Genomic DNA, 144,179 nt, shown 5'->3' with positions numbered 1-144,179 from the left:
GGTACCGCTAGTCTGGGTGGTTGTACCACCCCTGGCAGGGTGCCAAGCGGTGGTACTACCCAGCAAAGCACCCCAAGCGGTGGTACCGCCTAGTGCAGTGTCAGTGTCAAATTGACACTGGGCGGTGGTACCGCCCAACGCAGGCGGTGGAACCTCCCGTGCCTGGGAAACCCGGGATGAGATATTTTTAGGCTCCAAGTTTGAATCAACTTGAAGCCTATAAATACCCCTCTCATCCCTGGTTAAAGAACACAAGCATAGTTTAAAAGTAGAAAAACGTTGTAGAAATCTCTTGTGAGAATCCTTCTCTAGTCTAAGTGTTAGAATTCTGTAAGAGAGGAGTGAGTGCTTGTAAAGGTTGATTCCTAAACCTATAAAAAGGAGAAGAGGGGTGTAAGAAGGAGGTTGTTCTTCACCTGTTAAAAGAAGATCGATAGTGGATGCCGGTGGGCTCATAGAAGAGGAATCGGCGGAGTGAATGTAAGTCACGACGATCGAACCACTATAAATTGGCGTGTTCTTTGGTTTGCATTTTCTTTATGCAATTTACTTTAACTCCAAACCTCTTTACTTGCTTTATATCCACTATGCTCTTCCATACACTTTCAAGTTAAGTTTTCGAAATCGGTTTTTAACGTAAATAGATTTTATCGTACGAAAGTTCTTGAAGACGTGATTTTACAACTGCACTAATTCACCCCCCCTCTTAGTGCCGACCCCGCTCTTGATCCTAACAATTGGTATCAGAGCCTCATTTTCTAATTTGGTTTAACACCCAAATAGAAATGGCTCTTTTCGGCTTTCAAGAGGGTCACTATCTTATTCTTCCTCCCTTTTTCAATGGGATGGACTATACTTATTGGAAAACTCGAATGAGAGTTTTGTTGCTTTCATTGAATCTCGATTTATGGCACATAGTCGAATTTGATTTTCAAAGGTCTTCTCTTCCGATGAACCAATCGAATGATTTAGAGAAAAAGACGTTTTCTCTAAATGCTAGAGCTATAAATGCTCTATTTTGTGTCTTAGACAAAAACGAATTCAATCGGATTTCTTTGTGCGAAACGACTTTCAATATTTGGTACATTCTTGAAACTACACATGAAGGCACTAGTAGATTAAAAGTTTCAAAGATTAATCTTTTAATGCATGATTTCAAATTATTTCATATGAAACCAAACAAAACCATTGGATAAATGTACACTCGTTTTACGGATGTCATCAATGGTTTAAAAGCTCTTGGTAAAAGTTTTTCGAATCTTGAACTTGTGAATAAAGTTTTGCGCTCACTTTCTAAAACTTGGGATTTAAAAGTAACGGCTATTCAAGAATAAAAAAACTTGAACCAATTTCCAATCGAAGAACTAATAGGATCTTTGATGACCTATAAAATGATGTGCAATGCACGTAAAGAACTTGAGAACCACCTTCCAAAGAACCGGAAGGATTTCGGACTTAGAACAATTGAAGACCACTCGAGCATAAGCTCAAGTGATGGTGAACATGAACTCTTCACTAAGAAATTTAAAAAGTTAATAAAATAAAAATTTAAAAATAAAAAGAATGCGATTACTTGCTATAAACGCAAGAAGAGAGAAGCACCTTGAGACGAATCAAGCTCATCTGAAGACGAGGAGCAACCCAACAAAGGCGAGGTGGCAAACTACACCTTAACGGCTTTCAACGATGAGATAATCGAAACTCCCTTAATTTATTTTGAAATTATATGATGCTTTTCATGATGCATTTTTTTATTTTTTAAAAGATTATTTTCTTGAAAATTATATGTTTAATAATGTTATGAAAATGTAAAAAATTAGGAATCATGCTTATCCTTCTAGTAATTTTTTGAAAATGATCATGAAAATTACATGATAAAGGAACAAAATGTTAGACTTAAATCTAATGCTTAAGATAAATCCTATGAATGTTTTTAAGAAGCATTAATGTGTATCATGTTGATTTCCATATTATTTCTCGATTTTGATTGAAGATGCTTCATGTTTAATGAATTCATGCTTAATGATTTAATGATGCATAATAATGAAAACATTAAAAGTTTCGATACCATGATTGACGATTTTATTCTATGTATGAGATTTTAAAGTAAGTTATACATGATGATTTTTGTAATTTATTGATCTTGATGATTTTTATGATAAATCTTGCACTTTCATTTTAAATGATGATGCATATTTTTGTTTGGTATAAAAAGACAAAGAACATGCATGTATGAAATCAATCATATGAATTGAAACACTAAAACGAGGAAAGCTTTCTTCTTAAAAATTTTTCTTTATCTTATCGATTTTTTACTAAAAAGATCAATAAAATTATCTATGCCATTTTGAATCTCTTAAAAATGATTTTGAAAATATTTTTGATGATTTGGATGATTTAAATTTGAATGAGTTTTATGAAAATCATGATCTTGATCTCTTGGAATTAGATTTTTTTTAAGATCTCTTCTTTGTTCTCCTATGATTTTTTTTTGGTGTTTTATTTAAAGAAGAGATTTACTATATGAATTATATCTTTTGGTATTTAATTAGTCTTATCCTTCATGACATGATTTCTTTGTATTTATGGCTTGAAATGTTTTGGAATGATGCATGCAACACTATGATTTTTCCCTTAGATAAAAATGTATGCAACACTATGATTTTTTTTAAATAATATGAAAATCAATAATTATCATTTTTTGAAATAATACTCTAGAATGATGATTTGGAATCATGTAATGATGATTTTATTTCATGCATAAGATTTTGAAGTTATTCATGATGAAATAAAATATGCATGAAATATGGGATGTAATGTAATTTGACATTTAGATATCATCATGACTTAAAATGCTATGATTTGTTGTCAAAATGATATTTCATTATGCTTAAATATCATGTATGATATGCCCATAGTAATGACTGATTTATTTTTGGTATCATGCATGAAGTAAGAATGATATGTAAAGTTTTAAAATTGTGCATGTAAATTGAAAATATAATGATGCACAAACAAAATTGATACTTTACCTTTGTCATAATCTGAAAATTGATATAAAGGGTCTTCCCTTCTTTTTGACAATGACAAAGGGAGAGATAAAAGATGCTAGCTAGCACAATTCAAGAAAAAAGTAAAAATTATACTTCTCAAAAGAGAAGAAAATACTTGCTTCTTGAACATATCAAATTATTAGCTTCCATGTTGTAAAATAATGTAACATTTTGTTAGCTTGCATTTCTTTAAAGGAAGCAAAAATAATCACACTTCTCAAAAGAGAAAAAATTGCTATCTTGAACATCACCAAAAATTGCTAGCTTGAAATCTCAAGAAGATGCAAAAATATGCTATCTTGCACATCGTAAAGAAAAACAAATTTACAAACTTGCACAACTCTAAATTATTACTAGCTTGTATGTTACAAAACTTGTTTTCTTTTTCAAACACTTGCTAGCTTGAACATTGCAAAACAAACATGCTAAACTTGCATATTTAGCAAAATTTACAAACATGTAAAACTCAAAATTTTTGCTAGCTTGCATGATGATTAAACTTGAGATTTATTATGCAAAAGGGCGAGAAGTATGTTGACATGTTATGCATAAGTTTATGATAACATGTTGCTTGGATTTTTGAATCCAAGAGTTTCTATCAATATGACATATTGATAGGGGGAGTTTATTTAAACTCCGGGAGTTAAGACTAACTCCGTCATCGATTAGTTGTCATCATAAAAAAAGGAGAGATTATTGAATCTCGTATTTTGATAATGAAACCAATTGATAAGTATTTATATTTTTAATCTACATTTTGAGTGATGTAGGATGCTTCGATCAAGATGAGACAATTAAAGCAGGAAGAATCATGTTGTGCTGGAGGAAAACATGTCAGAAGATTGGACGTCGGGCCGGAGGATCGGTCGATATATCGACAGAAGGCTTCGGGCCATGGATTCGGGCATCGGGCCAAGAAAAGCGGATATTGCGCCAAGGATATCGGAGTTGCAGAGTAAATTGGTCGATTGGGCAATAGACCGCAAGAGAGGATGATGCGCCGAAAAATCGGACGAAGCGTTGAGGGACCAATGACATGCCGGACAACATGATTAATGCTTAGTATTAATTATCTAGATCAAAGTATATTTATACATGTGCAGGATTAACTATGATAATAAGGTATGAAGCAAAATAAAGTCCCAGAGTCAAGGACGCGACTTCGTTGGGAGTTTGAGAGTTCGTCGGAAGTCCGGACATTCGTCGGAAGTTCTAGCGGAACCAGCCGAGAAGTCTCGGAGCTTGCTAGAGAAGCTCATTGGAACTCACCAAGAAAATTATCATAAAGTCCAGGAGCTTGCCGGGAGTCCGCCAGAACATTGCCGAGAGATCGTCGGAAGAATAGACTTACGGACTTGTTTAGCTCATATTATGTCTTAGATTTTGTAGTTAGCACGTAATTAGGTTTAGATTTGGGCCAACCCAATTAGGGGCCAGCTAGGCCTATGTAAGGATTGTGTCGGGCCCAATGAGAGGCCCAAACAATGCCCCAAGAAGTCTCACCGTCATGACACGATCTTCGAGAGTGTGTCAGGCGGTGGTACCGTCAATCTGGGCGGTGGTATCGCCCAGCACAGCACCCCAGGCGGTGGTACCACCCAGCACAGCACCCCAAGCGGTGGTACCGCCAGACTGGGCGGTGGTACCGTCCAGTGCAATGTCAGTGTCAGATTAACACTGGGCGATGGTACCGCCCATGCTCGGAAAACCTGGGATGAGATGTTTTTAGGCTCTAAGTTTGAATTAACTTAAGCCTATAAATACCCTTCTCATCCCTGGTTAAAGAACATAAGCACAGAGAGTTTAAAAGTAGAAAAATGCTGTAGAAATCTCTTATGAGAATCCTCCTCTAGTCTAAGGGTTAGAATTCTATAAGAGAGGAGTGAGTGCTTGTAAAGATTGACTCCTAAACCTGTGAAAATGAGAAGAGGGGTGTAAGAAGGAGGTTGATCTTCACCTATTAAAGGAAGATTGAGGGTAGATGTCGGTGGCCTCGACGGAAGAGGAATCGGTGGAGTGGATGTAGGTCACGACGACCGAACCACTATAAATTGGCGTGTTCTCTGGTTTGCATTTTCTTTATGCAATTTACTTTAACTGTAAACCTCTTTACTTTCTTTACATCCACTATGCTCTTTAGTACGCTTTCATGTTAAGTTTCCGAAATCGGTTTTCAACGTAAATAGATTTTATCGTATGAAAGTTTTTGAAGATATGATTTTATCGCTGCGGTAATTCACCCCCCCTCTTAGTGCTGACCCCGCTCTTGATCCTAAGATTCCCTACAGTGGTATCAGAGCTAGGTTGTTCATGCAAAAGATTGGTTTTGAACTACGTGTGTTGTGTTTTAGGAAGACTCTTGTCGTCGCAATCGTTGACACAAAAGATGAGAGAGGGCAGCAACTATTGCTGCCCTCGTAGGTTGGACAATGGATGCTTACAGCTGTAACATCCCCCATTTTTAAAAATTTAGTAAAAGGTTTGTTTGTAAAAATAAGGATTATTTAATAATTATTTTATATTCAATAATATTATATTAAAAGTTTATGGCTAGGGACCTAAGAGTAAACATTAGAAGTTTGATATAATTTATGAAAGATTCAGATTTAAGTTAAAAAAAAAATATAGTGGACATATGTCACTAGCTAACCTAAGGTTGGTGCCACTTATCTTTGCTCTAAAGATGACACCTAGCCCCTTTCATGCATGCATGACACCTTGCAACTTTTGCATTAGCCAAAACCCAAATAATTAGATGAAAGGTTAAAGAAAACAAACCTGAAGAGTTGCAGCTAACGTGAGTTTGAGAAAAGAAGAAGAAGAAGAAGAAGAAGAAGAAGAAGAAGAAGAAGAAGAGCTTGAGGTATTTCATCAATTTTTCCACATTTAGGATTCAAATAATTTTAAGGCAATGTTCTAACCCCATCCCACAGTAACCTTAATCTATGTTTCCATTTTTATTCTGCAAAATTTGAAAGCTTTCAACTGAGAACCAGACCTTCTTTTGTTTTGATACAAAGCCATGAATCTGTAATTTTTTGGTAATCTGACCTCTATGTAATGTTTCGGTCATAACATTTTGTAATAAACTCTGATTTAGAAAAATCCTGTTCCATTTGAAAGTAGACAAAACAATCTTCATTTGGATACTAAGATCAAATGATTTGGAGTTTAAATGCCTACTAAGACTTCTGTTTAATTTAACCCTATAGATTCTACAAAACAGGAACTGAAATTTCTGACCTCTTGTTGCTTAACTGTTTATAACTTTCTGCTGTGAACTCCGATTCATAAAAAGTATGATTTATTCAAAGCTAGACTCAAAATTCTTTCTGTATATACTGATTTGAAATTTTTGGAGTACAATTGCTAACTGAAAAATCTGCTTTCATCGACCCTATGGATTCAGTAAAACAGAGCTAATATTTTCAAACCTTTCGTTACAAAATTATCTGTAACTCCCTGTTGTAAATTCCAATTCTTGATAAAATTGATTTTTCTAAAACTAGATTGACAAAGCTTTCTAATGACACCTATTTTGTATAAATTGGAGCATAATTGGTTATCCAAATAGTTCATACAATGTTCCTATCAAATTCTGCTAGAATCGAGCTTTGGTCGATTGCGGCTTTCCTTGTTTATTCTCTTTGGAAATCGATTTCGGCAAAAACTCTTACTTCAGTTAAGCTTTACATTATTACCTTAAATTCCTGTATACTTTTGTCCTCTATTTATTTGTACATCTGCAGCTATCATCTAAAGATCATGTTTGCATCGTAATGATTCGGCACATGCATCCCATTGTTCCTCATTTGCTTTCGATATGTGCCTCTTCTAGTTTCATTTCTTTTGACATTAAATTTATCTAACTTTCTTATTTCAATTGAGCTATATATGATTTCTTTAAATCCTTGTATGCTCTTGCTTTTGTTTCCTTTCAAATCTGAATACATTTGTGAAAGATTATGTTTGTATCGTATTGACTCGAAAGGCATATGTACATTTCATTGTTCCGCATGTGCTTCTAATATATGCTAATTTCATTATTCATATTGTCCCTTTGTACTCTGGTGTTTATGGGATAAATGTGAACCTTTGCTAGAAATGGTAAAGGGAGTTTTGCTTAGAGCCTGCGATGCTCTACCGGCCCCCTATGACTTCACTCAGACGTGGGTGGATGGAGCTCCCAGACGTGGGAGACTTATGTTTGTTGGTCATTCAGAAATGGATGGACCATATTATGTTATGATCCCACTTCATTTTCTATGTGTTTGATATGATATTCAAAGCTTTGGCTATGTTTCTATGCATGCTTTGGATAAGAATGAAATGAATGCATCGTCATGTGACATTTGAGCTTCTATTCATGTTTTGTTCTTTGATATATTTCCGAAATGTTATAAGTCTTTGTTATACCTTGAAAGCTACCATATGTCATCGATATGCTCCTTATGCCAATGATATGCTCCAATTACCTTTCCTCGATTGTACGAATAAAACATGCTTCGAACGATATGATATTGTAATTCTGCATTCAAACAAAACATGCTACTGTTTCATCTTGTATCTCTACTTTGTATTTTGATACCTCATTTGTTTAAAAACTGTTCTCTTTACTATAGATATGTTAGTTATTTTCTGAGCTTTATATGCTCACCCCGTTGCTATATTAATTTTTCAGGATAGCTTATTGCTCACTAAAATGTGTAAATTGGGTTGAGGCAGTGGAAGACTAGAAGATTTTGGGGCAAATATTTTGTACTTGATAGGTTGATGTTGTATAAGTTCTTTTTGGGTGTAATGAAATATCAATGACAAATCTAGATTAATGTATCTTGTAAATATTTGAAAAGTACCTCTTATGTCAGGATTTTGGAAATGTTAAGTCTAAACTGTGTACTGATATAAACATGTAGTACATGTTGGTTTTGTGATTGCATTAATGGCCACACTTATGGATTTATGATATAGTCATGGTTTAGTTAAGTTGCTTTTGGATTTTAAGAATCATCTAGTGACATGATGTATGATTATAGACTGCATAGGTTTTGTGAGTTGTGGATTGTAGAGGTGAATGACTTGAATGTTTTTTTCTTAGTGACCTCAAATGTGTGATTGGATCCTGGATTGTTTGTTGAATTAAATATTATCAATCTTGAATTAGGTTCACACCTCCTAAATAAGAATTAAATTCGGGGGGCGTGATAGAGTGGTATCAGAGCGTGGTTTGAGGATCACTGAAATATTTGATATGTTGACGTGCAAAATATATTGAGGTCTAGTGAACTATAGTGATTGGTGAAATTTTTCTTTGATGCATTTTAGGAATCTAGGATGAAAAGGACATTTAGTCCTCCTACTTCATCTGCTTTTGATTAATTAAGTGCGATAAAAGGGTTAATCGGGGATATTAAATCTGAGTGGCGTAGTAGAAGTGTGGTGAACCTAATACATTGGTAGCGAAAAAATAAATGATGCGATTGGAGAAGATATTTGATGTACGAAATTGTTCTGATGATTAAAAGAATTTCTGGAGAACAAGGATAGGAATAGCAAGGACAAGTTTACCAAAAAAAAAAAAAGATTATAAATGAATCAAAATGTGATAATAAGAGGGTCAAGACATCATCGATTTGAAAAGGAAAGTCACCATAAAAGATTCAGTCCTGTGTACGATGCGAGTTAGATTATGAAATAAGTTTGTATTTGTAGGTGACTGGAGCCTATTTTGCTTGTGGAAAGTTGGATCATTAAATAAAAGACTGCCCTTTGAATAAGAAGAAAGAATCACTGCCTCATAAATCATCAGTCCATGTCAGAGTGTATGTTATCACGGAATATGATTCTAAAGCTTCTGAATTAGTGGTTGAAGGTATTCTTCATGTTTCTAAAAGAAATGCAAAAGTTTTGTTTGATCCTGGTTCCAACTTATCTTTTGTTTCACAACACTTTGCTTATTACTTGGGCATTGAACCTAGACCCTTGGATTATATGTTATATGTAACTACTGCTATTGGGGATTCTTTGACAACAAACTTGGTTTATCCATCTTGTTTGATTTCTATCGGAGAATGTGAACTTCTTGTTGATTTGATTCTCCTAGAGATCTAGGGTTTTGATATTATACTTGGCATCAATTGGCTATCTTCCTATCATGCTAGTGTTGATTGCTATACAAAAATAATTACTTTCTGCATACCAGATCAACCTATATTTTACTTTAAGGGTATTAGGCATGATTTGCCTCCTTGCTTGATATCAGCACTTCAAGCTTATCATTTTATGCAGAAGGGTTATTTTTGTTATATGGTGTGTGTAAAGGAGCATTCAAATCAAGAAACTCACCTAAATGAAATTACAGTGGTCAAAGAGTTCCCTGATGTATTTCCAGATGACTTGCCTGGTTTATCTCCAGATAGAGAGGGTGAATTTACTATTGATTTGGTCCTTGGGACAACCCCAATATCTAAGCCTCCTTACAGAATGGCACCACTCGAGCTAGAGGAATTGAAAAAGCAACTACAAGAACTATTAGATAAGGGTTTCATTCGACCCAGTGTTTCACCATGGGGTGCTCCAGTGCTATTAGTTAAGAAGAAGGATGGAACGTTAAGGCTTTGTATTGATTATAGACAATTGAATCAGGTGACCATCAAAAACAAGTATCCCCTACCCAGAATTGATGATTTGTTTGATCAATTGTAGGGTGCACAAGTATTCTCCAAGATTGATTTAAGGTCAGGTTACTATCAGTTGAAGATCATGAAGGAGGATATTCCAAAAACAGCTTTTAGAACTCGATATGGTCACTATGAATTCTTAGTGATGCCCTTTGGTTTAACTAATGCCCCTGCAGCTTTTATGGAACTGATGAATAGGATATTTCAACCATTCTTGGACGATTGTGTAATTGTATTCATTGATGACATATTAGTATATTCAAGGAGTAATCAGGAGCATGAGGAACACTTGAGAAATATATTATCCATACTAAGAGAAAAAAAGTTGTATGCAAAGTTCAGCAAATGTGAATTTTGGTTGAATTAAATTGCTTTCTTAAGCCATGTGATTTCAGGGAAGGGTATATTTGTTGATCCAAAGAAAGTGGAAGCTGTTGTTAAGTGGGAAGTACCAACAAACATGACAGAAGTTAGAAGCTTCTTGGGCATGGCAGGTTATTATAGGAGATTTGTGGAGGGATTTTCTCGAATCGCTCAACCTCTCACCAAACTCACTCAAAAGAATGTGAAATTTGTATGGGGTGATGATTGTGAGCAAAGTTTTCAAGAGTTAAAAAGGAGATTGACTAATTGCTTCACAACCAAAGTCGCCATAAAACTTGTAGATTTTCTACTAAGGGCATCTGCTACAACATTAGCTTTACCCGGGTGATAACGAATGGTACAATCATAATCCTTTAGAAGTTCTATCCATCTCCGTTGTCTCATGTTTAACTCTTTTTGAGTAAAAATATACTTTAAACTCTTATGATTAGTAAAGATTTTAAATGTTCGTCCATACAAGTAATGCCTCCAAATCTTTAGAGCAAAAACAATTGCTGCCAATTCCAAATCATGAGTTGGATAATTCAGTTCATAACTCTTTAGCTGTCTAGAAGCATAAGCAATCACTTTCCCTTCTTGCATCAAAACACATCCAATGTCCTTTCTTGAGGCATCAGTGTAAACCATAAATCCCTCATCACCACTTGGAATAGTGAGAATAGGGGCAGAAGTTATTAGAAGAGAATTATGATTCGAATGTTATGAGAAAAGGGCAAGATTCAATGATATTAATGGCCTCTATCCAAGTGCAATCTGATCTCATTCAACAAATTAAAGGAGGACAACTACGAGATCGACGCTTGATCTGCTTAAGGAATGAAGTAGAAAAGGGATTGAAAGTGAATTTTCGAGTTTCAAAGGATGGCCTATTGAGATTTGAGGATAGAATATGTGTTCCAAATGACTCAGATATCAAAAATCAAATCCTGAGGGATTGTCATAATTCAAAGTACACCATGCATCCTGGTAGCACTAAGATGTATAGAGATCTCTGAAGTCAATATTGGTGGGAAGGCATGAAGAAGGAGATTGCAATATATGTTTCAAAGTGTTTGACTTGTCAGCAAATCAAAGCAGAACACCAAAGACGTGGAGGTTTGTTGCAACCTTTAGATATTCCTGAATGGAAATGTGAATGTATTACCATGGACTTTATTTCAGGACTATCCCGAACTTCTAGAAAGCATGATGCTATTTAGGTTATCATTGATAGGTTAACAAAATCTACACATTTCCTACCGATCAATATGACTTATTCTCTTGATAGGCTTGCAGATTTATATATAAATGAAATAGTAAGACTTCATGGTGTTCCAAAGGAGATAATCTCTGACAGAGACTCTAGATTTCTATCTAGATTTTGGAAAAGGTTACAGGAATCTATTGGCACTAAAGTCAAGTTTAGCACTGCTTATCACCCTCAAACTGATGGTTAATCAGAAAGAACCATTCAAACACTTGAGGATTTTCTTTGAGCCTATGTTATGGATTGGAAAGGTGAATGGGATAAAGATATCTCTCTTATTGAGTTCACTTACAATAATAGTTATCATTCAAGTATTCAGATGGCTCCTTATGAAGCTTTATATGGGTGAAAGTGTAGGACGACTATATGTTGGGAAGAAATTAGCGACAGAAAGTTATTAGCACCAGAAAAAGTACAAGAGATTACTGAGAAAATTTAACTTATAAGAAAAAGGTTAAAGACTGCTCAGAGTCGTTAAAAGAGTTATGTTGATAACAGAAGACGAAATATTGAGTTTCAAATCGGGGATTTTGTATTCCTGAAGGTCTCCCCTTCTAAAGGCATTATAAGATTTGGGAAGAAAGGAAAGTTAAGCCCAAGATTTATTGGACCTTTTGAGATTCTTGAGAGGGTTGGTTCTGTCGCTTACAGGATTGCCTTGCCACCATCATTGCGCCATATCCATGATATATTTCATGTTTTAATGATCAGAAAGTATATACCTGATCCCTCTCATATCATTAAGTATGAGCCGATGGTGATTGATAAAGACTTATCTTATATAGAAGAGCCCACTCAGATTGTTGATAAAAAAGAGAAGATCTTGAGGAATCGGGTTATCCCTCTAGTTAAAGTGATATGGAGATATCATTCTGGAGAGGAAACAACCTGGGAGCTTGAGGAAGAAATGATGAAGACTTATCCTCATCTTTTCGTCGATTAAGGTATGATAAATTTAGAGGACTAAATTTTTCTTTAAGGAGGGGAGAGTGTAACATCCCCCATTTTTAAAAATTTAGTAAAAGGTTTGTTTATAAAAATAAGAATTATTTAATAATTATTTTATATTCAATGATATTATATTAAAAGTTTATGGCTAGGGACCTAAGAGTAAATATTAGAAGTTTGATATAATTTATGAAAGATTCAGATTTAAGTTAAAAAAAAAAAATATAGTGGACATGTGCCACTTATCTTTGCTCTAAAGATGACACCTAGCCCCTTTCATGCATGCATGACACCTTGTAACTTTTGCATTAGCCAAAACCCAAAAAATTAGATTAAAGGTTAAAGAAAACAAACCTGAAGAGTTGCAGCCAACGTGAGTTTGAGAAAAGAAGAAGAAGAAGAAGAAAAGCTTGAGGTATTTCATCAATTTTTCCACATTTGGGATTCAAATAATTTTAAGGCAATGTTCTAACCCCATCCCACAGTAACCTTAATCTATGTTTCCATTTTTATTCTGCAAAATTTGAAAGCTTTCAACTGAGAACCAGACCTTCTTTCGTTTTGATACAAAGCCATGAATCTGTAATTTTTCGGTAATCTGACCTCTATGCAATGTTTCGGTCATAACATTTTGTAATAAACTCTGATTTAGACAAATCCTGTTCCATTTGAAAGTAGACAAAACAATCTTCATTTTGATACTAAGATCAAATGATTTGGAGTTTAAATGCCTACTAAGACTTCTGTTTAATTTAACCCTACTGATTCTGCAATATAGGAACTGAAATTTCTGACCTCTTGTTGCTTAACTGTTTATAACTTTCTGCTGTGAACTCTGATTCATACAAAGTATGATTTATTCAAAGCTAGACTCAAAATTCTTTCTGTATTTACTGATTTGAAATTTTTGGAGTACAATTGCTAACTGAAAAATCTGCTTTCATCGACCCTATGGATTCAGTAAAACAGAGCTAATATTTTCAAACCTTTCGTTACAAAATTATTTGTAACTCCCTGTTGTAAATTCCAATTCTTGTTAAACTTAATTTTTCTAAAACTAGATTGACAAAGCTTTCTAATGACACCTATTTTGTATACATTGGAGAATAATTGGTTATCCAAATAGTTCATATAATGTTCCTATCAAATTCTGCCAGAATCGAGCTTTGGTCGATTGCGGCTTTCCTTGTTTATTCTCTTTGGAAATCGATTTCGGCAAAAACTCTTACTTCAGTTAAGCTTTACATTATTACCTTAAATTCCTGTATACTTTTGTCCTCTATTTATTTGTACATCTGTAGCTATCATCTAAAGATCATGTTTGCATCGTAATGATTCGGCACATGCATCCCATTGTTCCGCATTTGCTTTCGATATGTGCCTCTTCTAGTTTCATTTCTTTGGACATTAAATTTATCTAACTTTCTTATTTCAATTGAGCTATATATGATTTCTTGAAATCCTTGTATGCTCTTGCTTTTGTTTCCTTTCAAATCTGAATACATTTGTGAAAGATTATGTTTGTATCGTATTGACTCGAAAGGCATATGTACATTTCATTGTTCCGCATATGCTTCCAATATATGCTAATTTCATTATTCATACTGTCCCTTTGTACTCCAGTGTTTGTGGGATAAATGTGAACCTTTGCTAGAAATGGTAAAGGGAGTTATGCTTAGAGCCCGCGATGCTCTGCCGGCCCCCTATGATTTCACTCAGACGTGGGTGGATGGAGCTCCCAGACGTGGGAGACTTATGTTTGTTGGTCATTCAGAAATGGATGGACCATATTATGTTATGATCCCACTTCACCTTCTATGTGTTTGATATGATATCCAAAGCTTTGGCTATGTTTCTATGCATGCTTTGGATAAGAATGAAATGAATGCATCGTCATGTGACATTTGAGCTTCTATTCATGTTTTGTTCTTTGATATATTTCCGAAATGTTATAAGTCTTTGTTATACCTTGAAAGCTACCATATGTCATCGATATGCTCCTTATGCCAATGATATGCTCCAATTACCTTTCCTCGATTGTATGAATAAAACGTGCTTCGAACGATATGATATTGTAATTCTGTATTCAAACAAAACATGCTACTGTTTCATCTTGTATCTCTACTTTGTATTTTGATACCTCATTTGTTTAAAAACTGTTCTCTTTACTATGGATATGTTAGTCATTTTCTGAGCTTTATATGCTCACCTCGTTGCTACATAAATTTTTCAGGATAGCTTATCGCTCACTAAAATGTGTAAATTGGGTTGAGGCAGTGGAAGACTAGAAGATTTTTGGGCAAATATTTTGTACTTGATAGGTTGATGTTGTATAAGTTCTTTTTGGGTGTAATGAAATATCAATGACAAATCTAGATTGATGTATCTTGTAAATATTTGAAAAGTACCTCTTATGTCAGGATTTTGGAAATGTTAAGTCTAAACTGTGTACTGATATAAACATGTAGTACATGTTGGTTTTGTGATTGCATTAATGACCACGCTTATGGATTTATGATATAGTCATGGTTTAGTTAAGTTGCTTTTGGATTTTAAGAATCATCTAGTGACATGATGTATGATTATAGACTGCACAGGTTTTGTGAATTGTGGATTGTAGAGGTGAATGACTTGAATGCTTTTTTCTTAGTGACCTCAAATGCATGATTGGATCCTGGATTGTTTGTTGAATTAAATATTATCAATCTTGAATTAGGTTCACACCTCCTAAATGAGAATTAAATTCGGGGGGCGTGACAACAGCCTTGGTCGAGGCTTGGCCACCTGCGTGCTTGCATATCATAATCTTCTATGTCAAGGCCATGCATCATTATTTAAAATTAAAAAATAAGCTTCATCATGAAAATCATCAAGATAAATGTTATTGCTTCTTAAAGTATTCATAAAATTATTCTTATTCGGTATACAAGCATTAGATTTAAATTTAATATTTTATCCTTTTATTATAAAGTTGACTAATGTTTAATAAATTATATTTAAAGTATCTATTGACAAAATATCTTCAATCAAAAGATTTGATTTGTTACTAATATTTTCTTTATCGATAATATTTCCTTTGTTGTTGTCTCCGAAGGTGACATCCTCTATCTTTACTAGTGAGCTTTGAGAAGTGTGTTGGATCTTCAGTCATGTGCCTTAAGCATCCACTATCAATATATCATCTCTTACTCCTAGCCCTTGTTTGGAGACATACATATAAAAATGAGGGATTTGCTTTAGGTACCTATTTAACTTTAGATTCTTCATGGTTATATCTACTTTTTTTTACTTTTGACATCAAATCATTTATGGTTTCTCTAGAAACCTAAACTAATTTATGAGAGCTATATTTTTTAAAAGAGCATGTATAAGCATAGTGATCAAATCTTTCACAAAAATTATATTTAACTTTAGGGAGAACTTATAGTGTGGGTCATTTTATAAATTTTATTGGATTTTGTTGAGTATTACTAATCATGAAGCTGATTCCTTCTTTTCTATGTACATAACCTTTATTAGCCAGAATCATGTTTAATGATTTATTTCTAATTTTAAATTTTTTTAATATTTGTTGTAATAATATATTTTCCTTTTTGAATAAGTTTAACTCTTCACATGTAGTGCAAGATATTAATATATAATTGTCATACTTATTTTTTAATTTATTAAATTCATTAGAGAGAGACCTTTTTAATAATCTATATTTTTTTATCAAATATTTTAAGTTCATCATACAATCATGAAATGCATTAAGTAATTCATAATAAGATAAAGATATTTTTGGTAAGTCATATACCTCATCATCAATGCATAGTTCGCCATGTCATCGTCATCACTTGAGCTTTTGCTCAAATAGTCTTCTTTGATTCAAAGTGTAATATCCTAAGGTTTTTCTCTTTTTTATAATATGTTTTACATGTCATCATAGATTATTAAAGATCCTATGAGTTTTTCAAGAGGATAGTTATTCAAGTTCTTTACTTCTTGGATAGTCGTTATTTTTGGATCCCAAATTTTAGGAATAGATCTTAAAATATTATTTAACAATTACCAAGAGCTTTTAAATCATTGACAACATCCATAAAACGAGTGTACATGTTACCAATAGTTTCGCTTAGCTTCATTCTAAATAATTCATAACTATGTATCAAACGATTAATCTTAGATTCTTTTACTTTATTTGTGCCTTTATGAGTAACTTTAAGTGTATGACAAATATCATGTGTAGTTTCATATATATAAACACGATTAAATTTATTTTTATCTAACGCACAAAATAAAGCGTTCATAGCTTTAGCATTTAAAAAATATTTTATTTCAAGATCATTCCATTCATTTATCGATTTAGAAGATTTTTTAAAATCACATTCAACGACATTCCATAAATCAAAATCCATAAAAATAAAAAAAATCTGCATTTGTATCTTTCAATAATTGTAATATGTCTCACTAAATATAGGGGGATGAGTGATAGAGTAACTCTCTTGATTGTCAAAAAAAGTCATTTAATCTCTCTTAGGTATTAAACTAATTGAGAGAATCATGCTCTAATATCAATTGTTAGGATCATAATGACACTAAGAGGGGAAGGGGGTGAATTAGTACTTTTAAAATAAAATTTTAATTTAAAAAATTTTAATCAAAAAATAAGTACCAAAAATATGTTTAACTTAGAATACCCAAAAAAATCTAATGAAAATGTCAATCCTCTAAATTAATTAGGCAAACAATCGGTGCATAGTTATGAACTTTTTAACACTCACACCATGCAATCCATCAAGGTCTCGATTAACTTTATTTGATATGATTTCATGTGCTAAATATATTTTTCTATATGAAATAACCATTCCAAATTTTTTTTATTATCTACAATAATCATCTTAGGAGTATATTATTCATTTGAAAGAATTTATTCTTTGATTTCTTCAGCTATAAATTTGTCGGTGCAAGATGGATGATCTCGATTTCCTCCAAGTATATTGCTTTGATCATCCACAATGCTCAACCTTACATCATACCTTAAACTTGTAACTTTTACAAATAATAATTTTTATTTTAAAACTTCTCCTTATAACATATTCTTATAAAACTCTTTTAAACTCTTAAATATCTTTAAATACCCAAAAAAACATATTAAAATTATGTGTCAAATATCATGAATATTTATTGGATTGAACATTATTATATCAACAAATTCTAGATTTAACAAATTCTTATTTGTCCAATTATAGCTCATTGATGACAAATTCCTCTTCATCTACATAGGGAGCTAAAGAATTAAGGTAGAAGTCATCTTCTTTCATAATCCTATCCTCCTAGAAGTTTTCATAGATATATGGATCTAAATCGATAAGCTTACTAACAACATTATAGGCATCATATATATTATGATCTTATCTTCTTCTGCGATTCTATACAATAGTAACAAATCTGATGTTTGGAGTAGTGCAAAAGAGATCCTTCAACTTTATCTAGTATTATATAACCACTTTCAAAAAGCACTTTTTATTCTAATATCGACAAAGGTTATGTTTCATTAAAATTATCCATCTTATCTAAAATACTAAATATTTCATTTGAAAGAAGATCAATCCTATCAAAATTAGCCCTATTTAGTATTTAAATAATATTAAAAATTAATAATACTAAACTATTTTAAATGAAACAAAGATGTATACCGTTTTTCGAAGTAAACAATCAACACTTACACAACCACCACACTAAGATATCAACCTTCACCTTCAAGTGTGGTTGCAGCAAATGATTCGGCGATGTATAGAACGATTTGCCAATGTAGTCAACGGTTTAGAGATTGTGAAGGATGTTATTGAGGCTTTAGCAATAGTAGGAAGGTTTCACCGATACAATGATCAATTATGCAGATTTATAGTCATTCCACGATCCACCTTACAGCCATGCACATCGTGAATGAAGCCTTCGACCGTAGCCAAGCCACAACCACAACCAAGCCTTCCTTGTCCGATGATGTAGAGCATGCACCAAACCTTCCATTTGACCAAACATGTAACCTTATAGAAGATAGATACATCATGAAAAGGGAGGGAGGACATGGCTATTCAGTGAGAGTTCGCAGCACTAATTGGGGCTAAGGTGATGCACCATTGATCATCGAGACTCTGTAAAGTTTCATCGTTGAACGAGACTGATCACTGCTGCAAGAAGAAGGATGTTAGCAAAGGGGATGACGATCAAAGACTTCCCTATTTCCTTTCATTGATTAATTGGATAAAGCAAAATAATTTTAGGAAAACAAAAGGATAGGGTAAGATTTATTTGAATCAAACCTTAATGACTAAACCGAGTCAAAGAATAATCAATGTCATTTTATGATTTCAATGAAGATATTTTGGTCAAAATTAAAAAAAAATCCTTTGTAAAGACTACTTATTATGATAAAAGCTTAATACCAAAGGTTTTTTTTTATATATAAATGATCACTATTTCTTCTCTCTACATTTCGCTTTGATCCAACAATTGTTATTATCAGCGAAATGCCAATTGATGGACTTTAAAAGTCCATCACATGTTCACCGAAATTTTAGATTCAAACAAGATGTTGACATTTCGATCGACCCGCTGTTTTTTATGTTAAATGCATTAAACATGGCGGCTAATTTTGTACTTGACCTAAATATTTCTATTTGGATCGAAGTATGCGTTAAGACATGTAGCATACATAACAGGCCAACAATATTAGTGTCTTGGGAGCAGGGGGCGATTTAACAGTCTTCATCGTCTGCCCTACCCAAACTCCGCTCTCGTTCCCCGTCTCTGTCTCGAGGACCCGCGCGCCCACGCCCAGAGAAGGATCGAAAGATGGAGCAGCACTCGGAGCTCGTGGTGTTGGCGAAGTTGACGCTGTGGGTGGCCATGTCCATGACCTACGTCCGCTTCGCCGCCTGCCGCGTAAAGCCCGGCGTGCCCCGACTCCTCTCCCTCCTCCCCGTGGTCTGCCTTCTTCCTTTCCTCCCCTTCCACTTCTCCTCCCTTCACCTCCGCGGAATCTCCGCCTTCTTCCTTGCCTGGCTGGCCCTCTTCAAGCTCCTCCTCCTCTGCGTTGACGCCGGCCCTCTTTCCGCACCCCTCCCGTTCCTCCCATTCCTCGCTTCCGCCGCCCTCCCTGTCAAGCTGATCGATCCCCTCCATCACCACAAACGAAAGAGTCCGTCCATCTCCCCCCTCCTCCCCGCCGCCGCCAAGGCCGCCCTCCTTTCCGCCGTCATCCCCTTCTATCGGTTGAAGGACGTGATGCACCCCTACTTGCTGCTGAGTGTATACTGCATCCACATGTACCTCGCCCTAGAACTCGTCCTTGCCTGCGCCGCCGGCGCCGCGGCTCTCTTCCTTCCCCGGGGCCTTGCGATCGAGCCGCAGTTCGACGCTCCCTACCGCGCTGCCTCACTCCAGGACTTCTGGGGCCGCCGCTGGAACCTCATGGTCTCCGCCATTCTCCGGCCCTCCATCTACCTACCAGTCCGCGCCCGTTTCGGCCGCGCCGCCGGCATCCTCGCGACCTTCCTTGTGTCCGGCCTCATGCACGAGGTCATGTTCTGGTACATCACCCTCGCGCCGCCCACCGGGGAGGCGACAGCCTTCTTCGTGCTCCACGGGGCGTGCCTGGTGGCGGAGGGGGCCGCGCGGCAGGCCGGGTGGTGGCGGCCCCCGGCGGCGATGGCGACGCTGCTGACGCTAGGGTTCGTCGTCGCGACGGGGTTCTGGCTCTTCTACCCGCCGATCCTGAGGAGCCGGGCGGACGAGGTGGTGCTGGCGGAGTGCGCGGCGGCAATGGCTTTCTTGGAGGACGCCGGTCGGACGGTGATCGCTTGGGTCCGTTGACCGCATCGGAGGATGGGGTTCACATGGGGAAGTCGACGCAGAGCGGAGAACAACGGGTAAATAAACAATTACTTCTTCTTCTTCTGACGCTGGCGCGAGCGGCGACGGCTTTATTTATTCTGCCCTCATTCTACTGCGACGATTTGTATTATTTAGCGTTGGTGTGAGCTACCGTTGGGAAAGTAATTTTTATTTGTTATGCATTAATTCGAAGGTGTCAGATTGAGATTTGAATACAACCTTATTTCCCTCATCTCTTTGTTTTCTTTTTATCAACAACTTGTCTGATAGTTTCTAACAGAGGTTTCAGATCGGATCTAATCAGAGTCAGTTCGATCAAATATTGAGAATAATCAATAGTTAATGATTAGCAAACTCGGTATAATTAATGCAATTGTTGTTGAGATTCATATTTTGAATCTCTCTAGTAGATGAATACAACTAATATAATACAATACAAAATTTATAAGATGTGACAAATGAGACAACTGTGATCCACAATCACAATAATAAACTAAAGAATTCATTGTAAAAAATAAATTATTTTTTTATTAGCAAAGAGATTCCAAATAATATATATATATATATATATATATATATATATATATATATATATTAAAATAAAAAATTATTGTGCCCAAAGATTATATATCATTACTTTCTTTGGGCAATTGGCAGCTGCCAAAAGTAATCTCAGCTGCACCAACTAGCATCCATTCATTGCTGTGTGATTTCTTCTAAGAAATTTGTCATCATGAGTAGGAAGAGGAATGTCGAGGCTAAAGATCCTTTCCTAAATGAAATGGCCCAAGAGACTCCGTAAGGGTTTCGGTGTTCCAATGCTGATCGTTAGTGAGCTTTGAAACACCAAGTATAGATACAATTCAGATCAAAGAAATGTGGGTTTCCAGGCTACGAACGAAGATGTCAAAAGAGCCAGCTTTGCTGGGGGGATGTCAGTGCTTCACCCATCCCCTGTGAAGCCAACTCTACGCTCGTTCGTGCACACTAGCATTTAGTAATTGTCAGGACCAGCCGGAATTGTGAGGAGGCTCTCTCTTCATTCCGAGGGGTGGGATGAATCATTTGAATGTTCCTTTTCTGATGATTTCTGAGATCTCAGGAAAAGTATGCCCAACAGGTGAATGAATCAGAAAAGAAAGTTCCTTTCCATTTTCTGATGATTACTGGGATCTCAGAAAAAGTATGCTCAACATTTGATTTAAGGCCTTGGATACATATGGTGGAGAGGAGACAAGCTTAGTTGAAGGTCAAATTTTGGATTAGATATTAAATAGTTTTATTACGAATTTATTTTGATTTTTTATAGAATAACTGAAATAATTTTCTCTTTTGCAACGACTCAGATAGACTTTCTATCTATCCTCCATTGATTTCTATGGAATAACTTAAATAATTTCCCCCTTTTGCAACTATTTAGTACAAAGGTCCTCCTTTGCTACTACTGGTGACTATATCTTTAGGAAGGGTTAATCTGAGGGCTATCAAAGGGATGCTGTCACGAGATCAGGAGAATTTATTAATAAGAGATAATTATCAGAATTGATGGTTTTAAATTAGAATGTGATAACTCACCAAATCCTCTTTGCAATATTGCCATAACTCACCAAATTTTATTTTGTGCTTAACATGCATAATCTTTTAACACTCGTTAACATATGATCGCAGTAAAAATTACTATCGTTACTCTCATCTCATCTTTGATATTGCTACGTTTATTATTATCATTGTTTACACCATTTCTACTACTCTTTTAAAAATCGTATGAATATTTTCATGATCATAGGAATGTTACTATCAGTTCAGTTCTACAAATCATTATCATTGTCGTAATCATTTATACTTAATTTTATATTCGATCATTATCACCAAAAGTAATCACCATATATTTTAGCTATCGATTCCGTCATTATCACCAACAGTAATCATTAACACCTCCTCTGCCATAATAATTTAGACGATAGGCATCAACCCTTCTTCTTCGTCATTATCAAACATCTATTTGATTACAAAAATTCTTTTAAAACTTATCAATGTTTTTATTAATCACAAACATGGGAGTCCTTTTATAAAAGAAATCTAATTTCTTTTCATAAGTTTCTTTTTGAGAAGGAGAATAAATAACAACGATGTCTCTATTGATCAAGTCTCTAATGCTCGATAAAACTATACAAGCATCCTATACAAGTGTAACATTCAACAATAATAATAATAAGAAAACCGTAAGTCCCAAAGATACAAATCTGATGCTGGAATCCTTAATTCTTCAGTCAATAAAATATGCTGAACAGTTTACAAGCCGTCAGTCAGCACAAGTATACATATATCCTATATCGCAATTAAAACATCCCTAGTTATCAAGGGTTAACAAGCATCAACAGCTCACAATGCTGTGAATATAATAGCTTTTATTGTTATTTTGTAAGATGACAAGTGATCTAAGTTTGTGTTGAAGTCCAAAACGTAATGATGCGGTCTTCATCAAAGAAGGAAAAGAACGCTTAAAAGAGGATATGACGAATGATTGTTGTCAAACCACTAAAATATTCCGTATTCTTTTGACCTTTACGTTCTTTATATAATGACATGAACGTACTGTAAACTGCATATATTGTGTGCTTCGCATAATTCTTATTATTTAGAAGTATACCGAGAACAATATACGACTGCACAGAGCAAAGTTATATAAACCTCCTTATAATTTGACTTAGAACTGATTAAATGAATCACAATGTGTAAGGCCTCCAACCAAGTGGAAAGTCAGAAATGATATAATATCGTATTTCTATATATTTTCCTATAAGAACGTAAAGTCAAAATCATAACAAACCAATTTTTACAGTATAATTATTATATAAATTAATTTATAATTAATCAAATCATAGGATATTTATTAGTAACATAACTCAATCCATAATCAATTCACTCATAAGATATTTAATAGGTTCAACAACTCCTTAAAAGTCATAATATTTTAATCCAAATAATATATATATATAATAGTCTTAATGTACAGTAACCTTATTAGAATAATTAGTGATTCATTTATAACTTTAAAAAAAATTAAGATATAATCATACCAGCAAATCATAACATAATAAGTACAACGACTCACATATTAACAAAATTTATCATAAATAAGTATTTTTTAAAACATATAATTTTTTATGTCTTTCAAAATATGCATAAATATCAAATACTTTCTTCATGCATATAAAGTTTACAAAACATCAATTTCATATGCATTTTGAATTATAGCTTACTAATAATACTTTTATAAATATAAAATATATTTAAATGTATTTCATAATGAAAGCATAAATATGACCAATATCACATGTCAAAACTTCAAAAATAGTGCAAGGACTATCACAAATGAGCATAAGTATAGCTAAGGAGAAATATAACTACGGTGCATATGTGAGAACAAAAATCTTAACAGTATTAACAACTATGGTTACGTTGTATCAATATCATATTTAACTCTCATCTTATAAGTAAAGCATATATGTTTGGGTTATTCGGAACGAGAGAGAAAGAATTCTTCAGAAGATTATTGAGAAGAAATTAATTTCTAAACAAATATTAATGTATAATCCTCATTAGCAAGATCTAAATCATAATCATATTAATTAGACAAATGTAATTTTACAAAAAAATATTATATCAATTATTTTCTTTACAAAAATAGAAGCTTTAATAAATCCTTTTGCATATCAACTGATGCAATCATATATCATTTAAAACTAATAATATTTACATGTTTTTAATTATTTTCAAATATAATATTAAATAAATATTTTCATATAAATCAGATACTATAAATCCATAAATACTTATAATATAACAAAGTACTATTCAAAATATATGTATTTTTCAAATCATCAACATACAAATCCTTTTGCGATGTTTTAAATAATAAATAAACTTTTAAATCATGTAGATGCCAATAGTCTCTTATAGATGAAATCAAAGGATACTTATGCCAATAGTCTCCTTTTATTTCCTTTTGTTTAACAACATCAATTTTCATTCTTTTATTTTCTTCATGATATAAGTTATAATTAATTAAAAACATTATGATTCATCAATCCATAATCTAAAATATAAATCTAATTAATATTAATATAATATAATTTAAAATCATACTTCATATAATTTTTTTGAATTTGATCTGAATTTATTTGGTATCAAAACGGATCCTCACTACATTTTTCTTTTTTTATTTTCTCTTTATTTTTTTCGTTTTCTCTTTCTTTCTCTCTACAGTGCCAAAAGCCCATCCCCTCTCATTTCTTTTTTTCTCAATCTATTTCTCTCTTTCTTTCTTTTTCTTTCCTTCCTTTCTTCCTTTCTCTCCTTCCCGGATCTCTCTCTCTCTCTCTCTCTCTTCTTTTCCCTCTTCTTCTTCTTTTCTCTAATCTCACAGCCTAAGCGTACTCCGTATCTTCCTTTTTTCTTCTCTTCTCCCTCTTCTTTTCTTTTCCCTTTTTATCTTCTCTTTTCTTCTTCTCCGATTCTCTCTCTGTTTCCCTCTTCTCTTCTGCCCGATTTCACCTCAGGCCCTCTCTCGTACAAAGGAAGAGGTAACGTGAAAATTAGATTTTTCATTTTAGTTCATGTTATTCTTGTATTTACATTTAGTTCCTCTGAGAAAATTAGAGATTAACACAATCAGAAGCTGTGGTCTCTCCATATTCATCATATCACCTGCAATCAGATAATGTGACATTTAATGTCAATATAATATATGTCTATTCATAATTAATGCATGCAACACAAAGTGTGAGGTTAGATTAACTCACATTTCATAGCATCAATTCAAGTTATTTAAGGATTAAATTGGCAAATGACATAAGATTAGGCTCACGTGTCAATCACGATGGACATCATCGTATAACAAATAAAGAGTCGTTATGAGCATAGCAATGTTAGGCCTCTTTAATCAATATTTGATACATAGAAATATCAATAGCGGACCACTTCAACATGTGATTATGTTCAAAGCCATGCACTTTGCCCAGAAAAAGGCAACATTTCATAAATAAAATTTAAAATGCTAATATGAACAATTAAGTTTTGATATTTTCGGACAAAGAGCCAAATTGATTTCTGAACCTAAAATCATGAACCAATTTAAATATGATAATTATACTAGCCTCCTATTGGTCAAACTGGCTAAGCCTACAAAGTTCTTTTATTTTTAGTTTTCCTTTATTTGCATTAGCAAGTGATAAACCAGAATATATGCTTTGTTCATATTTTATCTTAACTTTTTTGGTTTTAGAAAACCCTACATGAAATTTATAACATGAATTGATAAATCAGATTCAATTTCTTCTTACCTTGATACTATATTAATAATTTTTTTATTTCTTTATAGACAAAAGTTTTTTTTACTTATAGCTCTTCTTGTGAGTTGTTAATGAGCTCTTTTCTCATAAGCTTCTTATCTCTTACACATGCTCAAAAGTTTGGAAAGAACGGCTCATAGGCAAACCCATTATTCAAGGGGATGAATCAGGAAGAGAAAAAGGGAAACAACAAAGGGAAGAGAAGGTTGGGGAAAGAACAGAGGGAGTAGAGGGAAAGCGAAAGAACGGAGTAGAAGCCAGAGTCAAATGTTATAGACATTGGGAGGGAATAGCAGTGGGCGTTTTGGCTTCCAAAGAAAGAGTAGTGAATCGACAGACTAGGCTTTGAATAAAAGTAAGCGAATGAGACCTAAATGGGAATGATATGAAAAGTGTTGAATGGAAATTGGCAAAGGCACAAAGCTTCACTTCCGACTCAAAAGTTAATAGCATATTTAGCAGCTCTATGTTGCAAATGGTCTAAGCAACTATCATATAATTGGTATTCTCATACATATAGAATACAAGAATTTCTATCTTACTGACGATGAGATATAAAGAGAAATAACTTTTGTATATGAACAAATACTAACAGGTCATAACATACGAAATTAAATGAAATCACAATAAAATAGAACACTAAGATTTATGTGAAAAACTCCTCTAATGTGAAGGGTAAAAACTATAGGACAAATTAGAGTTAATCCACTATGAGAATAATGAATATACAAAACTCAATCTTTTGCCCAAAACCCTAGCAATAATCACAAAAGAATAACTATGATACAAAGATCACGTCACTGTGTACAATATCTAATACCTTCCCAAGTAATCACAGCAAAAATTTATTATAGATCTGATCTAATCTGAGATAATAATACTACTAGATGATTGAAAACAATCTCTCTGTGTTGTCTTTGTCTTCTTCCCTTTCTTTCTCTTGTTTTACTGTCTTCTTCTCCTCCTTTTTTAATCAAGTTGCTGCAGTAATTTTCGCCCTTGCTGCTACTTTTTCTGCCTCAATTTCATAGCCCCCACACTCCCCTAACTTTAATCTAGGGTTAGGTCAAAGGGGGATGGGTTGTGGGTTGATAAAGCCTACCATGGAATGAAATGTGGGCTATTAGCCCAACAACCTCTCCCTTTAGCCCATAAGGGAGGCTATCCCATGACTCCTTAATATGAAGTCATGCTGACTAGTTGTCGGCATATCTCTTGTCTTTCTTTTGAAAAGGTCTTTGTCAACATGTCTGCTCCGTTATCATTTATGTGAATTTTCTAAAGCTGCAACTGCTTCTCTTCAATTATATTTCGAATCCAGTGGTATCTAACATCTATATGCTTTGACTTAGAATGAAACATTGGGTTTTTACACAAATGAATGACACTCTAGCTATCACAATGCATCATATAATTTTCTTGTTTCAGCCCCAATTCTTATAAGAATTTTTTCATCCATAACATTTCTTTGCAAACCTCTATAGCAGCAATATATTCTGCCTCTGTGGTAGAGAGAGCAATGCATCTTTGCAATCTAGATTGCCATGACACAACTCCTCTTGTAAAAATAAGTATATAACCTGATGTGGACTTCCTCGTATCTATATCTCTTGCCATATTTGCATCTGTGTAATCTATCAACACAGGTGGTCCACCTCCAAAGCTTAAACAAACTTTAGAACTCCCTCTGAGATATCTAAAAATCCACTTCACTACTACCCAATGCTCTTTGCCTGGATTTACAAGAAATTTGCTAGTAACACTAATTGCATATGCGATGTCTAGCCTCGTATATACCATTGCATACATTAAACTTCCAACTACTGAAGCATAATGAATTTTTTACATTTTCTTCTTCTCCTCATCACTTGATGGACTCTATTCTGAGCATAACTTGAAGTGACTTGTAAAAGGAGAACCAACTGGCTTTGTATTGCTCATACTAAACCTTTCCAATTCCTTCTCGATGTATTTCTCTTATGACAACCAAATCTTCTTAGTTTTTCTATCATGGGAAATCTGTATGTCCAGTATTTGCTTTGCTGGCGCCATGTCCTTCATTGCAAAAGACTCACTCAGTTCCTTCTTTAACCTATCAATTGTAGACATATCTTTTCCAAGAATAAACATATCATCAACATAAAGTAAGAGACTAATAAAATCCTCACCAAACCATTTGATGTATATACAATGATTTGAAGCTGTTCTATTATATCTATTTTCAATCATAAATGAATCAAACTTTTTGTACCATTGTCTTGGAGCTTGTTTTAGCCCATACAAGCTCTTCTTCAACTTGTAGACAAAATTCTCTTTACCTTTGATTTTGAAGCCTTCTAGTTGCTCCAAATAAATTTTCTCCTCCAAATCACCATGAAGGAAAGTTGTCTTCACATCTAACTGCTCAACTTCTAAGTCCTGGCTAGTAACAATACCATGAGCAACACGAATAGAAGACATTTTAACAATAGGAGAAAATCTCTTTAAATTCAATATATTTCTTTTAACCAAAGTCTTTCACAATCAATCTAGCTTTATACTTTGGTTGAGAACAATATTCTTGAGTCTTCAACTTGAAAATCCACTTGTTCTTCAAGGCCTTCATTTCATTTAGTAGTAGCATCAAATTATAAGTGTGGTTCTTCTAAAGAGCATCCATCTCTTTCTACATAGCAACTAACCACTTTTTATTCTGCTCACTTTCAACTGCTTCCCGGTAACTCTTTGGTTCACCTTCATTAGTAAGCATCACAAACTCATTTGTAGAGTATCTTCTGGAAGGTTGATATTGTCTAGAAGATCTTCTCAACTAAGGTTCTATAGGAAATTGCTCTCCAACTTCTTCTTGCTCAACATATCCTATAGGTAGATCAACATCAGGCTCTACACCATCTTCCGACATATCTCCCCCATCATCCTGATATACTGGAGGAGTAACTGTGTCACAATCTGATAATCCTTCTGTAGAAGTCTTGACTGGTGCCTTCTTCTTCAAATCCTCAAAGGTTTGATCCTCAAAGAAGACTACATCTCTGCTTCTAAACACCTTCTATTTTGCTGGATCCCAAAGCCTGTAACCAAAATAATCATGTAAGTAGCTAAGAAAAATATATTCTTTTGTTTTACCATCCAGCTTGGACCTCTCATTGTCTAGAACATATGCAAATGCACAACAATCAAACACTCTCAAATGCTTGTAGGAAACATATTTCTTTGACCATATATGCTCTGCAACATCACCATCTAGGGCTATACATGGTGAAAGTTTATCACATCAATTGTAGTTCTCAAAGCCTCATCCCAAAACCTTTTGGGTAGCTTAGCTTATGAAAGCATACATCTGATCTTTTTCATGATGGTGTGGTTTATCCTCTCTGCAATAGCATTATGCTAAGGTGTACCAGGAACTGTCATCTTATGTTGGATGTCATGTGACCTACAATAATCATTAAATAATCTTGTGTACTCACCACCATTATCTGACCTTATGCATTTCAATTACCTTTCTGTCTCTCTTTCAACTCTAACATGAAACTCTTTGAAAACATTAATAACCTGATCTTTGATCTTCAAAGCATAGGCCCAAACTTCCCTAGAAAAATCATCTATAAAAGTGATAAAATAAAGTACATCACTGATACCAAGAATATCAACAGATCCATTAGGAGTTTTTGTCCTCAAAGGACTACATACATCTGTATAAACACGGTCGAAGGCATACATTTTTCTAGACATAGTAAGACTAGCAAATGAAACTCTGTGTTATTTACCAGCCAAACAATCAATATAATGGTTCAGATATGTACCTTTAAGGTCTGGCAATACCTCTCCCTTGGAAAGAGCTTGTAGCCCGTTCTCGCTCATGTGTCCCAGTCGCCTATGTCACAACTCCATGCTGAAGTCTTTCTCTATAGCATTTAACTGCTCACCACAAGCTTTGACCTATAACCTATATAAGGTGTGACATTTTTTTCCACTAGCTATAACAAAATAACTCTTACTGAGCTTTCATTGCCCTTTGTAAAATCTACTTTCGTAGTCTTCATCGTCTAGTCTTCCAATTGAAATTAAATTCAGCCTCAAGTCAACCACATACCTCATATCCTTAAGCACCAACTTGCAACCAAGGTTAGTCTTTATATTAATATCACCCATGCCAATGATGTCAGCCGTGCTAAAGTTGCCCATCTTGATAACACCAAAATTTTTAGACCTATATGTAGCAAAAAAACTCCCTCTATAGTGTAGTATGATAAAAAGCACCTGTGTCAATCACCCACTCAAGATCTTGATACACACAAGAAAAAAATATCATCAGAAGGGGACAAAATCAATTAATCACCACCTTGCACTATAGTTATGATATTATCTTTTGACTTTGTAGACTTCATTTCTTTTTCCTTTTTTTTTGCTCTTCTTATGTTACTTACATTGACTCTTGTAATGTCTTTTCTTATTACAGTTATAGTAAATAATATATTTTCTTGATCTTGACTTGCTTCTACCCATGCGTGAACTGTTTCTAAACTTTAACCTTCCTCTGTTTTATGAGATAAGTGCCTGTGAATTATTCTGAGATGTTACTAAGTTCTTTCTTCTCAACTCCTCATTCAACAAACTATTTGTTACTTGACTCACGGTGACAACACCATTTAGTGTAGAATTACTGAGAGAAATCACCAGTGTCTCCTAACTTTCTGACAAGAAACTGAGAAAGTAACAATACCTACAACTCATCATCAAGAGACATTTTCATAGAGGATAACTGGTTAGTGATACTCTACATTTCATTTAAATGCTCAGCAATAGAAGTACCCTCTTCCACTCATCATCTGTCATAGTTGTGGGCTTTGCACTATCCCCCTATAAAGGTTCATACAAATCTTTACAATACAAGAGATCTTCCATTCTTGATTTCCATATTATTCAATTATTTTCATTCAAACTAATCATGCGAGAAACACTATCGGCCTCCATGTTCAAATATAAAATTAAATCACCGAAACCCTTCTCTAATACCAATTGATGGGATATAAAGAAAAATAACTTTTGTATATGAACAAATGCTAGTAGACTATAACACGCAATGGAATTAAATGACATTACGATCAAATAGAACACCAAGATTTACATAGAAAATCCCTCCAATATGAAGGGTAAAAACCACAGGGGAAACTAGAGACAATCTACTATAAGAATAATGAATATACAAAACTCAATCTCTTGCCCAAAACCCTAGCAACAATCACAAAAGAATAATTAGGATACAAGGATAACGTCACTGTGCACAATATCTAAAACCTCCCCAAGAAATCACAGTAAAAATTTATTATAAATCTAATCTAACCTGAGATAATAATACTATTAGATGATTGAGAACGTTCTCTCTACATTGTCCTTGTCTTCTTCCCTTTCTTTCTCTTATTTTACTATCTTGTTCTCCTCCTTTCTAAATCAAATTGTTATAGTAATTTTTGCCCTTGCTACCGCATTTTTTTGTCTCAATTTTATAGCCCCCGTACCCTCCAACTTTAATCTAGGATTAGGTCAAAGGGGGATAGGCCGTGGACTGATAAAGCCCACCATAACCTGAAATAATATAGCTTTTTGTCTTTGCCATAAAAAAAAGAAAAGAAGGTTGTAATAAGAAAACAAAAATGTGATCATTTAGTCCTTGCCTTGCTAGTGAAACGAGAAACACTCGATCAAAGGATTTGGTTTTGCATGCTTTCCATATCATAGAATAGCAGAGAATATGTGTTGTACAAAATTTTAAATGGGCTAAATTCTATGGGAAAAAAATTTAATATGAAATGGAGTCATAAGAATTTAGATATCTCAACTTCTAAGAATTGAAGTTAGGCAGCCATATTTATGTGGTCATGCACAATTTTATAATTGTCAAACTTCATGAAAATATTTTCATCAAAGTGCTAGCAAGGACCTTATATTTAAGTCATAAATTATTCTTTAATGATTTTTAGCATTTAGGAATTAAACTTCAAATGTTCTTGCTGACATGAAACCTAATGAGCATCATACTCTCATTGCTCGTATGTTATTTTATCAAGTGACGTACTTAATTTTAAAGGAATAGGTGATTCATCCACACAGGGCACCAAATCAATGTCCATACAACCGAGAGCCAAAAGATTTTTTTTTTCTTTCCGATTTAGAAAAATTACCATCACTTAAAATAGGAACATCATTAATAAGAAAAAATAAAAAAAATCAAGAAAAATTAATCAACTTTATGCTATGGAACAAACAATCCACATTAGTACAAAAATCTAACCTTTCTATGAGAAACCGTGCATCATTAGTAGAATATACATCAATTTTTAATTTTTAATTAATAATATTGATTGATAACAAGAGCACTCAAATAATTTTTATACCTATGAATCTAGAAAAATTAATACTCAAATTATCATTTTATTTTAATTAACTCATGAATGATAATTATCTCCTTATAGGGCCAAGTGTGATGTCATTTATCTTTTTATAATTATTTTAAAAATTATTTTATCATAGATATAATTATCATCAATTAATGTTATATTGTGACTTAAAGAGTCTATGTCTACTCCTAAGTTAAAACATTGTACAACATCTCACCATTAATATATTAATAAAATCTCACATTGATGTATAATACAAAAAAATAATTAAAATGAATAAAGTGCATGTACAACAAGTTACGTAATGAAATCCACTTGATTTGTCCAAATAATATCAATTATCAATATCTTTAAAATAATTTAACGCATTAAATAATCCTTCTAATTTATATGTCCAAATCCACTTTAATGGTTTCAATAATAATCAACATATTTCATAATACATATACCATAATTTGATTTTATCTTGACGTACCATATTTTAATTTTTAATTAATAAGACCGATAATAAGAGTATTAAAATAATTTTTCATACATGTGGGTGTAGAAAAATTAATATTCAAATTATTAATTTATTTTAATTAACTCATGAAGGATAATTACCTCTCTATATGGCCAAGTGCTTACCCCCACATGTTGATTGTAATATTATGTGATGTCATTTATTCTTTTATGGACATCTTAAAATTTATTTTATCGGAGACACGATTTACAGTATCTGAGTTTTATACATATTGAATTACAATTATCATATCAACAGAAATATAAATAATATGTATATGTTATCCTTACATGTTGTAATTTATGATGTTTATACTTTATAAATACAATATATGATATACTCATACTTTTGACTTTTAAGATTGAAATACATATTTTTCAAGATATATTAATTTTAATATTCTATGAAATTTTGACTGAACATGTATAAGCATTAACGTTTATATTTACATATGATTAAGTTATATTAATATTTAGTATAAAATAGAAATATTTGATGAGATGGATATTGTTTTGAGTTTTTATATGTTTTAAGATGTTCAATCATATGTGATCTCATGATATGATTAATATTATGAAGATATATCAATCTTGATTACTTATCATATTAGATATGTGAAATTTATAGGAGTAAACTCTTCATCATTTAGAGGGAAGAATGTAATATTTTTTTATTTTTGAATATCTATTTATAAATATAGATATTAGAAGGATTAAATTGTAAAAAACACAGGGGGTTTTAAGCAACCGGGAGAAGGGGAGAAAGAGAGGAGGTTGCGGCTATGGTCGTGGGGGAGAAGGGAAGGAAAATAAAGGAGTCTATGGATGTGGGGGTGAAGGGAAGGAAGGGAGGAGAAGGGGAGGAAGAAGAGAAGAGAAGGGAGAGAGTGAAACAGTGGAAAGGGGAGGAGGAGAAGAGAGGAGGCTGTGGCTGTTGTGGGGGAGAAGGAAAGCAAGGAGAAGAAGGAAAGAGAAAAGAGAAGGGGCTGCAACGGTGGGGGAGAAAAGAAGAAAGGAGAAAAAAGAGAAAGAGAATGGAGAAAGGAGAGAAAGAGAACAGAAGAGAAGGGGGCTGTGGCTGTTGGGGAGAAGAGAAGGAAGGAGAAGAAAGAAAGAGAGGAAGAGAAGGGAGAGAAGAATAAAGGAAAGAAAAGAGGAAGATGGAGAAGGGAGGAAGAAGAAGAGAGGAGGAAAAAAAAAAAAAACAAGAGAAAAGGAGTAAATAGAGGAAAGAGAGAGATCTTTGGGAAGGAAGAAAAGAAAAAGAAAAAATAAAAATAGAAGGAGACTTAAGAGGAGGTGTAATGGGATTGAACGATAGATCTCAAGTCATTTCCTCAGTTTTTTATTATAAAGGTTAAAAAACTTTAATCCTAAGAAAAAAGAAGATTTATCGTTTCCTAATATACTTAGATCATTAAAGAATATGATCCTTGACATCTTCATTTTTAAATTTAATTATAAATTTAATATATTATAAAACAGTAATTATATAAATTATTATATTCATAATTTATTTTAAAAAATATATTTCGATTAATTTGATTATCATAAGCTAGTCATGAGCTGAATATAAATATATGAATTTTGTAAACATAAAATTATATAAATGTATGCATATATAATGATGTGTAGTATGAGAGTGCATAAATATTTTAATATATTTATGTGTGTGCATGAGTGTAGAAGTCTGTAAATTTTTTATTTTATAATATGTGCATATTAATATTTTAAATTATTTTGACGTAAAATTTTATGTTCTTATAGTATATATACTATATCGTAGAGTTGTGCTTACTAAGGAAGTCTTAAGATGAGACGTTTATCATTAAATGTCTTATGTCCATAATTTTGAAATGTTATATATATATATGACATAATGTATGTTTATTAGAATAAAATTATAAAAATTTATACTTATTAAGTGATTACGCACTATGGATCCTATTTTACAGGTAAAAATACTAGTACCACACTCAAATGATTGGGTAGGAAAGTAAATACATGCAAGCCTATGCCAACGTAAATATGAACGATGACCTATGGACATTTCGTGTATAAAAATTTTGGACATATTAAGTTGTGTTGGATGGAATTAGTTGGATATGTTCTGTTTGGGTTCATTTGGTTAAATATTTTGAATTATGTATAGGTATCAAAATCATTATGTATAAGATAAATCTTATCATTTTGTTTAGTAATTAGCATGTTTAAATTTTATAATGATCTATTTTTTATTATATTTATTTTGATAATAGTAATATGATGTTACATGATTATCATGATATAAGTAATATGATCTATTTTTTAATATGATGTTACATGATTATCTATTTTTTATTATATTTATTTTGATAATAGTAATATGATCCTACATCAATCTTACCTATATGATATAAGTAAAACGAGGAATATGATGTTACATGATTATCATCAATTGATATTATATTATGAGATAAGAATCTGTACCTCATCTTTAGTTAAAACATTATACAATATCTCTTCATTAATTCATTAATAAATCCAATAAATCCTTATATTGATGTATAATATAAAAACTAACTAAAATTACATAAAGTGCATCTACAAAAAGTTACATAATGAAAATCTAATTGATATGTCCAAATAATATCAATTATCAATATTTTAAAATAATTCAAGATTTTAATTGATATGTCCAGAACCACTTGATGGTTTCAATAATAATCAACAGATTTCATTATATATATATATATATACCATATGTTTATTTTATCTTGACATAATGTATTTTAAGTTTTTAATTAATAAGACTGATAATAAGAGCACTAAAATAATTTTTCATACGTGTGGGTCTAGAAAAATTAAATTATTATTTTATTTCAATTAATGGAGGATAATTACCTCCTTATAGTGCCAAGGGCTAACCCTCTACAAGTCAATTACAATCTTATGTGCTGTTATTTATCCTTTTATAATCATCTTAAAAATTATTTTATCATAGATATGATTATCATCAATTAATATTATATTGTAACTTAAGAGTCTGTGTTTATTCCTAGGTTAAAATATTATATGACATCTCATCATTAATTTATTAATAAATCCTTATATTAATGCATAATACAAAAAATAATTAAAATCACAAAAAGTGCATGTACAACAAATTACATAATGGAAATCCACGTGATGTGTCCAAATAATATCAATTATCAATATATTTAAAATAACCCAAGACATAAAATAATCCTTTGAATATATATGTCCAAAATCACTTGATGGTTCAATAATAATCAACATATTTCATATCATATACATACCATAAGTTTGGTTTTATCTTGACATAACATATTTTTAATTTTTAATTAATAAGACCGATAACAAGAGCGCCAAAATAATTTTTCATACATGTGGGTCTATAAAAATTAATACTCAAATTATTATATTATTTGATTTCAATTAACTCATGAAAGATAATTAATTACCTCTCTATAAGGCCAATTGCCTACCCTCCACAAGTCAATTACAACCGTATGTGATGTCATTTATCTTTTTATTTTATCTTAAATTATTTTACTACAGAGATGATTACCATCAATTAATATTATATATGGTTTCGATAATAATCAATATATTTCATAATATATACATACCATAAGTTTGGTTTTATCTCGTCAAAACCAATATATTCATTATATAACAATTAAAATAAAAAAAATGAAGATGAGAAACTGATTATGAATAAGAAGAACCAGAATATCGATTAGAATAAAATTTATGTTCAAATTAAATACAATTGATTCTATCAAAGAAAAATCTCACGTATAATTTATGTTTTGAATAATATGGATAAAGCATAGCTCTGATACCACTGGTGTTAGCAAAATAATTCATGAATTAAATCTACCGTGAAATATAAAGTTACCTTCTGATTGTTTAACAATAATGGTTTGAAGAAGAACATCGAACTCCTTGAATGATGCACTTAAAATAATGAGTGGATAACCATAAACCTACTATGTATAGACCTTGATGGATAACCATAAGCCTATTATATATAGACTAGACAAGGGATCTTAATTTAATATAATTCATAAAATGTTTAATATATTATTCTTAATACTTTCATTCATGAAATACTTAATGCTTTATCATTATTATGTAATTGAAATAGTTCAATTTGACATGTGAATCATTTATTTTATTGGATTCCGTTGACCACTAAAATCTCAACACCCCAAATAATTATTTGACCAGAACTGCTAACGAAACTCTCTTGACGGGCATGTTTGTCGTAAAGATGGTTACTGCATCTTTGTGCAAGAAGAGGATGGTCTTCCTTTTCATTGTTGGTACCACTTGCTTCCACCGTGAAAAGGGACGAAGGCTAAATAGGAGCATCGATGGCCACTCAAGGCTTTGGAGGAAGATAACTTTCTTACCGTTTGTTCTCTCTCGCTTAATGCTCTCGCAAGAGGGCAGGATAGAATATGGAGTTGTCTTCGCCCCCTTTCCCTTTTCTTGAAGAGATCTTTCAATACAAATGCATCTACCTTTCGGGAACCACATGACAAATGTGACTTGTCCCTTGACGGAAGGAAGCTCTGAGAGCTGACAAGAGAGGAGTAGGAGGAGCTCATTAGTCCTTACGTTCATCCGGATTTAGAGGAATTAAGTCAAAAACAGCTCGTAAAGATTTAGAAAAAAGGCTAACGATGAGGTAGGTGTTCATATATTAAGGATTGGATTCAGGAATCAAAAGTGTGCTATACTACTTACTACGCATCAGCTCATCTAACTCATGTATGAGTTGCTACTTGAACCTTTGACTTGTGCACGAATACGAGTAGTTTATTAGTAGAAGAAATAGAGAGGACAAATCCACACAGACTATATAGATATTTATTTGCGAAATTACCCGTGGGGTTCATTATTCTTCTTATGTGATTCCCATGCAGGAGTGGTCCAATGAATGATGATATTCCAGCCGATCAACGCAAAGGACCAAACCCACACAGACTGTGTTATCGAGTGAGGGGGGGGGGTGTCTCAGGTACGGTCCTGACCGCACATGACATGCAATCGAGTCGTGACAGGTTACGTGGTTTCAAATTTTCTATTCATTCCACATCAAATTTGTGTCACGGGATTTGCCATCACATACTCACCAGTTAGTTCATGGGCTTTTGACACTGTGCTTGCCAACTGGCCGTCTGTACTTTTTACTGGCAAAAAAGAAAAGAAAAGAAAAGGCGAACTGGCAAAAATGAAGTGTTGGTTCACATGCTCACAGGAACCGACTACAATCGAGCAATTCCAATGAATCTTTTTTAGGCTTCCTCTGCGATCGCGAGTAAAATAATGTCAACCGCCAGTCTCTCGCCAACCCTTGGAACTCCGCGACATGTTCGTTTCGAGGGACAACCACTGTAAAGATCCTCCTCCTCATCGGGGGTCTCATTTCCTCTGTGGTGCTTCCGAGCACTGCTCTCTACTCGAACATCTGATTGATACGTGACCGACTCCCGAACAAACCATGATGAAATTTGAATTCAAACACGACCAGATAGGAGCTTGTTATCTTCCGTTGGAAGTCTCCAGAAAAATCTGGCACCCAGATCAGATCACGTCGAGAAGGGGCGAGGAGATCGAAGGGCGTCCGTCCATTTTGGTGTACTCGATCGTCACCCGCAGCCTCTGCCACTTACGATTCATTCTCATTCTCCCTCCTCACAACTCAACAAGTGGCGTCCATCGCCGTGCGACGCTCGCTCTCTCTCTCTCCTCGTCGGTGATATCCGCGTCCAACAAAATCCGCAACGGAGTCCTCCAGAAAAGGCATCCGCATCCCTATTTATTACGAACCCCCGTGACCCTGGCGACTTTGACTTCCCTGCGACCTCACATTCGCTCGCCGATCCTCCCTCCCTAACTGCACCGACGCCGGCTTTGCCACAATCCCAAGCCAGCCGTCGAGACAGTGAGGCCGGTAAGAGGGGCGAGTCTAATCATCACCTTCCGAATCTTCGCTTTCACTGAGACCAGTGGAGGAGGGAGGAGGAGGAGGAGGAAGAGAGAGAGGCCGTTGTCCTGTTCGCTAGGGAGATTTATAGTGAATTAGTAGGGGGTGGCGTGGGGACGACAGCTTGTTGGATGCTTCTGCTCTCATCTTTATCTTCTTCCGTTTAGAATCAATCTACTTCTCCGTTTTCAAGCCCATTAGTCGATTTGGTTCTTGGAAGCCAAGGCGTAGGCGTTGGATCCAAATCTCTCGTCTTATTCTTCATTCTTCTCCACTTCGCCATCCGATAACCAAGGGTAGAATCGAAGTGTGATGATGGATAGCCTGCCGGCCACCCCGGGCAAGTTCAAGATGGACAAGCCCCAGTATCACCATCACCACCACCACCACCCGCGTCAGCTCACCGTCCGGTGGCATCACAACCCGCTCGTCTCCAAGGTCGCAGTCTGGTCTTTCCTCGCCATCGCCCTCCTAGTCGCCTTCTTCTTCCTCTCACCCACCACCCCCAACTCCTCCTCCACCTCTGGGCGTCGCTCCCTCCGTAACGCCGCCCCGTGGGGCGGCCCCGCCTGGGAGAAGTGCGTGCGCTCCTCCGCCCGCGTCCGCCGCTCCGGCGGCATCTCCGTCCTCGTCACTGGCGCCGCCGGCTTCGTGGGTACCCACGTCTCTACCGCGCTCAAGCGCCGCGGCGACGGCGTCCTTGGGCTCGACAACTTCAACGACTACTACGACCCCTCCCTCAAGCGCGCCCGCCAGGCCCTCCTCGACCGCGCGGGTGTCTTCGTCGTCGAGGGCGACGTCAACGACGGCCCTCTCCTCCACAAGCTGTTCGACGTGGTGCCCTTCACCCATGTGATGCACCTGGCCGCGCAGGCCGGCGTCCGTTACGCCATGACCAATCCGTCCTCCTACGTCCACTCCAATGTCGCCGGGCTCGTGTCGGTGCTCGAGGTCGCCAAGTCAGCGGACCCGCAGCCCGCCGTTGTTTGGGCTTCGTCGTCTTCCGTCTACGGCCTCAACTCCCACGTGCCCTTCTCGGAGGTTGACCGCACTGACCGGCCGGCCTCCCTCTACGCCGCCACCAAGAAGGCAGGCGAGGAAATCGCCCATGTCTACAACCACATTTATGGACTCGCCATCACCGGCCTCCGCTTCTTCACTGTCTACGGCCCCTGGGGGCGCCCCGACATGGCCTACTTCTTCTTCACGAGAGACATCCTCCGCAGCAAGCCGATTTCCATCTTTGAAGGCCCAGGTCATGCCACCGTTGCCCGTGATTTTACCTACATTGATGACATCGTGAGCGGTTGTCTTGCGGCTCTCGACAATGCTGGGAAGAGCACCGGTAGCGGCGGCAAGAAGCGGGGGTCTGCGCCGCTCCGCGTCTACAACCTCGGCAATACGTCCCCAGTCCCCGTGTCTCATCTCGTGTCTATCCTGGAGCAACTCTTAAAGGTCAAGGCCGTCCGCAATGTCGTCAAAATGCCACGGAATGGGGATGTACAGTTTACTCATGCCAACATCAGCCTTGCGCAGCGGGAGCTCGGGTATCATCCGACCACCGGTCTGAACACTGGCCTCAAGAAGTTCGTCCGGTGGTACCTTGGGTACTACCCTACTTCCTCGAGTAAAAAGGGATCAAGAGGTGGCAGCAGCAGTGCTCTCTAGCCAGGGAAGGATGTTGGTGGCAGTTGGTGATATTTTCTGCTACTTCCTCAGGTGGATTAAATTGTTCCTTCGTCCAATCCTTATTAATGTTCTTATGATTTTTTTGTTTTCACCCTGTTTTGTCGATTTACCTTCTAATTATTGCTTATTTGCTCTTCTTCTTTACATCTCTGTTTTGTGGTCATCATCGTTAAGAAACGAAGAAGGCATTTAGATATCATTCTGGGAATTGTTTTGCACTGGCATGAACCATTCTTTGTCGTACTTTGTGGTCGTTACTACTAACGAGAAACAAGCTCGCTTGTTCTTTCATTTCTCATGTTTGGTTTTCACTAATGAGAAACAGGTATTTAGATATCATTCTGGTAATGCTTATTAATGTTGGTCAAATCAGTACATATTGATTGGTTTTTACTAATCCAATGAAGGACCGCAACCGAACTAATAAACTTTGAAATATTATCTTTCATGGGCAGGGCACCGAACTAATGAACTCTGAAATAAGCACATGTTCTTGAGTACATGACCTTATAATTATTGCTTACCATCACCTCAAACACTAATTAACTCCATCTTAAACTTAAGCTTTTTTCCCTATTAACAGTAGTAACAAAGTATATCAGATCCAGTAAAATATTATCTTTTGGTAGAAGAAGCAAAGTACATGATTTAAGTTTCTAAGCCACAGTTGATATAGTGTCACTGTGTAAATAAGGTGCATTAACATTTTAAGTGGTTGTGGCTCTTTTCTTTAGCAGTTTGATTTCTCGACTTTTATTGGATAATTCTTCCTCAAGGTTCCATCTCTTAGTTGATATCAAAATTCCAATGCATGTTTTGCACTTATGTCACAGAGTAGACTTTTCTTCATGATACTATCCTAGCCCTTTAAAAGCAAAGCCCTTTCCACCGATGTGGTAAGGGTGTGGTAAGGGTTTTATCTGTTTTAGAAGCTCCTGTTTAGGCCACTGCTAATGATGGACACAAGAGGATGGATGCAATAGGACTAACATAGGGATTGTGCATGTAGTGATCTATATCTGGAAGGAATAAATGATCAGCCTAGGCAGGAAGGTGTGTTGGCCCACCCCTTTAGGACAAGTGAACACTATGTGAAGCCTTCTAGGCAAGATGAACTGCAAGGACTTGAATTTGAAGATCATGTTCTGTTCCACCTATGGAGACATCATTAAATAAATTTTTAGGAATATAAAGTTCCTATTTCTTAATTATTATATTTGAAACTCGTCTCTAAATTTAGAGACATGTCCTCATGTTAAAAGCCAAAGTGATTTCATGATATTGGTCTTTCTTCTAGGTCTTAATCTTCACACCATGGCTTTGTTAGTATCACTGTTTCCTGAGGCAATATTTTATCTCTGTTGGGTTGGCCACATAGTAGGAGTTGAACTCCTTGAATGTCCATTTGAGTCAGTCACCCAACCACTTTGCCTTTGTTTACATATCTAAAGGTGCAAGGTTGATTTTCCTTATTTGGAAATTGATTAGCATGAGCATTGCTTTCTTCAAATGGATCCAAGGGAGACAATTGGTGTCACCATTGGACTGCACTTTTTCATCTTTGACACGACTGATATAGGTATTAATTTGCCAAAACTGTTAGCTGAGTCATTTAGAAGTTTGATGGTTTTTGTTTAAAGAGTTGAGCCAACATCCTCATCAGCAGTTTTTTAAGATCTCTGTGTGATTCCTTGAGTGCATTTCCAATAATGAAATACTCAGAATGTGCCAATGTAGAAAATTTACATTATGTAGCAACCATCACCAAATATTACAACTCCCTAAAGTTCGAACTATTCCAAGTACATTCAAATAAATGCTAAATGGAAAACAAAGCCTGATTTGATAATTTAGAGATATTGGTATTGCATGTTTCTGTTGGTTCTTTCACTTCAATGCTTATTATGACTTTGTGTAGCTCTGAAAAGAAACTCGAACAACTCATCTCAATATTGTTTAGGACCAGAAATAGAAATATGATTTAAAAAAAAAGCGTCCCATGGAATTATTTTGAGGAATATATGGCTCTAGAAGTATGGATTGCCAGAAGTATAATACTATTTGTATCATACAAGAACTGCAGATGAGAACAAGGAAGCCAAGAGTAAGAAGCTTTAAGGAACATGATGATATTATTCTCAATCTGAAACAAAAGTTCTATCTGATTGATTCTTATATGTGATTATATTTTCTAATCATTTACATTTTCACTAATCAAGAGTTTTTGAGGGAATCTTGGAAATAGCATAATTAAATACCAATGTTCTCCTTTTTCAGTTTTAGTTTTTTTTTACAAACTTAAATTGAAATTGTTCTTCAAAATCCAACACAACCTGAACCTAATGTTGAGACTTCCATACGTTCAACTTATTTATTACCTTCTTAGAGAATCATAACAAATTTCTGGCAACTTGATTTAATTTTCAACTTTATTATCTAAAAGCAAGTACTGGTTCCATAGAAAAAAATTGCTAATTTGTTCTAGCCTTATTGGATCAGATGCTTGCAATTCCATAAAAAAGAATTGTTGACTTGTGTTCTTGTCCTTTTTAGGCATAAAATTAAGTTTCCTTGGAAGCATTTGCTTTCTGCACTGTCATTTATTTACTTGAGTATTATTTTTAAGCAGAGCGGACTTTCTATATAGAATTCACTTCCTGTTGCCTTTTGTTGGAAGTAGGGCATATGTGAGAATACCTCTCATCCGAAGCCATTGGCTCTTGACATGTGGTGTTTTGTATTTTTATTTTTCCTTTGAATCTTCACATGGATGTCCCAATTTTTTATATATTTTTTTTCCCGAATTCTGGTCTGCTTTTACAATTAGTGACTAGCACTTGTGATTAAAACTGATTGCAAACTATTCCTCTACACCCTATTTTTTTTTTCAAAACATTGGGTCTTTTTAAAAATTCAGGTCTGTTATGATTCCGTGTTGAGGTCATATACGTCAACTTCTGTCCAACTTTCAATATCCTTTTTTGTGTAATTATATTGCATTTGCAGAACTCAAACATATAACAAAATTGACATAATTTGTTCTACTCGGTGATCATGCTATTTATTAATTTTCTTCTTCATGATTCTTATTACATGAAAATGATTTAATCTGTTATGTGTGTGTGTGTGTATGTGTGTATATATGTATGGATATATATGTATGTATATATATGTATGTATATATTGTAAACATACTGTGAAGCTTCCACAAATCCTTTTTGAAAGATTTTCAGATAGCACTTTGATGTTCGTCCCAAATGTGATGCTTCAGAGGTCATCTAAAACTTTGACGATAAGGATGTTGACTTTTTTTGCTTCTTTTGACTCATTGCATCTGCATTTTGTTGACCTTTCACTTTTTTTGTGAGAAATTAATGTCCCAAGTATGTCAGTTTGTAAATTCATGTCCCATGTATTTGGATATCAGATCATTCAGTCAGATTCCAAGGCAAGCTATCAGTCAGAATTTTCCACTGTGTCCATCTTTTCTCATACAAGTCTACTTCAATACAAGTCACTTTAAGAGCTTGATAGCTGAATAATTTATGGATATCAGATCATTCAGTCAGATTCCAAGTTAAGTTATCAGTCAGAATTTTCCACTGTGTCCATCTTTTCTCATACAAGTCTACTTCAATACTAGTCACTTTAAGAGCTTGATAGCTGAATAATTTATGGACCTGGAATGATATCCCTTGGTATCCCGAGTTACTTGTTGATTTCTATAAGAATTGTACAATTTGTGTGGTTAATATTTATGTTGCGTATAATAAAATCCTTTGTTGCTTTGGTTTACACAGAAATTGACGTGGTATCTTCGTTTTTATATGGTCATGTCTTTATTTTACTCTCCATATGAGATAAAGAAGCACAGACTTCATGATTACATCCAGAACACTTTGAAGTTTACAAAACTGTCTGTTGATTTACTGAAATTAACATATGTTCACATAACATAAATGTTAATGTCATTTAAATGATTAAGATAAAAAATTGTATCTGTATATTACTGCTATTATATGACTACAATAAAGCAACAGTAAGCAAATTGAGGATCATATAAGTGAATATTTTATGTATATTTTAAATTATAAAGCCCAATTTATTCTTTCTTACTTTCCTAGGCATCCTCGTCTCTTTTCTGTGTTTATACAACATGGGAACATATGTAAATGATGTTTTATGTTAGAAACAACTTCCTGAAATATTGTTTTCCAATTGGTGAAACCTCTGTTTTTTCTAAAATCGTCTTGCAAAATCCTATTGGCAATAGAAAAGTTCTTGGATTTTGACGGGAAAATCTGTCTGCAGATTTCTGTTGCACAGGACAGGATTCTCTTTCACCTAGTTGCTTTTTTTAATTTTGACAATGCATGTTATATTGCAGGCAAAGCAAAGTATGTTTTCTATCCCTTCGTTACTGAATAAAAGTTTAATGATAATGGACTTTATTCCAAGTTTTATACCCAATAAACCAGAACATAAACAAGAAGGTTAATCCTCTTGTCGAGGACAAAAGGCATTAAGAATCTATCAGTAAGCTTTTGCTAAGTAGACAATGTCTGCAGCGATTTTTTTTTCTACTGTAGTAATCTTCTGATGGTGTGTAATGCTTTCATTTATACTTTTGAGGTGATATTAGCAATAAATTGATGACTGAAAACCAAATAGTTTCTCTTAAACTAAGTTGATTTTGTTAATCTTCGTCTCATTGATATTCAAAATGATGCATTTCATATAATTAAAATGATATGCATGTAGGATGCTTTTGGTTATAATTAATTATAATTAAAATCATATAATTAAACTAAGTTTTTGTGCTTTACTCTAGGATTGAAATATTTGATGTTAGCATACAACACCGTTAGGCATTGCAGAAAGAGTTGTGATGAAGATCATACTTGTTTATAAGTTATTTATGCTTTAGTGTCATCTGTATGTTTGCTTGAACCTGATAGTTGAAACACTGACAGAGCAACAAGATTATATAGTTGTAAATTCAATGCTGAACTTGAAAGAGGGCACATATTCTTTTTTCTTTTTTTTTCTTTAGTACACTGGTAAATGTCTCATAAGATTTGCAGCAGTAACAAGCAGTGGATGCCTTTAAGGACCTTATTTATATAGGTGCATTCATGAAACTATTGTCTAAAAGAATATACATGTCATTATGGGAACTATGCCTAAATTATTGGGAGAACATGTACTAAATAAAAAAGAAATCTTTAAATCAATGTTATCAGTTATTTTTTTCTCCTCCTGTGATTCATCCAAACTCCAATTACTTAGAAATCTTTAAATCAATCTTTAAAGCTAACTGAGCAGTTAGCTTAGATCAGACTGAAGGACTAAAATTCATTCCAATTACTTGCCAGCTTGTAGCATGCCAAAGTGAAACACTGATGTGGTAAGACAATGTCAAAGGGTAGATGTATGGAATGGTATTCCTTGAGTTGATGCATGGTGCACGCAACTAAATGTGCAGCAACCTATCTGGATATAGCTTAAATGGTTAATGGCTGTTGGTCTGATCTAATGTTCTTTTCTGGATATATACATTATGCAAGGCTTCCTTTCTCATAGTGTTAATATTTGCTCTTTTATGGAGATTTATACCTAGAATACCTTTTCTCCATTGGACACAGCATCAGATTGCTCAATTTTATTGTCTCGTCATCTGTTCCTTTAAAATAGTCAAGGCCCTTGCATCAGGTTATGCTACCTAGTTTCCAACCTCCACCTGCTTATATAACTTAGCCATTGACATGCTTGTGATTTGCTTGCTGGGAAATTGCATGTTTGTAAGGTTTTTTGTTTAACTGGTACACATTTACAGATTATTTGGTATTAAAGGCAGAGGCTGCAGCATTTGATATATTGTGATGTAGAAGCCATATAGAAGCATGAACCAAAATTAGTAGTCAAGTAGAAATTTATTTTGAAGAGTGGTGAATTTCTAGATTTTGTGTAACAAGTTCAGAAGAGACCATATACCTAGTTTTTATCCTTGAGCATTACCTATCTATGAAGATAAGATCGAGCTACGGCCTCTGGTGATATGTGATGTCTGATACCATGACTGCAGGGAGAATATGTATCCATCATGGTCATGATGCGACATTGATGTGCTACTCTCTGTGCAGATGAACCATCCGTGCCCATGACTGCAGGGAGAATATGTATCCATCATGGTCATGATGCGACATTGATGTGCTACTCTCTGTGCAGATGAACCATTCGTGCCCGTATGGCTCATCCAGCAATGAAAGTAGGTGAGATGGTTGGTGTTTTTATTTTTTATAAAATGTTTTGCTTCGTTTTTTTTTATAGAAATAATAAGTGATGAAGATAAGATCTGATTCCACTGTTGAGACCAAATTGTTAGGACTTGAACTGAGAAGGATTATTCTTTGAGCTTACAAAGAAGAAGACCTTGAGGGGATTTGGCAATTCATTAACAGATTTTGCCTCCACTAACAAGATCGTATTCTAACATATTGTTTCAGGCCTTCGGAAATTGAGAATTTGATTAGTGGACATAAATCATGAGTCGATGATATAGCTGCCAAAAACATCTTGTTTCTTCTTGTTCATCATCTCTCTCATTTATATTGTGGTTGATTTATTGATGATAAACATCTATAGGGGTGCTTTATTAGTGTTCAACATTTAAGACACTAAGTGAATATAATAAAAATCTAGAGAGATTTATAATATTTAGTTTAAATTTTGATATACTAAAAAAGTTTAATGGATGTGCATTGTTGAATATAAGTGAAAAAGTTAAATTGGAGGAGATTTTAATAGTCATATGGGACAAACTTATGATGAATGTAAATAATTTGCATGATAGTTTTGGTTATGGGAAGGGACATGGAGAGACTGTTATAATTTTGGATTTTTTATTAGAGGAGTCATAATTGGAATTAGAAAGATTTTTTTTTCGCTAGAAAATTAGATTAAATTGTATGTAATAATCATAAAGCTATATTTAGTGAAAACCCGACGAATCAACATACGTTAATGATATTGGATATTTGTTTTAGAAATTGGAAAGAAAAAAGTATAAAAAAATTATTAGTATAAGATGGTGAAATTTTAAAAATAACAATGTAAGGATTTTAAATTATATGATGGAAAGAAAGATTTTAAAGTATATATATATATATATATATATATATTAGATAATATTAAAAGTGAATATAAAAAATTCTTATTAATGATAATGAAATTAAGAAAAGATAAAGAAGTGAAAGACGATAAATAATAGTGGTGTATTTAATAATTATAAATTTATTTATAAAATTAGAGCAAAAGATGTTTTAAAAAATGAAAAAAATACCTAAAAGTATGAGACTTATGATATTCCTATTGAGGTTTTAAAAAAAATTAAGAGATCAATAAATAGTTTGATTAACTGATTTATTTAATAAAATTTTAAGATTTAGAAAGATGTCTAATGAATGAAGAGTTTTTCAATATCATTTTATAAAAGTAAGGGTGAGATATAAAATTATTTTAATTAAAAAAATTAAATTCATGAGTTATACAGTGAAATTTTTGAAAAAAATATTGAAAGTAGAATAAGATTTGGAATAAATATCTCTAAAAATTAATTTAGTCTTCTGCATAAAAGATAGAAGTTATTTATTTATTAAAATAATTAATAAAACATACAGATAGAAAAGTAAATATTTATATATGATTTTTATTGAGTTAGAGAAGGCTTAAAAAAAGTTTTTAACTATATGTATAATAATACAACAGTTTGTCTTTTCTTTTAGTATATGAGTATGTCAAGTTAAAATGATAAGGAGAGAGCTTATTTATAAAGTAAAAATATAAATGTAGCTCTCTTACACAAACATAGTGCTTTTCTTAATATCTTATTAACAAAGTGATTCACCTGATTGCTCCTCTTACCAATTCTCTGTATTGCGATCAGGGAAGTGTGGAATCACGTTACGATACAATCTACTAAGCTAATCGAGTCCACCTAATCTCTTATATTTGTTCCCAATTAATAATTGTGTCAACGTGGCTCGTTCATCCATATTCGGACACAAACATAGTGCTTTCCTTAATATCTTATTGACTATGTGATTCACGTGATGGCTCCTCGTACCAATTCCCTGTGTTGCGATAGGAAAGTCTGGAATCGCGTTATTGCAACATCTACTTAGCTAATCGAGTCCACCTAACTTGTGATTGGATATGAATGCGGGGCTATCTCAGCACAACTCTGGTAGGGCAGAAGATTTGGCCACCTGAGACTATAATTAAATTTCCTACATCTTTTCGCCTTGTGGCGGCTAACAGACTTCGGAGACGAAGACGCTGTACCTGTATGTCTCACCTTTATCCCCTCCACCTTCGTCTTGGTGGTTCCCTTCTCTGCAGTCGTGATGGAGTCCTCTCTGTGGCTGCTTCTTTCTCTCGGTGTCTCCGTCCTTTCTCTTCTTCTTCTTTCTAGAGCCGCAAAGAGGTCATCGAAGTCCGGCGGTCACCAGCTTCCACCTGGGCCGACTCCACTTCCAGTTGTCGGCAACCTGTTCGAGCTCGGAGACAAACCCCACCGTTCCCTCGCCCGCCTCGCCAAGCTATATTCCCCAGTCATGACCCTCCGCCTCGGTCGAGTGACCACCGTGTTCGTCTCCTCCCCGGAAATGGCAGGAGAAATCCTGCAGAAGAACGATGCAGTGCTCTCCAGTCGCTGGATCCCAGAAGCTGTTCGCGTGTTGGACCAGAGCGAGGCCTCCATGGTGTGGCTTCCGCCGTGCCAACGATGGCGGAAACTGCGTAGAATCTGTAAAACCCAGCTCTTTACTGCAGAAAGACTCGACAGCTACCAGTCCCTTCGGCGCGAAAAGGTACAGGAACTGATGCAGTACATCTCTGACAGCACGTCCAAGGGCTTGCTGGTTCACGTCGGGCACGTGGCGTTCAGCACCACGCTGAATTTAATTTCTCGCACCGTCTTCTCCGTGGATCTCGTCGATCTCTACGCTGAGTCCGCGCAAGAATTCAAGCAAGTGGTGGAGGGGATCACGGAGGAAGCTGGGCGGGCGAACCTGTCCGATTACTTCCCACTGCTCGCAAAGCTCGACCCGCAGGGCATTCGTCGCCGTTCCACCAAATACTTCAAGAGGCTGCATGACATCTTCGATGAGCAAATAGATCGGCGGCTACACAGGGAACGAGATGGAACCACCGCCCGCAATGATTTCCTGGATGAGCTCCTCGAACACCAAGTGCAGGGAGACGGCACCAAGTTCGATCGACAAGCACTGAAATCTTTATTTTCGGTGAGGATACATTCTCGAACGAGTAACGGTGATGAGGCAAACTCTATTCCTACGACATCTAAACCACGAAATGGCTTTGATTTGGCAGGACATATTTGTGGCGGGGAGCGACACGAGCTCGAGAACCGTGGAATGGGCTATGGCGGAGCTGCTTCGTAATCCCCGGACCATGGCGAAAGTTCGTGAGGAGATCGGCCGAGTTATCGGCTTCGCAAGAGCAGTGGAGGAAGCGGACATCGGTTCACTCCCCTACCTGCAAGCCACGGTCAAGGAGACGCTGCGTCTGCACCCACCGGCGCCACTTCTGTTGCCTCGCTTAGCAGAAGCCACCGTGGAGCTGCACGGCTACGAGATACCGGAGGGCACGCGGGTGCTCATCAATGTCTGGGCGATCGGGCGAGACAGCAGCGCGTGGACGGAGCCGGAGGAGTTCTTGCCGGAGAGGTTCTTGAACAGCGAGGTGGACTTCAGGGGCCGCGACTTGGAGCTCATACCGTTCGGAGCGGGACGCCGGATCTGCCCCGGACTGCCATTGGCGTACCGGATGGTGCACCTCATGCTGGCGTCCATGCTGCAGAGGTTCGAGTGGAGGCTGACGGAAGGGGTAGAGCCAGGGGATTTGGACATGGAGGAGAAGTTTGGACTCACCTTGATCATGGCTTCTCCGCTCAAAGCTATGGCCGTTCCCACTAAATGCTGTTAGACTAGGATTCATCTTGTCAAGTTAATCTTCCACCGTGAGCTCTGCCAAAGCAAGAAGATGCCGCTTACGAACAAATTTCAAGTGAATTGGCTTTCATGTTCATGTTAGCATTTGCGTCCAAGTTAAAGTTATGATTGGAAATAGGGTTTCCATAAAAGTTGAACCTAGAAAAGAATTGAGGCCACCATTTGTGTTCTCTATCTATTCTACTTGGATCTACAGCTGGCCCAACTGATTCATCGATGTTGGATCCACAAAACGAGGATCACGTGATTGGATATAACTTTTTAATGTTGGCTTTATATTTTATCCCGGACATATCCCACTGCAAGTCTCATGCATCCACGTCGTCAATAGATCGATCCACTGGAATCTCATGCTTAGTTAAAGATGAAAATAAGATACGATAATTGAAGAGAGATGCCAAATTGAATGCTTGCCCACTTCTGAAAACCCACCCTATTTATTAGCAGAGCTCATCTGAGTGGAACGGACGGCCTCTGAAACACTCATCAAGCAATGTCATCGATCAATAATATGTTCGATAGTTCGCATGACAGTCTTGAGAGTTATGGAAGGATAAAGCACAATGCATGATGATGTTAAAGATAGACAAGTCTTTTAACTCCTGACTGAATTACGGATCCAAATAAAAATTCTAAAACTAAAGCTTACAGTTGAAAATTTCTCATGTTCTGCATTGTCAGGAACCCCATATATCATTAGGTTTGCCCACAGTAAATTCAAAAACCAAATATAAATATACTGTGGCCTCTATAATCGAGTCCAACCATTGGGATCATAGGACTGATCGATGCTTGGTTTGCCTTTTATATGATTGATCACTAATCTAATTATTTAATTATCATGTAAAATACTTCTACACAATCTTTTTGTGAACATGCGTATGTCATTAACAAAAGCAACACAAGTCTTCCGACCACGAAAACAACTCTGCCTAAATCACTCATCGAAGTCATACTGACAATAAGTATTTGTCTTTTAGTTTTTCAACGCAATCTCCTTTGTGAATTTCACATGCATTATTTCATAGACCATCGTTCCTTTCGATTACCTCATCTGGTTAAATAAATTATACATTATTTTACTCCTATAAATATACTTGTTAGATTATGACTCTTTACTAATACATTCCATATCACACCAACCGTGACTCTAAATTTATTACACATTTCAGCCTCCTATGAACATATACTTCTTATGTTAAAGAGAAAGTTTCAATGTTCTATGGCGTCGGGTTTTAATTGTCTTCGAATGACTACAAACAATCCATCATGTTGGCTTTGACACCACACTTGTTGGCTTTTCTACAAAACTTCAAGAAGAAAGGAAAGATAATAGTAGAAGAGCACCTATTTATATTGATCAAAAGATCAAGTACAAGGTTTTTAAAACAATGAAAAAAAAAATCTACCATATCCTAATAAATCTTTTCATCTTAATCTATTTATTTAAATCTATATTTTTATCTTTTATTTTATCTAATCCTAACTATTTGAATTAATTTTATCACACTCCCTTAATTCAAATAGTTGTAACTTGAAGTTGTCTTCATCTAACTTGTAACATGAGTTTTGGGCCTTTTTATTTCATACTTTGTATGAAATAAAAATATTGGTTCATTCAACGCTTCGTTCGAACTTTCGACGCATCGTCCTCTCCCTTAGCGTATTGCCCGATCCATCAGCATGTTGACCTCCCGCAACATCCAATCTTCTTGGCATAATATCTAATCCATTTGGCCCAATGCCCGAACTCATGGCACGAAGTCCTTTCGGTACGTCGACTAGTCCTCTGGCATGACGTCCAATCTTCTGACATGATACTCTCCGGCCCAACGTTTGATTCTCCTATTTCAATCGATTTACTTTTTCATGATCGAAGTTAGTCCTGCGTCACTCAAACGCTTATTAGATCATAATTTCATCGATTGATTTCATTATCAAACTCTAAGATTCAACAATCTTCCCATTTTAGATGTTGATAACTAATTGATGATGAAGTTTTAATAAAACAACCCTTATGTATATGACATATTGAAATAAACTTGAATTCAGAAAATGATAACCTTATAATCATAATATCTTTGAATTCAAGTCAAAACAATTACGATGATGGTAGCTTTTACATCATTGCATGCATCATAAAATCATGAGAATTGCATGCATAATTTTAAATCATCATAATTTTAAAAATAATCAAAGTATATTATACCATGTATGATTCAAATTTCAAATCATCATCAAAACTTCTCCTTCTCTATCATCAATAAAAAAGAGAAAAGTGCAATTAGCATGTTTTTTAAACATGCAAACTAGCAATTTTTTTGAGATATACAAGGTAACAAGTTTTGCTTCTCTTGAGATGTACAAGTTAGCAATTTTTGTTTCTCTTTTGAGATGCTTAAGCTAGCAATTCTTGCTTCTCTTTTGAGATGTGTAAGCTAGCAATTTTTGCTTCTCTTGATTCGTGTAAGTTTGTAAGTTTTTGCTTCTTTTTGAAATGTGTAAGCTAGTAAATTTTACTTCTCTTTTGAGATGTGTAAGATAGAAAGTTTTGTTTCTCTTCGAAATGTACAAGCTAGTAATTTTTTCTCCTCCTTTGTTATTGTCAAAAAGAATGGACGGATACAATGGTACAATTCTTTTCCCTTTACATTAATATTCAAATCATCGCATAAAAGATATAATAAAAAGTTAATTTGGCGATAAGGTATACAATTCATAAATATAAGGAAGTTATATGAAATAAATCTCAAGTTGTGAATATTGATAAATCAAGATAAAAATTATGATTCAATTAGATAAATCAAATAGTGAAAAGAAAGAATCATTATAAACGATCTTGATCCATGAAAAAAATCTCAAGTTATAATTTTAAGAAATCAAAAGAAAAATCATGATTCATTTAGATAATTCCCCTATTTAGTGAATAGCAAAAAGAAATATAGGAGATCAAATAGTAAAAGATCTCGATTCATACATAAGAAATCTCTAAGTCATCAACATCATGATTTGAATAAAACTCATTCAAATTTAATTTATCAAATCAGCAAAATCACTTTCATAGTTCAAGAGATTTATATAAAAAAATATAAATAGATTCATCATTAAGGATCTCTATGATGAAAACTTGATAAGCCTTAGAGATAGAGAAATTAAACAAAAAATGCATTCCCTTTTTAGCTTCAATTTATGTGATTGATTTCATACTAATATGCCCTAATCTTCTATACTAAAGCAAAGCATTATCATTTAAAATCGAAAAACAAGTTTCATCACAAAAATCATTAAGATCAATAGTATAACCATTAACTAATAAACTATCTTCAATCAAAAGATTTATTACCAATAATTTTAATTCCAATGATATTTTATTTATTATTATTGTTTCGACTAGAGAGCTTTGTGAAGTGTTTTGGATCTTTAGTCATATGCCTTGAGCATCTGCTATTAAAATTTTATTTTTTCTCAGAGTTTTCGATTAAAGACATTTCTACAAGAAAGATATGTTTGTTCTAGGTACATATTTAACTTTGGGTTCTTCGTGATTAGATCTACCTAGCTTAACTCTTGGCATAAAATCATTTATGGTTCCTTAAGGAACCCAAACTAATTTATGAGAGCTATATTTTTTAAATGAATATTTATAAGCATAATGCTCACATCTATCATAAAAATTATATTTAATTTTAGGAAAAACATATGATATGGGTGCTTTAACAAATGTATTTGGCTTTTATTGAGTATTACTCACAAAGCTGATTCTTTCTTTTCTATTTATATGACCTTTGTTAACAATTATCATATTTAATAATTAATTTTAAATTTTAAAATTTTCTAATGTTTGTTGTAATAATACGTTTTCCTTTTTGACAAAGTCTAACTCTTCACATATATAACAAGGAGTTAATATACAATTATCATGCTCATTTTTAAATTTTTTAAATTTATTAGAGAGAGAAGCATGATTCATTTTTAGCAATTTGTATTTTTTACAACTAATTTAAATTCATCAAACAAATCATGAAATATATCAAATAATACATTATAGTAAAGACATTTCAAGTGAGTCACATACTTGGCTTCGAGTGAAGAGGAATCGAGAGTGGACATAGTGTTGAATCTCGGATTTTGATGATGAAGTCAATTGTCATTTGTTATCTAATCTATATGTTGAGATAAGTGTGCAGGATTAACTACGATGAAAATAAGATATGCAGCAGGAGTTGCGCCGGAGTCAAGACAATGATCACGTTGGGAGTTCGAGAGTTCGACGGAAGTTCGGACAGTCGTCGGAGGTTCTGCGGGAACAAATCCGAGAAGTCCATGAGCTTGCCAAAGAAGCTCGTCGGAACTCGCCAAGTGGATCGTCGCAAGTCCAGGAGTTTTCCGGAAGTCCGTAGGAGCATCACCGAGGGTTCATCGGATGATCGACGGAAGTTTGCCGGAAGCTCGCCGGAAGAAGCGATTGACGCACCGGAGCAAGTTGCAGTAAATGTCTTAGGAAATATCATAGTTAGCACAATGATTAAGTTGGAAATGGGAGGTGATCCCATTAACTTAATCTTGGGGCAATTGGGCCCTTGAAAAACCCAAATTGGCCCGAATGGATCAACACATTCGGACCCTAATTTCTGCCAGGCGGTTGAACCGCCCAAGCCAAGCGGTGGCACCGCCTGGGCTCAATCTCCGAGCGAGACTGGGCGGTACAACCGCCCCAGCCAGGAGGTGGCACCGCCTGGGCTCGGTCTCCGAGCTCTGGCTGAGCGGTGCAACCGCCTCAGTCAGGCGGTGGCACCGCCTGAGCTCGGTCTTCGAGCTCTGGCAAGAGGTGCAACCGCCCCTGATAGAGGTGGCATCGCCCAGAGGCTCAGTCTTCGAGCTTTGCCAGGCGGTGCAACTGCCAGATCCCGGAATTCCGGGAATTGACAGTTTTGAGCTCCAAATTCAAACTGGGTTGGGGCCTATAAATACCCCACTCATTCAGCATTGAAGGGCACAAAAAACACACCGAAATCCTGATTTTATTCTGTGATTCTTAGAGCTCAAAATTATTGTAAAGGCCAAAAATTCTTCTCCCTCTTTTCTTCGAAGTTCTGATCTTTAAAGAGAGGAGAGAAAATTATGTAAGGGTTGTCTCCTAAGCTTGTCAAAAGGAGTAAAACTGTAAAAGGGTGGTTGGCCTTCGCCTATTGAAGGAAGGCCTCTAGTTGACGTCGGTGACCTCGTCGGTGGAGGAAGCCAAAAGTGGAGTAGGTCAAGATTGACCGAACCACTCTAAATCTCGGTTTGCATTTACTTTGAGCATATTATCTTTATTGCAAACCTCCTCAAAAGCTTACTGCTTTCTGTGCATATACGATTGGGTTTCAAGCTTTGCACTTTCCGAATCGACGTTTAGACGTAAATCAGTTTTATCGTACGATCATCATATTTCAGTTTGCGCTTACGTTTTTATTTCTATCATAACTGCAAACTACCTTTATATCCTTGCTTTAACTGCATCTCACTTAATCAAGTGATTTACGAATCAGCATTTAGACGTAAATCAATTTTTTCGTACGAATATCATATTTCAGTTTGCGCCTACTATCTGATTTGAACCATAACTGCAAACTGCATTTATATCTTTGCTGCATCTCGCTTAATCAAAAGTTAAATTGATTTACGAATCGACTTTCTTACTGAAATCACTTTTATCGTACGAACACTTTTTTAATCGTCCAAAGTTTTCCGCTGCACTAATTCACCCCCCCCCCCCCCCCCCCTCTTAGTGCTCTTGATCCTAACAATTGGTATCAGAGCGGGGTTAACTCTCAAACGGATTAAAACCCAAGAGAGATGGCATACGCCGGAAACCAAGAGGGCCATTCTATTACATGTCCACCCATGTTCAATGGGACGGACTACACCTATTGGAAGACCCGAATGAGGATCTTTCTTATTTCTATGGATTTTGAACTTTGGAATCTTGTCGAAAATGGATTTTCGAAGTCTTCTCTTCCAATGATCGATTGGAATGAATTGGAGAAGAAGGCTTTCCTTAATGCAAAGGCTATGAATGCCTTATTTTGTGCGCTTGATAAAAATGAGTTCAACCGTGTTTCGGTTTGTGAAACCACATTTGATATTTGCCACACACTCGAAGTGACTCACGAAGGCACAAGTAGAGTGAAAGAGTCAAAAATCAATCTTTTGTTACATTCTTTCGAACTTTTCCAAATGAAACCGAGTGAGACTATTGGCGACATGTTTACTTGCTTCACGGATGTCATCAACGGTCTAAAAGGACTCGGAAAAAGTTTTTCGGATTTTGAGCTCGTAAATAAGATTCTAAGATCCATTCCTGAGAGTTGGGATCCTAAAGTCACTATTATTCAAGAGGCGAAAGATCTAAACAACTTCCCTCTTGAAGAACTAATCGGGTCATTAATGACCTACGAGATGACTTGCAAAGCTCATGAAGAGCAAGAGGACATCCTTCCAAAGAACAGGAAGGATATGACACTTAGAACTTCAGAAGACCACTTGAGAGAAAACTCAAGTGATGAGGACTGTGACGATGACTTGGCATTCTAACAAGAAAATTTAAAAAATTCATTAAAAGAAACAAGTTTAAGAATGACACAAAAAATAAACTTGAACCCAAGAAGGACCAAGTTATTTGCTATGAGTGCAAAAAGCCGGGACACTACAAAAGTGACTGTCCCCAAGTCAAAAAGAGAACATCAAAGAAGAAGACACTCAAAGCAACATGGGATGACTCGAGCGCGTCCGAAGAAGAGGAGTCCAACACCGAGCAAGTTGCTCATTACGCCTTAATGACCATCGGAGAGGAGGTAACGAATTTAATAGATGCAGATTTATCATTTGATGAATTATTAAATGCCTTCCATGACTTATTTGATGAATGCAAGATTATTAGTAGAAAATATAAATTGCTAAAAAAGGAACATGATAGTCTTACTTGTAATTTAGATAAGTTAAAAACTAAATATCATGATAGTTTAGGTTCATGCATAAAATGCCATGATTTAGAAACTCTCCAAAAGGAAAACTTGCTACTTAAGGACACCTTGAAGAAATTCGAGGTTGGTAGCAAGTCCTTGAAATGATCCTTGCAAACATGGGTCACGTTCCCAAAAGAAGTGGAATCGGATTTGTGAAAAGTCCTCACCAAAATCCAACCACTTTCATAAAAGGCCCCATCTTACATGTTCGACACCAAAGCAAATGCAACTTTTGTTGCAAACTTGGACACAAAACGTATTATTGTCCATTCAAGAAAATTAGTTCGAACAAATTAATTTGGGTTCCTAAAGGAACCATGATAAATTCTATGCAACATGATAAACAATGTAGATCTATTTTTGAGGCACCCAAAAGCAAATGGGTACCTAAAGATCATCCTTTCTTGTAAAGACATAAAACATCTTAAGATGGGAGCAAGAAATAATATCCTGCTCTTTGGATTCTCGATATTCATGACCCGAGATCCAAAAAGAACTCGCGATGTTCTCTAGCCTAAATAACAGAAGAGGATTAGAAAATTAAAATTACAAATACGATATAGATACAATCCTATTTGATCTCTCAGAATTGGAAACCCATGATTCTCACTTCATATATCCTCTAGATTTTCAAACTCATTGATTTCATCCGTTCGTTACTTTCGAATCCAACTATATCATGAACTTACTAAGTTTGTCATGAACTTGCAAGGCTTACCAACCTAAACAATCTATCACAAACATGAGCACGATATTTAGAGTATACACGTCACAATATCTATCTTGATCATGCAAAATTTCTTATCTTACAATGAAAATTCTTACGTAATTACGTAAGTAAAGTTGATTGTTCTGAATGAAAATTCTTCTCAAGTCAAAAACATTCAAATCAGATCACACTACGGTTAGAACAAGTGCTCACCGCCCCAGCTGGAGGTAGCACCTCCGGCTGTCACGTGTTGCAAGCGGTTGCACCGCCCCAGCCAGTAGTGCAACCGCTCGCAATTCTGCCTCTTTTTAACCCGAGCTAGGGCCAGCGGTGGAACCGACCCCAACTCACTCCCTTCCCCTCTTTACTCTTCCAAAGCTTCGCCACCTCCATTTCACCCCTCATAGCATCCCAAATACTCCTCATTTTGAAGCAAAAGATCAACAATCTCTCCTTCTATTGAAGATCTCACTAAGGTATTCTCTAAGAACCCCTTAAATTCTGTTTTTGATTCATTTACTCTTGCTCATTACTATCCTCTTAAATAGCAGTAGTTATGGGGTCTAGAAGATCCTCAAGGGACAAAGGGAAGAGGAGATTAGTGGAAGATTTTGATCTTACCCTTTTCGATTCAAAATATCATACTGAAAAGTTTTCCTCTTTCGAACTTAGGAGTGTCAATAAGGGAAAACATGTAGATTTAAATGAACTAAGAGACTTAGAGACAATCCAGTGGTTTGCAAACTTAGATCTACTCCCTATTTTACAAATTAGTGAACCCATCTATCCAAGACTTGTTAGATTGTTTTACAACAATATATAAGTAGATGAAGAAGAAAGAATATCTACCTATCTCTTAGGACAACACATCTCCATTACGGATAAATTCATTTGCGATATGATAGGCATTCCCATAAAAAATAGAGGACTTTACTTTAGAGGATCATGGGATGATGAAATTGTTGGGACAACATATGTTGAAGCCTTAGGAACAATTTTCGCCAATCCCAACTTAGCATTTGTTCCTAAAAGTTGTGAACATCTACTGCCACTAAACACTAAGGTACTTCATCATATCCTAATAGCATCATTCTCCCTAAACAATACCATCATGATGAAGTAAGCCAAATAGAATTAGGAACTATGTGTTGGATCATGAAAGGACATGACATCTGTCTTGGTTATCTTATCCAGCAAAACATGTTAGAACTATCTAAGAAAGACATGATGCTTCCATATGGTGGTATAATCACTAGAATACTGAAAGCCTATAATATTCCAATACCACCGGAAGAAGAAGTAATAAAAGTAGATAGGTTTAGCATAATAAATAAAAATCTACTTCACCGATTAAGATGTGTTTATAGAAACGGTAACTGGGTTAGAATGCCTAGAAGAACCGATCCCCCTCAACCTGAACCAGAACCGGAAACACCAGTCTTTAGGGGTACTCAATCTCCTCCGATCTGTCCCTTTGAGGAAACACATTCATTTGAGCAAGCTCCTGCATAATCTGTCGAAGATATTGGGATTCGGATGGACCGATTTGAACAAAGACAAGAACGGCTTGAACATCGACAAGATCAAATCCTATCTGAGCTGCAGCAAATTCATCGACAATTTGACTCTTTATTTAGGCATTTTAATTTTCCATCTCCTGAATGAGCTTATATGTATTGTAAACTATTTATGTTACTCACTATGATCACAATGCCCTATGCCTTGATCTTTGATATCACTCATTGTTTAATCTCGTTACTCATTGTCGGATTTTATATTGAAACTAAATATTTTTGAAAACCTTGTGTCTTGGTTTCCATGATAAATATGATTTGAGAAAATGATATACCAATGCAGCCGATGCGTCATGTTATTATATTGCCATAATATTAAACATCAACTAGCTAATATTTTTACAAAATCTCTAAGTGAAGAACAATTTGATTTCATAAGAAGAGAATTAGGAATGTTAATGTGTCCGAATACATAAACTAGTTAAAATTATTTTTCGAACTTTATTGAATGATCAAATCACTTGATTGTCATTATATGCCTAAATAACATGTTGAAAATTATGTGTTGAATACAAAAATTTCCATAACAATAAGCAATGTTTTGTCTTCATAATTGTATTTGAAAATCTATAGCATAGTCTTGTCCGAATGCATGAAAGTGTTAATTTCATTTTCGGAGTCGCTTAACAATTGGTATCCTAACAATCGGATTTTCTCATACACTTATGAAAAATATTTTTTTGAAATGGATTTGATAAAATGATTCCTGCTTATAAATTCCATCTTGAAATATGGATGATAGTGTTTTTTCTTGCAAAGATTTGTTTCACATACATATCTTGATCCTTGTAAAAATGAAGCATGATTTAATCTCTCATTGATTTTAACTTCACTCAAAGTAAAATCACAAATAGCCTTCCTCTTTCATGCAAAAAGATTATAACAAATAAAAAGGAAGAAATATTCAAAGCAATCTACATATCATGCTTTCCTTTATATGCCTATATAATTGGTTTCCTATCATTTACTATTGGAAAATAACATAAACCTAGTAAAGGCATGAACAACTATCACACTTATGCTCAAAATTTGCTTATATTGTTCTCCTGGTATCACAATTACCACACTTTTTGTTGATGACAAAGAGGGAGAAATATATGAGTATTAATGCCATGCTTGCATCACCAAGCGATATATGAATTGATGCTATGATTGCTATAATTTGCATTATGCCTTGTTTGTATCATGTAATGATATCAAAATCTTACTTCATAGTTTTACATGTTGATATCTTACAATATGATGAATTGCTACTATTACCATAATTCAAACTTGTTATGTAAAATTTGAAAATGAATGTCAAGCCTTGACATCATCTTCAGAGAGAAATATCATGATGGGAATCATGATGGGAGTATTGATAAGTTTAAATGATCAATATGTCTCTTGAATTCAAAGGTTTTGAATTCAAGAATGACTTATCTAAGTATGGCATATAGATAGGGGGAGTTAAGGTTAACTCCATTATCAATTGATTGTCATCATAAAAAAAGGGGAGATTGTTGAATCTCGGATTTTGATGATGAAGTCAATTGTCATTTGTTATCTAATCTATATATTGAGATAAGTGTGCAGGATTAACTACGATGAAAATAAGATATGCAGCAGGAGTTGCGCCGGAGTCAAGACAATGATCACGTTGGGAGTTCGAGAGTTCGACGGAAGTTCGGACAGTCGTCGGAGGTTCTACGAGAACAAATCTGAGAAGTCCATGAGCTTGCCAAAGAAGCTCGTCGGAACTCGCCAAGTGGATCGTCGCAAGTCCAGGAGTTTGCCGGAAGTCCGCAGGAGCATCACCGAGGGTTCATCGGATGATCGACGGAAGTTCGCCAGAAGCTCGCCGAAAGAAGCGATTGACGCACCGAAGCAAGTTGCAGTAAATGTCTTAGGAAATATCGTAGTTAGCACAATGATTAAGTTAGAAATGGGAGGTGATCCCATTAACTTAATCTTGGGGCAATTGGGCCCCTGAAAAACCCAAATTGGGCTGAATGGATCAACCCATTCGGACCCTGATTTCTGCTAGACGGTTGAACCGCCCAAGCCAGGCGGTGGCATCGCCTAGGCTCAGTCTCCGAGCGAGACTGGGCGGTACAACCGCCCCAGCCAGGAGGTGGCACCGCTTGGGCTCGATCTCCGAGCTTTGGCTGAGCGGTGCAACCGCCTTAGTCAGGCGGTGGCACCGCATGAGCTCGGTCTTCGAGCTCTGGCAGGAGGTGCAACCGCCCCTGACAGAGGTGGCAACGCCCAGAGGCTCAGTCTTCGAGCTCTGCCAAGCGGTGCAACCGCCTCAGTCAGGCGGTGCAACCGCCAGATCCCGGAATTCCGGGAATTGACAGTTTTGAGCTCCAAATTCAAACTGGGTTGGGGCCTATAAATACCCCACCCATTCAACACTGAAAGGGCACAAAAAACACACCGAAATCCTGATCTTATTCTGTGATTCTTAGAGCTCAAAATTGTTGTAAAGGCCAAAAGTTCTTCTCCCTCTTTTCTTCCAAGTTCTGATCTTTAAATAGAGGAGAGAAAATTCTGTAAGGGTTGTCTCCTAAGCCTGTCAAAAGGAGTGAAACTGTAAAAGGGTGGTTGGCCTTCGCCTATTGAAGGAAGGCCTCTAGTTGATGTCGGTGGAGTTAGCCAAAAGTGGAGTAGGTCAAGATTGACCGAACCACTCTAAATCTCGGTTTGCATTTACTTTGAGCATATTATCTTTACTGCAAACCTCCTCAAAAGCTTATTGCTTTCTGTGCATATACGATTGGGTTTCAAGCTTTGCACTTTCCGAATCGACGTTTAGACGTAAATCAGTTTTATCGTACGATCATCATATTTCAGTTTGCGCTTACGTTTTGATTTCTATCATAACTGCAAACTGCCTTTATATCCTTGCTTTAACTACATCTCGCTTAATCAAGTGATTTACGAATCAGCATTTAGACGTAAATCAGTTTTTTCGTACGAATATCATATTTCAGTTTGCGCCTACTATTTGATTTGAACCATAACTGCAAACTGCATTTATATCTTTGCTGCATCTCGCTTAATCAAAAGTTAAAGTGATTTACGAATCGGCTTTCTTACTGAAATTACTTTTATCGTACGAACACTTTTTTAATCGTCGAAAGTTTTCCGCTGCACTAATTCACCCCCCCCCCTCTTAGTGCTCTTGATCCTAACACATAGGTCACGACGATCGAACCATTATACATCTGATATACTCGGTTTAAATTTCTGTTCTGCTTTTCATTCTCATATTGAAAATTAATTTACTTACTTACTACTTTCACTATGCTTACGAATGCGCTTTTAAGTTAAACTCATCTTTCCGATACGAGTTTTATTGAACGATATTTTCGAATTGACATAATTTTTCATAAGCACTAATTCACCCCCCCTATCTTAATGCTGGTTTCAGTCCTAACAATTAGATCATAACTTCATCAATCGATTTCATTATCAAAATCTAAGATTTAATAATTTTTTATTTTTATTATGATAACCAATTAATGATGGAGCTTTAACTAAACTCTTCTTGTCTATATGATATATTGAAATAAATTTAAATTTAAAAAATGATAATATTTTAATCATAATATCTTTGAATTCAAGTCAAAATAATTATGATGATGGTGACTCTTACATCATTGCATGCATCATAAAATCATGAGTATTGCATACATAATTTTAAATTATCATAATTTTAAGAATCATCAAAGTATACTTCTCCCCTTTTATCATTAATAAAAAAGAGAAAAGTGCAACTAGCAAGTTTTTTATATATGCTAGCTAGCAATATTTTTGAGATGTGTAAATTAATCATTTTTGCTTCTCTTGATATCTGTAAGTTAGCAATTCTTACTTCTTTTTTAAGATATTTAAGCTAGCAATTCTTACTTCTCTTTTGAGATGTACAAGCTAGCAATTTTTGCTTCTCTTGAGATGTGTAAGTTTGTATATTTTTGCTTATTCTTAAAATGTGCAAGCTAGTAAATTTTACTTCTCTTTTGATATATGCAAGCTAGTAAGTTTTTGCTTCCTTTTGAAATATGCAAGCTAGTAATTCTTTCCCCCCCTTTGTTATTGTAAAAACGAATAGAATGATATAATGGTATAATTCTTTTTCCTTTACATCAATGTTCAAATCATCACATAAAATATATTTCAAAAAATCAATTTGGTGATTAAGTAGTTGAGATTTGAATATTGAGGTGGATATATGAAGTTACTTTAAAATTTTAAAAAAATATTTTTATTTATAAATAATTAGATATTATTTTAATAAAATATATAATAAGATAAAATTATTTAAGATGATATAAATATGTGACCGGGGGATCTATAAATATGATAGAAGAGGTAAAATATTTAATTTAGCATTAATGATAGGAGGAGAGGCAAAAAAAAAGATCTAAAAAATATTAATAAAAATTATAAATAAAAAATTAAATTCTCTAAACTTATTGAGATAACAAAGCATCTATCAAATCATCCTCAAAGCGGTAGGATTTTACTGGTGTATTGTTGTTGCTGTTGTGATAGATTTTAAACATGAGATGGGTTTGCAAGTTATTCTTTTGCTGTGATAAAATTTAAGGTATTATTACCAAATCAAAAACATATGATTTATGTACAGTGTGAAAAATATGATCTTTTTTTTTTTCCACATTTGCTGCTGGTCAACGACGACTTTCTTGTCATAATCTCCTATATTTCTTCCCGATTAATAATTGTGTCAATGTAGCTCGTTCATCCATATTCTTACACAAACATAGTGCTTTTCTTAATATCTTATTAACAATGTGATTCACCTAATTGCTCCTCTTACCAATTCTCTGTGTTGCGATCAGCAAAGTGTGGAATTGCGTTATGATACCGTCTACTTAGCTAATCGAGTCCACCTAACTTGTGATTGGAGACTAATCTCTTATATTTCTTCCCAATTAATAATTATGTCAATGTGGCTCGTTCATCTATATTCGTACACAAATATAGTGCTTTCCTTAATATCTTATTGACTATGTGATTCACGTGATGGCTCCTCGTACCAATTCCGTGTTGCGAAAGGAAAGTCTGGAATCGCGTTATTCCAACATCTCCTTAGCTAATCGAGTCCACCTAACTTGTGATTGGATAGGAATGCGGGCTATCTCAGCACAACTCTGGTAGGGCAGAAGATTTGGCCACCTGAGACTATAATTAAATTTCCTACATCTTTTCGCCTTGTGGCGGCTAACAGACTTCAGAGACCAAGACGCTTACGTATATGGCTCACCTTTATCCCCTCCACCTTCGTCTTGGTGGTTCCCTTCTCTGCAGTCGTGATGGAGTCCTCTCTGTGGCTGCTTCTTTCTCTCGGTGTCTCCGTCCTTTCTCTTCTTCTTCTTTCTAGAGCCGCAAAGAGGTCATCGAAGTCCGGCGGTCACCAGCTTCCACCTGGGCCGACTCCACTTCCAGTTGTCGGCAACCTGTTCGAGCTCGGAGACAAACCCCACCGTTCCCTCGCCCGCCTCGCCAAGCTATATTCCCCAGTCATGACCCTCCGCCTCGGTCGAGTGACCACCGTGTTCGTCTCCTCCCCGGAAATGGCAGGAGAAATCCTGCAGAAGAACGATGCAGTGCTCTCCAGTCGCTGGATCCCAGAAGCTGTTCGCGTGTTGGACCAGAGCGAGGCCTCCATGGTGTGGCTTCCGCCGTGCCAACGATGGCGGAAACTGCGTAGAATCTGTAAAACCCAGCTCTTTACTGCAGAAAGACTCGACAGCTACCAGTCCCTTCGGCGCGAAAAGGTACAGGAACTGATGCAGTACATCTCTGACAGCACGTCCAAGGGCTTGCTGGTTCACGTCGGGCACGTGGCGTTCAGCACCACGCTGAATTTAATTTCTCGCACCGTCTTCTCCGTGGATCTCGTCGATCTCTACGCTGAGTCCGCGCAAGAATTCAAGCAAGTGGTGGAGGGGATCACGGAGGAAGCTGGGCGGGCGAACCTGTCCGATTACTTCCCACTGCTCGCAAAGCTCGACCCGCAGGGCATTCGTCGCCGTTCCACCAAATACTTCAAGAGGCTGCATGACATCTTCGATGAGCAAATAGATCGGCGGCTACACAGGGAACGAGATCGAACCACCGCCCGCAATGATTTCCTGGATGAGCTCCTCGAACACCAAGTGCAGGGAGACGGCACCAAGTTCGATCGACAAGCACTGAAATCTTTATTTTCGGTGAGGATACATTCTCGAACGAGTAACGGTGATGGGGCAAACTCTATTCCTACGACATCTAAACCACGAAATGGCTTTGATTTGGCAGGACATATTTGTGGCGGGGAGCGACACGAGCTCGAGAACCGTGGAATGGGCGATGGCGGAGCTGCTTCGTAATCCCCGGACCATGGCGAAAGTGCGTGAGGAGATCGGCCGAGTTATCGGCTTCGCAAGAGCAGTGGAGGAAGCGGACATCGGTTCACTCCCCTACCTGCAAGCCACGGTCAAGGAGACGCTGCGTCTGCACCCACCGGCGCCACTTCTGTTGCCTCGCTTAGCAGAAGCCACCGTGGAGCTGCACGGCTACGAGATACCGGAGGGCACGCGGGTGCTCATCAATGTCTGGGCGATCGGGCGAGACAGCAGCGCGTGGACGGAGCCGGAGGAGTTCTTGCCGGAGAGGTTCTTGAACAGCGAGGTGGACTTCAGGGGCCGCGACTTGGAGCTCATACCGTTCGGAGCGGGACGCCGGATCTGCCCCGGACTGCCATTGGCGTACCGGATGGTGCACCTCATGCTGGCGTCCATGCTGCAGAGGTTCGAGTGGAGGCTGCCGGAAGGGGTAGAGCCAGGGGATTTGGACATGGAGGAGAAGTTTGGACTCACCTTGATCATGGCTTCTCCGCTCAAAGCTATGGCCGTTCCCACTAAATGCTGTTAGACTAGGATTCATCTTGTCAAGTTAATCTTCCACCGTGAGCTCTGCCAAAGCAAGAAGATGCCGCTTACGAACAAATTTCAAGTGAATTGGCTTTCATGTTCATGTTAGCATTTGCGTCCAAGTTAAAGTTATGATTGGAAATAGGGTTTCCATAAAAGTTGAACCTAGAAAAGAATTGAGGCCACCATTTGTGTTCTCTATCTATTCTACTTGGATCTACAGCTGGCCCAACTGATTCATCGATGTTGGATCCACAAAACGAGGATCACGTGATTGGATATAACTTTTTAATGTTGGCTTTATATTTTATCCCGGACATATCCCACTGCAAGTCTCATGCATCCACGTCGTCAATAGATCGATCCACTGGAATCTCATGCTTAGTTAAAGATGAAAATAAGATACGATAATTGAAGAGAGTGTTGTGTCCAGCCGGACAATTGGGCGTTCGGAGCCCAAATCAATGATTAAGAGAGATAGGGTTCGGTGGTGAAGTGTGTGCAGTGTAGCTTGCAAGAGAGTGCACAGTGAACGTGTGCGGTGGCGTGCAGAGAAAAGATGAGAGAGAAAGTAAGGTTTTTGAGTTTTCTGCTTGACGATCGGTGGCCAAACATTGTCAGTTTCGGCCCAAATTTTATGTGGAGAATCCTTGCAGCAAACTCTATAATCCTAACGGTGTTGATCTACAGTTTACCCTCTCTAAGGTACTTTCCTGTGATATTCACTCTGTAAGATCTAAAATTTTCATTTGAGGAGATCCAATATGGCAGAGTCAAGATTTATATTCTTGATGTTATACTGATCCTCTAGTTATTCTAGAGAAGACATACTGTAAATCTGTTATCATTATTATTGATAGTGGAAGTTTGAGGTGGACTACGGTCCCGTGATTTTTCCCACATTGGGTTTTTCACGTTAAAAGATTTGGTCTCACAGTATGATTGATTATTTATTCTATTATTTATGCTGTGCTGGTTGATTTTTACATTTGGATATCAAGTTGGTATTTTGATGATGAACCCATTTTGATACACAAAGAGGGAAAAGAATATTCCGCTTTAACAGATTTTTTCCCAACAAGTGGTATCAGAGAAGCAGGTTTTCAATGACCTGCAAGTGGGGAATAAACTGCTTTGGCTTTATTCATGTTGAATCTTTCAAGAACCTTTTCAACGTAAGTCTCCTGAGATAGCCAAATCTTCCTTTTCTTCCTATCACGAAGAATCTTCATGCCAAGTATTTATTTCACCGATCTCAAGTCTTTCATGGCAAAAGACTTACTTAGCTCTCTTTTAAGCTTACCAATTTTTCCAACATCATGGCCAACAATCAACATATCATCAACAAATAGCAGTAAAATAATAAAATCATCATCTGAAAATTTCTTCATAAACACACAATGATCAGATGTGGTTCTATCATACCCTTGGCTCATCATAAAGGAATCAAACTTCTTGTACCACTGTCTAGGTGCCTGTTTGAGTCCATATAAGCTTTTCTTAAGCTTACATACCAGATTTTCTTTTCCCTTGACTTTGAAACCTTCTGGTTGCTCCATGTAAATTTCTTCTTCTAAGTCACCATGAAGAAATACTGTTTTCACATCAAGTTGTTCAACTTCTAAATTCAAGCGGGCAGCCAAACCAAGAACAACTTGGATAGAGGACATTTTCACAATTGGAGAAAATATTTCTTCAAAGTCAATACCTTTCTTCTGACTGAATCTTTTCACAACTAGTCGTGCCTTGTATCTCTGTTGTGAGCTATTATTTTTAGTCTTTAATTTATAAATCCACTTATTCTTGAGAGCTTTCTTCTCTTTAGGCAACTTTACCAAGTCATAGGTGTGGTTCTCAAGCAGGGATCTCATCTCTTCTTGCATGGCTTTAACCCACTCATTCTTATTCTAATGTAGAATAGCTTCTTGGTAAGTTTTTGGCTCTCCCCCGTCAGTAAGCATAACATACTCATGTGGAGGATATCTGGTAGAGGGTTGTCGCTCTCTAGTGGGTCTTCTCAATGGAATCTCAACTGGTGGTGGAGGTGCCTGTTCAGTTGGTTCAGCATCATCAACTGTAGGTGTTGTTGGGAAATCATGGGGGCGACATCACATGCGCAGCGGAAGAACAAGAAAACAAAATCCCCGATTCCCAAAAAGATGTTCGTCGTCGTACGAAGATTGGTGCGCAAAAATTCGCGAAACATGAAACTGCGTATAGAGTAGATTGTGTTACCTAGGGAGATCGTATATCCCTGTTTCCTTGCAGATCCTTAGGAGAGGGTAAAGGAGGTCAAGCGTCCTCCTCTCTAGCGGTGATCCACACAGCAGGGTTGCGACGACGCTCCTCAAAAACTCCAGGCCTGATATGAGGTGGAGAGGAAGAGGAGAATAGGAAAGGCAAGCAAAAGCTCTAGCCTATGAGGCTCTGAATCCCTCCTATTTATAGAGGTCCCCTGTCAAACCCTAATGGGTCCTCCCCTAGTGGGTATTAGATCTGCATCCAATAAGACAAGGGCTCCGTCGGATATCTCATATCCGAACCTCTACTCATCGTAATTTCTACCATATGTGTGTGACCCTCTAGGCCCAATATCGAGCTGGCCGTGAGTCATACCTGTCAGAACTCCTTCTAACTCAGTGAATTATTCACTTGACTCATCGATTACGGAAGTACTAGGCCACTACGCCGTAGTCCCCAAACGATACAGGGGAATCCAATCCATTGGACCTGTCTGTCCTCAGTTACCGTGTACCTATAGTCCCTCATCCATCTAATATCCCAGAAACCGTATATTGAGCATGGTGCTGTCAGACCCATACAGTTTCTACTCGAGTCTCGCTCTAATCGGATTCTTCCGGAGAACTCTTTCTCTCTCAACCCGAATGACCCTGGCCAGGGATTTGTCTGAGCAAGAACACATGGGATATTCCTCTCATGACGCCGAGAGTGGATGATCCTCTATCGACACTCAATAGCCCTCGTAAGGTCGACTACCACTCCCAATGACCAGCTGTACTAGATCTGGGACAGCCAAACCTATAAGTCTGGTATCAAAGAGTGGAGCACTCATACAGGACATCCTTGGTGTCTCAAGTCTAAGGACCAGATACACCACTAGGACTACGGAATCGCTGTCTGACAATAAGGCATCATCAACCATCCAGCATTTCGTAAGCGGATCAATTAGTGAACTCATTCTCTAATGAGCACCTGTACTGTATCCCTAGTGTCCCTACACGAGCAGCTATGAGACCAGCTGCATCCATCATATGAACGGGTATACAGCACACCAGTCTATCCGGTTATCACGATGTCCCTCTCGAGTAACCTATGACCGGGATTATTTAGGATATGTGTTTAAAGGTGAATCAATCTCATTATCGTGATCTCATCACGATCCGATTCCCATTGCACAAATCCAAGGACATCACAATATATGTATGCATTTATGCAATAGTTATAAAGTGATATACGCCAAAATATAATAAGCAAAAAGATTCTGTATCAAGTCACACGTGCCATCACTCACGTGATTGGCTTGCTGGGCACCTATGACTAGCAATCTCCCACTTGACCTAAAGCCAATCACCTATGTGTCTGATCCCCATCAGACCCCTGTGACGCTCAAAGACAAAATAAGACAACGGCTTTGTCAGTGGATCTGCAATGTTATCTTCGGATGGAACTCTTTCCACTGCTACATATCCTCGGGTTACGATCTCTCTGATAAGGTGGAACCTCCTCAGAACACTTCTGATGAGACCCGAGTTCCCTTATTCGAGTAATCGCCCCATAGTTGTCGCAATATAAGGAGATCGGCTCCTCGCTACCCGGCATGACTCCCAAATCTGTGATGAACTTCTTCACCCAGACTCCCTCTTTTGCTACATCTAATGCAGCAATGTACTCCGCCTCTGTGGTCGAGTCAACAGTGGTATCTTGCTTGGAACTCTTCCAGCACACTGCTCCTCCATTCAAGGTGTACACATACCCTGAATTCGACTTGCTATCATCGACATCAGATTGAAAACTTGAGTCAGTGTAGCCTTCAATCCTACTGGCTCGACCAACTCAACCTACATCGGGAATCGGTTCCTACTCATAACGATGGAAAGCCACGTGGGTCAATCTAATTGCCTCACGTTTACCGACTTAATATTATCGAGAGATGTTTCTAAGATTTGGTCTCCTATATTACATGTCACACATATACATATTTAATATATATCTACATCGCATGCAAATATATATACTTATCTAGTATGTGTATAAGCAATCACACCAGATGATCATGGACCACAACCTAATATGATTAGGCCCGAGCCAGTAGGCCTAATCACTCACATCAAGATCTATGTGTGCAACGGTGCATCTCCATGCCCTGTGATCGTCCATCTCATCCTCGTTGGTTCCGTCGACATCTTGATGCATCTTCATGCATCACGATCGTCCGTCTCGTGAGTCCCGCTATCGCATCCACGCTCCCGCTGCGTCTCCTCATGTGATTACAACTTAATCATAGGCACGTAGGCCCGACAATAAACGAGAAATATAATGGAGGCTCGCAGACCTCAATAATAATAATCACAAGTACACACATCACACGGTCCATGATCATCCGTCCACACATCATACATCACATGTATAAATAATCATCATCATGTAGGACTACTAGATAATAATAAAAATAATAATCAACTAAACCTTTTAATTAATTAATATTTTCTGAAATCAGGGACATGTAGGGAATTTCTGAATTTATAGGGGTATTTTCGTAATTTGGACAAAAGATAGAAACTGGAATTTCTCAAATTCCGAGGGGCAAAACTGTCTTTTTCCCAGAAAACCTGTGCTGCCCGCCTTCGGCTGCGCTTCACGCACGCAGATCGAGGGCAGCAACTGTTGCTGCCCTTTCTCGCTTTTGCGTCAACGATTTTGACGTCAAAATTCTTCCTAAACACAACACACGCAGTTCAAAACCAATCATTCGCACGAACAACCTCGCTCTGATACCACTGTTGGGAAATCATGGGGGCGACATCACATGCGTAGCGAAAGAACAAGAAAACAAAATCCCCGATTCCCAAAAACATGTTCGTCGTAAAAATCCGCGAAACATGAAACTGCGTATAGAGTAGATTGTGTTACCTAGGGAGATCGTATATCCTTGTTTCCTTGCAGATCCTTAGGAGAGGGTAAAGGAGGTCAAGCGTCCTCCTCTCTAGCGGTGATCCACACAGCAGGGTTGCGACGACGCTCCTCAAAAACAGTAGATTGTGTTACATAGGGAGATCGTATATCCCTGTTTCCTTGCAGATCCTTAGGAGAGGGTAAAGGAGGTCAAGCGTCCTCCTCTCTAGCGGTGATCCACACAGCAGGGTTGCGACGACGCTCCTCAAAAACTCCAGGCCTGATCTGAGGTGGAGAGGAAGAGGAGAACAGGAAAGGCAAGCAAAGACTCTAGCCTATGAGGCTCTGAATCCCTCCTATTTATAGAGGTCCCCTGTCAAACCCTAATGGGTCCTCCCCTAGTGGGTATTGGATCTGCATCCAATAAGACAAGGGCTCCGTCGGATATCTCTTATCCGAACCTCTACTCATCGCAATGCCTACCATATGTGTGTGACCCTCTAGGCCCAATATCGAGCTGGCCGTGAGTCATACCTGTCAGAACTCCTTCTAACTCAGTGAATTATTCATTTGACTCATCGACTACGGAAGTACTAGGCCACTACGCCGTAGTCCCCAGACGATACAGGGGAATCCAATCCATTGGACCTGTCTGTCCTCAGTTACCGTGTACCTATAGTCCCTCATCCATCTAATATCCCAGAGACCGTATATTGAGCATGGTGCTGTCAGACCCATACGGTTTCTACTCGAGTCTCGCTCTAATCGGATTCTCCCGGAGAACTCTTTCTCTCTCAACCCGAATGACCCTGGCCAGGGATTTGTCTGAGCAAGAACACATGGGATATTCCTCTCATGACGCCGAGAGTGGATGATCCTCTATCGACACTCAATAGCCCTCGTAAGGTCGACTACCACTCCCAATGACCAGCTGTACTAGATCTGGGACAGCCAAACCTATAAGTCTGGTATCAAAGAGTGGAGCACTCATACAGGACATCCTTGGTGTCTCAAGTCTAAGGACCAGATACACCACTAGGACTACGGAATCACTGTCTCACAATAAGGTATCATCAACCATCCAGCATTCCGTAAGCGAATCAATTAGTGAACTCATTCTCTAATGAGCACCTGTACTGTATCCCTAGTGTCCCTACACGAGCAGCTATGAGACCAGCTGCATCCATCATATGGACGAGTATACAACACACCAGTCTATCCGGTTATCACGATGTCCCTCTCGAGTAACCTATGACCGGGATTATTTAGGATATGTGTTTAAAGGTGAATCGATCTCATTATCGTGATCTCATCACGATCCGATTCCCATTGCACAAATCCAAGGACATCACAATATATGTATGCATTTATGCAATAGTTATAAAGTGATATACGCCAAAATATAATAAGCAAAAAGATTCTGTATCAAGTCACACATGTCATCACTCACGTGATTGGCTTGCTGGGCACCTATGACTAGCAGGTGTATCATCACTAGTATTCTCACCACATTCTTCTTGTTCATCTCCCCTATGATCATCATGAACTATAGGTGAAGGAACTGGACCCAAACTCCAAGGAATATAAACAGAGGTTTCTGGCTTCTCAACATTATTACCATCATTAAACAATTGGTCTTCAAGAAACACAACATCTCTACTTCTAATAATCTTCTTGTTCACTGGATCCCATAATCTGTACCCAAACTCTTCATGACCATATCCCAAGAAGATACATGCTTTTGCCTTATTATCAAGCTTGGAACTCTCATCTTTGGGAGTATGAACAAATGCTTTACACCCAAAGACTCTCAAATGATTATAAGATATATCTTTTCCTCTCCATACTCTCTCTGGAACATCACCTTTCAGAGGAACTTATGGAGAAAGATTTATCAAATCAACTGTAGTTCTCATAGCCTCCCCTCAAAATGACTTTGGTAACTTGGTATGGGAAAGCATACACATAATCCTTTCTTCAATGGTTCTATTCATCCTTTCTGCCACACCGTTCTGTTGAGGAGTTTTAGGAACTGTTTTCTCAAGCCTGATACCATTGAACCTGCAATAATTCTCAAAAGGACCCCTGTACTCGCCACCGTTATCTGATCGAATACACTTTAGTTTTCTACCAGTTTCTCTTTCAACACTGACATGAAACTACTTAAAAATATCGAGTACCTGGTCTTTAGATTTCAAAGCAAAAGCTCACACTTTTTTAGAATGGTCATCAATAAAAGTAACAAAATAAAGAGCACCTCCAAGAGTTCTAGTTTGCATAGTACAAATATCAGTATGAACTAAATCAATAACATCTTATCTTCTAGATGATGGACATGTCTGAAATGCAACTCTATATGTTTTTCCAGCTAAATAATGATCACAAGATTTAAGAGATGTACCTTGCAACTCTGGTAAGAACTGCTTTCTAGCAAGAGTTTAAAGTCCCTTCTCGCTAATATGTCCAAGCATCTTATGCCAAAGATCTATACTTTTACATTTTCGAATTGCATTAATCTCTCCTTTGTGTAGCTTAGCTTCCATGACATAAAAAGAGTTAATCTTCTTTCCTTTTGCCACAATTAGAGAACCTTTAGTGAGTTTTCATTTACTTTCACCAAAATAATGTGCAAAGCCCTCATCATCAAGTCTGCTTGTAGATATCAAGTTAAGACGAATATCTTGAACATGACTTACATCTTTGAGTATCAATTTGCTCCTAATACTGGTCTCCAAGAAAATATCTCCAATACCCACAATCTTAGATGTACTACTGTTTCCCATTCTAATATTACCAAAATCACCAACAGTGTAAGATCTAAAGAAATTACTATGAGAAGTAACATGAAATGAAGCATCCGAGTCAATTACCCAGTTACTGTCCTGAGCTACAAGACTAACACAACCTTCATCACAAACAATAGTGATATTACCTTCAGCAGCAACTATATTGGTCTCTTTCTCATTTTTCTTCATTTCATTCTATTCTCGCTTCCAAAACCTACACTCTTTCTTCATATGACCTAGCATGTTATAGTGAAAACATTTGATATCTCTTCTAGACTTGGATCTTCCTATATAACCATGTTGATTTCTGCTATGACTTCTTCCACGTCTTTCTTGTTTTTCAGTAACAAATGCCCCAGAAGAAGATTCACCATGTTCTTTCCTTCTGGCATCTTCATTTAGCAAACTGTCTTTAACCATATCAATAGTTAGAGTTCCCTCTGGCGTGGAGTTACAAATAGTCACCACATACGTTTCCCAACTTTCTAGTAAAGAGCTGAGAAGTAACAATCCCTGCATCTCATCATCTATATTCATTTTCATAGCAACCAACTTGTTTGCAAGACCCTGAAATAGGCTTATGTGCTCAACAATATTACCACCATCTTTATACTTCAAATTTACAAGCCTTCTGAGGAGAGAAATTCTATTTCCCATTGTCTTTTTCGCAAAGAAGTTTTCTAACCTTTGCCAAACAACATCAGCTCTGGTTTCATCAGAAATATGCTTATGCAAGTTTATATCTATCCATCTTCTAATATAGGCAATAACTTTTCTATGTTGAACTTCCCATTCTTCATCGTCCATAGTAGAAGGTTTATCTTTAATCTTGATAGGCTTATACAAATCTTTGCAATAGAGCAAATCTTCCATTAGACGTCTCCAAGTGGAATAATTTGATGAATTCAATTTAATCATATCATCTGACTCCATTTCAATCACACAAGAAAAATTAGCACCAAAAAACCTTCTCTGATACCACTTGTTGGGAAAAAACTTGTTAAAGCGGAATATTCTTTTCCCTTTTTTGTATTAAAATGGGTTCGTCATCAAAATATCAACTTAATATCCAAATGTAAAAAGAATATTATGCTTTAACAGATTTTTTTCCCAAGCAGAAATATGCCAAATTGAATGCTTGCCCACTTCTGAAAACCACCCTATTTATTAGCAGAGCTCATCTAAGTGGAACAGACGGCCCCTGAAACACTCATCCACCCACCATGGTTGCCAAGTCTCGTTCCCAAAATTATGACACGTAGTAAAAAAAAAAAACTTATGAATATATTATTTAGCAATGTCATCGATCAATAATATGTTTGATTGTTCGCATGACAGCCTTGAGAGATATGGAAAGATAAAGCACAATGCATGATGATGTTAAAGATAGATAGTCTTTTAACTCCTGACTGAATTACGGATCCAAATAAAAATTCTAAAACTAATTCTTACAGTTGAAAATTTATCATGATCTGCATTGTCAGGAACCCCATATATCATTAGGTTTGCCCACAGTAAATTCGAAAAACAAATAAAAGGACACTGTGGCCTCTATAATTGAGTGCAACCACTTGGTTTGGCTTTTATATGATTGATCACTAATCTAATTATTTAATTACCATGTAAAATACTTCTACACAATCTTTTTGTGAACATGCGTATGTCATTAACAAAAGCAACACAAGTCTTCCAACCACGAAAACAACTCTGCCTAAATCACTCATCGAAGTCATACTGACAATAAGTATTTGCCTTTTAGTTTTTCAACGCAATCTCCTTTGTGAATTTCACATGCATTATTTCATAGACCATCGTTCCTATAGATTACCTCATTTTGTTAAATAAATTATATATTATTTTACTCCTATAAATATACATTATGACTCTTTATTAATATAATCCATATCACACCAAACTCTAAATTTATTACACGTTTTAGCCTCCTATGAACGTATACTTCTTATGCTAAAAAGAGTTTTAATATTCCATGACGTTTGGTTTTAATTGTCTTGGAATGACTATAAACAATCCATCATGTTGGCTTTGATATCACACTTGTTGGCTTTTTTATAAAACTTCAAGAAGAAAGGAAAGATAATAATAGAAGAAACCAAGAGTATCTCCAATCTGTAGTGCTTTGGATTGATCCAAATAGCACCAATTTATATTAATTAAAAAATAGATTACAAGATTTTTAAAATAATAAAAAATTATCATATCCCAATAAATCTTTTCATCCTAATCTATTTATTTAAATATATATTTTTTATCTTTTATTTTATCTAATCCTAACTATTTGAATTAATTTTATCACACCCGCTTAATTCAAATAGTTATAGCTTCAAGTTGTCTTTATTAACATGAGTTTTGGGTCATTTTATTTCAAACTTTATAATAGTTTATATTTTACTCTTAAGAGTTGCCTCTATCATTTTTGCATCTTTTAACTTTCTTCAGAGTCTTCAATAGTTGCTTATCTTCTCTTTCCTCAAAAGACTCGTCAAAACTAATGTTATCTCTTGATGCTTGAGACTTCTTAGCATGTTACTCTTTTAAATATTTATTATCATAACTTTCTTTAGAGTTATTATCTTCGTCTTCATCACTATTGGTGCTCTCCTTTTCGGTAATCTTTGTAACAGATTTATGGCACAGAATGGAACAGAATATAAAACTTTTCGCTTCTTCAATTATGGCTCCTCATCGCTTTCATTAGAACTTTCATCAACTTTAGCCTTACTCTGAGGTATCTTCTTATCAATTTAAATCTTAAAAGATTCATTACGTGAGATAGTTTATATAGACCTACAAAAATGCAGATGATCATAATAGTTTTTATATCATAACATTGATTTATTAGTAATAGTAGCAAGTAAAGAGAAATTCAAAAATAATAAGGGAACACTTTATTTTTTATCATCTTTATAGTTGCTATCAATTTTTTGATTTTCTTATCATAAATCATATTTTTCATCATAAAAAATAATAAATATCCTTTTTCATCAATTGCCCTATACTAACAAGATTTTATTTTAAACGAACAATAAATATCATATTATCGATAAATATTTTACTAGATTTGGTATTCATAATAATTATTCCTTTTTTTCACTTAAACCTTATTGTCATTTCCCATCTATACTATATATTTGATTGAATTATTGAGTTTTTAAAATAAACTTTTATCCTTTGTTATATGATTACTGTATCTATTATCCAAAAACTAAACAGATCTGGAATATTTTTCATCAGATGCTATAAAAAGAATATTTTCTTCAACTTTTTTTTACTATTATTTTTGTTATAATAATTTGCTTAATTTTTGTTCCATTAATCTTTTTTAAGATGACCATATCTTTTATAGTATAAATAGAAAAAAAAATTTAGATTTTTATTTTTTTACCAACAATCTTTTTCAATATATCTAATTTTTTTGTAACAAAAATATTAATGGGTTTCTACATTACCTTCATTAGAGTTCCTTTAACCCTCATTTGATTGATCACATCCTCTGCCATTTTGATCTCTCTCTTAAGATTTGATTTCTAAATTTTTCTTTTAATTCTTCTTTTAATCGATCTTCATTTGAAGAGCATGTTCTGAAGTTTTATCTAAAGATTTATTTATTTATTATTCATAAACTAAAAAAAGCTCATTAATTCATCAATAGATAATATACTTATATATGTAGCTTCTTCTATAGCACTAGAAATCATATCAAATTTTAGAGATAAATACTTCATAAAACCTTTTCTACAACAATTTGATCTTTTAGGTTTTTATCATAATATCTCATTTGGTTCACAATAAAATATATTTTTAAGAAGAAATTAGTAATAGATTCAAAATCTTTCACTATAGGAGTTTTAAATTCACGTTAGAAGAATTTGAAACCATAAAACTTTTACCTTATTTATGCCTCCAAATTTTTTTTTAATATTTTCCAAGCTTCTATTGATATTGATGCCAATATGATTCAAGGAAATATGGATTCATCTATTGCTTATTATAGTATATAAAGGGCTCTTGCATCTTTTGTATATTCTTATTCAGTTAAGCTCTTTGATATTAGCAATATTAGGATTCTATAAATCATACTTAACAAAATCATTCTCTACCAAATTTCATAATCCTTGTGAAATAAATAGAGTTTTCATCTTAATAGCCCAAAATTGATAGTTATCATGTTTGAAGATAGGAAGAAGTTAATTATAAATACTTATTCCAATACTGGCCATCTTTTTTTTTTTTTTTTTTATCTACTAATCTTCTTTGTTTTTTAATTAGCATACTTCTATTGGTCTTATTCAAACTAGGCTTTGATACTACACTTAGTTACTTTTCTAGAAAATATCAGGGAGAATGAGAAGAGAATAGTAAAATGAACTAAGAGTATTTCTAATATATAATGCTTTGGATTGATCTAAGAGTACCTATTTATATTGATCAAAAGATAGAATATAAGTTTTTCTAAACAATAAAAAAAATTAACCATATCCTAATAATTTTTTTATCATAATATATTTATTTAAATATAAATTTTTATCTTTTATGTTATCTAAACTTAACTATTTGAATTAATCCTATCATATTATCCATATACAAGTCCTTGCATGAGTGTCGAATTCTTCAAGTTAGTAATTTTTCTCACCTTTGTGAGTTTTGTACAACTATTTCGATCGTTGAGCAACTCATCCCTTCTTACATGATCTTATCGTTTACCAAGCGCCTCACTTGCCTTGAGCGCCATTAAGTTTGATTGTCGATATCGAGTCATAACTCAAACTCAATCATCCCAAGTTTTATTCACTACACGTTTTTCTCAACTCACTTATCCTCGTGGTGCCTCTTATGCGAAGGGTTGACAATTCATGTGAATATCAATTTTGGATGCCCACTCCTCTAAGCAGCTCCTTTCCATACACCTCTATGCTCGCTTCTTTAGTTGCTCTCAAACCAACCCATCTATATCCCCAATATTTGCATGTTAAGTGTTTCTAAGTACGCTTGTCATACTCTAATATTATCTATCAACAAACTTAGCTAGTTTTGAAATATCTTATGGTCTCTTAAGAACCTGCAAAAGAGAAGACGAATTAAAGAAAGTATTTAACTTAGGATCCCACAAATAATAATTTTAACAAACACTTGATAGGCAATGCAAATTATAAACATAGAATTTGTATGCTTTGAATGATCATGCAATAAAGAGTCTAATATGGTTTATCATGATCAAAAGTCTCTATAAATGCTCACATGACATTGCAGTGGAATAATGCAATGAACCAACCATAGAAACTACCCTAAAAACTCATCGAGCCATGTGCCACCGAGATAGCTCTTGGGTGTTGTACTAGTTAATAGTCTACACCACTTTACAAAACTAGAAAACCCTTAAAATAACTACTTGGATAATTTATTTCTGAACGGTTTTGCCTTTATACAACTATATAATCTACGTTCACAAACATGAAATAATTACAAAATCTAATTAAAATGGAGTTACTAAATCTATTGCAAACCCTCAACATACTGTTTAAAGTATGAAAAAAATTGAAAGACAAATATATGTAAACATTACATCGAATATCTTGGTTAAAGTTTTGTTTGTAACATTGAGTCGTTCGAACTATATGAGTGTGGATAACCTAAACAAAGCTAATAGGAAAACCATCCATAGTATTACTAATTTAGAACTTAAGGAGAGTATTAATAATGTCACTATATCTTTTATGTATAATAAGATAGAAGCTTTGAATAGATAACAATACTTATTTGGTGAAACAAAATTAAAATATCTTAGATTGAGGGAGGGATAGGAATACTAACTATTTTCATAGATATTTAAAAAAGAAAACTTAAGAATCATATTCTATGCCAAATTTCTAATCACCATGATATTTCTAATTATTTTATTAAGTAATATGATAATATATGAAATTTGCCGGAGCAATGTTGATTGGAGCCAATGTATTAGGATAATTTGATGAGATTGTATTCCTCATCCAACCTATCACTTGCTATGAAATTCATAGTGTTCTAAAATAAATGAGAAAAGGCAAGAGTCCAAAGAGAGATCCTAGTTGCTTTGGGAAGAATCTACTTAAGTGTTCATTTCTAAAAAAGAAATTTAAAGATTTTAGGTGGATTACTCTATGTAATATTATTTATAAATTCTTATCAAATATTCTTGCTAATAGGATCAATCTCCTTGATAATGGATTGGTGGATCAATTTTTTTATTTTGAATTGAGATATATATGATAATATTCTTATTTATAATGAGTTAGCCCATAGTCTTCTCAAATTCCATAGTTAATATTTTTAGGGTATATGAGATGATTCCTTTGGTCGGCTGTAACTAATACCCTTGTCAGTATAATTCTAAAGAGTTGATCAATTTTGTATAGGGATATTTTGTCTTGGCCAGTGAGGTTTATACAAACTGTTTTATATATTTTCTGTGCAATTCTAATGGGAGACACATAGATTGGCTAAATGGGGAAGGATTCAGGGTGTATCTCCTTGAGGTGGATGTAATGACTGTTGACTATGACTGAAAAAATTATAATTGGGGGAAGGCTGCTATGCTCAATACTTTTGTAGCTGTTGGCTAATTTTTATTTTTATTTTCTCAAAAGAAAAAAATCTTTAGTAAAAGAAAAGATAAATCAAATAAATTAAATTATCATTTAAAAATTATATATATTTTATGCTACATTTAAAAATGATACCATGATAACATGCCTGTGGCAAAAGTTTCTTTCTCCCCTTGCAGGCTACCAGCAGATCAAAACCAGAAAGTTTATTCATATTTCAAGTTGACCATACAATTATTGAAATGATGTGATGATATATTAGGTAAAGTTGATGTAGACAAAGTAAAAAAGCATGCCTCTGGTTCCTCTGTCAGACCAAGTTGAACACACTCATGAATTGATAGGGTTTCTTCTGACCATTCAGATCTGTAAAGTTGAGAGAGATTTCTTTTCTTCTGGAGCAGTGCCTATCTGCCACAACTTGGTTATTCGTGTTCCTTCTACTTCCTTGGTTCTAATTCCTGTTGCCACATCAGCTCACGAAGGTTTAGCACTCCATGGAATAACACCATCGTCAATCATAAGGATTTGCTCGTTTGTTGGCTGATTGCATATGGATGGAATTCTAAGAGCTGAAGGCAATTCAAGAGGGAGTTGTTTATGCTTGGAAGGGAAGTAGTTCACCTGCTAGAGATTTAAACTAATATATATATATATATAAAGGAGCCACCCCCTTGCTGTCTTGTCAACTATACTACAAATATTTTTTATTTTTCCAAAAGTTTTAGATTATATATATTATAGAAAAGAAATATATATTTACTTTAAAAAAAATAAAAGTACTTTTTATATGAATGTACCTTCTAAATTTGAATGGAACACGACGACAACACCACCTACCATTTATAATAATATATCATCACATACTTAAGTGGTTTACAAAGGATTCTTTTTTGTTATTCATGTGGAATCAATCTTCTTAATGGTCATTTACTGTCGATGGATCGAGGCTACATCGGTGAAATGAACATGTGAGGTGGGTCTGCAGAGTTGTTAACTAGGATTATTCCTTAGACGTTCTTAATCATACCCACGATAGCTTCATGGCGCTTTTGATTCTTCAACCAAACGCAGATGATACTTTTCATATGAGATTAAATGACTATCATTACCATAGTTATTTAAATTATGATAATAATTACTTGATAATGTGATAGTTTAACTACAGCCGCCTAATTGAGAAAATGTGAACTTTGCCAACATCATGGACGTGTCCACGGGATGCATTTAAGCTCTCTACTGGATTTCCTCACTCTGACTGCACATCTGCATTTGTAATATCAATACCCCTACATCTGCTGCTACGGGGATTACACACATCTCATCTTTAGAACAGCTAAAAGAAAGGTCCACCCCACCCCAATACGACTGACTGATCACCAAAGGCCAATCACATCGAGGACACCCAAACGCACGAACTCTTTGTTCGGGTTTAATCCTACAACCCCCCGCGGCGTAAGAGGCGAAGGTGCTCGGGGGAGGGGGCCGGCCCCGCACTCACGCGCAAGGCGGGCCCCGCAGGGCCCAAGTCCCAAGTTGACATGGGGGAGATGTAGGGGCCCACGGGTGGGGACGGGGAAAGCACCAAACTCTGGACATCATGAGGCGGAGGAGGAAGCAGCAGAAGGTGGGGGGACTGAGGAGGGCATGTCACGGTATGGCATGATTACCCTCATGGAACGCAGCAGGGTGTCTGGCTGACAGCCATGCCATGCCGTGGGCTTAATGGCAGATGGATGTGTCTCGCCCGCTGTGTGTCGCTTCCCACTTATGATGGTGGCATGTCACACCACCACCACCACCACCACCACCACCACCACCGCCACCGCGCTCAGATGTGCTCTCAGGGTGCGTGTTGTGTGCATCATTCGCACGTGTATCTTACACGCTTATTTCTGATCAAAGATCCATATGCGTCCCTCAGGTCACATCATTTTCATGTTATCTTTGTTTTGACATTGTTAAATGTGAAGCCCTCTCGCTCTCATTTCACTTGGGAAAACAAATTTACTGAGTCCTTCCATTATTTCACTTTTTTGTCGAAAAAAAAAATCGATAACATTTTGTTTTAGGTAATTTCGTACCAAACTTTTTTGTAATTTATAAACTTAGAAGTTGCAGATAAATCGTAAATATGTCAGAAAAATATTTATGTGCAAGATTTAAATCCAAAAGAAAGTAGGAATAACCTCGCATTATTGCTATAAATTAAAAGAGTCAGATTTCGTATGATGTTAAGTTTGACTCATTACACTCTTCTTGATACTCATTTAATTAAAAAGATGACATTTACAAGAATTTAAGATTGATTTGAGGACAAAAAGTGAGTCAAATATTAGAAAGTCAAAACGAAAGAAGAGGTAGCCATGACTTCGTCGGAGTCAAATGAGATAGGAAATTAGGATGGCTAAGGATTGCATTCCAAAGTCTACGAGTCATTTAGGTTGTGTTCCTTGTCCTCATTCCAATCATTCATTTTCATTCAAGGTTGATGATCGATGGAAAAGCTATGAATTTGGTCCACCTAAGAATTTGTCCCCGTCTTAGTTTCAATATCAACATCCTCAACTCGGTGGTCCTTGGTTTTCATTTGTATTAAGAATAACTAAGGTCTTGAGGAGTTGAAGAACATTGACAACCAGATTCAAAGTCATGGGGATGAATGAAATCAACAATTGCATTTGAAAATCTAATGCAACTTGATGGTGGCAGCTACTGTGATTGTTACATGTACATCTTTCTCCTCCCTCCGAGTAGTGGAAGAGGTCTTTGATCGTATCATTGATCTTTGTACTATAACCATGTGATTTATATTAGCTATCTGCAACAAATAAAAGGAAATGAACCTCGATTGGCAGTTCATTTCAACTTCCAGCACCCCAGAAAGATCAAACATCAAGCAAGCAAATAAAAGTCCTCCAACATGCTATTCCTGAGAAGAGAATGTCAGAGAACATGTTCTCGAGTGAGTTTATGTAAGAAGAATGTAAGCACGGGCGCAATTGCAGTTTTCGTGGTGGATTTGTTTGCCTACAGAACAGGGTTGAGTTCCCTTTTGAGTCTTATGCTTGAGGCTGTCATAGACAACACAAAGATGGAATCTACATTTGCCATGAGATGGTATCGGACGAGATCTACGATCCACAATGCAGATGAGTGCAAGTGAAGAGAAGGTAGATATTGGGCTCTGAGAAGCCACTCTTTATCGGAGGACTACTTCACCCGGGGTTCCAATATTCCGTGGAAGGAGGGAGAGGTGAGAGAATGAGTGGGAAAAGTAAATGTTACCTTTCTTCTGCTCGGTGGTCGAGTGGGGAGAAGCATTGATTGCAAGACGATTTGGAAGGATCTGAGCAGCTCATGATTTCATAGAGCCGGTGTTGCTGTGTTGAGGAGCAGAATGGACCCGATTCCAGTAGCGCACTCAAGTCTTCAGAGGAAATTTGAAGTGCAACTGGATATCGATACTACTACCATAAGTAATCATGGCTGCGACAATGACGATGACAATGAAAGCAACAACGGCAGTAAAAGTGAAAGACAACCAGACCAATGGCTGCAGCGGGGCTTTTGTGCTCTACCATAGAATCCTGGTTTCTGTAGACTTAGCGTTTTTGTCGATATTCCAGAGATCGATAAAGACGCTTCTACTAGTTGTTAATCGAGAGAGCTTTGACGTACTTCAAATGGCTTCTTGCACGAGAAGGCATCTGAGACAGTACCACAGTTCGATCCAAATCTTCCATTATGACCATGAAAAGGTTGCAATGGTCTACAGGAATCTTCTTCTTATTTGATACGGAGGATGTTAACTGATTAAACTATAATAGCATACACGAGGGACGTATAATCCTAATGGCATGATTGGATAGGTAGGTCTCCATCTCGGATGTTAGTGCTTGTAACTCATATCTGAAATAAAAACAAAATAGTAGCTTTAGTGCATGCATAGACATCATGCATTAGGACTTCAGCTTCAGTGTACGTCTATATTTCATGATTGAAAAAGACAAACCAGGTTGGGATATATTTCTTTTTATCAAAAGAATTCAGGCCCATTATGCTTGGCAGGAAACTTTTCCTTTTACTAGTCTTCTGTTCCTGGATCGACATCTAGCTTACCAATGAGTGTATCAGCTAAAGCCAAACTTTCCCGCACCCGATTAGGGATTCCATATTTCTCAGAAAAACAAGCATGAGATGGAGAAAGAAGAATGAGTACAAGGATTTGACTCCACCTTAGAATTCCAGAGTTCCATATTTCGAAGGAAAACAAGCATGAGGTGGAGAAAGAGGAAAAGTGCAAGGATTTGACTCCACCTTAGAATTCCAGAGTTCCTTTGGGGCACTTCAAGTATATAAACTTAATCACGACTATCCTATCTCTCTTAAAGTAAAAGAGACAAAGTAAAGGGCAGTCAATACTTGGGTCAAAGGTAACGACCAAAATAAGTGCATCAGTGACTGCATTTGGATACAGTAATCATCCCCCTCTATCTATGTTCTCTGTGGATCACGACTACAGATGTATGACACCAGAGAATTCTGACACCTAACCGGCATTTGCCGGTTCCGAAGTGCTGTTCAGAACACCGAAGGACCGATGAAATAGTTTCCTGCCTTCGCTGCTCGATGCTCTCAGACAGGTATATTCGTAGAGCAGTAGGATAGGAAGAGTAAAGTCCAAACAAGAAGAAGGGCAGGAGAGGTTGACATATCATCGCTGATGGAAGGAGGCCAGGGAGTAGGAGGTTCACGCTGCTATCTTCTTGATGTCCCTCCAGTCTCAAGGCCATCCATGGTGCACCAAATGGAGTTCGAGCATCCGAAGGAGAACGCCCAAGGCCTAGGATTCCTAGTTCCACCCGATGGAACTCCGTTTCTGCTATCGACTGATGTTGTTCCCTTCACTAACGCCGCTGCCGCTAGCTGTGACAAGTCCATGTCCAAGCCTTGGAGCAATGAGGAGGTACGCGAGTCTGCATAGATCTGTGTGGGTTTGTACTAGTTGCACCTGTCTAGGGATGCATAACTTTCTTCAGCTCCTCTATCTGGATCTCTATGTCATTTATAACCAGGTGGCGACCTCCGATTCCAAAGGTCGCAATGATCAAACGGGCTCTTGCAGGGATGGTGGTGCCAATTCATGGTATGAATCTCTCTCTCTCTCTCTCTCTCTCTCTCTCTCTCTCTCTGACATGCACACACGCAGGTGGAGAAGCTCATCTTTGGAGAAGGGCAAGGTGAAGGTAAGAAGGAAGATGAGGGAGCCAAGGTTCTGCTTCCAAACGAGAAGCGATGTGGATGTACTAGACGATGGCTACAAGTGGAGAAAATATGGGCAAAAGGTTGTGAAGAATAGCCTCCATCCGAGGTATGGTGTTAAATTCCATCACACTAAGTCTCGTACAAGTACTAGTCTATATTTGATGAGCATAATCTGTACAGAAGCCAGGTGCTAATTGACCATAAAACTCGAAACTAAATCATCGAAAAGTAGAGCAACTTACAGGAGCATATTAGCCATTATTTAGTTCATGTGAAGGTTCACGAAAAAAGTCATATCAGCTGTAATAGAAATTTATACGAATGAACCAAAGGAAGAAAGTAAACTACTTGTAATGAGCATAAATCTCATTATTTCAATTTTAAGCAATTTCGTTTTCATCATTAGTCAATCTAACAACTCAAACAGTGGTGTCACTGACAGTAGCTAGTTGCCTTAGAAAAGAAAATCTTGATATGTTTATATATTCATTTTCTCTTATTTTGATTGATGTTTGATTGTGAACCAATAATATCACTGTATAATTAGACTTAAGCGGTCAAAATATAACCAAATGGAAGATGTTCACTATATATATTGAAGTATATAGTTCCTAAAACTCCTCATACATATCAAAACATATATGTATATCTAGGAGTTAAGTACATTCAATTGGATGGTCACTAAGAAAACTCTAGTCAAGTTGTTCAGCCTTTTGACAAACATTAATGTTAATGACAAAGTACTTGATGTTGGTTTCATTTCCCAATATTGCTTTTTCATAGGCATATATAGTTCAGGATTATGAAGACAAAAAAGACTGTACCGAGTGAAATTTTTAGTTTGGTACTCCAATGATAAATATGGTTGGATTCTTGAAAAGATCATCAAATCTCTATTTTGGTACTCCAATTGGTTTATATGTTACGCCAATGATGAATATTAGATTCTATACCAAATATCAAGCTCTGTATAATCCTTTGTCATCTCCCATTTGTCAGCAGAAGCTACTATCGTTGCACTCATAGCAATTGCCGGGTGAAGAAAAGAGTCGAAAGATTGTCCGAAGATTGCCGGATGGTCATCACGACATATGAGGGCAGACACACTCATTCTCCTTGTGACGATGCGAGCTCTTCTGAACATGAATGTTTTAGCTCGTTTTAGGAACTCAGATATAGGTAGATTGTGCTGCTATGTGAGTTATCATCAGAATTAAGCATCGAGAGAACTACTTCCCCAAGTTGTCACAGAAATGGTTATTCCTTTCTATAAATGGTGCATGTTACTGAAACCTCTATGTCCAAGAGGATCAAAGTCTGTCTTATCAAGTGTCAGATGTGAAATGATCTGTAATATATATTGCTTTGGACTGTTCACACATTATGATAAGCTATTAAAAAAATTAGTATTCTATTTTAGCTAGGATTCCTACTGATCATATTTAGCTATGATGTTTTCTGTAAGAGGATGATTGAGTTGTAGAAACATGGATCTTACATGCAAGTTTTAGGATCTTAAGTGTGGGTATGATAGGTTATATATGCTTGACTGGATGATTGCTTATAAAATCCAGTATTCATTACCTTGATGTAAAAAAAAGTCCATAATTGCTTGTCTGATATAATTGCTTTCTAATGCATTTTCCCAAAATTGTCTTCCTAATTGTGGTGAAAAATGTGCAAAGTTGCTTAACTTTTTATCAAGTTAGTGGTATGAGAAAGCATTTCTGTGGTCATTTTATTCCTCATTCTATGCTTGCTGGATCTTTGTCTGCTCCTTTAGGCTATTTCTGTGGTCATTTTATTATCAACTATTTTCGAGTAATTGGTTAGGAAATAATATATGCAACTAGACAACAAAGTTGGCACACACATTATTTCATGGAATGGACACCGCATGCTTGAAAGATAGATTCCATCATCAAATTAACCTGAACTACAAATCAGAAGTTAAAAGGAATGTGGCAATCATCTTAACGAAAACGATAATTTATGGATCAAAATTCTAAATTTGTTCAGAGCAAAATTTAGCAATCACAAAAGGGAAATAAAATGATTATATATGCATTTGGCTCATACAATTTCTAGATGACTTGAGGCTTCTTTTTTAATAGACTTAATGCTTAACTGGCTGGCAAGTGAATCCAAATAGTTATAAGATATATATATATATATATATATATATATATATATATATATATATATATATATATATATATATACTTAGATGTTTCTGTGAATGCTAGTTAATTCTCAGAAATAATAGAAAAACTAACATAAAAAGATGTAATTTAGCACCATCTTCCTATGGCTTATTAATTTTCCAAACTATTCTATGCTCCTTTCTAAATAGACAATGTTGTATCTCACAATTGATTATCATTAATTTTGCAGAGAATTAAGTCATAAATTACATTATCGTTACGAAGTCATTTCTCGAATCATAAATGATTATATGTTAAGTTTAATCTAATATGACTTACAAGATTTTGGACGAGCAGAAAATGTGTTTGTATCTGCTAATACTATTTCTCATGTATGAAGTTCTCTATCCAGATAACTCTTTTATTTTTCTTTTTGTTATGAGAAACTTTATTATTTCTATTGCTGGTGAAAATTTTTGAAACAAAAGGTATATTGATTTTTTATTCACTTGGGCTATTGCTATTGAATCACAAATCCTTTTTTTTAAGAAAATTGTTATTTCAAGCCATACTCACAAAAAAAAAAAAAATTTGTGATGATATATTGCCACTAATTTGTGTGGTTCAAATCACCACCAACTTTTATTACTATATTATATATATATATATATATATATATATATATATATATATATATATATATATATAAAGTTTATTAGTATAACACATGAATTAAATATTGTTATAATCCCAATATATAAATTAAATATGAGAGGAAATTTGGCGTAGGTATCGACAAATATGAGATTTTGGTTAAAATGATAAAGAAAATTTTACCATGAAGTTAGCAGCAGTGGTGGATTCGAATATTCAGAATCATATAAATATAATATTTAATCTTTGAAAGAATATATATGCAATATCAAAACTTAGTCGAGCAAATGTGCTATATATAGGAAACACATGCAATTTAGAAAACTGGAAGACGACATACTTTTGTACCAGTTGTGGAAATTGAATCCATCAAAGTGCCCTAATTTGATGAAGTCAACAGTATTACTGTTTCATAATAATATGAAGTGGTCAAATTATTACAATAAATATTGAAAAGGAATTATTCCAAGACATGTAATAACTTTCTTTTCAGGGCTTCATGGTGAAAAAGAGGAAGGCCTTAATAATCCTTTATAATATAATCATGATTTATTATTTACTATAATCTGCGCCCAAAACAAAACAAAACGAAAAAAATCAATCATAAGACAACCAAAGCGAATTCAACAAATAAATGTTTTTCGATTACTTCAATCAGGGCTATATGGCTATGCATCCTTAAAAAACCCCATGCTTTTACACCAAATGCTGCGTGAATCCAATAACTTTTCTTATTCCGAAATATCAAATCTCAAACGACGTGCATAAGTAAATCTTGATTTATCAATAATCACTTGTAAAACTAATACTCCACGAAATTAAAGCGATTAAATGATCTATTTGGGTATGCGATAGTAGTTTCAGTAGGTGAGTGTCCTTTGTTATATAGGGTTTTGATCACCTGAACATGTATTAAATATGGTAGGATCAATGAAAACAAGATGCAATCTTGTGATTTTGCTATCCAATAAAAACAAAAACTTCATCAGAAAAAAAATGTTTTAACCTGTTCTGATAATATGGATAAGAGAAAATTAAGAAGATAAAATTGTATACAAAAATGTGGGTACGTAAGTAGTGATATGTGGTGAATCCAAAACTTGATCATGGTGTGAGTAAATGTAGATAGTGAAGGCTCGATTATAAAGAACATGTCAGTCTCGTTCATTGGTGGCACTTGAATCTGTCACGTAACAAATTATATATGTTAGGACAACATAATTCATTTCATGCAGCAAAAAGAATAAGATAAAACTCTTGAGTTTGTCCACCAAGAATGAGATGTCCACAATGGATATGTTGTTGATGTAAAGAAGGAAAAAAATATTATCATAATCTTTGACACTAGAACTTTGCATCTATTATTATGGACATCTATTTCAAGATGACTTTTAGTTTTTGCCCAAGTATCCTAATTACTTTATGGTGTCTAATTGTCTTGACCTCACAAGTTAGTAGATGTCTCCCACTAGGAAGCTAGTTGATTAAATGTGTTTCATTTCAAGAGCCTCATTTTTCATTTTGTTAAAAAGTATGTGGTCACCAACTTGTTTGATCATGTAGTTATTTTCTTTACTAAATACTATAAATGATTATAGGAAAAATTATTAGAATATGTGGTTCTATCTAATTAGATAAAATATATTATAAATATGATTGGATTTTAATTATGGTTATCGACCAATATAAAGAAAATCTAGTTATAATATGATTCCTTACTAGATCACTTAAGAGAGACTTTCTTAATTACTTATCATAAACCTTCTACTTTTGTCTATAGAAGGATATGACCTCCTAGGAACAAAATAATCAGTCATCATTGAGGGATGACAAATCTTCTATCATTCCCCTTTGTCCCTAATCTATCACTGATAGCGGTTCTACGAAGGATAGAAAGAGAGAAAAATGTAAGTTTAGCTTTTCTTGCATATCAACATCATTGTAGCTTTCAAATCCGATGACGGTGCACCTACAAATCAGATAAAAGCTTTTTTAGCAGTATCGAAAGATATGCATCACATATTTGATTTATTGTTATTTGATTTCAATTTATAACATTAAAATTTTTCACATAACAATAACATATTATGGTTTTTATGCTTATAATTAGTATCAAAATTATGTTTTGAAATCAAATACTTTAAATCATAAAAGTATTTTAGATCTATTATGTATTTAGATTTGTTTATTAGTATCCTTCGCTTGTAAAAAGGTGTTATTTGATTTTGATTTATGATGCTTAAACAATCTGTTTGCGTTGTCGATCTAATTTCTATCTAGTCCATCCTATCACTTGCTTAAAGGAGATGTGAGATTTTTCATGTTTGATCGATGGACCATTGTCGATAACTTATTATCAACGATAGTATTATTGAGGGTGGTGGGCTTTGGTGGTTGCTAGTCCAATCGCAGGAAATGATTACGCATGCAACGAAAGCACCATGGGATGCGATGGTCGACCTACTTTGATAGTAGGTGGTGTTGCCTAGGGTAGCTATAGCAACTATAGAAGTATTGCTATGTGCAACTATAGCAGTGCTGTGACTATGGTGACGACAGCAACACCGCTATGGCATTTGTTGGTCATGATCAGCATCAATTAGACTTCCCAATAGTTGCACAACGAACACATGTGCACATTCGCGTACCACGACGAGCATGGGGGTTGCGTATTGACACATGTGCATAGTCTCTCAATCACTAGTGCAATACGAAGGTGTTCCACCAGTGAGGAACTAGTATGGCATGGTGATCGATGAGGTCATCGATCAACCATAAGAGAAAGTCATGCCATTGCAGGTGGCGCATAGGCGACAAACAGTAGTTGCACCAGCACCGCCAACTTGTGTGGGTGGGCAAGATGGAATGTAGTAGGGGTAGCTATGAAAGAGAATTAGATTTTTTTAAGATTATTTTTACCTTTAAAAATTAAAATTTTCAAACTGAGTCCTTAAATTTATTTTTCATTTATGCCCTTCTAAAATTAGATAATTTTATTATATCTTAAGTAAAAATATAGTTTTACCTTTTAGAAATTAAAAATTTTTACTTATATCTTCAATTATAAATTTAATTTATTTTAATCAAATATTTTGATTGGACTTAATTATGATTGTATTTTGATTGCTTAATTATATTTTGATTCGATTAATCAAATTTTGATTAAATAAAAAAAAACTAAATTTTAATCAACTTTAATTTTGACGGGCCTTATTTCACGAATGGTTGACCCAAATCTATAAGCTAAATTTGAGTAGCCCAATTTTGGGCCTACCCAATTAAATATGGTTGATTAGTCTAAAAATTTTATATGGGATAACAAATAAATTATGATTTTTTTTATAGTTTTCTCATATGATATATTGATAAAATTTTGCATGTGATAATTAAAATTTTAATTATTATTCTTCAATATTTATTTGATTATTCACATATATATGTTTAAAATAAAAAAAAATATTTATTTTTCACATGAAGGTATTATTTATGTTTCATCATGATTATAGTTATCATATGAATTTTTTTATACTGATTAATATTATTATAATTATTATTATTAAACTATTTTAATATAAATTAAATCAAGAAAATTCAGTGAATATTATTTGTAACTTATATCCCTAAGTTTTATCTTATTGATAGCTGTCAAAGTAGCGTATGATGGTAGCCTTATGGGATATGAATTATAATAAATATTTATCATTTATAAGATATTTTAAATTTTATTTTATATATTGATATTTTTTAGTCATCAAAGTGACCTAGACTAATAATTTATAAAATTATATTAAATAATTAGTCATAAATAATATTCATATAACACACATAATTAGGAGATTTAGATAATCTCAAAGGGAATCTACTTCAAATAATTATGTAATAGGATAGGATAATACTATTATGTAGCTTATGGTTATATACCTAAAGGTAATAACACTATTCTATAAGGATAATATCAATACTATATAAATACTAGATATATTAATATTTCACCCAAAAAGTGAAATAGAGATGATATCAATAATTCAACATCTATTGAAAACTTAAAATATTAATATTATATTATATTATTATAGTAGTACTTCCTTATGTGCATTCTTATAAATGTTCATATTTTTCAGATTCAATTATTATAAATAGCTTGAGCATATACAATTAATACTATATGTGTTAGATCTTGATCAAACTAGTTGAAAGGATCATATACATAACTATTAAAAATTATGTGAAACAAATAATTAAGATAAGTGATCAAATTTTTTTTTAAATACTCAATTTTATGATAATTATTAATAATATTTAAACTTTATTATGGTCTACAACTAGCATACTAAAATATTTAAAATTTATTTAAATTTATCAATAAGTCATTAGTTGATGCTTAATAAAAGAATTGATTGAAATTCAAGATAATAGTATTTGATGAATTTAAGATTGTATCCTCGCTCACAAAGTTGTAAGCTCAAGAATATTGAGCATGAATATAGTTGAGTTCTTTATCATATAATTTATTCTTAATTTTATTTCTTCTTTGGCTCATTTGAAATTCACTATAATAAAATTAAAGATAAGTAAAATTTAAATAAGTTGACTAGTATATGTGTTTAGAAAGTATTAAGATTAAAATAAAATAATAATAATATTTTAGATAATACTCAAAAAGTGAATAACAATAAAAGGTTAAAGTATAATTTATCAAATAAATTAACTAAATTTATAAATATTATATAAACTTAGAAAAGAAAAAATCATCATAATAAAGTGTTACTTACGTGATAAGAAAGGGAATATGAAAAAGGATAAAACATTTTGGTTCTAACTAAAATGGTATAAGTCTAACCTTTCGAATCAAATGTTACGTAAGTCTTTTTCTAATACTTGATATATTGATACGAATGCTTCAACTTATATTATTAATAATAGAGATTCATTTTAATATGGGAACCAAAAGAGTATGAAATATTCATCATTATAAGGAATTATCTTAAAGTGAATGTGATAGTAGTTTGTACTTATCACTTATACCTAAAAATGATTCATCTGATACTATGTTCCTATAATTCTAGAAATTTAATTTTTTTCTAAAATTATCATGATTTTTTTTTTCTGGTGAAGTTAAACTTACCATAATTCAATAAAAGTTAACTTTTTTTCTATATGATGATTTATACAGAATTAATATAAATCTTGAGTTTATAACGATCTCATAATCAAATACTGGAATGAAGCATAGTTTCATAAACTCCTTGATATTATATATGCTTACATATATGAGTCGCTTTATGTTTCCTATTTTAGTGGAAAGATGCATTTTATCATATTATAAATAACTGATTGAGATATGATTATATGTATCTAATTCATATAAAGTCTCAAGTTATTAACACCTTCAAGTGTACATAAATAAAGTCAAGAGATAATTAGATAAAAGGATTAAAATTAGCATATCTAATATGGATAATAAATTTTATAATAAATATGATGAGTCTGATCATAATTTTAGTTCTTTTGCTAAATTCCTAAAAAAGTGAAGTATTTATGCTTAGTATACTTTACTAGATATGTCACAAAAAAAGATTTTTGAAAGATAAAATTATACTCTATGGTTAGGAGCATAATAAGTTATTCTTCTATACTTGAATCAATATCAAATAAAGCCATAAGAACAACTATGTATATCTTGAATATAGTTTTTAATAAGTTAATTCTAGCGACTAATTTTTAGTTATGGATTAGTAGAGAAAACCTAACTTGAAATATTTATACATTTAAGATTATCCTGTAGAGATAAGGATCTTCAAATCATAGAAAAATAAATTAGATTCAAGGATTATTTTTAAATATTTTATTATTTATTTAAAAAATTTTAAGAGATATAAATTTTATTGCTCTAATCATGGTAAGAGGATAATTAAATATGGTAATACAAGATTCTTAAAAAAATAGCAAATCAGTTGGAGTAAAAATCTTAAATTTTACTCTTGATATTGATGAGATATAGATTGATATTCCTTTATCATTTTCAAGGGATTGTTGTTCCTCAAATAACTGAAAGAATTAATGAGGATAAATGATAAAATAGTATTGATAAACTCTCACATGATATTGATATCATTGCTAATGATCTTGTAGAGTAATCATAATCAATTGTTTTTAGAACATCTCAAAGGAAAAGGAGACGTATCATTTTTTATTACTATATGATATATCTACAAGAATTATATTATGACATAGAAATAAAAAAAATCCCTTATTGTTTTCATAAGTTATTAAAAATAATGATTTTAAAAAATAATATAATAAAATAAAAGTTAAAATCAATGGACTATAATGGTATCTAATAACTCGTTGAATTATCCAATAATTATAAAAAAGTATGTTATATAAGCATGACTTAAAGGAATATAAAAAATACATGTCCATAATCAAGCAATATAAAAGTTAGACTTATGGTCAAATATTTTACTCATAAAAAATACATTGACCATAATAAGATTTTTTTTAGTTTTTTAAATGAACTCATTAAGAATCATAATAATATTAGTGACTCATATGGATGTAAAAATTAATTTTTTAAGATTTATAAGAATTAACATAAACGATTCATAAAGAAAATATAAGAAATAAAAAATTTGGTATGTAAATTTAAAAAATCTATTTATATCCTTAAGCAAGCCTCTAGACAATAGTATATAAAGTATTTTAATACCATTACTTCTTTTAGATTTAAGAAAAATATTATTGATCAATGTTTATATCTAAAGGTTTCTGGAAGCTAGTTTATTATATTAGTTTATATGTAAATAATATTTTACTCATGAATAGAAATCTTAGTTTTTTATACCAAGCTAAAATATTTTTCACCAAAAAATTTTAAGATGATTGGTATGAATAAGGCATTTTATGTTATTGGTATTAAGAAATTTAAGGATAAATCTTAGGGATTATTAGAATTATCTTTAAAAAAATATTGATCGAGTCTCAAAGAGATTTAGTATACAGTTTTATTCAATAAATAATAAAAGTAAAATTTTAATTAAAACAAGTATTTTTAAAATAATTAAAAAAATCAAATAAAGAAAAATCATTATGTATACGTAGTTGGAACTATTACATATTCAAGTCTATACCATACCAAAATATGAATTTCATAGTCGGAATACTAGTATATATTAGACTTACTCATGAATAAAATACTAAACTGATTATAAAGAAAATAATAAAATATCTGAAAGAGACAAAACATTATATGCTCATATGTATGGAAATAAATCAACTTAAAATGATGGCATTTTCAAATAATTCTATAAATTACCTTTATGATAGGAAGTCCATTTTATATTTTATATTATTAGTTGAAGGGGTAACTTATAAAAAAATATTAAGTAATGTATTATTGTATTATCAATAATAAAAGCTGATTTTGTTGTATGCTTTGAGATCACTAATCAAACTTTATGATTGTAAAATTTTATTTTATGATTGTAAAATTTTATCTTATGACTTGGTGTGGTCGGACTTAATTATCAAGTTATTGAAGATACTTTGTGACATATTATAGTAGTTTTCTTCTTTAAGAATAGTAAATACTATAATAGTTCTATACATTATAATATAAAGCAAGAGTCCAAAAATAATTAATATTAATTAAGAACTTGAGTTTCAATATATTGATCGCTGATCTATTCACTTAGGACTTACAATCTAAAGTTTTTGAAAAAATATATTCTTATGATTGGGTTTGTGAACAACTATATTTTTATAGTGATATATGTTCGAGTAGATATTATAATTAATATTTTTATTTTTATAATTAAAATTATTTGTTTATGATATCCTCTTCACTTTTATGTATGTATATATTATGGTTGAATACGATAACAAGATAATTTTAATAAAATAAATTATAGGAGTCATTTGTACTAAAAAAAAAGCTAACTATATTATGGTACAGAGAAGGAAGTATGACATTAATGACATATAACCGTTATAACTTATATTAGTAGTCAAACTTAATATGATATTATTATTTTTATTAAACTTATTGGCCTATTTTATAAAATCTTTATATGCATGAAAAATATTTTTTTTAAGTTTAAAAATATAATTAAATAATTTATAAAATATTTTTTATTTTAATATTTTAATATTTTAAGTTTTTATATTTTATCAATTAATGAGCCAAGTGAAAGAATGTTAAATTATATAATCCTATCTAATTAGGTAAAATATATTATAAATATGATTAGATTATGATTATGATAATCGATAAATAGAAATGAAGTTCAATTATGGTATGATTTCTTAGGAGATGACTTTAAAGTGAGACTCTCCTAATTATTTATTTTAGACATTGGCTTATAAAACTATAGGACCTCCCAAGAATAAAATAATCATTCACTAAGAGATTACATATATTATCTTCTTTTTATCCCGAATTTATCGCTCATAGTGTCATTTGAAAAATAGGAAGAGAGGAGAAGATGAGTTTAGCTTTTCTTGTAGATTAACATTGTTATGGTTTTTGAATCCGACGATGATATCAGATAAAGATTTTTTTAAGTAGCATCAAAAGGCATACATCATATATTTGATCTATTGCTATTTGATTTTAAGTTTTGATATTAAAATTGTTTAGGGTTAAGGTTTATTTTAGCCCATATGGTTTTAACTATGGACTACTTAAGCCCTTATAATTTACTTGTGTCTAAAATAACCCATATATTTTAAAAAACATAGCATATAAACCTCTCCCGTAAAGTTTGAGTTAATAGACGTTAGAGTTTGCTTACATAACATGCTAATGATATATGTAATATAAGTTTAAAAAAGGTTTAAGGTCTATTTTAGCTCTTATAGTTTTGGTTTGATCATTTAAGCTCTTATGGTCTATTCGTGTCTAGAATAACCCTTATATTTTCAAAAACATAACATATAAGCCCCTCCCGTGGAGTTTGAGTTAACAAACAATCACAGACAAACTTTTAAACAGGATGTTTGATGTAATGCTTATGTATGTCTGTGTCTTTTGGTTTGTTCATGCTTTGCACAGCATGTGAGATGATGGAAAGCTTAATAATCCCATTTTAGTTGGGTTTTGTGGTCGTTGTAGGCTTGTAAATAAATGTTGTGCCATGTAGACACTTGTAAGAGATATTCGGTCTATAATGGACCATTTTGATCCTTTGTTATGCAACCGTTCAAAGCTTGTAAAGTCCGTTTGTAATTTGCATTGGCTATAAAGTATTTTCGGATATGCTTGCTTGTGGATCCCGAGTGAGGCGCTTTCTCTAACCCGTTTTCTCTTTTATAGGTCCTAAGGGACCATGGGAGGTTTCGGGGAGGCTGACCTTTGCGGACGGACATGCAAGGATGCTGCATAACTTAGGCAAAATCAGCTAAGTCCATGACAGATGGTATCAGAGCGGGACAAGCACTCATAGAAACACTTTGCATGCAAATGTGGGGGACTTAACGGGTCTGCGTTGAGGGTAGTCAGCACACATGCGATCGTTTGGGGGAAAACGGGCATGGAGATGCAGGGAAAAGAAGTTGCTCGGAGGAGCGGGCATCTGAGATTGACATTCAGAGGAATAGCCAACCCTTCGCGCAAGAGGCACTACGAGAACAAGTAAGCTTGGAAGAATGCGTAGCATATAAAGGTTGGGATGGCTAAGTTCGAGCTACAGCTCGACAATGACAACATACTTGATGGTGCTCAAGGCAAGCGAGGCGCTTGGTAAAGGATGAGACCATCAAGGTGGAATAAATTACTCAGCGATCGAAAGAGTTATGCAAAGCTCACGGAGGTGAGGGGAATTACTAACTCAAAGAATTTGGTACTCATAGAATGCCTTGTATGCGAACGATGGAGTGTTCGTGGCCATCCCAAGGTGACCGAAACTCGGTGTCATGGAGCATTGAAACTTTTTCTTCAGCATGTGAAGGATACGTCCGTAGGAGGCTGAAGTGTGTAGTGAGTTCAGCATATTGCTAAGCCTTAAGGGGTGTAGCGGGGGCTATATTGACGTAGAGTCGTAATCTAGCAAGTGCCTTTGTTGGAGGCAGAACAATGCACAGTTTGTTCAGCAAGATGGAGTAGTCCAAGGGGATGGTGGTATTTGAAACTTTTATAGAGAAGGAAACGAAGAGAGATGTTGCTCCAATGGGATATATATCCATGAAGGATAAGTCTCGGCTCTCTAAAGAGAGAATCATGTGCAACAGACCGCACATGTTGAGGAGTAGTACCTCAAAAACAACAACTCCATGAAGCTCAATGGACTGAGCGAGCAGCGAGGAGTCATCGCATGATCTCGCTTAAGAGAATGTATTGGTGGATGCATTGTGAGATCAAGTGGGGGAGCGATCCAAAGCAACACAAATGAAGACACATTTAGAGTCGATATGGAGATCAGACTCAAGAAAGGGCTGACCCGTAGATTGGTGGGCACGAGGGCCACTATCAACTCAATGCAAAATGAGGAGTGGAGCAACTTAGGTGTAACTTGGCGAATTACCCAAGCCACACGAAGGGAGTTGGCATAGAAGATGAAATATATAGTAGAGGCACAGAGCTTTCCTTGGACAAAGGTCAAGGACATGAACTCTTGCAGAGGCAAGAGCAGGATCATGAACTCTTGCATAGTGCCAAAGACGAAGGGAGCTTCTAGGCACATGCATATTATTTCGGAGAAGTATTTGATAGAGGAACTAAGGCAACTCAACTTGTGGAGGCGAAGTTGGGTTCAGAAGGTCTTGGCACGGGGCAAGAGGACGCAGAGGCGGGTGCTCTTGAAGAATATGCCACAGTGTTGCCATTCAAATTGCCATAAAGGAAGCGGTGCGCAGTGGAGATTATGCTGGTAGAGGCAAAGGTACAGGATCCAAACAACGGTGCACCATTTTCAATAAAGTCGATGGACTTTGGGAGCTACTAGGCGACGGACTATCGTAGAGCAGTGCTTCATCTAGGTGTGACCCAAGAGCAGGTGGATAAGGATCGATTGCCGAAGGAGCGAACAAAATCGAAGGTGGAAGAGACCCTGTGATGTATTGGCCAAGGCCATGGAGGGATCACAATTCAAGTTTATCCCACAAGGATCAGAATATAATGGAGATGTCACCAGGAGGCAACATGGTGCAGCGGATCGTGGTAGAATAGTTCGTGGCAATACGATACACACGACGAGCCCCCGTGAGGGACTATATCATATGGAGGTATGATCGGGAGCTATTGGGAGCTCCACTTCGGTGAACAACATGACGACAAGAAGGACTATAGATTCAAGGAGTGAAGACCATGGTACCATAGAGGCAGGTCTTCCATGCGTGCATCGAATTTTGCATTGGATGAAAGCTTTGGTTATCAGCATATGGAGGCTGTGTACCACCAAGGGAAAAGTTCGAATGCAAGTACTAGTGAGTCCCATGGGAGGGACTTGATCATGCAGAGGTATAATCGAAGCAATTGGAGAGTTAGATTGCTCTAGAGCCTATATTCGCTAAAGGGAGCCTGGCAAGTTAGAGGACAAGGTCGAATAAGCGAACGTTACTACCAAGGAAGCTAAAGAGAACAGAATCGATGCAAACCCTACAACATGACGGCGGAGGCTATGCATGGGAGTTGTAGTCCGTCTTTCCATCGACCAAAGAGAACTGCTTGGAGAACACAGAAGTGTTAAAGCAAGGGGTCGAAAGGGGTGAGGATGCGACGATAAGTCCAGAGGGACTTAGCTACCCAAAACAAAGCATCGGTTAGAATGAAGGTGGAGTTGAAGGAGTGCCACAGAGGTAGATATACCGATCATGAAGAAAAGAGATGTAGATGCGAGGTGATGGATAGTAGGGCCATGGGCATGATAGCGCCATGGTACCGCAGAGACGGAACTTCCGTGAAGTCATCGATCCCTTGCTCTCATGGAGGGGGAGCGCTTGGTCATGAAAGGGGCCGAAGAGGTGGAGCATGTAGAGATAAACTCCAAGTACAGGACAAGGTTGAAGGGAAGAGGCTAAGAAACTTTGTAAGACCGGTGTCAACGAGCTTCTCATCAAGATAGCCAAAAGTGAAGAACTTTGGGTCGTGCAAGAGTGCATGACCAAGGAACAAAACAAGCAGTACGTGGTGCTGTACCTTTGCTACTTAGTGGAGTAGGTGGCAAGGTTGATGGAGAAGACGATACAATCCTAGAGGTGACCAAAATCTATTAGAGGCTTACTCCAAGTTGGGGTAAAAACTTACTGCATTCCAAAAGTTTGATGGCATTGAGAAGGTAAATCACAGTAGCTAACTCAACGCAAGGAGTGCAAACACTTCAAGTGCATCAAAAGTGTGAGCAAAGGGTAGGTGAAGGCCAGTAACTAGCACGATGCATGGAGTACAACCCTTGAGGAGGCGGGCGAAGTCAAGTAACCTTTATCTTCTCAACTCTTAAGAGAATTGGTGAAACCAAGTACCCAAATTCTCTTATCTATCCAGTAGAGGAGCTCTGCACAGATTCAAAGACCATTCGAAGATAATGTAATACAATAGTTGTTTAATCCTCACTAATAGTGATCAATGCTATTAAGAGTATATTATCCGTTTCATTTCCCAACAAATGCTAATCGAAAGCAGAAGTGATGCAAATCTACTTGGAAGTGACAACTAAGTGAAAGAAGAGTCGATGGGCAAATTTTATGGAGGAATGACCCAAAACTTTAGAAGTTTGTAAGGCGATGCTTGTTAAAGCTCCAACAAGCATCCACCCAGTTTAAGCAGCAAAAGGCATTTGAGAGACTAGCGCATAGAAGGGATGGCCTTTTCCTTCATCTTTATATCCGTAGGAACCAACATGGATCAACACAACTCAGCCAACCCTACACTAGAGTTAGAGTCATTGGCGAGTTGAAGCAGCATGATAGATCAAAAGTTCGACTACTCAACAATAGCAACGGAGAGCAGTTGGGAGCCAAGAGATACATTACAGCTGGAGTAGAAGATTGAAGACTCAGCGAAGACGAGGAGTTGTAGTGTCGGCAAAGGCTTCGACGAGGATGTCGAAGGAATGGGTGGGGGAGAATGTCACGGACAAACTTCTAAACAATATGTTTCATGTAATGCTTATATATGTCCGTGTCTTTTGGTTTATTCATACTTTGCATAGCATGTAGAGGGACAGTTGAAGGCTTAATAACCCTATTTTAGTTGGGTTTGGTGGCCGTTGTAGGCTTGTAAATAAAGATTGTGTCATGTAGACACTTATAAGAGATATTAGGTCTATAGTGGACCATTTTGACCCTTTATTGTACAACCGTTCAGAGCTTGTAAAGTCCGTTTGTAATTTGCATTGGCTATGAAGTGTTTTCGGTGATGTTTGCTTGTGGATCCTTAGTGAGGCATTTTCTCTAACCCATTTTCTCTTTTGTAGGTTCTAAGGGACCATGGGAGGTTTTGGGGAGGCTGACCTTTGCGGATGGACACACAAGGGTGCCGCACGACTTAGGCAAAATCAGCTAAGTCAGTGACAAAATGTCAGAGTGTATTTACATGACTACCATTAATGGTGGGAGGAGGCATTGTTGTGGAAGCGACCACCAGTAGTAGCACTGAGCTGCTGCAGTTTAGCAAGGTGTTGTACGCACGCAGTCTCTCCCACGTTGACGATGAGCTTAGGAGCTTCCGGCCCTATCTCAGGTGGATGTATATCGACCAATTCGACGCTAGGCTTGTAGTGGTCTTTTGGTCCCTCTTCCTTCTCTTAGGCGTCTTTGTCTCCATCGCCTCCTACTTCATCCTTTCTTATGCCCCCACCGGTCGCGCCTATGACGTGGTGGTCCAGCTCTCTCTTACCTCTGCCTCTGGCCTCTCATACATTTGCCTCTTTACCTTTATTCGCTGCTATAACCTTTGTCGCTTCCTCTTCCTTAACAAGATGGACCTTAATCAATTTTTAAACTTAAATTACACGTATCATTATATTAATAATTTATTATGAGTCAGTATGCTATGTAAGTAGACTCTAACTTATGTTAACATAGACCTGACGGGAGGGGCTTATATGCTATGTTTTTTTTAAATGTATGGGTTATTTTGGATACGAGTAAATCATAAGGGCTTAAGTGGTCCATGATCAAAATTACAGGGATTAAAACGGACCTTAACCCTTTTTAAAATTTAAATTATATATATCATTATATTAATAGTTTATTATGAGTCAGCATGTTAGACTCTAACATTTGATAATTTAGATTTGATGAAAAGATGTTACGTTCATGAAATTGTAGGAATAATTTTAGACATGGATAAATCATAAAGCTTAAGTGGTTTATGACCAAAATCATATAAATTAAAATAGACCTAAATCTAATTTTTTATATAATAATAATATATTATAAATTTTATTCTTACATAATTATCCTTGGATTGCATCAAGTGCAGAAGGAGCATCGATTATGAGACTAAATAAAGCATTCTTATGTTTCTTGAAGAGATAACACAAGAAGGATAGGATAGGATGGGATGTCAGATTTGGAGCAAGCGAAGGCTCCACTCCAATGGTCACCAAGAATTGTGGATGTCTACCTCATATACTTGCATACGATAGGAGCCTTTTGGTTTGGAAGAATGTAAGTAGTGGCTCTTGTTTACGGGACTTGGATATGCATTATACCTTCAATAGAATAATTATTGTTGCAGCATTATTCTTTTCTTCTTTTGTGAGCATAAGTAGTTATTCTTTTCCTCAATGAAATAAAAATTTATGTTATGTTTTAATAATGTTGAATGTATACTATTGACTGCATGAAAGTGGAAAGGTTATTTCTGTAGCTCAAATCCTGATCAAGCAATTTTGTGGTGAGATCAGACTTTGTCCTCCGAACAAAATAAATAGCATTGGTTAATTTAATTTAATTCATTAATTTTAACAGCATGCAAATGATGTTTAATCAAGTGATGTTGAAGACACAATGTAGTGCTAATATTAGACAATTTCACAATTATAGGTAATTGAATAGATATATGTATCTATTTAGAACGAAAGAAAAAAAATTATCAATATGATAATTACACATATTATCCTGATAATTACATATGACAGCATCGCTGAAATCTATTTGGGGTGATTCAGCCCATCTAAATTGTAATATTCTATGTTAATCGACTCCACATCACCCTCGAAATCTTTTTGGTGTGATTCAGTCCATTTAAATTATAATATTCAATGTTAATCCACTTCCATGTCAGAGGTGACAACACCCCCGAAATCTTTTTGGGGGTGATTCGTTCGGTACATCTAAGTCGCAAGATTCTATTTTACTTGCCTCCCACCTATTTCAGAGGTGACATCATCACCCCTGAAATCTTTTTGGGGTGATTCAGTCCATCTAAATTGTAATATTCTATTTTTGTTAGTTCCGTGTTCCCTGTTTACAAACGACAAGAGTAGTTTTGTACTTATATGGAAGAGTAGAAGCCCAAAGTCAACAGGATATACAAGTAATATGAATGTTCCTCCCCTTCCATTATCTCATTAAGCCCAGTCAAAGAATGTATGCCATTGCCAACACATTTTAGTGCATCATAATTCAGACTGTTAATCACTATTAACCATCATGATCGATTACAAATATATGAAAAGAAATCCCCTTACGGTTAGAACTTCAACATCTAATGCTCTAATTTTTCATCATAATGTATTTTACGGAAGTGATTAATGTCAGTTAGAACTTCAACATCTATGCTCTAATATTTTTAAGCGTGACGGAGATATGTATGCTAAAACAAATATGGAATATCTTAATTTAGTGGGATATTTATATATGCTGATCACAAATATGAAACATTTTGTTACGGATAAACTCAGAAGAGCCTGAGAAGGATGGGAAGGAAGCCTGATATATTTTTATTGCGGGAAAACTCAGGAGCCCATAATTTAACGTGCACTCGTTACTGAGCAGATCTATAACATATTGACATACAAATAAAAAAGATTAAAAAAATAAGGGGAGGAGGAGATGGGCAAAGAAAAGGAAGCCGCCTCCTCTCCTTTTCCTCCACCATTAATTTGATTCCCCCATTGGTCTTCTTCTCCCCTCCATTGGGCTGCTCAGATTCCTCTTCCTGTCCTTTCTTCACCAGTTTCCTGCTTGTTACCCCTTTCCCCTCTCCATTTCTCTCTGGTCTTCTTGGACTGCGCAGAACAACTCAGAGACCTCTGTTTGGGGTTAATAAAAGAGCACGAGAAGTGCTTTCTGAGACCCTGTTGTCTGGGTTATCAGGTCTATATTGGTTTAATGGGCTCCCGGAAAGCACAACTCTTTGTAATTTAGAACTATAAAGAACAGTTTTTTTTTTTTTTCTTCCTTTCGTTTTTTTTGGTGGATCTCTTATTTAGTTGTTGTGAATATTGCGAACCGGAAGAAGCAAGGAGTGGTGGAAATGGGAAAGAACGGACCTTGCCATCACTGTGGAGTTACAAGTGAGCGTTTGTTCATGCTTCCAATGAATATTTCCGTACAAAACATGGGAGAAAAATTGGATCTTTCCTTGGTTTCTCTATTTTTAGTCTTTCTCGTTGTCTCTTCGTTCTTGATGGTTTAATTTCTTACAATTAATTGGATGTTCTGGAAGACGGCACCCATTTAATAGCCATTTTTATTTAACTTTTGCCCCTCGATTTGTTTGCCCTCAATTTTACAAATCGGTAAAGTGTGTTGAAGTTGTTTTCTAGGGGAAGGGATCTCGTGTTATGCATCTCGAATACTGTAGGTTTAATAGTTAGTTCATTGTTTCATTTGATTTTTTTTTCTTCTTGGTTCATTCTTTAAGCGGTTCCTTTGGAAGTAATTAGATTCATCCTGGTAATTGATGTGAATGAGTTTAATTTGAAGCCGGTGCTTCAAATTGGTGAATTTGGTTATTGAGGTTCAATCATTGGAATGTCTATGCTAAGCTCATTAATATCCCTAATTCTCAACTGTCTAAATGGCTTCGCAAGACCATAGGAACCATCATCTGTTTCATATTATTGGTCCTTTTTATATCAATCGTGCATGCATCTGAGGATTTTCAAGAAATCAACCTATCTGCAGCATATCATGTTAAATAGTTAAGTTGCAGTTATGAATGTATTCTGTCCAATTACTCTTCTTAGTAGCTCATTGATATCCCTAATTCTCAAACGGTCTAAATGGCTTCGCAAGACCGTAGGAACCACCATCTGTTTCATATTGTTGGTCCTTTTTATATCAATCGTGCATGCATCTGAGGATTCTCAAGAAATCAACCTATCTGCAACATATCATGCTAAATAGTTAAGTTGCAGCTATGAATGTATTCTGTCCAATTACTCTTCTTAGTAGCTCATTGATATCCCTAATTCTCAACTGTCTAAATGGCTTCGCAAGACCGTAGGAACCATTATCTGTTTCATATTATTGGTCCTTTTTATATCAATCGTGCATGCATCTGAGGATTCTCAAGAAATCAACCTATCTGCAGCATATCATGCTAAATAGTTAAGTTGCAGCTATGAATGTATTCTGTCCAATTACTCTTCTTAGTAGCTCATTGATATCCCTAATTCTCAACTGTCTAAATGGCTTCGCAAGACCGTAGGAATCATCATCTGTTTCATATTATTGGTCCTTTTTATATCAATCGTGCATGCATATGAGGATTCTCAAGAAATCAACCTATCTGCTACATATCATGTTAAATAGTTACATTGCAGCTATGAATGTATTCTGTCCAATTGCTCTTCTTAGTATGTACAAGTGTTTGGAGTGCTTTTTTTTAGTTATCTATTTGTGGACATAGTCCCATTCTGATATGAGGATTTAATTGTCAAAGGCAAATAGATATTTTTATTCTTATATCTCAGTTGCTTTAAGAAGCAACTCGGTTGTATCATTCCTCACTTTTTTTTCTCTCATCATTATGTTGGCTTTTAGCACTATTCTTCTTTTCTCCTATTGTGCTAGTTGTGATATGTAAAGGTCTATTAATATATTTACAAGGATCTATTATTAACCTCAAGCTCTTTTCTCCTATTGTGCTAGCTTCCATCAGAACATTTAAACTTTGTGACGACTCACAATATTGCCATAATTTTGTTTGTATAGCTTTGAAAAATTGATCTACTAGATATACATATTCGACTAAGTAAAAATGATATCTCATACACTTGATTGTAAACAAACCATGTATCATTTTGATGGGATTTTGGAAGGAAAGCACCTGGAAGCAATTTCTTGTTTCTAGAAATAGACATACAATCTACACAAGTTATAATGATGATGCTTATGTTATTTTATCATTTAGGGAAGACTAAACCTTGGCCTTCATTGGGAATTTTATGTTTTTGGACCTTAGATAACTTAATGCTGCAGGGAAATATTTTAGAATGTTATGGTATTAGAAAGAACACGATATCGCTTCTCATTTTTCCATTGTTTAATTGATATGGAATGAATAGATTTTGGTTATCTCCTTCATAGTAACATCACTTTTATCATTCTACTGCTAGGTTAGTTTTGCATTCTTTATTTTTTTCTTTGGTGGTTTTAACAGAAAGTATTCTGACCGTCTAATATAACCATTATTTTTGTGCCTGTTGTTCTAAAGCATCTTTCAGTAGATAAAATTAATAGCCTTGTGTTATATAATTATAACTGCTGAAGATAATACGACAATAGGTACCCCTCTTTGGCGGAACGGGCCACCTGACAAGCCAGTTTTATGCAATGCATGTGGTTCAAGGTGGAGAACCAAGGGTTCGCTTACAAATTACACCCCACTACATGCTCGTGAAGCTTTTGACTTGGAAAATTTGAGAACTTTCAAAGTTGAAAGCATATCCTTCAAACCCAAAGAGCAGCAGCTGCAGAAGAAAAGGCGGAGCAGCAATCCATTGGAAAGTTTGCATGAAATGCGGTATTCTGATCAGAACTTCTGCAAGATTGTTGAGGGGAACACTAGCAATCGATCTAGTACTGGATCAGCTATATCAGTTTCAGAGAGTTGTGCACATGTTGGAACTATTGATGCAAATGACATGACAGGTTATGATTCATTTCTGTTTATATTGAACATATGATGGTAATCTATTGTAAGTGTGTGATGTATGTTTCAACTTTTATTCCATATTTGTTATAGTATATGTCGAAAGATCACACATTTAACAGAGATTCTGAGGGAGTGAAGTCAAAAGAGTGTATTTAACTCCAGAGGGTTAATTTCAAGATAATGTTTTAAACATGTTACATCATTTTGTTACAGATGTGATGGCAATAGCTAAGTCCTCAATTAGTTCTAAAACTAGATGTGATGGCAATGTTTATACATCATGAGATAGCGTAGTTGGCTCCTGTTGATATGTTTGATTATTTTTTTGTTACATCTTATAACAAAATGAATCTATTTTCCTAGAAAAAATATTTATTTTAATTCTTGCACCTTCACAGTAAGCTTCATAATCATTCTATATATTAACTTTTGTTGTTACTCCCTCACATTAGGCTTAATAAGTGTCCTTTTGATAAGCTGTTGGAAGATTTCAAGTGATCTTTTCTAGAAACAATATTCCCCTTAGACAAATAACATCTATCCTTTAATTTTTTTAAATAGGTCTAAAGAGGAAGCTGTGGAATCTATGATTATTCTTTTTGTACCACAGGATGGTATAAACCAAATTGCTCTGGAATACCACTTTCTGTATACATAGTCAACATAATTTCATAGGAAGCCAAGTGTGAACGAAGATAAAACATTTGATGTGAGATATTGATCTTGAGTTAATAGTTGTGATATTGGAAAATATTAAAATATTCTTGATGGAGTATGTCCTAGTTTATATAGCAAAGCTTGTAAAGAAATACACTTTGCAAGGAGATTTGATTGCTTATGGTGGAGGGAATCTGTCCATGTAGTTTACCCCAAATGGTTGGGATCTTTTGACTTGTTCTGATGGTATTGACGGTGGCAATGGTAGCAGTTGAGCTGTTTGTGATGTTCCCTAGGCTTCTATATGAGCATTTCTGATGGCTTCCTTGAAGCATGCTTCTTTGTTCAAAATAACCTTATCAAAGTTAACCAAAATGCTCTGAAGTCTTACAATCACTGAAGTTATTTTTCAGTTCTTCACATCCTTAAATAATCTGTAGGTACTTTACCATCCTTATTATGCAGTGCCTGATTATCCTCGATTTTCTTGATTCTCATAATTTGAGCAAATGCTGATAATATTTATGTTGTATGTTACTTTCACATGAGAAGTTAAAGACTTGAACGAGTTATCCACTAATGGAAGTCTGATTCAGCCTTTGTTGTTGAAGTACTTGTTACTTGAAAATTTTCTTTTCCTATTATCATCAATTTAGACTTGACACTAAATGGCTTTTCCATCACATATTCAGGTCCAGCAAAATCAAATGTTTGGGAATCATTAGTACCATCCAAGAAAAGGACATCTGCGACTCACCCAAAGGTCTCTCCTGTTGAAAAGCTGACAAAGGACTTATACTCCATATTCTATGAACAACAGTCATCTAATCTTTCAGGATCATCAGAAGAAGATCTGATTTATGAAAGTGGAACCCCACTTGATTACACTGAGATAGGTTATGGAGGTTTGCTCATTAGACATCCCAATTCCGAGTACATAGAGGACGAATCAGAAGCAAGCTCGCATCCAGTAGATAAATCATACATCATAAATGAGAGATATGCAGGGTTGATGTCCTTCCCTTTAGACACCAAAAGCAAGGGAAAAAACTTCTCAGACAGTGGCACTCACAAGCTTAAGAACTTGACACAACATATGTCCCAAGAGACTGCTATGAGGTGCTTTACACACTTTACAAGTGATGTTTTTTTGTTCTGACTTGTTTCAAAATATTACTTTTCATCAGTTTTGGTATATGCACAAATTATTGTGTGACTTAATTTACAAATCTTGCCCATGTATTGTCTATGTTATTCTTTGCAGGGATAAGACTTTTGGTGAGAAGTTAAAGATCCTGCAAGACAAAGACTCACCCTTGCTCTCTGCAGATCTAAATGTAAGATTAGAGCTTCTGTTATATTTGTTTGATGACTAATTCAAGGTAAATGGATGCACTTGACAAATGTAATAACCACGAGTAGTTAGTAAATTTTACTATACTAACTTATATTGTAAAATTGAGCTTTCACTATAACTGTTCATCTTTATGCAGGATATCATCAATTTTGATATTTTTATGAAATACTTAGCAAATGAGGAAAAGCAGTTGTTGATGACATATCTGCCTTCCATAGATACTGTCAGATCTCCAGAAAGGTTCTTTCCTTTAGTAAAAATTAATTTGTCTTTATTGCCTTGTAATTTAAAACTGCACTATTTTTGTAATTGTCTTGTTCTATTCTTGAATGTGCAGCCTCAGAACCATGTTTAGAAGTCCCCAATTCTGCGAGACATTGTCAGATTTCCAGCAATTGCTTCAGGAAGGAACTTTTGATCTCTCCTTCTCAGAAGCGAATGTTGAAGACTGTAGGACATTAAAGAGACTCATATTACATGACTTGAAAAGATTTAGATGGGTGGAGTACTATGAAAAATTAAAGGTATTGACCCATAAGTTTTACCTATTAATCTATGTTCTAGATTCTTCAGGGACTTCTTTGGGCATGATAAAATATTTGCAAGTGAGTTTCTGATGATCAGGGAATAAACATGTAAACAGATAAAAGGACGAAAGGGTAAAGCTATAGGATCAAAATTTCCTGGAATTGACAATTTGGTATCCATCAAAAGGCCTCATGACAGTCGAAACCAGAATTCTTCAGGTTTGATCTCATCACTTCTCTGTTGTAGTTTCTTTCTTCTCTTTGCTTTTGTCATCTTGATTTGTGATAACTTTTCCTTCTCTACTTGGAGTATCTTTACCTACAAGGCATCCATCTTTAATTCTTAATGCTGTCAGAATCTGTGTTTGATCCTTAGAAAATAGTTGGTTAATGGCATCGGAGGTTTTTGTGTTTAGATGCAGGACCATATTCCAGATCTTAAACCAAAGTGCTTTACTATATTACTAAACTATAAGTTTGAGCTGCCTTTGAACACTTTTGTTTGTACAGGAACATGCATGATTGTGTGTGGTATGATTATGCATTTAAAACTTTGCGGATAGGGGAATTTCTCAGAAGCTCCCATATCCTTAATATCTTTATGTATGCTTGTTATTACATAACTAGTGCTAGCACCTCAGGTGGACTAAATCATACTAATTTTCTTGATTTGTTTTTGACTCCTCAAATGCTGGGAGCTTTGATGGACTAATGGTGGCTAGTTATTGATGAACTTCTAGCCAAAGGTTTATGGTGGTTGATGATGTTGCCTACCAAAAACTGGCTATAATTTTCATGACAAGTACAGGCTTCATCAAGAATAAGTCATACTTTTTATTCGGGATTGTTTACTTATTCAATTAGCTGATTGAACCAGTAAGGGAATGATTGTCATCAGGCTAATGTTAAAGAAAGTCATTTATGTTGGGAAATTAATTTTAACGGTTCCAAGTGGCAGATATCTGTCTTGATGTAGTGCTGGAAGTAGGTGGTTCCTCTTCCAGAATTCATGCAGTTAAATCACTGAATCACAGTTAAAGTTGGCATAAGCTACCAAACACAGTGATCATTATTGTTATACCAATTATATGCTTGAATGCTGGCAGTAGAGATGTACTGTCTTGCCAATCTCATGCATCTTCAGTAAATAAGAAGTGCTCTTCCATTCTGTGAATCCTTAAGTGTCCTCATTTATCATATGTTCACTTGGTTAAGTGGTTGTACAAAGAATTATGATAAGATTTCCAGCAACTGTTATGTTTGCCTCTCATGATCTGACACTTCTGCATAAAAGTACCATCACTGCTCTCTGAGCTGATAAAATTTGCTCATATGCTTTTGAGGAAGCTAGTTTGTATCTCAAGAAATAGGTAACGATATCCAGAATTCAGGACCCAGTGATCTATGGTAAAACACTTGGAAGAAATATTTATCATCTTACCTTGATTTTATCTCATGACATCAAATTGATTAAGGATAGCAAGCTAGAACTTCAGTTCTATAAGGCTAGTTAAGTTGGATGCCCAAAATAAAACATCGAACGAGTGTTAAGTTGCCCTAGGCTCACTGGCACAATGTTTTGGCGTAACTTCTTAGGAGTATACAACCCCATCAGATGCTCAATGCTCATGGTTTTGCAATTTGCAAAGTTGTCTTCTTCACTACCACCATTGGTTTTGTTTTCTCATTTTGATCTTTGTGTTTCATCATGCTCATGCATCAAATAATTTAACTGCCTTATGTGTTCAGTAATTTACATCGGACTAAAGGCTTTAAAATCTGGTACTTTAATTGAGAAATTTAGTGGCCTCCTGAAAAGAATTTCCTCTTGATAATTCCATTGATGATAAGAATATAATTTCTATAAGACAATTAAATTATTCCTTTAGTATATATACTTGATGCAAAGAGCTATATGCAGTTAATTTTTTGTCTGATAAGCAGATTAGTTATTTTTTGAATTTCAGATCTGAAAGCCACCACTAAAAGCCCTAAGAGAGCTTGTAAACATGTGGTCTCGAGTTCTCCTTCAAACAATTTACATCATCTTGAATCTAGTGATACAAGGTCAAAATTAACCAACAATGAAGATAGCTTTGAGAAAAACGAATGCGATCACTTCAGACACAGGAATTTTCAGGCATCTCCTCTGGATATATGCTCCATGTCAGTTCCTTCGCGGTATACTGCTGATAGTTCTGATCATGATTTGCTTCTCAATGTTCCTAGCAATGCATCATTCCCGGAGGCAGAACTCCTGCACTGCCATCCATGGAAAGAGAAATCCAGTTCTCTGGCAGAGAGTGTGGTTGCTGAAATAGAAGAGAGTTCTTCCAGATTTCAGTCATCAAGTTTGAGGAATAAGCCGAAAATTCATTGAGAATATAGTATGGATAATGTAGTTGTACGGGCATATCCTTTCTTTCCCTTACGACATAATCCGAAGATTAGTGCTTAACTGATGGGCATTTGATGTCAACTACTCTTACCAACTCCTTGCCTCCTGAAGTACTACTTACTATTCGGCCTCGTGTTACCTGTAATCTGAAAACGACATTCACAGTTGGAATTGAGATTGGGCTGCTCTCCTACTTGTATAGCCTGGCAAGAGTTCATGATATGGCTCAGGGTGAAAGCGGGAGCTTCCGTTAGCAGTGAAGTTTGTATGTATTGCCATTGGAGTTGTAGCCTTGCAGTGTATTTTGATGCTGTTTGATCAGTAAAACATTGCTTGCAGAAATATTAACTTGGGATCTATATATTCTGCTCTTGTTTTTGGCAGATCATGCTCCTCCACTTGCACCCTGAAATCGCATTTTAGATTCTTAATGTTGTTGATCTTGATAATACAGTACTATGGCATGATATTTTGTAGGGCGGATGCCTGCACAAGCTCACACTGCGGCAATGTCCGTGCTTGTATTGAACCTCTTTTATGATTCCCTTTTCAGGCATGGCTCATCTAAACTTTATATTTACAGAGGGCGCAGAGGTTTCTGCGAACTCTTATTTGAAATGATTTCGTCATCCAACCAAGCTTCTTAACATGACATCAGATATTGACATCAACGTTGGATATCATCAAAACAGGCATTGTAATCTATATAACGTCAACAAATACAAGATTCGGACGCTACATTTGGCAGTCATGCGCTCCATGATTGACTACATGCTCTGTGCTGCGGCCAGCCAACTGTTGTTGTGCCCTTCAACTTCTTCTAGGCTTCTAGGGTTTCGGTCAGGTCATCTACCTTCGCTTTTATGCTTCGACAACAGTTCGCATGCACTGTAATCACTTCCTTGGAGTTCTTGGTGACTTGACAGAATCCGCTGAAGTAGAGGGTGTCCAAGAACCGAACACTCACGCCCAGCCGCTTGAAGACTCCATTAGATTTCAGAAACGCCAGAACATCTTGATCGTGCATCCTTCTGAGGGTTTTTCTTGATTCGAACCACATGTCGAACAGCTTGATGGTCTTGTTATTTGAGGCCACATAGAAAAAGCCAGTGTTGATGTGATTGGAATCATCGTAAGGCCTGCCATTGTAATAATCACAGCTTATCTGCAAGTCCTCCCCATAGAGACTCAACCTGGAGAATGGATTCCTTAGCCACATTATGTCCATATCCTGATTACAGAAACAGAAGAAGATCTTAGATGAATTAAATGTCTTTTGGTTTTCAAGCCATCGTTTGACCTCTGAGGCCTTTGTTTTACCATACCAAAATGAGGGATTGAATGATGAGCATCAGGCAAACCAAAGCAAAGTTAGATGGGTAATTTAACCTACCGTGAAAATGAAGTTGTATCCATGCTTGAGAACTTCTCCAAGAACCACAACTTTTTGCCACACCAAATTGATGTATCCATCAGACATGAAGAGCTGCTCTTTGGAGAAATTGAGACCCTCAGAAACAAGCCTGTAGCAATGAAGTCTGTGCATTTTACAGCGGTCGAACGCAGTCTGATCGACTGTGATGAGGAAGAGGTGGGTGATCAAGAATGCAGTATCCTCCCCTTCCTTCAAGGTTCTTAGGAAAAGATAGAGCATGCCGTTCTCTTCAACATATGCCTTATTCAAGTAACTGATGACCAATGTCTTGTTCCCCATAGCAGCAGCTTGCAGAGATGTTTTCAGCTGATGAGTCTGGGCATGAGCAACAAGATGATGCATGAGCCTGAAAGAATTCTGAACTCTATTACGAAACATAACCTTACTTGTATGATAAACGTAGAACTGACCTTCCATGATTTGGCACAAGAACTGTGAGCAGAGAATGTGACATTAGGTGTTCCATTATTATATGTTTTCCAGACATCTAAGGTGGCTGTGAGATCAGCAAACTTTGCTTTGCTGCTGGGGCAGCAGTTTGCATGCACTGTGGCGGCCTTTGCAATATCAAGAGTACCCTGACAAAAATTGGTGAAATGTGCTGTGTCCAAGTATCCCACTTTCATGTCCAACTGCTGGATGAACCTTTTAGATCTCATAAGATGAAGCACATTATCTCCCTTCATGCTTCTTGACTCATTCATCACAGCATATGATTGCTTGAACAAGGCCATGGTCTTCGTATTTGAAGAAACAAAGTATAAGCCACTGTCGTAAAGATCGCCACTTAACAGCATGTCTTCTCCATTGTGATTCAACCTTGGGAATGGGTTTCTTAGCCACATGACATTCATATCCTGCAAGCAGAGAAATATGTAAGGCTGCGAACCCAATATAAACTTCGCAAGCCGACATAACTATTCGGGTCTTTTTCCATGGTGTTGGCAGTAATCGATGGAATCAGTGTGAAGAAACTTACTGTGAAGATGAAGCTGTACCCACGCAAGAGAACTTCTCCAAGGAATAGGGTTAGCGTCGAAGCGAGGCTGATTAAGCTTGTAGATTGGATGCTTAAGGCCGGAGAAAGGAGAAGAGTGTCAGTGTAAAGCTGATGGCAATGGAGTTGAAGAACCGTGCAGTGGTTGTATGCAATCTGATCGGTGGCGACGAGGAGAACGTGTCTGATCAAGAACGCAGTATCCTCCCCTTCTCGCATGCTTTGGAGGAAAAGCTGCAGCATTCCATTGTCTTCCACAGAGGCCTCGTTGATTACTCCTATTATCAAGGTCCTGTTCCTCGTGGAAGCTCCCTCTAATTCCATCCGAAGTCCATCATCTTTTGGATTCGTCTGTGGACATTTACAACAAGGAAATATAGAAAAAAGTAGAAAGAAATAAAGCAAAGTTGCGCCATTCTCTGGTATTTAAAATCTACACAAGATGGATGATTTCCTTAGGGAGTTCTGAAGTAGTCTGTATGTAAGTGTTTTATTGTCTGCAATAAGATTGAGATTTAATGAGCATAAGATTATTATTTTGGATTTAAAACTTTTGAGTTTGTAGTTCATACTCTAATAAAATTATTAAGTTATCTTACGTCATAATACTTCATTTATAGTTGTCTACTTCACACCAATCAAAACTATTATATTAATTATCTCATTAGATACTTCGTCGCATCTTAGAACTCGACATCGATTTCCTTTTTATGTGGAAAAGGTTTTAAATACTTATTTTTGAGTATGTTTCAAATTCAAAAATATTTCTCTTAGTAACCACTCTAAGTAGACGAAGAATGACTGGGCTTCTATTCTATGGGGAAGGATTTGTATAGTACTCAACAATCAAGCAGCAGCAGCAGCAGCCCTTGTGTCTGTTCCAAAAAAGAGCAGTCTGAATGAATCATTTTGGGGAATCAACAACCCACCCGAGCTTTAGGACTCCCTGTAGATTAGCATGTAAATAACACTCTGACACTCACAAAACAGAGGTTCAGCTGAATCCTTAAAAAGGGAAATTATGGACAATGAAATGCCTCTATCATTGCCCGGTGGTGGAGATAAAGACAAACCAGAAGCTTACATATCGAGGAACCTGAAGCATGGGATGATGTTGGGCAGTCCCATCAACAAAACCTGTTGAAATCCCAAGACTAGAAGTAATAGGCGAACTGTGTGCAAGCCGTGAGATGATTACAGATTTCCTCAAACTGTGTGCGAGCCGTGAGATGGAAACTGCACAACGTATTTTGAGCAGGGGCACGTACGTACGTACCAGGCGAAACATGGGTAGTACAGACACCTGCGGCAGCCATAAGCTATCGGACACCAACACGGTGACCACAAGAAAGCCAGCGGCGCAACCCGAGACGACGAAGCCGTGGCGGCGGAAGCCCATGTTCGATCTCCTAAGTTCCGAGAGAGGTACGCACCTGCGGTAGTGATGAGGTGATCGATCTGGCGAACTCTTCGAAACCAAATGGCTTGGTCGAAGACCCGTTGATGAGGTGATGACTTGTTCAAGACACTAAAATTTACGTGTTGGATCATCTCTATCTAAGCCAGCCAATAAAATTCACGTTTATGTTTTCCTTTCCTTTGTATACAATATATTTACGTCGGGGATTCGGTGGATGCAATCAGTTTTTGCTGCTGCACTGTTCTGTTTGACGCATATGCACAAAGCCGGTGGGCCACTTTCACAGCAATTAATGATGTCTTGCCAAATGAGAGGATTTCTTGCAGCTGCTTAAATATTGGTCAATGAAACTGTATCTAAAGCTTAACAATTAGATCTTAATCAGAGTCACATTGGCAATGCTGCCAGTCACGTGATGCAATTAATTCCCACCCGACAAGGAAATCATTAACAGTTCCGACCACTTTACCTGCTTCTTAATACCTTATGGTTCATGCTTTGGGAGAATATTAATAGTAATGTGTCAGTTGGCTATATTAAACCGATCGTGCAGTGTTATTGACCTTTATGTGTACTTATTATATGGATTGCGTGTCACAGTGTTAGACCGTGACTTTTGGAGCAAATCTTGATTAGGTCCACAAAATTTAATTTGATTTCAAGAGGTGTCGTTTATAAGCTTGCAAGTAACGTATCTGTCCCAACGAATTCTAATATGATACGTGTTAAAAATTATATATTTAGTTAAATTAAAATATATATTTATATATATTTATTTTATCCTCTACCGAAATAATTATAAATTAATATGTGAAATATTTCTTCGCAGGCTCAAATCGGTACGTTTGTCTTGTTCACAGACAAAGCCCATTACAGGCTTATATGTACATATGGTGCATCCTTGAACCAAATCCGTCAACAATAGAACAAAAAGATTCCTAATTGCTCTCAAATCTGTGTTCAAATTAGGGAAAGTGAGATCATAATCCACACTTTTCGTCCTCTGAGTGGCCTTGCACTACTTGATTGTGAGGCTGGAATTTGCACCCGATCCCACCGGCACATTCTCCTAGGGGAACGTAAGCGACCCTCAGGCGCTTGAAACTACCGACGAAACAAAAGACATAGGCGAGATGAACGGCCCAGATGCGCTACCATTCTCTTATTCATTTCGAGCAATTCCTTCTCTCACTTCGTTACTGATTACTCGTGGGTGCACTCGTTAGATGATTGGAGAATTTTAAGAAGGATCAGTGTTAAGACCGTCGCCTGTTAGGGTACGACTGAGAGTAACGGTGTGACGAGTGAGGGAAGCATTCGTCTATCCTTGATCCCCGATTGCCTCGTAATGACGACGCCGGCCCTGCCGCTTCCCTTCGTCTGTAGCATTTGCCCTTCCGATCGCGAAGGGAAGAGCAGCTCCCTCGTCTCCTCTCGGAGAATGATAGGAGCGAAACCGTAATTTTCGATCAAATTCCGAGGTTTCTCTCCTTTATTTTTCGTCATATTTGTGCAACCAAGCATTTCCTGGCATCGGATTGGCGGTATCATTCGGATTTGTGGGTTGGTGTTCTGTTTCGTCGCGACAAGGGGAGCTGAGTTGATCTCTCGCAGGCTTTGGGAAAGGGGGGTTGTTAGGGGCGAAGAGGAGGGAGGTATGCATAGGGATCGGGGAGGGAATGGGTCGAGGGTGGAGACCGGAGCCTCATATCGTAGGCGGATCAATGGCGCCCTCGACAAACACCTGGAGAGATCGTCAACGGCGACGTCGGAGGTCTTGAACCGCAGGGAGAGGGAGAGGGATAGGCTGTCGGTGCCGTCCACCTCTTCCGGAAAGCACCTCGAGCACCAAGACCAGCGTTCTGCTTCTCTTTCCAAAAACAAGTACTCAGATGGTTAGATTTTCTGTATTTTCTGCTATCTCACTTAGTGTTGTGTGTTCTTCTATATTTGGAGAATAAATGGATCTGTTTCTTTGGATCTTTTAACAAGTTCTCATCATCGAATTGTTTAGGGTTTTTGTTAGTGTATGAAATTTTAAGTAAATGAACAGATGTATTTGGTGTAATAATGCAGTAAAATTAGATTACCACTCTTGATGTCTCCAGTTACTTAGGTTTAGTTATTTGTGGTATAGTTAGCATGTGAAATTGGTGATTTTGTTTCCTGCCGATATACCAGATTTTGTCTTTAAATATATACTGAAAAAAATTGTAATTTTGGATGAAATTTCGTGTTTTGGTAGAGTTAGATAGTTTGCTTGATGTTTTAATACTGGCATCATTTTTAAGAAGACGGATGAAGATTTATTTGTTTCATATTTTTCTTGTCACATGCTATTTTTAATTATTAAACCATCAGCATGCAATGTTTTTTTGTATGGTAACAGTTGGAATTCTTATTTAATCTCCCCTTCTCATCTGTTTGCAAGTTCTATTTGATGTTGCATTATCAGGTTTAGGATACAAATATCTTTCTTTAAGTGATTAACAAGTCATTGCTTGGTTCAATGGCATTCTTTTTTTGCACTACCATTTAGTATTTGCATCAAGCTTTTGTAGTGGTGATGACATTTTGCGGCTAACATTGGATGGCACATATTATAAACCAAGTCCTTAGTAATGTATTGACACTTTATATTTGTCAACTGTTTATATTTAGGTCATTTATTGTTTTTTTGACAGTTTTGATTATATTGCATCTAACTTGAGTACTGATACGATGATCACAGTAAGTTAGGCTATGTGTGTTTAGGGAATGGCAAAAGGAACTCTTTGCTTTCCCAATCTCAGGTTTAATAGGATATCGAAATCTTTCTTAAGAGGTGAGTTCCAGACTGTAGGAAATTAAAGCATTTCCATACGCACACTTCCTTTATTCCTAGCTAGAATGTTTGGAAGCGGACATGAAATGCTGGTGGTTAAAGTATCACATAATGTATGTACATTATGTGAAGCATATGTGGTCAATCATAAGAATCCAAATAGTTTTTAGCTAAGTACGAATCAAGAATTATACAATCGACTATAAATTGTTACTAAATAAATATGTGCCAAGGTAAAATAAAAAGAATTACAGGATATCAATTATTCTCATTTAGGAACTATTTCAGTGATAAACTTTATGAGGCAAGTATATATTGTATGATCAACTATAAATTGTATATATGTCTTCAGTTTTTGAATTGAGATCGTAACTTGTGTGGAATATTTGATGCTAAAATTCATTGGTCTGGAGTTGGTGAGAAATGCCATAGAGATGAAATATAGTGCAATCTAGTTCTCAGTTGATTTTTCTTGTGCTTTTTTGAGAATTAGTGCACATGCATCTTGATTGTGTCATGATCATGGTTTTGTAAATGTGATGATAATTTTTCATTCTCTCTTCCTCTTATTAATCCACCAAACATATGCTGGCTTACTTGCTTCTAGTCATGGTGTGGAGAGATTGCTGATTTCTGTTGGTGGTGGTATATGTTGACTTCATCATCTGTATTCTCATGTGAGTCCTGTCATATTTATACCTGTAAGCTTTCTGACGATGCTTTCATTACTATTCCTGGAGCCGCAAAAAGAATCAGAAACAGATAGTGAAGAGTCAGATGTCAGTGGTTCTGATGGGGAAGACACATCTTGGATTTCATGGTTGTGTAATCTAAAAGGCAATGAGTTCTTCTGTGAGGTTGATGATGAGTACATACAAGATGATTTTAACTTATGTGGTCTAAGCAGTCAAGTACCCTACTATGCCTATGCTCTTGATCTAATCTTGGATGTGGAGCCTTCCCATGGTAATTTTTAGTTTTGATGCATTTATCCTATGCATACTTTTGTCTTTATCCTTCTCAACATACTCATGTTATTCCCTGTGGTAATTCACTGATGACGCATGCTGCTGCATCGTTTGATCTTAGTTTGCTTTTTGGTTTCCTTGGAATTGAAAGCAATAATTGTTAATTGTTAAATATGTTTTATTGTTTGCTTCCTATTAAGCTTTATATGGGAACTTTGAACTTGGGTCACTTATTTGTACCCTTTCATTTCTTGATTTTTAAAGTAGTTTTAAATTATTTATTGGAAAACTATAAAATACTTTAAATCTTGGGATAGCACTTGTATATTAAGAAATTTTAAAGATCTCGTCTTTTATTTCATTCCAAAGGACATGATAGATGAGCATAACTTTATGGAATGAAAGCTTAAAATTTTAAAACAATTGAGAAGCCCAATAAAATCATCAAATCCACTATACTTTTATCTTATTGACAGGTGTAAACAACTGACATAAAATTCAAAGACACTCCTATTTAAAAATTCTTAAAGAAACTGAGGTTTTTCTTCTTCTTTGTTGAAGATAAGTTTTTGAGGCCTCCAAATCAGTTTCAATTTCGAGAAAAAAAACATTTGAACCTTTTGATTTGATTTTGGGATCATTGTGAATCAACACAAATTGAACTGTCCAAGATACACAGCTTGTTCCTTGCCTCTGATTAATATGAAACAGGATGCTAACCACTGGAAAAAAAAAAGTTCATATACATGCTTATTTCTTATAAGTGTTTGTTGTTTGTTAAAAAAAAAAATTGCGATTTAGTATTGGTTTTGAAAAAATGCATTATTATGATATCATCTTTTTCATGAACATTTAATTTGAATATTGTCTAAGTTTAATTAAGTTGAGTTTTTGTTAAAGTTATCTATTATCTAGATTTTGCTATACTTGTCTTTTTAAAGTCTAAGGATGAAGTTCTTCACAAATTAAGATCTTTGAGGCTCAGACTAAAATCTAATTTGATAAGAGATTTAAAATCTTAAAGTCCAATAGAGAAGGTGAGTATACTTCAAATAAATTTGCCAAGCTATGTGAAGATCATAATATAATTCATGAAGTTATTGCTCTCTACTCACCTTAGCTTAAGACTAACCCAAAATTTATGGGAATGCTCTTTTATCTGTCTGTATGGAATTTTCTAAGAGAATAATGATGTAACTTCTTATGAATTTTGGAACGGATACAAACCGAAGCTTAGTTACTTCCGAATGTAGGGTATTGAATTAAGATTGATATCCTTGAGCCTAAAAGGAAGGAAGAGAGGTCCTTCAACTGTAGATATTCCCTATATAGCATTAACTATAGATTACTTGTAAATTGTAATGAATTCTGAAAATTTTGAATCTCAAATGATATCTTGATTGAATCTAAAATTGTATTATTTTTTGAAAGCATATTTCCTTTTAGATATAAAATACATACCATTGTCCTACATCATTCTTCTTCACCTATTCCAACCCTATAGAACTTATCTTAAACCTGAACCCAAGAGAAGCATGAAAGCTTGGATTACAAGAAACTTTGGTGAAAATTGTCTCATACTTAGTAGAAGATACACTAAGTTCATTTCAAGAGGCGTTGTGCTATGTTTCCTTTTGGAAGGAGACGGTGAATTGTAAAATTGAATCCATTACAAGTAATAATACTTGGATTGTCACTTATTTATCTCTTGCAAACAAACCCCTAGAATATAAGTGGATTTTCAAAATGAATACTAGGATCGATGGTATGATAAAAAAATATCAGGCTACACATATAGCTTAAAGGCTCAGGCAAAAAACATACATCGATTATTTTGACATGTATACGCCTATAGCATGGATTATTATCATCCGTGTCCTACTTGCTTTTGTTTCTATCTACAAACTTGTAGTTCATCAAATGGATGTAGACATTGTTTTTCTTCATGGAGATCTAGAAGAAAAAATCTATACGGACCAACATGAACTTGTCAAGCCTGGACAAGAATGGAAGGGGTGCATGCTGGTTGGATCCTTTTACAAACTAAGCATACGTCATGAAAATTTTGATTTTGTAATTCTATTTTTTGGTTTTCAAATCAATGAATATAATGAAGATAGGGAACAGATTTATTCTGTTTTGTTTTTATGTTAATGGTATTCCAATCTTTACTTTTGATTTAAACCTCCTAATCAAATCTTTTTTTCTCATTATTTTGTTACGAAGGATTTTGGAGAGGAGAGGTTGATGTTGTCCTCTTTCGGATGAATACTTATTCCACTAAATGAGTTTAGTTTTTGAAAAGACAACTGACTAGTCACACAGTAGATGCATAAGCATCAATCATTATTTTGTTCTTAATTTTTGGTGTTTATATTTATTTTGAGATAATTTATGTTTTTGTAGAGATTATCATAGCACTTATAAGGAAAACCATAAATTACAATTATACCCTTTCCTTTTACAGTTTCATCTCAAAAGTTATGATTTTATCCTTGATTTAATTCATCTCATTTCGAAAATTATGACTCTACCCCTGCATTTTATCATAACGTTGCCTTATTACTCACATGTGTTCTTGTTGAATCTGTAAATACCCAGTGCGCATAATGCCTGCTGCGAGCCACAAGCACATGTGACATGCAATTAGTAATGCATGGGAGTAATAATGCAGCATTATTCTCGAGGTGCAATGGTAAACAACAAGGATAGAGTTGTAATTTTTGAAATTAAAGGTTAAATAACAAGGGTAAAGTCATAATTTATGAGGTGAAACAATAAAAAGCAAGTGTAAAAATTATAATTTGTAGTTTTACCCAAATAAATGCTTTGAGAATTCCCACAAAACACAAATTACCATAAAATAAATATGAATATAAAAAAATTAAGAATAAAGTAATGATTAATGTTGGTGTGTACTATATGATCATCTCATTTTAAAGACTAAACTCATTTAGTGAAGTTAATATCCATATGAAGAAAATAGAGTGAATTACATCTTGAATTATGTTCCTTTTATCCATATTTCGATTATCTCAACATAGTATGAAAAAATTTATGAGGTGAAACAATAAAAAGCAAGTGTAAAAATTATAATTTGTAGTTTTACCCAAATAAATGCTTTGAGAATTCCCACAAAACACAAATTACCATAAAATAAATATAAATATAAAAAATTAAGAATAAAGTAATGATTAATGTTGGTGTGTACTATACGATCATCTCATTTTAAAGACTAAACACATTTAGAGAAGTTAATATCCATATGAAGAAAATAGAGTGAATTACATCTTGAATTATGTTCTTTTTATCCAGATTTCGATTATCTCAACATAGTATGAAATACGTCTTTGTGGGTTTACATGTTAATGATTTTACACGAGTATCTTATTTGTTCATGAGAGTATCTAAAGACTGTCTAGATCATTTGCTGCGGTCATCTACGAATTCTCTCATATAAGAGCCTTCTTCTTGGTTTCCACGAAGAAAGATATTCTTCACATCCATTTGATGAATTAGGAGTTATGGATGAGAGCAAAAACAAGTAGGACTTGGATAGTAGTAATTTACACTATAGGCACTTATGTGTTGAAATAATCAATGCCAACTTTTTGTCCAAACCCTTGAGCTATAAGTCTAACCTTATGATTTACTTGTGAAAATCAAGATTACTTGTAATGGAGTCTATTTCATAGTTCACCTTATTCTACAAGGAAGCATCCGGAGAGCACATAATCTCTTGACATAAACTTAGGCTGTGGTTAGGAACAAACTTGTATTTTAATGTACGGTTGGAGAAAGGGGTTTGAGTGAATATGTAGTTGTAGAATGCTTTTAGTACTTGGTAAACAATAAATGAAAACTGTATTTTAAATGTACATTGACATGAGTGTTGTTTGGTAAAATTATATTTCAAAAATTCATTGAATATTTTGTGACAAATTTACCCTTCTAATATTTTTAATATTTATTTAAAAGTGAATATATATTTTTTATTTAAATTAATAAGTAAATAAATAAAAAAAATGAATGTATGTAATCTTTAAAAAATTTCATATGGCCCAAATATATAATAAATAAAAAAATAATCATATAAATAAATATAAAGATAATCTTTAAAAATAAATAATAAAATTTAATCTTATAGAAAATATCGATCATATTGGTTTCTTACTAAATCATTTTGGCAATCTCGTATTTTTTTGATAAAGTCATAGGACATTTTTGAAATTTGAAAAATTGCATTAGCATCCTACAAATACTAAAATGCTAATGCTATCCTGAAATAAAATGAGCATTTGAGCATTTCTAATGTAGCATCCAGGCCAGATGCGGTTTGATAAAAATTTACCAAGCACCAATTTGCATTTGTAATGTGCATCGGACTCTCACTGCAAATTTCTAATGTGTTCCTAACTCCTAAGCATACTGTTAGTGTGTCATTAATAAAGTAGGAGACCATCACCAAGGTTCCTCGCAATCCTAGCTCTATTGTTTCTCCTTCTAAAGGGGTTGGAAAAGGTGAATAAGAATCACTTAAATGTTAGTAAATATTTTAGGTTCGAAAGGAAAGATATTTTTAAAGAATGAAGCATCTCTGGATTTAATCGATGTCATTTGAGGTTTCAAAAATTTCAGAATCACCATAAAGAATCTACAGGTATTGTAATGGAATATCCTATAAAGATAATATCTATAGTTTTATGACCTATCTTCCTTTCTTTTGGGCTAAAGAATATTAACCTTAGCTAAACACCCCCATATTTAGAAGTAATAAAGCCTTGGTTTTTGTTCCAAGCACCCCCTGAGAAATCCTATGAAGTATATAATAGGTGGATAAAAGAGCCTTCTCATGAGTTTTGCAGTACTCATGAACTAAGGATTAAGCTGTCAACCATATTGATTTCTATTCTTTCTTTCAGCTACTCAATTAGATTGAGAATAGTGAGTATTATACCATGATCATGGGAAATTAGTAGAAGATAGCAAGTTCATTTTGAAGTGCACTCACCTCCTATAGCAGAATTTAAGATTTTATTCTCTTATTAAGTTGGTGTTCAACCTCAGCTTTATATATCTTAAATTTGTTAAGAATTTTATCCTTAAACCTTAAAAGCAGTGATTTAAAAAGCGCTAGGTGCCAAAAGGCGCCAAGGTCCAAAAACGCCCGAGGCGCTAGGCGCTCGCCCGAGCGAAGCGAGGCGCTAAAATATAAAAATATATAATATAATTATTTAAAATTTTAAATAAAATATGCTATTTTAAATAAAAATTCTAGTCGCGAGCAGAGGGAAGGCTCGCGGGAGGGCTCGCGGGAGTCGCGAGCAGCGGGAGGGCTCGCGGGAGGCACGAGCAGTTGGGAGGGCTCGCGGGAGGCGCGAGCAGCGGGAGTCGCGAGCAGAGGGAAGGCTCGCGGGAGGGCTCGCGGGAGTCGCGAGCAGCGGGAGGGCTCGCGAGAGGCGCGAGCAGCGGCAGCGGGAGCAGGAGCGACGAGCAGCGAGATCGGGAGCGGCAGCGGTAGCGGGTTACGGTTGGGTAAGGGTTAGGGTTGGGTAAGGGTTATATCGGTTTAGTTGGTTCGATTGAACCAACTAACAACCGAACCAGACCTAAAATCTTGGTTCGGCCACTTGGTTTACCTAGGCGCTCGCGCGAAGCGCCCACCGCCTGGGCTCGGGCGAGCGCCCAGGCGGCGCCTGTTTGAAGCGCGCCGCTGGGGACATTAGCGAGGCGCTCGGGCCTCGCCTCGCCTCGCCCGAGCGCCTAGGCGAGCGCCCGAGCGCCTCTTTCAATCACTGCTTAAAAGTGAAAAAAAATATAACAGTAGCAAAATTTAGAGATGTCATCAATAAAGGTTGTGAGGTCACAACCTTGTAGGTCTTAAATTTGTTAACAACTTTCTTTTTAAACTTTAAAAGTAAAAAAGGTTAGTGTAGTAACATTTAGAGATATCATCAATGAAGGTCACAAAATAAGGACTTCCACCTCTAGTAGGACCCCTATTTGAATCACAGCCATCGCTATGTATTTTTATATAGGATATGCTTAAAACTAGGTTGTTTGGATTGAGCATAAATTTCACAATTACATTCAAATTAGAATTAAAATTTGGAATTAGTTAAGATTAGACATTAAAGAAATTAAATCAAAATTGATATGATAAGTTTAAGTTGTTAAATGTCACAAGATTTAGAATTTAAAGATGATTCTGCTTTATATGTAGGAGTAATTACATTGATCTTAAAAAGGCCCTCAAAAATAACTTTAGTGGCTTTTAAAACTGGAGCCTAACTATACAAGGAGAGATTATATTTGGTACGTGCATTAAATCGCGAAGTACTGGCCTCTTTCCTAGACTGAGTATCAGGTTATAGTGACATATATGTACAAGGTAGAAGTGACACATCACATGTTTCATTCCCCATGATTCCACTTCCTTTGTTTGGGATCTTGGGATCTTATAAGAGGAAAACCAATCTTGATCAGTGCAAGCATATATGTTAGCACTAGAATCTAACCATGGTAGGTTAGATTAACAAAAGGGTAAAAAAACAAAGACCTTAATAATATTAACTAGAGGTTTAGGCTTAAAAGATGTTTTCTTCTATAAACTATCTTTCTCCTTTTGCTAGAAGAAGGATGAAGCAAGATGACATAGCAGAACCAATCATGTTCCTGGCTTCATGTACCCTTTGGGTTTAGGATGACACCTAGAGTGTTGGAATGAGTTAGAATTAGGATTTGTGAGGTTCTTGAACCTCGGTTTAAATCCCTTATCCTTGGGTATAATGATACCCTTGGGATTAAAGTTATGACATTGGTTCGTGTTAAAGTTTTTATGGTTTTGGAAATGACTCTAGGATTCAGTTATGTTGAGCTTGGCTTGCATTTGATTTTTCTTGAGCCTCCCTTTGCCTATACTGGTGTTCTATTCTAATGGCTTAGATGATGTACCTAAGAATTTGAGAGGTTTGAGATCTCCAAGTCTCTTGACCAAATTTAGACCAAGGTGAGGTTAGTCTATTTAATAGATATAAAACTTGATATGATTCACTAAAGTTGATACCACCCCTTTGAATTTTATGAATTAGGTTTGTGAATTTCTTTATTCATAGGTAAATGATCTACCATTTTAAAGTTATTAAGATCAAATATAGTGAATTTACTAGCACCTTCAGAATGACCTACAACTCGTATGAATTGTGTCTTTGATTTGACTTGTGTTCTAAGGTTTATCAAATTTCCTTGGTAGTTCATGTTTTTTAATAGGTTTCATATAGAGTCTTCCACGTACAAAGTATTCAACTTGTTTAGGAGATTTTTTAGAATCAGAAGACAATCAGATTTAGAAAGATTAATGCGTAATTTTTTGAAACAGAAATAAATAAAAAAGTAACAGAACAGATTTTTTTTCTTTTTTTGAAAATAAGTTTTTTTATTAATAGAACATAATTTTTTAAGAATATTATATATAAAGAACAAAGAACACAATAGATTTAAAACAAATATTTTTTGATTTTATTATTTTTTAAAATAAAAATTGATTGTTTTAGTTCCTTAAAATAAAAAACTTTTTTTTGGTTATAAATTAATTAAGTGGAGACAGAAACAGAAAGTTACAAAGGAGGAAATTTTTTTTACTGATAACAGATTTTTTACTAAAACATATTTACACCAATGGGAAGACAAAATATGATATAAATATATTTAGATTTTTTTTGAAACCCAAACAAACAGGATGATCAAATGAATATTTTTAAATTTAATGTTTTAATCCGAAAATAAAAAGTGTGTAAGTTCTAGATAATAAATAACTCTAATGAAACTTGATTTTATTAAACTTTGGTAATATTCTAACTAAATGTCCATTCAAAAGATAATATCATAATAATGCACATCTTTTTAAAAAAAATACTAACCCATGATTTGGTTATTATTTAAAAAAAAAAACAACAAATGCTTGAGAAAAAAGTTAGCATGTATATGAGCAATTCTTTTTTCAGGTGGGTTAGCACCCTATTTCTTATTTCATATTAATTGGACGTGAGCAAATAGGAAATTACAGGGACGGCACCTTGTAATTTTACCTGTTCATTGTAAACCAAGGATAGAAAATTTTCTCTCTCTAACAATCTAAGTGGAGGATATTGGACAAAAGATGTTTCTGGAGATTGAATTAAAATCTCTCTCTAACAAAATTTGATCAGTGATGAACACTTATTAGCCAGTCATAAATAGTAAAATTACTGGTGATCTCCATGGTGAACAACATAAGCAAGAAAGTTCTCTTGGCCAATATATGAAATTGGATTGCAGTTGTTAACAATGGCCAAAACTGATCGAACTTGAGTTTTCAGTGTCTGATTAGAACTTGCTCAAACTGGAACTGCTAGTGTATATTGGTTGAAGAAACCTTTGTCTTTGATAATTGGTGTTGAAGTAGTCATTAAACAATTTGAGATTTTGCTTCTGGTATTTCATTTCTCTTCAGAAGCTTTCTATCAATTGCCTCTGTTGTTTGAATGATAGAATCTTGGGATCTTCTGTTGACAATTAGATTACATTAGTAATAAACATTAAAACAGCCATTCTAAAGACGTGAGATTCAGAGAACAAGATATTGAGCTAAGTGGTTAGGCAAGGATATGAAAATATGCCATAAGCAGGGCTTCAACTCAAATTCTGTTAGTTGTATCAGGGAAGGGGATACTTGTTTACTTCCAATCTATAAAGGTGCATGGATCTTTAGCAAATTGATATAGTGAATCTGATTTAAATTTATCTTTGTTGTTCAAAGTCAAACATTTATGCAATGGTGAACTATATAGGAAGGAGAGTTAGCTTTTTAGCTGGCTTTAAACAATATGCATGTCAGCATTGTGTTAAGAAGCATTTGGGTGGAATATAATACATGTTATAAAAGGAATGTTAAACTATGTACAATATGAGCAAGTTCTTCCAAGGGGTTTTTTACAAGGGGTTTTTTAAACGACATGATATGGCTGAAACTTATAATTTATAGATAAATGAAATTTTCATTTGTTCTTTGTGTATGTGTATTATATAGTTCAGTTTTCTCCCTTGATATAATTGTTCCATTAGAAGTTTCTTAGAAAATAATCTTTGCTTTCAAGGGGTAAGACTATGGAAATTGTCCCTTCCTAAAATCCGCATGGAAGGGAAACTTACCGAATGGGGCTTGTCTTTGAGTTTATTTGTTATTTTATTATTCCAGATCTTTTAAATATTTCTTTTGGTTAAGTCTTAGACATCTGTACTTTTTTACTTAACAATAATATTTCAAATAACTTTAGAAGGCTTTGAACAGCTAGTTGCTACAATCAGGTGTTTATATTTTGTTTGATATTTTGCTAAACTCTATGTTGTTTGGTCCTTGTACTCTCTTTATGGCATTGTAATTTGTTGTGCATGGCCAATAATGAAGTAGGCTTAGATTGCAAAATGGGTGTTACAAGATGTGATGGGGATTGGTAGGATCTTTGAATTGAACCAATGGGATCGAACTTGATTGAGAAAATAACTCTAAATTTGCATATATATATATATATATATTCATTTTAAGTAGCTAAACTTTAGGAGATATGAAATGAAATAAAGACAATATAGATGTATGCTAAAAAAAAGATCTGTTTGTGTATATATTTCATATCTATCTTTCATAAAAAATAGTAAATTTGATAATATAAATAATATTTTTCAAGAAATGAAAACCGTAGAGAACAATCCATTAAAAATAACCATCATACATATTGTCCAAAGATATTATTAGAGTTATTCAATTAATATTATGTATATATTATACAAAAGATATAAATTTATCAATTTGTAGCTTTAAAGATAATGATAAGCTTCATTATGGTTCTAATGCTTCTCTTATCACCAAACAAGTACAAGAAAATGCAAAAACATATAATGAAAACTATTTGAATTAATTCTGTCTCCGATTACATTTTTGTTCATTTTTTTAACAAATTAAGAACAGTGATTGCAAAAGGCGCTCGGGCGCTCGCCTAGGCGCTCGGGCGAGGCGAGGCGAGGCCCGAGCGCCTCGCTAATGTCCCAGGCGGCGCGCTTCAAACAGGCGCCGCCTAGGCGCTCGCCCGAGCCCAGGCGCTGGGCGCTTCGGGCGAGCGCCTGGGTAAACCAAGGCGACCGAACCAGAATTTTAGGTCTGGTTCGGTCCTGGTTCGGTTGTTAGTTGGTTCAATCGAACCAACTAAACCGATATAACCCCAACCCTAACCCTAACCCTAACCCAACACTAACCTGCTGCTGCTGCCGCTCTCGATCCCGATCCCGATCCCGATCGCGATCTCGTCGCTCGCTGCCGCTGCTCGCCGGTGTCGCTGCTCGCGCCTCCCGCGAGCCTTCCCGCAGTTCGCGCCTCCCGCGAGCCCTCTCGCTGCTCGCGCCTCCTGCGAGCCCTCTCGCTGCTCGCGCCTCCCGCGAGCCCTCTCGCCTCCTGCGAGCCCTCCCGCGAGCCTTCCCGCTGCTCGCGCCTCCCTCGAGGCCTCCCGCTGCTCGCGCCTTCCTCTCCCTTTCCCTTTCCCGCTGCCGCTGCCGCCGCTCGCTGCTGCTGTTGTTGCTGCCGCTCGCCGCCGCTGCTGCCGCCGCTCGCCGCTGCTGCCGCCGCTCGCCGCTGCTGCCGCCGCTCGCCGCTGCTGCCACCGCCGCTCCCACTCGCTGCTGCTTCCTCGTTTCTCCATCAAGCTCAGTAAAATAATTAAGTTTATTTGAATTTTAAAATAAATAATTTTCTGTTAATAGATTAATAATATATTATTTTGATTTTAATGTTATTAATTTTTATTTATTTGAAATTATTGTTAGGTTTCAACATAAATGGCAAGTGCAGAAAGCAACTTAATAGAGTCTCCAGTGGTATCAAAAAAAGATCCTGCATGGAAGTATAATTATTTGAAGGATCCGAAAGATCCTAATGCAGTGACTTGCATATTCTGTGATAAGACTACCAGAGGTGGTATTTTTCGTGCAAAACAACATCTAGTAGGAAATTTCAAGAATGCAGCAGCTTGCAAAAAATGTCCACCTGAGGTAAAAGAAGAGTTGCTGAATTATATGAATGAAAAGAAGACACAAAAGAATGAATCTTATGGGAATTTACCAGAAGACAATGTTGAACATATCAGAGATGAAGAAGAAGATTATTCTACGAGTATTAACCCAAGTGAAAAAAGAGTATACGACAAAAAGGGAAAAGAAGTTATGAGTACTAAGAAAGGTAGAAAAGGACCGATGGATCTATATATGCTTCAAGGATCCCAGAAACAACAAGGGCAAGCAGGAGGCTCAAAATTGAGACAAACAAATATAAGTGATGCTTGTGATAAAGAAATAAGAGGAAGAACAATTCAGCACATTGCTCGCTTCTTTTATCAGGCTGGTCTTCCCCTTAGTACAACTCGTTTAGACAGTTTTAAGGATATGATTGAAGCTATTGGAAGATATGGTGCAGGATTAAAACCTCCAAGTTATTATGAGATGCGAGTTCCATTGCTGCAAAAAGAGTTGAATTATACAAATGACTTACTAAAGGGTCATAAAGAATCATGGGCAACACGTGGTTGCTCTATTATGTCAGATGTTTGGACTGACAGGAGGCGCAGGAGTATAATTAATTTTATGGTTAATTGTTCTTTGGGGACTATGTTTGTGAAGTCAATAGATGCTTCATCTTTTGTAAAATCTGGAGACAAGATATATGATTTACTTGACAACTTCGTGGAAGAAATTGGAGAACAAAATATCGTTCAAATCATAACCGACAATGGAAGCAACTATGTTTTAGCTGGTAATATTCATCTTTTGATTTTGTTAATTATTTTATCTTTAATTAAGTGTGTTAAATTCTTAAGTCTTATCATTTTTGTTATCCTTTGTCTCAGGTAAATTGCTTGAATCAAAAAGACAACACTTGTATTGGACTCCATGTGCAGCACATTGTATTGATTTAATGTTGGAAGATATTGGAAAGATCTTAGAAATCAAGAAAACCTTAGAAAGGGCAATTTTTGTTGTTGGATTTCTTTATAATCACATTGGGGCTTTGAATATGATGAGAGAATTTACAGGGAATAAAGAATTAGTGAGACATGGTGTTACCCGATTTGCTACTTCATTCTTGACATTACAGAGCGTGCATCGTCAAAAACATACTCTGAGAAATATGTTTACCTCTGAGAAATGGGTGACAAGCAAATGGGCAAAAGAAGCAAAAGGCAAGAGGGCTGCTGATATCATCTTAATGCCATCCTTTTGGAATCATGTAGTTTATATATTAAAGGTAATGGGCCCTCTTGTTCGAGTCCTTCGGTTGGTGGATAATGAAAATAAGTCTGCAATGGGATATATTTATGAGGCTATGGATAGAGCAAAGGAGACGATTAAAAGATCTTTTAATGAAAATGAAGAAAAATATGAGAAAATTTTTACAATCATTGACGAAAGATGGAATTGTCAACTTCATCGTCCCTTACATGCAGCAGGATATTATTTGAACCCTGAATTCTTTTATAAGATTAAATCTGTTGGATTTGATGCAGAAGTTTTGAGTGGGTTATATCAGTGTGTTGCAAGATTAGTTCCCAGCATTGAGGTTCAAGATAAGATTATTCATGAATTATCTTTATATAAAAATGCTGAAGGTCTTTTTGGAATTCCAATTGCCGTTCGATCCAGGACAACTACCTCTCCAGGTATTAATAATTTGATATAATTAATTTCATATATATTATGGTACTATGTTATTGCTAATAATAACATAAATTTTGCAGCTGAATGGTGGAGTCTATTTGGAAATTCCACCCCGAACTTACAGAAATTTGCTATCAAAGTACTTAGTTTGACATGTAGTGCTTCGGGTTGTGAGCGAAACTGGAGTGTCTTTGAGCATGTAAGTATTACTAAATATTTTTATTTTAATTAATTTATTTATTTAGATATATGTATTAATATATTTTTAAATTATATGACATGACAGATTCACTCGAAGAGAAGAAATCGGTTAGAACATCAACGATTGCACGATCTTGTTTACATAAAGTATAATCAAGCTTTGAAGACTCGTCATGATTTGAAAAATAGATTTGATTCAATCTCATTGCAAGATATTGATGATTCAAATGAGTGGTTAGTAGGAGAAATGGGTGCTAACTTGCAAGATGCTGAAGACGAGCTTGTATTTGAAGATGATAGATTGACGTGGGGAGATGTGGCAAGAGCTTCAGGTGCTGGAGAATTACAAACATATACAAGACAGATGTCAAAGAGAAAAATGAGTGCAAAAGCATCAAGCTCGGCTCCTGCTATTGTTGAAGACATAGAGAATGAAACATATCTTGATGAAGAGGAAGGAATCGAAGAACAAGAGGAAGAAGACGAATTCAATGAAGATGATTTGTGTGAAAATGACGATAATATTGATTATGATGAATGACTTTGATGTAAAATTTTAATGTTTTGAATTTTGAAACTTTTTGTTAATGTGACATTGTGATTTTGTATCTTAGATTTTCTTAATTTAATAGCATATTTTTATTTAAAATTTTAAATAATTATATTTATTAATTATATTATATATTTTTATATTTTAGCGCCTCGCTTCGCTCGGGCGAGCGCCTGGGCGAGCGCCTAGCGCCTCGGGCGTTTTTGGACCTTGGCGCCATTTGGCGCCTAGCGCTTTTTAAATCACTGATTAAGAATTACTCTCTATCATTCCCTTTTTATTCCTTATACCATTTCCTCTCTATCATACACAATAATGAATGACTGATGTTGTGACAATTGTGGTAGGTGAGAACTTTGATGGTCATAATAGATGTCATTCCCTTTTTTATTCCTTATAGCATTTCCTCTCTATCATACACGATGATGAATGACCGATATTGTGACAATGTGGTAGGTGAGAACTTTGATGATCATAATAGATGTGAATTATCAAATTTTATTTTCCTATGTTTGACAGTCGATCATTTTCATCTCATCTCTATCTTGGCTCTCCTGTTTTTCCCCTTGACTCTTCTCTTTCTTCTTCTGAGGATGTGTAGTCAGCTGAAATTGTTCAAATTCTCCCAACTCAAGATGAGTGCAATTGATTCTAGATGTTCCCACCAATTTCTGTCCTAACCATATACTAGGTACGGATCAAGTATATCTTATTAAAATCAAGTGATAGGCAAACTATGAAATGTAGGTTGGAAACTCATAATTCTCTTTTCATGCACATGCTAGCTTTCTTTTACGATTATCACTGTTGATATAGTATTCTCAACTGTCTTATCGTAATCAGTTAAGAACGATAGTGAATTAAAAGTCAACTTTTCTTGTTAGTTTTATCATTTTCAAGTACTCCATGTTATTACTAGCTATCCTTTTTCTTCGCCCTATTAAAGTTGATGGGCTTCAACTTGCCACTTGGTTCTCCATGTGTTTCATATGCCCATTGACAAACTTCCTTAGTAGTCCCAATCAGTTAAAATGTTAGGGGTTCGAGTCCCATTGTCTCCTATGCATGTTATGTAATGGATGAATGGGTGGAAAAAAAAAAAGAAAAGTTCCTTCCCCTTAAGTAAATAAATAAAGAAAGAGGAAATGGCAGTTTCAGGCATAGTACATATGCTATTTAGGCTACTCCTCAAGTGATTTTATTTAATATCTGTACTTTCTTGTGGTACATACATTAGACTCTGTTCATTTAATTTATATCTCATACTTTTGTCATTCAAATAGACTTGTATGTCATTCAATTAATCATTGTAGTCCAGTGTGCTTCCAATATTCATGCCAATGTAAACCTTTTTTACTCTGTTTAAGTTTGGTATTTCAGTGGTCCATCTCATATTGAACAATTGCGTGATGATAAACTGCATACACATGAATAATAAACTCTCTTGCCTACATGGTGATTTTTACTTTAAATATTATTTGTCGTTATGGTTGCAATCATGTGGTACCAATTACGTCTAATTTTCATGCCCAGATGATTTGTTTACTGAAGAACAAAATAAGTTAGTTGAAGCAGCAGCTGAGATGCTTTATGGTTTAATTCATGTCAGATACATATTAACCAGTAAAGGAATGGCTGCAATGGTGAGATCTTGTACTTATTCCCCATATTTGATGGTATCAGTTTTTATTCTTAATTGATTGGTATCAAATGACATTTTAAAATTTCAATTTTTTGTAGCTAGAAAAGTTCAAGAACTATGATTTTGGAAGATGCCCTCGAGTTTACTGCTGTGGCCAGCCTTGCCTTCCTGTTGGCCAATCAGACATCCCTCGATCCAGTACTGTGAAAATATATTGTCCAAAATGTGAAGATATATATTATCCTAGGTCGAAGTACCAAGGCAGTAGTATCCTTTTCAAGCAATCATTTTAAAGTGAAAATAGCTTTCAAATCTGAAATACTTGTTAATTTTGTTTACATCATGATAAGTTGCTTTCTAATTTGTATTTCATGCTACTCGTCGCATGTATAGATCAAATATATATTCGAGTTCGAAGTAACATGTTCCAATCAAATCCAAGATATTCTAGGATTTCATTTGGATTTTAATCTGGTCATATCCTGATCTGACATGAATTGGTACTACAACTATATCAATAAGCCATAGTTCCCAACTATATGAGGTTAGCTACATTGATCCTATTGTACCATTGAGCTTTGCTGAGGGACACTAGTCAAATATATATTCAAGGGCTATCACATCCATTACAAAGGGCCATCATACCCATTATATTGTTTCTGGTGAGGTGTTTGTTGTCTTCTATCTTCTCATGGACCATTAATCTGAACTAACTTGCATGCGCTTTCATAGCTATCCAATTCCACTTGAAGTTGAATTAATGGTTTAACCCATACATCAATGTATCTGATTATCATTTTGTGCTGTTGATAATATATGTGATTATGGTTAAATTGCATCATTTGAGTTGTTGATTGTACACAAAACTTACTATATTTACATATACCTACATGACTTTTCCATTGTGTAATTAGCTAATACAATTCCAAGAAGATCTTTTTAACTCAACAGCTGGACAGATCAACTAAAACAAACATTGATACAACCTGAATCAATCGTAAAGAAAATGCGGTATATGAAGATTTATTTTCATTGACCTGATCCATTATAAGAATTTGTTTGCATTATGCAAAATTAGGGTCAAGCCTGATGGTCTTGCAAGTCTTACATGGATGCATATGTTTATCCTATCAAATTCTTTTTCAGAAGTCAAAAATCAATATGTGAATGTTAGTTGGCCCACACACACACATATAATTGGAGGGAAGAACTCATACTACCTGTGTAAGTTGCCTTTAGATAAGTTTGTTGAACTTTTCTTGACTTTGTTAGATGTTGATGGAGCCTACTTTGGAACAACATTTCCTCACCTGTTTCTGATGACTTATGGACACCTGAAGCTGAAAAAGCCATCACAACGATACACTCCAAGGGTATTTGGATTTAAGATTCACAATCCTTGATGCCAGAGTTGATCTGTCACATGGAAGGGTCAGGCTGCAGCTGAATACACAACTCTATATTGAAAGAGGTTGCTGCCACAAACTGTATCAGTTCTCAGAATGTGACTGTACACGGCTTCACCATCGTAGAATTTTAGGAAACACCTGTCGGATGGCTTACCTATTTAGTAAGCTGTGTATCTCAGTGTACCTGTAACTACTGAACAAGTTTTATGGTTGATCGATTTGGCCTTGTGCATTGCAGGTCTTGCCCCTTTTGCATTGGGGCCCAAGATGAATATTTCAAACTCGACATCTACCATCACTACAATTAAAAGTTTCTTTTTCGAGGCATATGTATGCATTTCAATCCTTGTACTTTTCTGATAAACCTTATATTTGTTCCAGGTGCTACAGGCCACTGCTGTAGTTCATGTAACTGTCATAATGATATTTAATTGTTTGGTCCAATGGATTATGCAATGTTAGAGAGTGTTTAAAGCCCATTTGCATTATGCAACGGTGGCCACATATTTGACCCATGAATGGTTGTATTAGCGTGGCAATTAATTTGTCTGTTGATTGTTGCTTAACAAATACTTTTTGCTCTCGGCTTCTGTGAAGTTTGTTGAACGGGACAGAAGAAAATTTCACTTGTTCCTTTATATAGGAAGACGTTATATATAAGAAAAAAAAATTATTCAAATAGATCTAGTGTTAATCTAGTAGATATAGACAAATGAGATAATATAATTAGGAAGAAATCAATAATTATATCCTAGTTTATCACATCAATCTCGAGAATCAAATTCTAGCAGTTATTGAGAGATCTCAAACTCGAAGGTGTTCAACATCTCAGCTTGATGTTCAACGTCTCAGCTTGCTAAACTGTTGTTTTTGAAATCCTTTTGTGAAAATATATGTTATTTGTCGCTTGACTTGATAGGGATAAACAGAATATATCCAATATTGATTGACACAATGTGCTTTGTTCGATCATGATGCATCCATCGGGTTGTGAGAGATACTAATTGCTACATTGTTATCTAAATATAATTTCACTAGTTGATTCCAACAAACTCTTTAACTAAAGATCTTCTAACATCTTTACTCTCGGCCCAATCAATATTTATGCATGCATCATTATCCCTTTTCTTAAACATCAGTCCCTTACCTTTTCTTAGACGTCAATATCGTCCCTTATCCGCCACTGTGTGCACTTAGCTTGTGGTTGGGGTCAATGAGTGTTTCAGATGGTTCGCAACACAATATATCAATTTTCATAAATAAATCTAATATATATTTCTTTTGTGACACTGAGATCTCTCCTTGGTTCTAGCTTCAAGGTTTTTAGTTTCTCTTATTCAATAAGATCGTCACCTATCGAGATAATGTCATCTATGTACACAATCAGATTGTATTGAGACCTTTCTATTGTCAGCATACTTATAAAACATTAGTGTGATTTGTCAAACCTTAATGTTTCTTCAAAACCTAAAGATAGATTCATATAGATTTTCTATTCTAATTTGCCATTAAGGAAGATATTTTTCACATCAAACTATTATAGAGGCAAATCAAATATTACTACAAAAGATATCAAACTATTATAGAGGCAAATCAAATATTACTACAAAAGATAACAAGACTCGGATACTATTCATCTCTTGATAATCTATCGCAAATGTTTGAGTGTGTCTCTTAGCCACTAACCTTATTTTGTATCTCTCAATTCATTTGTCATCTTTATATTTCACTATCAACATCCATTTATAAGTTTATAAGTTTTCAAGTGTCGTTCTTCTCCCTGCTCCTTGAAAATAGCTTTTTTCAACTTAGGTACAACTAGATCTTCGTGTATAGATTTAGAATAACTATGTTTGACAAATTAAAATTAAAAGATTAAAAAAGGAGAATAATATATGATATAATATAAAATTGGAAGTAGGATGAATAGTGCATTACCTCCTTTCTTTTGTAAAAGCAACGGGAACATCAAGATCTTGAAATTTATAAGTATCTGGTTATAAAAAATAGCTTAGAGTATATAAAGTTTCATGATTAGTTGCACTTGTTAGAAATTTTATACCAAAATATGTTTCTAAATTATTATAATAGAAATAAAAGAAAAACTAACGTGAAAATGAAATTACATACCTCCGGCCATTATTGTCAAGAATTTCAACCATAGTTACTTCTTGAATTTTGGTATTTTTAAGTTCAGAACTCTTGCTTTAGATGGTGTAGGAAATCCTTTAGACTTAAAAGAGATGTTAAGCCCAAGGACCAAAACTCTCGTTTATATATATGTTCTCCCATCAAGAACATTTATTATCACCAACTTGTTTAAGAATTAATTCAAATTTATAATGTTTGAACCACAATTAAGAATTTTAATGATATTAAATATTTTTTAATAATAATGGTTATATTTAGAATAAAAAACTAAAATATTTAAACTAGAAGAAATTGATTATAATGAATGATGAACTTAACGAGAACGATTACATTATTATTAAATAAAATATTTAATAATAATGGTTATATTCTCCCACTTGGTCTATACGTTTAGCTTAATAATTTGAATTAATTTTTATCGAACAATTTTAAAAAAATACATGAATCATAGCAACAAGCCCTCTAAGAGCAAGTGTTATCATCCATGTATTATGATGTATTTAGTTTCTTAATCTTAATGTGATAATATTACTTAATGAATAAACCTTATGTTTATTTTTTGTTCAATATCAATATATTTTCTCAAATTAATATATATGAGAAAATTTCACAATATATATGAGTTTCAATATAATTACAAAGTGGAACCAAGTCTCATTTTCTTTACATGATCATTGAATTTCAGAGGTGGCATACCTTTAGTCAAACGATCAGTAATTATTTATTTAATGCTAATATGCACAAAGACTACTTTCTTTTCTTTTACACGTTCTCTTATGGCTAAATACTTAATGTCAATGTGTTTACTTCGACTTAGACTTTTATTATTTTTAGCCATAAAGACAACAACTGAATTATTAGAAAAAAATCTTAATGGTCTAGAAATAGAATCCATGATTCTAAGCCTAGAAATGAAACTTTTAAGTCATAAACCATGTGAAATAGCATTAAAATAGGAGATAAACTCAACTTCCATGGTAGAAGTAGTAGTTAAGGTCTGCTTGGTGCTTCTCCAAGAAATACTCCACCAACTATCATAAAAATATATCATAATGTTGATTTATGAGAATCAACACAACCGACGAAGTCTAAATCTGAGTAACCAATCACATCCAGATTGTTTATATGTCTATACATAAGCATGTAATCTTTGGTTCCTTGTAGATACCTCATCACTTTGTTTGCAGCTCTCTAGTAGTCCATACTTGGATTACTCTGATATCGACCTAACATCCCCACAACAAATACAATATCAGGTCTAGTTCAGACCTGAGCATACATAAGGCTTCCTATGACAAAAGCATATGGGATGTTTTTCATTGAATCCCTTTCAAGGTTGTTCTTTGGCCATTGGTTCAAATTGAACCTATCACCTTTCACAATGGGAGCAACACTTGGTGAACAATTATTCATCCAAAATCTTTCTAAAAGTTTATTGATATAGGTTTCTTGTGATAGACCTAAAATGCCTTGAGATCTATCTCTATGGATCTTAATACTGATTGTTGAATCTCGGATTTTGATAATAAAACAAATCAATATGTGTTTATGTTTTAATCTGTATTTTAAGTAATGTAGGATGCTTTGATTAGGATGAGACAATTAAAGCAGGAAAAATCATGTTGGGCTGGAGGAACATGTTAGAAGATTGGACGTCGGGCCGGTGGATCGGTCGACGCATCGACAAAAGGCTCCGAGCCGTGGATTTAAGCATCGAGCGAAGAAGAGCAGGTATTGCGCTAAGGATATTAGAGTTGCGGAGTCAACTAGCTGATTGGGCAATAGGCCGCAGGAGAGGACGATGCGCCAAAGAATCGGACGAAGCATCGAGGGACCAATGACATGCCGGACAACTTGATTAATGCTTAGTATTAATTGTCTAGATCGAAGTATGTTTTACATGTGTAGGATTAACTACAATAGCAAGACATGAAGCAAAATGAAATCCTGAAGTCAAGATCGAGATCACGTTGGGAGTTCGAGAGTTCGTCGGAAGTCCGGACGTTCGTCAGAAGTTCTGCGGGAACCAACCGAGAAGTCGCAGAGCTTGCCAGAGAAGCTCGTCGGAACTCGCTAAGAAGATCATCGTGAAGTCCAAGAGCTTGCCGAGAGTCCGCCGGAATATTGCCGAGAGTTCGTTAGAGGTTCGCCGGAAGCTCGCCGGAAGAATTGACATAGGGATTTGTTTAGCTTAGAATATGTCTTAGGAATTGTAGTTAGTACGTAATTGGGATTAGATTTGGGCCAACCCAATTAGGGTCCAGCTAGGCCCATGTAAGAACTGTTTTAGGCCCAATAAGAGGTCTAAACAGTGCCCTAAGAAGACTCATCGTCATGGCATAGTCTTCGAGACTGTGTCAGGCGGTGGTACCGCCAGTCTAGGCAGTTGTACCACCGCTGGCAGGGTGCCAAACGATGGTACCGCTAGTCTGGGCGGTGGTACCGCCCAACACTGTGTCCTAGGCGGTGGTACCGCCTAGCACTGTGTCCCAGGCGGTGGTACCGCCTAGGGCAGTGTCAGCGAAGACTGACATTGGGTGGTGGTACCGCCCAGCGCAGGCGGTGGTACCGCCCATGCCCGGGGAACCTAGGATGAGATATTTTTAGGCTCCAAGTTTGAATTAACTCGAAGCCTATAAATACCTCTCTCATCCCTGATTAAAGCACATAAGTATTGAGAGAAAAAAAGTATAGAAATGCTATTGCAATCTTATGTGAGCTCCTCTCATAGTTCTAAGTGTTAGAATAGTTTGAGAGAGGAGCGAGTGGGTGTAAGGGTTATCTCTTAAACCCGGTAAAAGGAGAATTGAGTTATAATAGGTGGTTGGCCTTCACTTATTGAAGGAAGGCCTCTAGTGGATGCCGGTGGCCTCGACGGAAGATGAATCGGAGGAGTGGATGTAGGTCACGATTGACCGAACCACTATAAACTGCCATCTTCTCTGGTTTGCATTTACTTCCTGCTATTACCTTACTGCAAACCCCTTCAATAGCTTACTGGTTTCAATACTTTTCCGTATGCTTTCAATCTAAGCATATTTTCGTAATTGGTTTTCAACATACGAAAAGGTTTTTCCGGAAACGATGTGATTTTATCCGCTGCACTAATTCACCCCCCTTCTTAGTGCCGACTCTGATCCTAACAATTGGTATTAGAGCCTCGTTTTTCCTATTTAGTTTAACACCCAAATTGAAATGACTCTTTTCGGCAACCACGAGGGTTACTCTCTCATTTATCCTCCCTTTTTAAATGAGACAGACTACACTTATTGAAAAACTCGAATGAGAGTTTTCTTGTTTTTATTAGATTTGAATTTATGGCACATTGTCAAATCTGGTTTTAAAAGGTCTTCTCTTCCAATGAATGATTGGAATAATTTGGAGAAAAAGATATTTTCTTTAAATGCTAGAGCTATAAACGCTCTATTTTGTGCCTTAGAGAAAATCGAGTTTATCACAATTAGGTTTCTATTTGCGAAATGGCTTTCGATATTGTTGAATCTCGTATTTTGATGATGAAACTACTTGATATATGTTTATGATTTAATCTGCGTTTTGAGTGACGCAGGATACTTTGATCAGGATGAGACAATTAAAGCAGGAAAATCATGTTGTGCCGGAGGAACATGTCAGAAGATTGGACGTCGAGCCGGTAGATCGGTCGACGTATCGACAGAAGGCTTCGGGCAGTGGACTCGGGCATCGGGCCAAGAAGAGCGGTTATTATGCCAAGGATATCGGAGTTGCGGAGTCAACTGGCGGATTGGGCAATAGGCCGCAGGAGAGGACGATGCGCCGAAGAATCAGACGAAGCGTCGAGGGACCAATGACATGCCGGACAACTTGGTTAATTGCTTAGGATTAATTGTCTCGATCGAATTTTTGTTTTAATTGTGCAGGATTAACTATGATAACGATGAAGACATAAAGCGAAACAAAGTGTCGGAGTCAAGCGCGAAGGATTTGTTGCGAGTTCGAGAGTTCGACGGAAGTCCGAAGGTTCGTTGGGAGTTTGCGGAGCTCGCCGAGAAAGATCGGAGCTTGTCGAAGAAGCTCATTGGAACTCGCTAAGAACAAATCGTGAAGTCTAGGAGCTTGCCGGGAGTCCGCAGAATGGTTTCCGAGAGTTCATCGGAAGACCGCCGGAAATTTGCCGGAAGCTCGCCAGAAGAAGTCTTGACTTGCGAACTTTGTAATAGCTTAGAAAATGTCTTTAAAATCATAGTTAGCACATTAATTAGGGTTAGGATTAGGTGTTAATCCTATAACCCAAGTAGGGGCCAATTAGGCCCAAGTTCGGACTGGTTTGGGCCAAGTTTGGAGCCAAACCAAGTGAGCTGAAATAGTGAAAGAGGTGGCACCGCCCCAGCCAAGAGGTGGCACCGCCTAGGCTAAGCCTCCCAGTGAGATTGGGCGGTGCAACCTCCCCAGCCAGGAGGTGGCACCGCCTGAGCTCAGTCTTCGAGCTAGACTGGGCGGTGCAACCTCCCTGACAGAGAGGTGGCACCGCCTGAGCTCGGTCTTTGAGCTCTGGCAGAGAGGTGCAACCGCCTTAGTCAAGAGGTGGCACCGCCTGGGCTCAGTCTTCGAGCTCTGCCAGGCGGTGCAACCTCTCCAGTCAAGAGGTGCAACCGCCTGATCCCGGAATTCCGGGATTTGATCGTTTTGAGCTCCAAATTTGAATTGGGTTGGGGCCTATAAATACCCCACCCATTCAGCACTGAAAAGATACATATCCACACTGAATTCTTGATCTTTTCAATGATTCTAAGAGCTCAAATTTGTGTAAAGTCCAAAAATTCTCCTCTTCTCTATTCTTCAAGTCTTGAGTTGTAAAGAGAGGAGAGAAAGGATCTGTAAGGGTTGTCTCCTGAGCCCGTCAAAAGGAGAGAAA

The 144,179-nt window shown here is 35.7% G+C and overlaps 8 protein-coding genes across 18 annotated transcripts; 7 read left to right on the top strand and 1 right to left on the bottom strand.

Moving 5' to 3' along the window:
* The first annotated feature begins 19,002 nt into the window (after nucleotides 1–19,002).
* LOC135672492 (probable long-chain-alcohol O-fatty-acyltransferase 5) lies at nucleotides 19,003–20,421 on the top strand. The gene has a single exon (XM_065180969.1). It carries the CDS (start codon nucleotides 19,149–19,151, stop codon nucleotides 20,166–20,168), a length of 1,020 nt encoding a protein of 339 aa, XP_065037041.1. The 5' UTR covers nucleotides 19,003–19,148; the 3' UTR covers nucleotides 20,169–20,421.
* Nucleotides 20,422–37,894: 17,473 nt separating this feature from the next.
* On the top strand, nucleotides 37,895–46,576 carry LOC103981954 (UDP-glucuronate 4-epimerase 3-like). 3 transcript variants are annotated; one of them, XM_065171908.1, is made up of 2 exons: nucleotides 37,895–40,165; nucleotides 46,221–46,576. In XM_065171908.1, exon 1 carries the CDS (start codon nucleotides 38,759–38,761, stop codon nucleotides 40,112–40,114), a length of 1,356 nt encoding a protein of 451 aa, XP_065027980.1. In that variant the 5' UTR covers nucleotides 37,895–38,758; the 3' UTR covers nucleotides 40,115–40,165; nucleotides 46,221–46,576. The 3 variants fall into 3 exon arrangements, with proteins under 3 accessions (XP_065027980.1, XP_065027973.1, XP_065027984.1); XM_065171901.1 differs by having other exon boundaries at nucleotides 46,279–46,573; XM_065171912.1 differs by lacking the exon at nucleotides 46,221–46,576 and adding an exon at nucleotides 43,563–43,717.
* Nucleotides 46,577–48,265: 1,689 nt separating this feature from the next.
* Nucleotides 48,266–50,250, top strand: LOC135651642 (geraniol 8-hydroxylase-like). Its single transcript, XM_065171888.1, has 2 exons — nucleotides 48,266–49,440; nucleotides 49,529–50,250. The coding sequence occupies exons 1-2, from the start codon at nucleotides 48,541–48,543 to the stop codon at nucleotides 50,141–50,143; spliced, it is 1,515 nt and encodes a 504-aa protein (XP_065027960.1). The 5' UTR covers nucleotides 48,266–48,540; the 3' UTR covers nucleotides 50,144–50,250.
* A 14,436-nt stretch (nucleotides 50,251–64,686) lies between these two features.
* On the top strand, nucleotides 64,687–66,592 carry LOC103981987 (geraniol 8-hydroxylase). The gene is made up of 2 exons (XM_065171876.1): nucleotides 64,687–65,680; nucleotides 65,769–66,592. The coding sequence occupies exons 1-2, from the start codon at nucleotides 64,781–64,783 to the stop codon at nucleotides 66,381–66,383; spliced, it is 1,515 nt and encodes a 504-aa protein (XP_065027948.1). The 5' UTR covers nucleotides 64,687–64,780; the 3' UTR covers nucleotides 66,384–66,592.
* Nucleotides 66,593–85,479: 18,887 nt separating this feature from the next.
* LOC135672491 (probable WRKY transcription factor 12) lies at nucleotides 85,480–87,478 on the top strand. Its single transcript, XM_065180968.1, has 4 exons — nucleotides 85,480–85,869; nucleotides 85,979–86,049; nucleotides 86,113–86,274; nucleotides 87,171–87,478. Exons 1-4 carry the CDS (start codon nucleotides 85,627–85,629, stop codon nucleotides 87,331–87,333), a joined length of 639 nt encoding a protein of 212 aa, XP_065037040.1. The 5' UTR covers nucleotides 85,480–85,626; the 3' UTR covers nucleotides 87,334–87,478.
* A 17,476-nt stretch (nucleotides 87,479–104,954) lies between these two features.
* LOC135651614 (GATA transcription factor 27-like) lies at nucleotides 104,955–113,336 on the top strand. Of its 6 annotated transcripts, none has more exons than XM_065171846.1 (8): nucleotides 104,955–105,426; nucleotides 107,645–108,010; nucleotides 109,364–109,790; nucleotides 109,936–110,008; nucleotides 110,165–110,268; nucleotides 110,366–110,552; nucleotides 110,672–110,774; nucleotides 112,785–113,336. In XM_065171846.1, the coding sequence occupies exons 1-8, from the start codon at nucleotides 105,387–105,389 to the stop codon at nucleotides 112,874–112,876; spliced, it is 1,392 nt and encodes a 463-aa protein (XP_065027918.1). In that variant the 5' UTR covers nucleotides 104,955–105,386; the 3' UTR covers nucleotides 112,877–113,336. The 6 variants fall into 6 exon arrangements, with proteins under 6 accessions (XP_065027918.1, XP_065027907.1, XP_065027932.1 ...); XM_065171835.1 differs by having other exon boundaries at nucleotides 112,523–113,336; XM_065171860.1 differs by lacking the exon at nucleotides 112,785–113,336 and adding an exon at nucleotides 112,505–112,641.
* A 262-nt stretch (nucleotides 113,337–113,598) lies between these two features.
* On the bottom strand, nucleotides 113,599–116,904 carry LOC103981989 (uncharacterized). Its single transcript, XM_009398773.3, has 5 exons — nucleotides 116,662–116,904; nucleotides 115,368–115,736; nucleotides 114,799–115,245; nucleotides 114,347–114,703; nucleotides 113,599–114,184 (listed from the first exon to the last, which is right to left on the bottom strand). The coding sequence occupies exons 1-5, from the start codon at nucleotides 116,782–116,784 to the stop codon at nucleotides 113,774–113,776; spliced, it is 1,707 nt and encodes a 568-aa protein (XP_009397048.2). The 5' UTR covers nucleotides 116,785–116,904; the 3' UTR covers nucleotides 113,599–113,773.
* Nucleotides 116,905–117,967: 1,063 nt separating this feature from the next.
* Nucleotides 117,968–137,461, top strand: LOC135651598 (putative casein kinase II subunit beta-4). 4 transcript variants are annotated; one of them, XM_065171813.1, is made up of 5 exons: nucleotides 117,968–118,700; nucleotides 120,380–120,595; nucleotides 132,525–133,334; nucleotides 133,413–133,531; nucleotides 133,619–135,604. In XM_065171813.1, the coding sequence occupies exons 1-5, from the start codon at nucleotides 118,463–118,465 to the stop codon at nucleotides 134,072–134,074; spliced, it is 1,839 nt and encodes a 612-aa protein (XP_065027885.1). In that variant the 5' UTR covers nucleotides 117,968–118,462; the 3' UTR covers nucleotides 134,075–135,604. The 4 variants fall into 4 exon arrangements, with proteins under 4 accessions (XP_065027885.1, XP_065027893.1, XP_065027888.1 ...); XM_065171821.1 differs by lacking the exons at nucleotides 132,525–133,334; nucleotides 133,413–133,531; nucleotides 133,619–135,604 and adding exons at nucleotides 135,617–135,726; nucleotides 135,824–135,989; nucleotides 136,998–137,461 and having other exon boundaries at nucleotides 118,092–118,700; XM_065171816.1 differs by lacking the exons at nucleotides 132,525–133,334; nucleotides 133,413–133,531; nucleotides 133,619–135,604 and adding exons at nucleotides 135,617–135,726; nucleotides 135,824–135,992; nucleotides 136,998–137,461 and having other exon boundaries at nucleotides 118,096–118,700.
* The last annotated feature ends 6,718 nt before the right edge of the window (nucleotides 137,462–144,179 follow it).

Source organism: Musa acuminata, chromosome BXJ1-4 (genome assembly GCF_036884655.1).
Source record: "Musa acuminata AAA Group cultivar baxijiao chromosome BXJ1-4, Cavendish_Baxijiao_AAA, whole genome shotgun sequence".
NCBI classification, from domain to species: Eukaryota; Viridiplantae; Streptophyta; class Magnoliopsida; order Zingiberales; family Musaceae; genus Musa; species Musa acuminata.
This window is presented reverse-complemented; position numbering and strand designations above follow the sequence as displayed.

Excerpts from the sequence above, each read along its gene's own strand:
- LOC135672492 (XM_065180969.1), top strand. The coding sequence starts at position 19,149 with ATGGAGCAGCACTCGGAGCTCGTGGTGTTGGCGAAGTTGACGCTGTGG.
- LOC103981954 (XM_065171908.1), top strand. The coding sequence starts at position 38,759 with ATGATGGATAGCCTGCCGGCCACCCCGGGCAAGTTCAAGATGGACAAG.
- LOC135651642 (XM_065171888.1), top strand. The coding sequence starts at position 48,541 with ATGGAGTCCTCTCTGTGGCTGCTTCTTTCTCTCGGTGTCTCCGTCCTT. Across the intron at positions 49,441-49,528 it reads CACTGAAATCTTTATTTTCG|GACATATTTGTGGCGGGGAG; the intron begins GTGAGGATACAT and ends TTGATTTGGCAG.
- LOC103981987 (XM_065171876.1), top strand. The coding sequence starts at position 64,781 with ATGGAGTCCTCTCTGTGGCTGCTTCTTTCTCTCGGTGTCTCCGTCCTT. Across the intron at positions 65,681-65,768 it reads CACTGAAATCTTTATTTTCG|GACATATTTGTGGCGGGGAG; the intron begins GTGAGGATACAT and ends TTGATTTGGCAG.
- LOC135672491 (XM_065180968.1), top strand. The coding sequence starts at position 85,627 with ATGGAAGGAGGCCAGGGAGTAGGAGGTTCACGCTGCTATCTTCTTGAT. Across the intron at positions 85,870-85,978 it reads AGCCTTGGAGCAATGAGGAG|GTGGCGACCTCCGATTCCAA; the intron begins GTACGCGAGTCT and ends ATTTATAACCAG. Across the intron at positions 86,275-87,170 it reads AAGAATAGCCTCCATCCGAG|AAGCTACTATCGTTGCACTC; the intron begins GTATGGTGTTAA and ends ATTTGTCAGCAG.
- LOC135651614 (XM_065171829.1), top strand. The coding sequence starts at position 105,387 with ATGGGAAAGAACGGACCTTGCCATCACTGTGGAGTTACAA. Across the intron at positions 110,553-110,671 it reads AGTACTATGAAAAATTAAAG|ATAAAAGGACGAAAGGGTAA; the intron begins GTATTGACCCAT and ends ACATGTAAACAG. Across the intron at positions 110,775-112,522 it reads TCGAAACCAGAATTCTTCAG|ATCTGAAAGCCACCACTAAA; the intron begins GTTTGATCTCAT and ends TTTGAATTTCAG.
- LOC103981989 (XM_009398773.3), bottom strand. The coding sequence starts at position 116,784 with ATGGGCTTCCGCCGCCACGGCTTCGTCGTCTCGGGTTGCGCCGCTGGC. Across the intron at positions 115,246-115,367 it reads GGTACAGCTTCATCTTCACA|GATATGAATGTCATGTGGCT; the intron begins GTAAGTTTCTTC and ends CTCTGCTTGCAG. Across the intron at positions 114,704-114,798 it reads CTTGTGCCAAATCATGGAAG|ACTCATCAGCTGAAAACATC; the intron begins GTCAGTTCTACG and ends GCTCATGCCCAG.
- LOC135651598 (XM_065171804.1), top strand. The coding sequence starts at position 131,461 with ATGGCAAGTGCAGAAAGCAACTTAATAGAGTCTCCAGTGGTATCAAAA. Across the intron at positions 132,431-132,524 it reads AAGCAACTATGTTTTAGCTG|GTAAATTGCTTGAATCAAAA; the intron begins GTAATATTCATC and ends CCTTTGTCTCAG. Across the intron at positions 133,532-133,618 it reads ACTGGAGTGTCTTTGAGCAT|ATTCACTCGAAGAGAAGAAA; the intron begins GTAAGTATTACT and ends ATGACATGACAG.